The sequence below is a fragment of the Schistocerca nitens genome, chromosome 11 (assembly GCF_023898315.1).
Source record: "Schistocerca nitens isolate TAMUIC-IGC-003100 chromosome 11, iqSchNite1.1, whole genome shotgun sequence".
In the NCBI taxonomy this organism is placed as follows: Eukaryota; Metazoa; Arthropoda; class Insecta; order Orthoptera; family Acrididae; genus Schistocerca; species Schistocerca nitens.
This window is the reverse complement of record NC_064624.1, coordinates 60432470-60576648: the sequence shown is the minus strand read 5'-3', so window position 1 is coordinate 60576648 and position 144179 is coordinate 60432470. Positions and strand designations below refer to the sequence as shown.

General features: G+C 39.6%; 1 protein-coding gene across 5 annotated transcripts; it reads right to left on the bottom strand.

The window, feature by feature from the left end:
• Window positions 1–47636: 47636 nt before the first annotated feature.
• Window positions 47637–116247, bottom strand: LOC126213010 (zinc finger protein ZFP2-like). 5 transcript variants are annotated; one of them, XM_049940564.1, is made up of 9 exons: window positions 116127–116247; window positions 113859–113945; window positions 110886–110948; window positions 107498–107590; window positions 98583–98630; window positions 85839–85901; window positions 68375–68446; window positions 58572–58609; window positions 47637–50699 (listed from the first exon to the last, which is right to left on the bottom strand). In XM_049940564.1, the coding sequence occupies exons 2-9, from the start codon at window positions 113925–113927 to the stop codon at window positions 48875–48877; spliced, it is 2271 nt and encodes a 756-aa protein (XP_049796521.1). In that variant the 5' UTR covers window positions 113928–113945; window positions 116127–116247; the 3' UTR covers window positions 47637–48874. The 5 variants fall into 5 exon arrangements, with proteins under 5 accessions (XP_049796521.1, XP_049796524.1, XP_049796522.1 ...); XM_049940567.1 differs by lacking the exon at window positions 116127–116247 and adding an exon at window positions 110436–110495 and having other exon boundaries at window positions 113859–113931; XM_049940565.1 differs by lacking the exon at window positions 107498–107590.
• Between the last annotated feature and the right edge of the window lie 27932 nt (window positions 116248–144179).

The following is a 144179-nucleotide window of genomic DNA, read 5'->3' as shown; positions in this document are numbered from 1 at the left end:
AGAAATGCCAAGAAAGGAAGGAAAATATATTTGCTTAACAAGAGTGATAGGGCACAAATCGCAGAATATCTGAGTGACCACCATCAAACGTTCATTTCTGAGGAAGAGGATGTGGAACAAAAATGGAAAAAATTCAGAAACATCGTCCAGTACGCCTTAGATAAGTTCGTACCGACTAAGGTCCAAAGCGAGGGGAAAGATCCACCGTGGTATAACAATCATGTACGAAAGGTACTACGGAAACAAAGAAAGCTTCATCATAGGTTTAAGAGTAGTCGAATCATAGCTGATAAGGAGAAGCTGAACGAAGCGAAAAAGAGCGTAAAGAGAGCAATGAGAGAAGCATTCAACGAATTCGAACATAAAACATTAGCAAACAATCTAAACAAGAACCCTAAAAAGTTTTGGTCATATGTAAAATCGGTAAGCGGATCTAAATCCCCTATTCAGTCACTCGTTGACCACGATGGCACCGAAACAGAGGACGACCGAAGAAAGGCAGAAATACTGAATTCAGTGTTCCGAAACTGTTTCACTGCGGAAAATCGTAACACGGTCCCTGACTTCAGCCGTCGCACGGACGCCAAAATGGAAAATATTGAAATAAACGATATCGGAATTGAAAAACAACTGCTATCACTTAGTAGCGGAAAAGCATCCGGACCAGACGAGATACCCGTAAGATTCTACAGTGATTATGCTAAAGAACTTGCCCCCTTTCTATCAGCAATTTATTGTAGATCTCTGGAAGAACGTAAAGTACCTAGCGACTGGAAGAAAGCGCAGGTCGTTCCCATTTTCAAGAAGGGTCATAAATCAGATGCGAATAATTATAGGCCTATTTCGCTTACGTCAATCTGTTGTAGAATAATGGAACATGTTTTATGTTCTCGTATTATGACGTTCTTAGATAATACAAATCTCCTTCATCATAACCAACATGGATTCCGCAAACAGAGATCATGTGAAACTCAGCTCGCCCTATTTGTCCAAGAAATTCACAGTGCCGTAGACACTGGCGAGCAGATTGATGCCGTATTCCTGGACTTCAGGAAGGCATTTGATACGGTTCCGCACTTACGTTTAGTGAAAAAAATACGAGCTTACGGAATATCGGACCAGGTTTGTGATTGGATTCAGGATTTCCTAGAAGAAAGAACACAACATGTCATTCTTAACGGTTCAAAATCTGCAGATGTAGAGGTAATTTCGGGAGTACCGCAAGGAAGCGTGATAGGACCTTTATTGTTTACAATATACATAAATGACTTAGTTGACAACATCGGTAGCTCCGTGAGGCTATTTGCAGATGACACGGTTGTCTACAAGAAAGTAGCAACATCAGAAGACTCGTACGTACTCCAGGAAGACCTGCAGAGGATTAATGAATGGTGCGACAGCTGGCAGCTTTCCCTAAACGTAGATAAATGTAATATAATGCGCATACATAGGGGCAGAAATCCATTCCAGTACGATTATGCCATAGGTGGTAAATCATTGGAAGCGGTAACGACCGTAAAATACTTTGGAGTTACTATCCGGAGCGATCTGAAGTGGAATGATCACATAAAACAAATAGTGGGAAAAGCAGGCGCCAGGTTGAGATTCATAGGAAGAATTCTAAGAAAATGTGACTCATCGACGAAAGAAGTAGCTTACAAAACGCTTGTTCGTCCGATTCTTGAGTATTGCTCATCAGTATGGGACCCTTACCAGGTTGGATTAATAGAAGAGATAGACATGATCCAGCGAAAAGCAGCGCGATTCGTCATGGGGACATTTAGTCAGCGCGAGAGCGTTACGGAGATGCTGAACAAGCTCCAGTGGCGGACACTTCAAGAAAGGCGTTACGCAATACGGAGAGGTTTATTATCGAAATTACGAGAGAGCACATTCCGGGAAGAGATGGGCAACATATTACTACCGCCCACATATATCTCGCGTAATGATCACAACGAAAAGATCCGAGAAATTAGAGCAAATACGGAGACTTACAAGCAGTCGTTTTTCCCACGCACAATTCGTGAATGGAACAGGGAAGGGGGGATCAGATAGTGGTACAATAAGTACCCTCCGCCACACACCGTAAGGTGGCTCGCGGAGTATAGATGTAGATGTAGATGTAGATGACTGGCACCCTGGTCTCCGGTAGCCCTCGCTGTCATCATTATAGCTGTCGTCGAGACATTATGGGACTGATGAATGATGATGTGTTTCAAACTGCTCTGTCGTGAAGAAGGAGAGAAAGGAACTGTTTACGCGATATGATTGCTGCCAAGGTTAAGGTACCTACGAAGAATTATTTACTCTGTGGATCGCTAAGTAGGCATAAAGTAAAGAAGGACTGAGACAGGCGCCATTGTGAATGGTTCGACAAAGGAAGAAATGATCTCTCAGGCAATACGATTGTGATGACCAAGTGAAAAAGTAGAGCATGATGCTCGCCTAGTTTATCGGTGATCCATAGCTCAGGTCATAGTAATATTGAAAGTTTACTGACAAAGGTTAACTGAGGAGTTTTGTTCAGAGATAATCTGGTTGGTGATAGGCACAGGTGGCGGAGCTGATGAACAGATGTAAGAGGAGTGGGCCATGCTGTTACGTCGTGCTTCGCGAGGCACATGATCACATAAACAGATGGCATACGGAGTCACCGGCACTTGGAGTTAGGTTGTCCTCCAAGTATCTTTGGAATAATGCCCTACCCATCGCCCCTAGGTTCATCGTCGATTGGCGTGTGACGATATGAAAGTAGGTAAAGTGCATTTTGTGTTTGTTTATTTTCAGGTCCATCGATTTTTGTAACAAGTTTTCTCTGTTCTAATGTTTGCCACTATTTTGTACGTTTGTTTTAGTGCTATGTGGTACAGTGTTGTGTTTGGATAATTTATCTTTATGATAGTTCACTTGAAGTTTTTTTGTTGACGTTTTTTATCATGTTCATTTGGAATCTGTCAACAGGTTAGGTTAGTGGTTCTTTAATTTTATTATGTAGCTGAAGTATGTGTCTTTTGTTGTTGTTCCTGTACCATGCACAGTGTTTTTACCATTGCAGATAACTTAAGTGTTATTTTCTTTGTGTATCTAGGTTATGGACTTAGTTGTGACGTGCACAATGTGGGCGTTGTCCCATATAGTTTAGAGGCTTTTGTCTTTGTTTGTGTAATAAGGTAACATTTAATTTTAGTATAACTTGTGTTCTTATAATTGTCATCGTTTCTTGATCTTCCTTTACGTGAATTAGAATAGTTCTATTGTAATTTGTTGATGTGTGTTTGCACACGGCAATATTGGTAAGGATTTAATGAACATAATTTTATTGAAAGGTGTTCTTCTATTTCGTGATGTTTGTGATATTACCTGGAAAAAAACTTTTGTCTCCATTATAGAAGAACAATTTTCACGAATAACTTGATATTTCACATGAATTTTTTAGTTTAGCACTTACATCATAGCTACGAGGGCAGTTCAATAAGTAATGCAACACATTTTTTTTTTCTGAAACAGGGGTTGTTTTATTCAGCATTGAAATACACCAGATTATTCCCCAATCTTTTAGCTACACAACACTATTTTTCAACTTAATCTCCATTCAATGCTACGGCCTTACGCCACCTTGAAATGAGGGCCTGTATGCCTGCACGGTACCATTCCACTGGTCGATGTCGGAGCCAACGTCGTACTGCATCAATAACTTCTTCATAATCCGCGTAGTGCCTCCCACGGATTGCGTCCTTCATTGGGCCAAACATATGGAAATCCGACGGTGCGAGATCGGGGCTGTAGGGTGCATGAGGAAGAACAGCCCACTGAAGTTTTGTGAGCACCTCTCGGGTGCGAAGACTTGTGTGAGGTCTTGCGTTGTCATGAAGAAGGAGAAGTTCGTTCTGATTTTTGTGCCTACGAACACGCTGAAGTCGCTTCTTCAATTTCTGAAGAGTAGCACAATACACTTCAGAGTTGATCGTTTGACCATGGGGAAGGACATCGAACAGAATAACCCCTTCAGCGTCCCATAAGACTGTAACCATGACTTTACCGGCTGAGGGTATGGCTTTAAACTTTTTCTTGGTAGGGGAGTGGGTGTGGCGCCACTCCATTGATTGCCGTTTTGTTTCAGGTTCGAAGTGATGAACCCATGTTTCATCGCCTGTAACAATCTTTGACAAGAAATTGTCACCCTCAGCCACATGACGAGCAAGCAATTCCGCACGGTTCTCCTTTGCTCTTTATGGTGTTCGGTTAGACAACGAGGGACCCAGCGGGAACAAACCTTTGAATATCCCAACTGGTGAACAATTGTGACAGCACTACCAACAGAGATGTCAAGTTGAGCACTGAGTTGTTTGATGGTGATCCGTCGATCATCTCGAACGAGTGTGTTCGCACGCTCCGCCATTGCAGGAGTCACAGTTGTGCACGGCCGGCCCGCACGCGGGAGATCAGACAGTCTTGCTTGACCTTGCGGCGATGATGACACACGCTTTGCCCAACGACTCACCGTGCTTTTGTCCACTGTCAGATCACCGTAGACATTCTGCAAGCGCCTATGAATATCTGAGATGCCCTGGTTTACCGCCAAAAGAAACTCGATCACTGCCCGTTGTTTGCAACGCACATCCGTTACAGACGCCATTTTAACAGCTCCGTACAGCGCTGCCACCTGTCGGAAGTCAATGAAACTATACGAGACGAAGCGGGAATGTTTGAAAATATTCCACAAGAAATTTCCGGTTTTTTCAACCAAAATTGGCCGAGAAAAAAAATGTGTTGCATTACTTATTGAACCGCCCTCGTAGATAAGTAAAATTAATTGTCTTTAAGGTGTGTTTGAGATATCCTTTGATAATTGATTGCTAAGACACGGACGTCGTGATGTGGTATAGTATTGTGTCGTTCCATAACAATATTTTGCTTTGTTTTGCCCTTAGTGTAAAACGGGCGCCCACTGAATTTTATGCCTAATGTATTTGTTAATTTTGCACTTTTCACTCAGATTTTAAGTGTATGTCAGCATCATTTTATTTTGCAAATGACATTTCTTTGGCTTATCTTAATGTAAATTCTTTCGTAAATTGTTTTAGCATTATTGGATTTCTTTGTTGATCTTGCACTTTTCACTTAGAAATTTACATGCGCTTGGCAGCACCATCTGATTTTACAAATGACATTTCTGTGGTTCATTTTAACTTAAATTTTTATCACGAAATGAATGATTCCGAATGGTCACCACTTGTTTGCCTAGGAGGTTAATTTAGACATTTCCTAAGTTATTTATTTACTATGTCGTTTAAATACCATCGCCATATTCCAAGTGGCCGCTTATTTGATCCGCTCATAGAGGGAATATTCATTCATGCCAGTGAGCAGGACGTTACTATTTTTTTATCCCTTTCTATAGCACAAACTAATGTTTGCAATTGTTTTCATTTTTCTGTTACGTAAGCATAGAACATTAGATTAGTAAAAGAAATGAACCAGAATTGTCCTCCCATGAGAAGAACATTCTGATCATTTTTCATCCACGCATGGGGTGATGAAACGGTACAGTAGTTTCCGCTCTATAAGCAGCAGGTTTCGCTGCTCGCTCGCACCCGGAAATAGAAACAGAGGCGGCTCCGCAGACAATTTTATTACACGACGCGACCTGCCGCGGATGGAACAACACCCATGTGGACGGGTGGAAGAAATGTGTCAGGCTTCATAATAAGTATTTGTATGTGTCCTGTATTATGCATTTCTTGTACGAGGATGTGAATCTGCACATGAACTTTCCTAATCCTCCTCACACCTTTCCGTAAAGCGTGGCCAAATCTTAGTTGGGAAGTAGTTCTGTAGTATAGAAGTGCCAACCTTACTCCTGGTTAGGGGATAAGAGAGACAACACAGGCTAGTAAAAGTCAAAGACTTTCCAGTGTCACAAGATTTGGGGTGGAGAGGTTGGTCACGGCCAAGTGGTTCGACCACCCCCTCCACCGGGGCCCAGGAAGACCTCCGGGTGTCCGCCATATTCTAGGAGTGTTACAGAAGATGGGTAAGTGAGCAGACGTGCCATCAATGCGTCTGTCTCAATGTTCAAGCATGGAAGAGAGGTATTTGAATATTTGTACTAATTCTTTTATTTCCAGCTTCGGATTGTGCAAGGAAATGCATGTTCTCGTTTAATTTGGTAAATTTGACCCCCTGTGTTGCATCTGGTCCCCAGTTTGCCCGTTATCCTCCTCACATAGTGGATGTCCCATGTAAAATATTGCGAGACTGGTGGTATACATTTGGCCAACGCAATTCCGTCTTGCCCGTAGAAATGTGCGTGCAGATTAGTATATAATATACCCGAGCTATAAGTTGTAAAATTGTAATATCTGTAAACTGATACAATTGCTGCTATCGGTCTAAAGTCGAGTGATAATGCTTAAAATAAATACGTAATCAATTGTCATCAATATTTAACATTCCTTAAAAATCACAACGAAGTCAAGTCAAAGGAATCCATTTAAAATAAAAGATATAGAATGCAGGCACCCACACATCAGCGTGTGAGCCCTCCAGCCCCTTGCCTAGTATCGTACGGAAAGGGCACGCCCTCTAGGTAGCGCTGTCAAACTCCCCTCCCCAGTTATCCGTTGCGCAATTTTCATTCAGGGCTTGACGACATCAACTTCCATCTGGCGTCCCTAGGCAAGGAGGCTTGACGGTAATCTTTCAGTATTATAGAATACATTTGGCAACCTCTCACTTATACCTGTCTCGTACATGTGGGAAGCATTTCGGGCTGAATGGAGGAAAGTAGACGGTTAATTTACAGTCTTTAGAAACAGTAATACACGATATCTTCTCAGTGCAAAAAGGGCTGAAAAAGTTCATTGACCTAAAGGGTTGAAAATTAACTGCATTTTTCAGAATTAAAGATAGTCCTCATTTTGGTTGAGAACGTATTATTTTCCTTCACAACTGTATGTGCAAGGCAAACCACCTCTCAGTTGTTCAAAACAGCACAGCGCTTAACGTCCATAATGTGAGTAAAAAAGTAGTCACCGTTAAGTATACAGTACGTACTCCATATCTCTAGTAAACCAGGACTGACTGGGACTCTACCCGCCAGGTCTGTTTACAGACACAATCGAGCAACGCGTTGTCATTTGCTACCAGTAGAACTAGCAACGACGCAGCTACGTCTCCCGGATTCATGATCAGCAGTTGGGAGTGACATAGAAACACGCACACCGTGCGCGCCGCACAGGGCACGGGCCCTACATAACGACATGCGTGGCGAAAGTCTTTCCGCAGGACGTCCTGACCACAGCGAGTACGGCGCCTCTCGTCCGTGCGGAGGGACCAGCTGCCCACACACATCCGTCACACAAAAATATTCGTTCCTTTTATCCGTACTACATCTACATATACGTCTGATAGTCCGCAAGCCACCGTACGGTGCGTGGCGGTGGGTACTGTGTACCACTACTTGTCATCTCCTTTCCTGTCCCACTCGCAAATAGAGTGAGAGAGAAACGGCTGTCTGTATGCCTCCACATGAGCCCTAATTTCTCGTGTCTTATCTTCGTGGTCTTTACGCGCAGTGTATGATGGCAGCAGTAGAATCGTTCGGCAGTCGTTCGGCGGTTCTCTAAATGATCTCAGTAGCGTTTCTCGAAAAAAACGTCGTCCTCGCATTCCCGAAGCATCTCCGCAATACTTAGGCGTTGTTCGAACCTACCGGTAATAAAAGTAGCAACCCGCCTCTGAATTGCTTCGATGTCTCCCTTCAGTCCGATGTGGCAAGCATCCCAAACACTCTTTCAGTGCTCATGAATTGGTCGGACCTTTACAGGTGAAAAACTCTTTCCTTAAATTATCCCAATAAAGCAATATCAACCATTCGCCTTCCCTACCATAGTTCTCACATGGTCACACTATTTCATGTAGCGTCGCAACGTTACACTCAGATATTTAAAGGACTTGTCTGCGTCGAAAACGACTTCACTGTATCCAAACATTACATGATTCATCTTCCTACTCATCTGCATTACCTTACCATTTCCACATCTAGGGCTAGCTGCCATTTATCACATCATCTGGAAAATTTTCAGAATTTTGTGGTAAATTTCTATGCGGCTAAACTGCTGAGGTCGTCGGTCCCTAGACACACACACTACTTGAACAAACAAACTAACGCTAAGGACAACACAGTTTATATCCGTTTGACCTATGGCAGCGCCATCTAGAGGGCTAACCATGGCGCCATCCGGTTTCCCCGTTCAAGCTAGACGAGTTTCGTTCTTTGCAGTTTTTTCGTTTGATGCTTATTACATTAGCTATTTGACCCACTCACTACCAATGGACCACCCTGTATATAAAGAACAACAACGGTCCTATCACACTCCCGTGGGGCACTCCTGATGAACAGTCACCACATGTTTTTAGGACGACAGCAAGTTCCACTAAGAGACTTGTAGAAGATGTCCACAAGTGATGGAAAAAAAAAAAAAAATCGCCAGACCTGACCTTCTTTAGAATTGAAGTGGGATCTGAGACAGACTGTAGGTAGCTGCGCTTATTGTAAAAGTTAATTTTGCTGATCACAATGAGTGATGGTGAACACTTTATGTAGATATTGCGAAGATGCTTCAAAAAATTCGGACGACCGCCCACCGAGATGAAGCCACCAGGGAGCGTCGCCGGCACGTGACGCACTAAGCGAAGTATGCAAACAGACTACTGACGATGGGAAAGTCATTCTTGCGACGGTTAGGACAGTAAATCAGAAAAGCTGCTGACAATGCGACGAGTCTGGCAGGTGGTTGTGATCCGGTGGCTGGGAGCGCGTCCTGCCGTAGCGAGGGGGTAGCATGGGGGCGGTGACGGGGCGGCGAGGGGACGGTGCGCTGCCCGCCCGCTGCCCGCTCCGTGGAGGTCCGGCAGCGCAGCAGGTGCGGGCGCCCGGCTGAACAGCAGCCCCCGTAACACTGCCACCGCCGGAAATGACCGCACCCGTGCAGCGAATATGGAGTAAAGCCGATACGTCCGTACTGAAATTCACACACGGACTGGTGTATGTAAGACTCTGGAGAATCTGAAACAGAGAAAATATAACTGTTGCCAGAAACAATTAAATATTACGCCGACACGGTAGGATCTGGTCATTAATCTTTACATAATAAGCGGATGAGGCCACACAGTGGCGTAGAATGCCGTCGCAGAGTGGTTACTGATTCGCAAACACATGCTATGCTACACGCCCCTGTCGGTTTCAGAGACTTCTAGTTACCTCACCAGTGAAAACACACTTAATGTTTTGTGACTGACCGGTGGACGATGCACGTGTTCCCCTAACACGCAGTCCGCCTCGGTAGCTCCCGGGCAGCGTGGCAGGGTGCCAACCGAACGGGCCCGGTTCGATTCCCGGGCGAGTTGGGGCTTTCCTCCTCTCTGGGACTGGATGTTGTGTTGTCCTCATTATCATTTCACGACCGACACGAAACTCGTCTAGATGACCTCAAAGAAGACCTGCACCCAGTGGCGAGTCCCAACACCACAGGATTAAGAAAAGGAAAATCAGCACACTGCAATAAAGACACAATACGACTTAAAAACTGGACGACACGGAAAGTGCGAGACCAATACCTACATACACTGACATTGTACATTTATATTCAGTGATAACGGAAGAAAAATAGACTGGAAAAGTGTGTGTCACTGCCAATAATAGTAGACGGAAATGTAAAAATGAGTAGAGTGTCGAGAGAAAAATTATTTGCTAAAATACAATATTGGTAATAAATGAAAAGCACCAGTTTGCTTTTGTTCTGCAGTATTACTTTTCTTGTGTTAACCGGTTTTCGGCTTACACGGCCATCTTCAGACATTTACTGAGTATTGTCACCAAAGAAGTTACAATGATTGTAAACGACATTGGAGGAAAAGTTACAAGTCTAGATTGAAGTAGAAACATACAGTAAGTGACATCTTTCACTGTGTGGTGGTGATGCAATGAAAAAGTAAAAAATTGAAAAGTAAATAAATAAAAATAAAGTTGACAGGAAAAACTTTAACACAAAATGTGAATGGCACGCCTACATAACAGCTTCTATTAATAAACGAAACGAACAAAATAAAATAAAATTAGTACCTGACAAGGCTTCTTCAGCAGGTATAAAACATGGAGAGTGATACACAAACCAATTAAAAGAAGAAACAATTATTAATGTAATTACAGAATACAATGTTGTTCGCATATATTGTACCTTCATTGGTGACAATACTCAGTAAATGTCTGAAGATGACCTTGTAAGCCGAAAAACAATAAAAGTAATACTCTAGAACGAAAGAAAACTGGTGGTTTTCATTTATTATCATGTTTTTCTACCAAGAACTAGCAGTTAACATGATATAATATTGGTTATGGAAAGTTGTTGAACAAATGAAGTTAATTCTGCCTGAAGGGTTTGAAATTTACGGGAAGCGCTAATAAACAACGTTGAGAGCTTCAGTTACGTGAAAAACTACTAACAATAGCGAACAAAAATAACTTAAGCACATTTGATGATTTTTTTTTTTTTTTTTTTTTTTTTTTTACAAAGATATTTCTGTAACGGCAGAATTGTACGGCCGTAGCGGACAGCGCCAGAGTCGCCGCGCTGTACGCTTATCACGCGGAATGCTGTCGGGAAAGGCAATCTGAGTCGCGCGCTATGGCGTGTGCACAGCCAACGACTACGAAGAGGAGTCTGAGACCGTCCAGTTGCGAACCTGTATCGATCTCGACACAGTGATGACGGGTTACCAGACGCACGTAATGCATTGTCGCACCGTCTTTATTAATAAATGGTAAAACTAAGTTTTCCGTGCTCCACATTCTGCACTACCCGGAACCACCGCCCACGCATCCCACCCTAACAGCAAATGGATGCAATAACATTTCACTCGTCCGTCCAAAAGACCCCGTTAGACACCACTACATAGCAAATCGTCAGCATCAATCCATCTGTTTTGTGCTGCAGGAAAACTATGTAACTGGTGCTCTCCTCCCTCGACATCTTATGACACACTATACGAGAAACACTTGTGGTTCTGATCTCTTCTCCATTTCCTCATTATAAAAGCATCCTGAAATTTCAGTGCCACTGCTATCCTTTCAGATGTGGGTTCTGGGATTTGTTTTCTGCACTTTGTAAACTGTGATACCTCACCTGACCAGTCTGGGATGTAAGACTTCTCCAATTTGGTCTTGTGTTTTCAGATACATACCAAATTACCTGTACTAATTTTCTGTTTACGTTGATCTAGCATTTTAATACTATAGTACACCGTATCTATGAGTTCATTATCATGAAAATGGATTAGTCTCAGAATGAAATTTTCACTCTGTAGTGGAGTGTGTGCTGACATGAAGCTTCCTGGCACATTAGAACTGTGTGTCAGACCGACACTCGAACTTGGGACCTTTGCCTTCTGTGATGCTTGGAAGGTAGCAGATGAGGTACTGGCAGAAGTAAAAGTGTGAGAACTGGTAGCGAGTCGTGCTTGGGTAGCTCAGCACTTTCCAGCAGAGCATTTTGCAGCAAAAGGCAAGCGTTCTGGGCTCGAGTCTTGCTTTGGCACATACTTTTCAATCTACCAGGAAGTTTCTTTGATTGATCTTATCTTTATTGTGAAATGTTACCTTCGATTATACTGTGCAATTTTTTCTGGAAGTATATCTGTCCATTTTTGCTAGCTGCGAAGATTAAAACGCATCCACATTTGAACTTTTATTGTTCTATTCAGCTTTCCATGATACTCGTCTTCAGATAGGTGAATGTTGGGTAGTGATGTATTCCATACCGCTGCATCATGGTCATGAAATACCTGTTGCAAAACACTGCAATATCATCGGTTTGGAGGTTACCAAGATATCGATTCATCCCCATCTCCAACAAACTCTCATATACCTCCGCAACATTCTCCCCATTTTTGTTTGAACAGGAAAATTATGGATACTTATCAATAACCATTATATATTGGAATCGATTACTCTCATGTGAATATTTCCACATATCTACAAGATCAGCCTGCTATAAGTCATCCAAACCTTTAATCATTACATGCCTATGATGATATGTTTTGCATGCTGGTTATTGCAATTCTCAAACTACCATCTCCATACTCATTCAATTACCTATCTCTCTAAGCTCTGAAATTAGTGAGACAACCTCATTTGAATGAGTGGTACTGTCCACAGCAACTGACACCATGAGCAGTCGTGATCGATCTATTATCTCATTGGGACCATCAAAGTATATATACTGAGGGGAATGATTGTTGACTCTTTCATGCCGAATGTCAACATCATCACCACTCCTATACCGACCATCTAATGATAACGGTTTTATAATGTCTCTGAATTTCGCACTGCATTGGTTTCCTGCTTTCCTGTGTACACCAATCAAACGTAGTATTTGACATTACACCACCAGATCTGGAGGTAAAAATTTTACTGTTTCTGATGGTTTTAGGAAAATGAGGTTCAGTATACTGGTGTTCTTTGAAATTCCCTATCCCATATCTGTATTGTTTTTTTTTTTTTTTTCATTTAAAGTTATAGGCTGCGCCCCCAACATGTATGGTTTTTCTCCACTGACATGGAATGTTTGGTCTATCTTAGCATTTCTGTGATGGTTAATGAAAGCTGCAGTACGATCATGATCGCTGCTGTGTAAGTTCACTGAGAGTGCATCGAGAGATTCAGTAACTAATTTAAACATTTCTCATAGTGTCAGCTTTCGCTTTAAATATCCTAACCTTAGCAACTTAAACTATTCAGTGATGACCTCATGTTTATTTGACATTTTGCTGTATGATAAGCAGGCTGCTTCACATGCTGCACCTTATATATATTTCACTCAGCCTTTACAGTTAAGTCATGTAGTTTGTTTTTCAATTCCATCAACCTTTACAGCTTAGTCATCTACTTTCTTTCTCAAAATGATGCAGGTGTACATCTCTAGTTCCTTAACCCTAGCATCTAATTCATCGATCAGTCTCAAAAGGGTCTGGACATATGTCTCTAGCTCTTTAACTTAACGTCTGAGAGACTGAAATTCTCCATCATGTTCAGACCCATTCTCTGTCTATGCACACCTATTCTCTTGCACTGAGTGCCTGACATACGCGTGAACTTGTCCATGACATGATGTATACTAACATACTCATCGCTATTTTCATAGCTGTATATATAGAAACTCCTAAAAATTGCGTCTATACCTACCATCATTTAGTTTCCTTGATTTATCAATAGTAAGAAAGCTGTACTGTGTGTGACACCAGCAGCTCCTAACCAGCATCTGAGGTGATCATATTAAGAATGATGTCTTACCTTTCGTGTTGTTCAGGGACCACCATTAATCGTGGTGACTTCAGTGTAATTAATGTCCATGAATAAAAGTGTCATTTCTGTGCGTCTCATTCGTATTGCTTTCAGTTACTTTCTGTACCAAACTGTAGCAGTTTTCCCTCTGTGTGGTTCATCTTTCCTCAAGCTACATTGCTCGACTGTGATGCATCATGCAAAAGTGAGTTTCGTCCATAAGCTTTGCACACCAGTATAAGTACAAAGTTTTGGAATAAATACAGTAAAGGTTGTTTGCTTCATCAAAAGCAGCACACTCGCCCTGTAGAATAATCCTCTCCAGATATGAGAGTTTTCTGTCATGGCTATAACTGGTTATGTGTCTAGTGAAATTTGTGTGGAGGTTATTAGTGCTCAAACAACAATAATGCAGGACATTTGGGTTTGGTATGCTGTGCTGCTTCTCTTGTGTTAGATTCTGTTTCCTTCAGTGTAACTGTTTCTTCACAGTGTAGCGATCAATGGTTGATAGTCTGTGATATAAATTAAATGTAATGATGTCAATTTCCCTATTTTTAAGACCAACGCCACTTTTATTCATATTTAAGTGATACTTGGTTTTTGCTGGGAAACTTTGTTTATTAGCGTAATTTTCAGTTGTTACCTTTTATTTATCCTGTTTATATATAATAAGAACATTAATTCCATAATATGTACATCTGAGACTATTAGTCATCCTGCTTGCATAAAAATAAGTCAAATCATTTGTGTGAGTTAGAAATAATTGAAATGTGGCAAATTAACACAGCAGTCCTATTTTTGTTGTCAATATTAAAAAACACAGTAAACATTTGCGATGTAAATACTTAATATGGTACTTGGTGTAACAATAATGTATGGCAGAAATTGTAGGACACATTCCTCACATATAGATAAAGAAATTATGTTATAGGAACATAGGTCAGGAAACGCTTTGTTTCCATGTTACAACTCATTTTCTCCAACTAATTAATCACGAGAACCACATGTGAATAGGACACACTAGCATACTGCACGCTAGTCTTTCTCGCAGGGCATGTTAAATATGTCCTCCATGGGCATTAAAACATGCATCAACCCCTCATTTTACAGTTTCTTAAATGCGCTGCTGTATCCCTGGAGTATAGCGTCTGGTTTCACAGCCTTCCATAGTACATGCATGGAGTCTTTGAACATATTGTACTGGGGTTCCATTCACAAGAGCTGAGCGCTTTCATTCAAAAGCCCCCACAAATAAAAGTCCAGTTGGTTTATCTCTGGAGAGCATGGAAGCCATGTTACTTACTACCTAACCATCTCTCACCAAGTCTGTTATGTAGAAGTAAAAGCCAGTGGACATTAACACTAAAATGAGGAAGTGCTCCATCGTGTATGCACTATACGTTTTGTCACACAGCTAAAGGCACATCTGCTAACAGATCAGATAGAACATTCCCTAAAAAATTATGATCAATTTGTCTATTGAGCCTGAGTGGAAGAAAATGATGTCCTCCCAAACAGTCACCAACAATGCTGGCCCAACATTGATAAAAAATCTTTGTTGATGACTTGCTTCTACGGTTGCATGAGGAGTGACATTTGCCCGTACATGCCGATTGAAAAAATTCAAAATCTGATGTAGTTCAAACGACGCCTCATCTGTGAACAGCACGGTTGACTAAAATTAGGGTTGATTCTTTGTTGAATAAACCATTTTTAGAAGGCTACCCTTTGCAGGAATATCAGCTGATGATAGTGTCTGCACACACTGTAAATGGTGTGGATTAAGCTGGTCCGCGTGTAACACTCGCCAGACAGTCATGTGGCCAACATTCAGTGGTGCAGCTATACGTCTTGTACTGACTTGTCGTTGTCAACTGCATGAAGAATTGACACCCACCACCTGTAGTAGTGTCCTCATCTTTCTAGGCTTCCCCCCCCCCCCCATAGCGAGTATCAGGCTTAAATGTTCCATGTTCCCTAAGGTGACGACCCATTGTTTCAAACGTTTTCTGTTGGGGCACCTTCATCCTGAAAATCCCTCCCAGTACAAATGTTGAGTGCAAGCAGCATTCCATACATCAAATGCGGCATTTGGGTACACTGCCACTGCATGAACCAAGTCTGTGATTAACTCTAACCAGCAGACAGTATGTTTGTACTGATCTCTGGAACAACTGTTACCTGTAAATAAGCAATGACGTATGTAGCATGGCAACAGGGACATGTAAAACAAAACACTGGTAATGCGAAATGTAACCAGATATCACAAAGAGCTCATGTTCCCCATGATTCTAATGATATGTTCTCGTGTATATTCCTTGATTATGGAGTTGGAGAAAAAGACCTATAATATGGAAACAAAGTTTCCCGACCCATGTTCATATAACATAATTTCTTCTTATATGTGTGGGATGTGTCCTGCACTTTGTGCCATACATTTTTGTTACATCTGTACATCTCTGATACAGAAACGTCTTTGGATCTGTGATAGTGAAATAATGACATGCTGGTAATTTGTTAGTTACCTGAATTAGTTAATCATGGTGTAACTGTTCTGTGAGTACATTACAAGATGTGTGATATCTTCTCTGTAATTGTAGAAAGTTGAAATAAATATAAAAGTGCACCACATAATTGACGTTTCAGTCTCGATCTACAACCTGGACCTGCCTATAGGAAAACTGATATGCTCTATTGGAGGCTATCGACTCTCTTGCCAGGAAGAAGATGAGTACCACAATTACATTACATTCTCTCATGGAAGATTAGTAATACAATTACTTTATGTTCTCTTACTGATACTATTAAACTTCTTTAACTCAGAACGTAAAACCATAGACTGCAATGTTTTTCAGCAGTGAAACAGTGTCCAAAATGTGTAAAGAACGGTAGATGACAAATGCAGAATAATGAGGGACTTGGATCATTCAAATTTCTAGAGAAATTGAGAATAGATCACACTGACGAAAGCAATAGCTGAATTGAACTGTAGCACGTGGAGATAAATACAGCCAACAATACTTCTTAAATAGTTCAGTGTTATCAAATACTTTATTTGTCGTTGTTTTATCTATGAGAAATAAAAGGAAACGCTAATGACGAAATCTGTGGTGGAAAGATACTCTTAGTAACAGCGAGATGGCGACAGATGTGCAAAATCGAGATAAAAACTCAAGATTTAGAAGGAATAATGAGAACGTTAATAGTTCAGTTGGAAAAGATGGAAGCAAGATTAATGCAAGATGCTGGCGAACAATTATATTAAAAACTTTAAGAAAAGAACATTCAAATAGTTCAAAATTTAGATGCAAAACTTAAAGAAAGCAATGAAGGAAGGAAGGGAGGAAGACTAGGGTTTCGTGCCCATCGACGTTGAGGTCGTTAGTAATATAGCACACGTTCTAAATTTTTCAAGGTTGAGGAGGGAAATTGGCCATGCCCTTTCAAAGAAACCATCCAAGCATCTGCCTGCAGCGCTTTAGGGAAATCAAAGAAAACTTAAATCTTGGTGAATTTATAAAGATCTGCACTGACTTTCTCTCAAACCTGTGTCCAGTGTGCTGAGAAATGCGCCACCTTGCTTACTAGAAATCAATGGAAAACTGCAGTTGCAGTTAGCAGAAAACAGTGATAAATTGTGAGTGTATAGGAAGGAAATCAATCAAAGAATCACAAAAATAGAAAGTTAAATTGAAATTTATTGTGATAAAATGTTACATTTGAATGAGTGTACCAAAAATCGGATTCAATAATGCAAGAGTTAGGAACACTAATGGCAATGGCAGTGATGACTGTTTTATTTTTGGAGGAGAAAATTCAGTTGAAGTAATCAATAGTACTTCTGTAGAACAAGACGAAATTTTGAGTTGTAGTATGATGCCTGAAACACAGTTTCATCAATTTCAACTTCTTGTCGAAAATAGCAAAATATTACGTGGAATTTGCCGAACTTTAATAAAGAAGATTTTCCCAAACAAATGTAAGAAACTTGCAGCGTTACATTTTTTAAAAAAATATCTGTAGAATAAAAGACGAAAATATTTTTGAATAGACTCACTCACATGTTAACAAAGTTTTGGCTCATTATAGCGCTTTTTGCAGTATTTACTGTGACAATAGTTTGAAAATGCTGAAAACTATGTCACAGAGAAATTTATGAGAGACTATGTTACATATATGTGCAAGTTTACAAAGGGTACAGTCAAACGAATGTTAAAGTTCATTTCTCTGCAATATGTTGCAAAGATTTTGAGTTGGAAGTGTTAAAACTAACTTACACTATTGGAGTCATAACAGAGATTTAAACAGAAGCTTTGGGGGCAAGTGATGCTATGTATTAATATTAATCATTATGTTCCCACCGAGTCATGAAACTGTGACCATGACATGAGTGTGGTAAATGTATGGCCCCAGACAAAGCAGCATTACTTCTGAAGTTTTCACCCTTCCCTGCTACACCTTTTCTCTTATTCTTCCATTGAGCTTTAAATGTAATCTTCTACTTCAGTCTGTCTTAGCTAGGAATTATCTTTACTGGAGATTAAGAATAGTTAAAATTATAATGCGATCTTAGAGGACAGGGAAAAAATCATTTACATGTCGTGTTTGCTTAAAGAGAAATAAACTCATATTTTTGGAAAGGGAATGTTCTTATTATATATGATTGAAAATGCTGCTGTATAAAGTAATAATTTTTATTTCTCTCTATATTTTGTTTTTTTCTGAAGTCAAGGATGTATAAGACGAAATGATTACCATATTTAAAAAATGGTTCATGAAATATTAGATTCACACTATTTTAAAGAAGTGCAAGTGGATTTGGAGAAATTTTGCATTTTCAGAATGAGTTTTTTTCTTGCAAATAACTTGCAGGTAGAGAGCACCTTACATGTTTTTGAAAAACTGTTTGAGTAAATAGATGAAAATGTGTACACTTATTAACCTTGGTTAGGGAACTACTGTCCATTTGTTTTGAAATTGGTTTTCTGTTGAACTATTTGCTGAAAGACTGGATTTCATACTTTTTGCTGTTTTAGCATAATATTGTGGGCGTAGTCACCCATAAACCCGGATACTGAAGTAACATCTGACACATTAATGAGGAAACCTGATTATGGATCTCTCTGAGCTACAGTTTTGCAAATTGTGTTAACTCTGTTTCTTATCCCTGTAGCAATTGGAGATAAGTGTTAATTTATGAAAAGTAATTACTTTTCACAGTTTTTCAAAGAAAAATTGTAAAATTATATGTTATATTGCAACTTATCTGAGCATCTTTTAAGAAGAGTTGATACGGTTGTTTCGTGTAAGTGCTACGTCATCATAAATGTTGTATGTAAGCTTTGACCAGAACAACTTTCTAACTTTGGTATTATTTTGAGGGTCTTAGAGTTTTGTGAAGTTATGTAGATATATTATGTGGTATATGTTTATATGGTGGTCTGATTTGAACTAATGATTTGTAATCGTCATTTTGATGGAGATGATGACAATGGTAGTGTTCATTGTGTCAACTTAGTGTACGTTTGGGCAGAGTATAAGTTGATTTTGTGCTATCACTTGAAATATTTTGTCTGTCAATGCTGAGACAATTTGGCAATATGTTATTTGTAAGTCTGGTGGTGTTGCAGCAAATGAATCTGGTCAGTTAATAGATTTGGAATAATGGTATGTGACTGGGATTAGGAAGTTACGATTGCTATATGCCTGAAGTGTAGAATAAATTAATGTTGCAGATAAGTTACATCTGATTACGGTTTTGCCAAAACTGCCTGACATATTAGAGACGAAAACAATGTAAAACTCAGTGTAAAACTAGAAAATGAATAAAATAAGATGGATGATGTTGCAATTGAAATAATATTAGGAAGGTTTACTGTTGTAATTTAAATGAACAAGGCAAACCTTTGTGAAACTTAGCTGTTGGATACAATAAGGTGCAAGCAAACTTCTGAGACTACTGTGGAACCTATTTAGGTATTCACCTATTTTCTAGTCGAGACAGTTTATTACCTAATTTTCGCTCTTTTTTCTTTCCATAGAGCAACTCCTCAAGCAGCTGTATATAGCTTACTTTTCTGTAAAATGTTTCTCTTTCTGGCAGTCTGAATTGCCTCTTCCACTTTTAATACATCTGTAGTAATCTAAAATGAACTATAATAGTAAATTATTTAATGTGTTCTTTGTTATTTGCAGTATTTTGTTGATGATCATCCTTACATCTTTTACTGAACTGTCCGTATGTGACACAATTTTATGAATTTGTATAGGGGACACAGGGGACAAAAGTTATATTTTAAATATTGCATTTTTTATTAGGTCCCTCTAAATGTATGTAACAAAAGGGACTACTGTACATGTTCTGCGGGGCTTTCCTAACACGACTGCATTTAGTTTCCCCAAATTACACACATTTTGCTTTGTGAAATTAATTTTAAAGCATCAATGTATGTGTTACTTTTGTCCCTGTTACTGGGGACATTAGTGACACTAGTAAGCTACAAAAGTAACATAATATGTAAACCTTCATTTTGTCAAATAAAATATTTATAGAGTAGCTTAAAGTAAATTGCCATTACAAAACAATAAGAAAACACCAATAAATGGCGGAAAATATAAAACTTTGCAACTTTCAAATTAACTGAAGCAAGTGTTAATAATACTGAATAGATCCAGGCATTATGATTAAATGTTCATGAGTCAGTTAAATAGAAGATTAATGCATATCTTAAGTTCTGTTCAGATTCGCAGTTCTGATACACATACATATCCTCCACTTTGGTACAAGCAACATGAGACCAACCCTTACATACCCAGTTAGTTATCTGGAATGAGTCAGTCATGTGTAATTGTTCTACTACTGAATTAAGAGATAAGCAAAATTTTATCTGTGACCCTAAAAACTTATCTATCAATGTCATGAAAGAAAATCATTGTTGTAAATTCACAAGTGCAACATATAAATGGTGTTTCAGACTTGATATGGATCTGATTACTGAAAAATTATATCAAACATTTGAACCCCTGGATATTATTGCCAAGAAGACAGTAGTAATACTATTTTACTTTCTATCAGCACTGCTATAAAATTACCTTAATTTTTGTAAAAATAATCGTTTTTGCATTTCGATTGCTATGTAAAGGCGTTTTTTCTTGAGTTCACTATTAACAATATAATAAACAGTGGTTAGAACATGCATAAACAAATGGTAGTAAACACTGTTTAATTGTCTGCAAATGGTTGTTCACTTGTTCTGCTCGGATTTGCGCCACTGTAAATACAGCTTCAGGTTAAGAGTTTGTTAATGTTCAGTTGCCACTGCACATGATGGCACTGCAGCCAGCTCCACATTGCCTTCTGATGCCACCGTGATGTAAATGGCACAGATAACAATTGCCACACAGTTTTCCATGTGCTTTCGCCACCACCAGACCTTTTGCATCAGAGACTGCTACCTGTGTCATAGCTGTTTGTATCTATGGGCACTGGAAACCTAAAAGAATAAATGTTATGCTGCTTGTGTTTAGTCCGTTAGGAACTGGGTATGCAGGAGAAATCCCCATCTAGTAGGTACCATTGTTTGTTGCAGATGATGGTGAAGAACAGCTTTGGAAGGAAAAATTGCTTGCTTGTATGTCACTTGTATTTCCTTTCAAGTGCTGTCTCCTGTGCATTCAAAAATATTGCTAGAGGGCTGCATTATTTGATGGTTGGTTGATTGATTTAGGAGATGAGACCAAACAATGAGGTCCTCAGTCCCATGTGATTAGGAAAGGATGGGGAAGAAAGCCAGCTGTGCTCTTTCGCAGGAACCATCCTGGCACTTGTCTGAGGTGATTTAGGGAAATCATGGAAAACTTAGATCAGGATGGTCAGAGGCCAGTTTTAACTATTGTCCTCCCAGATCTGCGTCCAGTGTGCTAACAACTGATCCACCTCACTCAGTGCACTATTCGTCAGATTTATATTTTATAATGAGTGTTTACTATGATATGTGAAGCTGCTGCTACTTAGCTAACAAGGGGGCCTTGCAGACTACTCTGCCCTCTACAATTTTCTCTATACTTGTAAGATTGGACAACAGTTTCTAAAAGGAGTATGACACAATTCTAAAACAAACTCGAAATAAATACTTTTGAAGAGTAGAAGTTTTCCAAGCGCAGTAAAGTATAAAATGTAGAATAAATTAACAAAATAAGTGGTAATTGAATGCATAGTGTAAACTTCTGGTAACTATAAAGTAGCTTGCTAGAACATGTAAAATATCAAGTAAATTAAAAGCTGAGAGACATGCAAAATTCCTTATTGTTTAAAATATTATATATAGCAACAATACTACTCAATCTGCAGAAACAGGGAAGTCTTTTATATCCTACTTAACGATTTGCATTTTTACACCAGATTCTTACTTATTGTGAATATTGACATTTTCATGTATTTAGTAACAAAAATGAAAAATGTTGTTTTTAAAGAAATCGTAAATCAGTATTCCTTACTTAACATTTCTACTTCTCGATAAACACAGAATTTAAATAAATAAGAAAGAAAGTGTTGCTGCTATCGACATTTGAATCAGAAACTTTGCAGTTAACAAACTTCCACACTACACTCACAGTTAGCAATGGCTACTTTAATAAAATTCAAATGTTTTGCATTTAGAAATCTTCTATTCTTCAGAAGCGATTATTTCAAGTTTGAGTCAAACTGTTTTAGGAAACTAATGTCTGATGACTGAGCTTCAGTCCTATAAATAAAAGAAAATGGAAGAGCACAGAGGAGTCAATAACGTCCCCTTGTGAGACTATACCTTGGTAGAAGCTTAATTTGTCTTTCAGGAATTGATAGCTTTGATTGATTAATGCTTCACATCACTAGAATGGAAAATAGTTGCTGGCAGTGCAGTGGTTAAATAGTAACATCTACAAACTAGATGGAACATCAACATGATATCACATTGCTTGTCACCGTACTGAATGGCGAAAGTGAAGTTACGTCCTCCATAATTCAAAATATCTGAATACAGTGTCAGAATAAAGAACCTAGCAATGGTCTCTACATCAACGTCTACGTGATTACTCTGCTACTCACAATAAAGTGCCTGGCAGACGGTTCAATGAATCACCTGCAAGTTGTCTCTTTACCATTCCACTCTTGAATGGCTCATGGGAACAATGAGCACTTAAATTTTTCTGTGTGAGCCCTGATTTCTCTTATTTTAACGTGATGATTATTTCTCCCTATGTAGGTGGGAGCCAACAGAATGATTTCGGAATCAGAGGAGAAAACTGGTTATTGAAATTTCATGAGAAGATCCCGTCGCAATGAAAAACGCCTTTGTTCTAATGATTGCCACTCCAGTTCACGTATCACGTCTGTGGCACTACCTCCCGTATTTCGCGATAATACAAAACGAGCCTCCCTTCTTTGTACTTTTTTGATGTCATCTGTCAGTCCCACCTGATGCGGATCCCACACCGCACAGTAATACTCCAGAATAGGGTGGATAAGCGTGGTGTAAGCAGTCTCTTTAGTAGAACTGTTGCCCCTCCTAAGTGTTTTGCCAATGAATCACATTCTTTGGTTTGCTCTACCCACAATATTACCTATGTGATCGTTTCAGTTAAGTTATTTATAATTGTAATCCCTAAGTATTTGGTTGAAAGTACAGCATTCAGATTTGTGTGACTTATCGCATAATCTAAATTTAGTGGATTTCTTTTAGTACCCATCTGAATAACTTCACACTTTTCTTTATTCACGGTCAATTGCCCCTTTTCGCACCATACAGATATCTTATCTAAAGCATTTTGCAATTCTCTTTGGTAATCTGATGACTTTACAAGCTGGGAAATGACAGCATCATCTCCAAACAATCTTAGACAGCTACTAAGATTTGTCATGTCCCGAGAGGTAGTTAGATCGACACGTGTTATACTTAGGGGTCTTACGTCATTCGATCTTCTCGCAGAGTGGAAGGAGGTGCGGGCAGCTTCTGCAACTCCGACCTCTAGAAGGAGTAAGCTATTGCTAAGGAGAAGGATACGTAACTCGGTGAGGAGTGGTTACTTATTCAGGGCAGAATTCATAAGATTCCTATAGCTTGACAACTGAAAAGTCCTACTGGCACTGCCTTGCAATAATTTTATCAGTTGAACCCCTTTATCTGGAATCCATCTCCCTGAATGCTACGGAGCTGAGGCTGCGAATCGTACTCAGTTCCCAAGTCTGCCGTAGAATGACACTGAGCTTGCGTCGTTATACCCAGCAGATCTCGACTGACTACAGGGTCCTCCTGACCCCCTATTTATACTGCTTTCGTGCGTCACAGAAAGCTTCTAGAACATACTACATCTCCTGCCGAGAGGCTGACCACTTTTTTGGTGTATTTCCATCATCATGTGATGTGTGAAAGCTACTTGGGTCCCTGTTTTGCGTCTGGCCACAGTGGTCATTTAGTCACGTAACGTTGTCTCCTGGCGCCACTTCATTGGCGTAGGTCAGAGCCTAGATGCTTTTCCAGCTGAATAAGTCATAATACATTTAATTTATAATCGTCACTGATTGAGATTCGCAACACCTCTCTCCTCCAGGGGAAATTTTATAAACTCTGACCTCATAAGTTATAAAATTTCTGAAACCTCTGTTTCACTGCCAGCGGAACATTTCTCTTTTGTTTATTAGCTTTATACATTCTAACAATATCGATTCATCAAAAGACATGGCGTCCATTAACACTGATTGGACACATAAAAATTCACTCACACATAATTTTACAACATTTAAAATTGAATGCTCTTTTCCAGTCATCACTTTCCTATATACAATATTCAGCTGTTACCATTTCTTTTTAAATACATATCAATTTAATTTTTATTTTTACACATTTTCCTTTTACTCTTTCAGTGGACACTTCCTTACATAATACCTGCACAATACACTTTATTTCTACAATTTACAAGTCTATCTATCTTTTACCTGTGCATGTTCTTGGCGATTCCTCCATGGGGGTGGTTGCTCTTGATACTTCGGACATGTTTGGTGATTGATTTCTCTCTCTCTCTGCATGCTCTGTTAACTGGAGTGATTGAGTAACTTAAGGTGTGTAGTTCGTCTTCTGCTTCATACTCAGGTTCAGAGGCCTGTGCGTGCTTATTCCTTACTATTTCCCTTTTTGGGCTCCTGCTTATAACATTGTTTGTTACACAAATTTTCGCACATCTTGCACTTATTTCACACATGTGTCATCCACATTTTCGACAACATTTGCAATATATACACAAACAACAGATAATTAAAACTATTGTTACAGATCACATGTATCCCCACATGGAATATGTACCCTTGAGCATCTTCGGAAGTTGGTCCGCTGTTGATATTCTATTTCGTTGTGCAGGTCGTCTATCTTATGTCCTGCTGCTTTTAATTCATCCAAATGATGTACTATATGCTCCAGTGATAACATCACTCGTATTTCTGACCCCTTTTGTTTCTCATCTTCCAGTGTACAACAATCAATATCTATACTTACAGGTGGGACTATATCTTTTACACAACTATTGGTAAGAACTATCCCCTCTGATTGTAACATTGTCTGAGCACCATATCCTCTGAATTCGCTCTTAAAACTTAAATTTCCTGTTCCTCTTTTTATGAGATCAGAGGGTGGCAAGTCATTACATAGTATAGTCAACCATTCCTCTTTTGGGACTACGAATAATCATTCGTTTCTCCATATCTGCGTCCAGATACTTTCGTTCAATATAACATATTTCAGTTTCCAATCTTTCGGTATTGTCCTAACTGACTGAAGCATTCTGACTTCACACATCTCATGGTCATATGTCGAAATGAATACAAAATTATGTTTACATTTTTGGTGCTTCATGGTTATCGTTTCACACACAAGTTGGTCTCCTGCCATTTGTGCGCATTGCCTCTTTCCATCATCAGTTATAAGAAACTCTTTCTCTGGGGTGACATATGTAAATAACCTCTTATTACTATCATAGTCTGCAAGTAAAGACCATATTTATATAAAGAGTACTCATTGCTATCCTCTAATGGTACATTTAATACATTACTTAATGTACTGCTGGCTAAAAATACATCTAAGTCTATTACATATAATAGCTGATACCCATGGTCTTCATTGAGTTCGATCGGAAACCTTTTATCTCTCAATTCATTCTTAATTAGCCCCAAATACTTTACCACTTGAATAGGATTTATTAAGTGCGGCTCTAATAATTTTTTCATTGCATTTGCAACTGCCAATATGAAGAAATCATATTCTGTTTCTAACTCATTAAACATCGTCGTTAGCTGAACTAACTGTTCCGTGATTGCTACTAAAATCAATGTTAGCGGTATTTTCCAATTCGTACTATTTTCGAACGGCTCTATATTTTTGCTCAACTTATGTATTCCATTTCCTATAATTTCCTCATTTTTAGTTACCGCATTTATTGTCTGATCGAACCTCACTAATGATGTCCTTACAATCGCTACTTGTTCCTTTGATAGCCTTAACAATTCTCGCTGCTGTTCTTCCAGAACATCTATCTTTGCTTTAAAAAATTACACGTCTCCCTCATCTAATGTACTGAATAACAGTGTACTTGCTTCCCCGAAAAAATTCAAAATGCCTCGTTTCGTAAGTCCTTCCTCATGTCGGGCTAACTGATTTATTAATTCCCTCACTTCCATTTTTTTCCCACTATACCAGCTGATGGTTTGGTTCGCATTCTCACATTCTACGGTACTTAGTTTCGCCTTCTGTATTTTCCTTATGCAATTTGCCATTGCCTTGTGGATGCCTGATTTGTGCTTTCAGACTTATCGTGCCATGCCTGCAAATTAAAATAACTTACTGTTCGCCACGTTGTGCTGTATAGGTGTACAGTTCCTTGATTATTATTATATATACGGTGTTACAAAAAGGTACGGCCAAACTTTCAGGAAACATTCCTCACACACAAAGAAAGAAAATATGTTATGTGGACATGTGTCCGGAAACGCTTACTTTCCATGTTAGAGCTCATTTTATCACTTCCCTTCAAATCTCATTAATGATGGAATGGAAACACACAGCAACAGAACGTACCAGCATGACTCCAAACACTTTGTTACAGGAAATGTTCAAAATGTCCTCCGTTAGCGAGGATACATGCATCCACCCTCCGTCTCATGGAATCCCTGATGCACTGATGCAGCCCTGGAGAATGGCGTATTGTATCACAGCCGTCCACAATACGAGCACGAAGAGTCTCTACATTTGGTACCGGGGTTGCGTAGACAAGAGCTTTCAAATGCCCCCATAAATGAAAGTCAAGAGGGCTGAGGTCAGGAGAGCGTGGAGGGCATGGAATTGGTCCGCCTGTACCAATCCATCGGTCACCGAATCTGTTGTTGAGAAGCGTACGAACACTTCGACTGAAATGTGCAGGAGTTCCATCGTGCATGAACCACATGCTGTGTCGTACTTGTAAAGGCACATGTTCTAGCAGCACAGGTAGAGTATCCTGTATGAAATCATGATAACGTGCTCCATTGAGCGTAGGTGGAAGAACGAAACTAAAATGAGCTCTAACATGCACCTCCTTGTTTTCTGTTACAATGGCCAATGTGAAGCTTCCGATTGTTATTACTCTCTAATCTTTGCTGCCATCATCTGTAACTAAAAGAACTCTTTTAGTCTATTTGCATGCACCTTTACACACTTCTGTCCTTTTATCCTTATTACTACATTTGGCACCTTTACATCTATAACAGTGAATGGTCCTCTCCACTGACTATCTAGTTTCCTCGAAAGCCCTTTTCTTACACTTTCGTCAAATAAAAGTACTCTGTCATACCTTCTAAACACTTTCGGATTCTATGTCTTATCATATTGTTCTTTAGTTTGTTCTTTACGTTTCTGCGTGTTAGCCCAGGCCTCTTGATGTAATATCTGCCTCTTTTGCCTTATTTCTGTCGCATAATCATTGTAATTTTATATTATATTCTCTGGCTTCTTCTGTAATATTCCTAGGATATTGCACTTTCTCGCAAAAAAAAATTCAAAAGGCGTATAACCTGTTGTACTGTGCGGCGTCGTGTTGAATACGAAAGTTGCAAATGGTATCTAATTACTATTTACTATGAAATTTCTTAACATTTCCGTTAGCGTACGATGTGTGGGCACCAGGGCCCCATTCATTTGTGGATGGAAGCTGGTTGTCTGTATTTTCTCAATCTTTAATAATTTGTAAACCTGCTACATAGTCTCTCTTAAGAAATTACTTCCCATACCGTCTAGCAGTGATGTTGGTATTCAGAATTTCAAAATTACACTTTCTACTAGTTTTCTTGCAACTGCATCCGCGTCGTGCCGTTCTATTGGTTCTGCTATAACAAAGTTAGTCAGAGAATCTTGGAATGTCAGGATGGATCTGTTTCCTACATTCGATAGCGTCATAGGACCTACTACGTCAACGGCACAATTCTCAAAAATAAACTCTGGCGTTGGCGTTATCTCCAATGGCTGTTTTGTCTGCGTCTGTGTTATCCTAGTCTTCTAGCAACTCTCGCAAGAACGTATAAATTTTTCGATATTTGCCATTCCAGGCCAACTGCGGTACTTTTTAATCGCTCATATGTCCTACCCATTTCTTCATGTGCTCCTATCGGTGACTCGTGCATCTGCTTTAAAATATCCATTTTCTCTTCCTGACTCAACGCAATCGCTGAGTCCATTTTCTCTTCCTGACTCAATGCAATCTCTGAGTCCATCGGTGGCGCCGCTTCTTGCTCTGCCTCTTCTATGCCTTTTTGTTCCTCTTGCGCCTCCTTGGTCGCAATTTCTGTTTCTTCCAGTGCTTCGTCTTCCGTCTTCGGCACTGCCTCTGTTTTTCCCTCTCACATACTCCTAATCCGTGATAATGTGTCCACTACTTTATTTTGTTTTCCCTCTTTGGACCGGCCGGCCGAAGTGGCCGAGCGGTTCTAGGCGCTACAGTCTGGAACCGCGCGACCGCTACGGTTGCAGGTTCGAATCCTGCCTGGGGCATGGATGTGTGTGATGCCCTTAGGTTAGTTAGGTTTAAGTATTTCTAAATTCTAGGGGATTGATGACCTCAGAAGTTAAGTCCCACAGTGCTCAGAGCCATTTGAACCATTTTTGAACTTCTTTGTACAGTATTTGGTAATTGTGTTCTTCTAGCTTCTACCGGAACTTCATTAATCTCGATGATGGATCTGATATACTTCCTAATCACACAAGTGTCTTGTGTTCGGTCACGATTTTAATCGTCCCACCAAATACATATGGCCCAAAATATTTCACAGCCCATACAACGGCGAGTAATTCTCGTTCCACTGTACTATAATTTTGTTCCACCTTATTTAATGTTCACAATATGAATGCTATGGGTAAATCCTTTCCCATTTGTCCCTGGCTTAGATAAGCTCTGACCACATGATTGCTGGTGTTCTTGGTTACTATAAATTCTTTTTCAAAATCCGGGTATTGCAATATCGGTGGACTAATCAGTTTTTCCTTCAACCGCTGGAATGCCTCTTCTTGGCTCGATCCCCACTCATATGGAATTCTTCAATAAATCATGTAGCGGTTTGGCCATTTCGCTAAAATTCCTTATAAAGCACCTGTATTATCCAATGAGCCCCAGATATGATTTCGATTGCTTTGTTGTCTTGGGCTGTAGGTACTTTTTGATGGCTTCTATCTTTGCGGGATCTGGCTGTAGTCCTGACGCAGTTAGGACGTGGCCCAGAAAAGTTACCTCTTTTCTTAGAAACTCACATTTAACTACTTGTAATTTCAAGTTTCCGTGTCTTAGATGTTCGAATACTTCTTCCAGGTGTACATTATGTTTCTCTAACGTTGCACCCACTACCACAATATCATCGAGGTAAATAAAAACCCTGCTGCCTTGTACTCCACTGAGTACCTTATTTATTAGTCTCTGGAACGTCGACGGCGCGGTTTTTAGTCCCATGGCCATTTTTGTTGTACTAATAATGTCCTGTGGGAGTGCTAAAAACCGTTTTCTCTCGGCCCTTTTCGTCTATCAACACTTGATAATATCCTTTCGCTAAATCTAGCTTGGAAAAATACTTCACTTTTCTCAGGCTGTCTAATATCTCATCTATCCTGGGAAGGGGATAAACCATATTTAATGAAATGTCGTTTAACTTCCTATAATCCGCTACTATTCGCCATTTCTGCCGACCACTGGCATCTAGTTTGTTTGGCAATACCAATATTGGGAAATTCCATGGGCTAGTACTATGGGATATTATCCCATCAGCTAATATCCCTTGTACTTCCTTTTGTAGTGATTCTTGCTGCGCCTGGGGTATTCTATACGGCCTTTGATTTATTATCATTCCTTTTGCTTCAGTGGATGTAAATACTCTGGAATCAGGGCTGACGACCTGCCCCTTAACCTTGTGACGTACATTGTTACCAAGTGGTATTGCACATGCTGTTACCACCACGTCATGCAGCTCTTCCCAGGTTGAAGGCTGCTTGTGGAAGACAAAATGTGACTAATCCGCCGCGCGCATTCCCCTAAGAACAATACAGACCAACTCTTGTTCAGGTAAATCAATTAACAATGTCAAAAAGGCTATCTGTACTCTATCGGCATACTAATGTAACAGCTCCTCACACCATGTACTTCCCAAATGTAACGACACTCTAACTGTTTACGAATTCCGGTGGTCAACCTTTGCCTAATCACCAGCTCCATTAATTGCTGCAGGGAAAACCCTTTCGCCTGGCTCGTGAGAGGAGGTTCTGCAACTCGCCTCTAGCTAACGGGTACAACGATGACAAAATTACTTGGTGCGGAATGCAAAAGGCAGCCATTTGTTATTCTAAGCGAACCAATAACGATAATAATTTTTCCGCCTCATCAAGTCGCTCCACAATCAATTCAGTAATATCTCAGAAGAAATAGGCCAGCGGATTAGGCAACTAGGCAAATACAGCAGCTAATGTAAGAGAGGATGCAACAGTACCCCACCGGGCTGGCTCTCACCCTCGCCCTGAAAGCGCAAATCCCGATCTTCAATCCTCCTCCCATCCAACTCCAAACACGCAAGGTTAACCTGTAATGTGCTCACCTAAATTCCCAACCCAACGGTTAATTTCCGGTGATGATCTTCCGAAGCTAACGTTCCTAAATCCGCTATCTGATTAGTTAAATGCATTAACTGTGCCTGCACCCCCCGTTCCAGGTAACTGTCACTAGGTTGGGTTACCTCCAAAACACCAATAGTTTGCTCAAAGCCTCTAACAGCCTCAAACAAAAATTCAGTTGCTGCTCGTGTCTCACCCAACACCGCTGACGTGACGTCAACCGGATGAAGAACGGCAGTACGCAAACGGGCTACTAACTCCGGAACACTGCCCTCAATCGGTTGGCGCCTTATAGCATACTAGTAAACAAGGTGGTCCTTTCTGAGCACGCGTATCCCCAGACACTGTCTGACTGCCATTACGATAAACACCTGAAACAAGTAACAACCTAAACAATATTGTGCCACAGAACACAAAAACATAACAAGAGTGAGACTGACAGCAACTGGAATAGCAAACACAAGCGAAATCATGCTCTGCTACCAGTGAGATCCCCTGCTATGTCCGCAGTACAGGACAGATAGTTTAATTTGTGGAGAGGGGCCAAAACGAGTCGCTGTCAGTTGCACCCGAACATACTACTTTATTCATTTTACAAACATTACAAGAGTAAAGGAAACATTAAAAACAGAGCAGGCCAACATTAATTTTAGAACTAAATTCCCGGTTAAATGCGCCATTCAATCTCACTCCTCAAGGGCAAAACAACTTTAATTTAAAACCGGCTGAAGACCAACCACTTAAGACTCAAAAACAAGAATTTGAATTTTAAAAAGCAGAAGGCCTCAGCTTAAAACATTTCTCTAAATTAAGCTGAAGGTCAAAACAATCTCATGCCTTAACAGCAAACAATCGGCTGTAGGCCAAGAACTTAAGACTCAAAACCAGAAATTTGAATTTAAAAGGCAGACGGCCTTATCTCAAAACTTTTCTCTAAATTAGGCTGAAGGCCCAAACAATATCACGCCTTAAGGGCAAAACAAGTTTAATTTAAAGTCGGCTAGAAGCCATACATAAACAAACACCAAGGATAAATAAGAAAAAATAGCACATCAAACGGCGCTCAGAAGTTTCCAGGGGTCGGCCTGGAACTCAAACACTAATGCCAACTTACGTGAGACAGTCAGTCGGCCCAACAATTCTCAATCCGACGGCAACCCAACTGACAGGCAGTCAATGGACCAAGCGAAAGGATAACTTCCGCTCCACCTGACCAGCACACAATGGGGAGTTCAATGGAACACGAAGAAGGAATCGGCGCCCGCAACGAGTTACATCTTCAACTGTCAAACTACACGCCATGCTGGACAGCCACAACACGACGAGGAAAATACACTGCCTGAGTTTACATTAACAGCCAGGGCAGGTAACAGGGGCGTTATCGGCCACAAGGTAGAAGATTCTGCTGGTGCACTTCAATTCGAAAATAGTCGATTTAAGTTAAACTACACACGAGGGCGGCTAGAATTTCGCCAACTTGAAAACACACGTTGTTGCTTGCGGTAATGTCCCAACAGCCCACTACGACATCAAAGACACAATGTGAACAGGTGAGGATGGCTGGTAGATTAAGTAAAGACTCAACTTTCGTGCCTGGGATCGGTGAACCACGGACCTTGTATCAATGGGAACTGCCCATCACATTCCGACTGCATGTGGACTGCACCAGCAGGCCCGGCCAGACACGCACCACAGAGACTTCCTCGCTGCTCCACGCAAACCAACCAACGACCCGCATGGCACAGCCTTAAACTATAAGCGTGAGGCCAAAGATACTACAAGCGTGTAAATATCGATACACGCTGCTGCTGCCACTTGCAGAGAGAGAGGATAGCAGCATGATTGTGATAACTGCAGAACACTGAGCACAGAATAGCAAACAAGGTTTAATGCAAGGCATAAGACGAACCAGCCACGGCCCAATTACACTACTGGGGATTAAAATTGCTACACCAAGAATAAATGCAGATGATAAACGGGTATTCATTGGACAAATATATTATACTAGAACTGACATGTGATTACATTTTCATGCAATTTGGGTGCATTGATCCTGAGGAATCAGTACCCAGAACAACCACCTCTGGCCGTAATAACGGCCTTGATACGCCTGGGCATTGAGTCAAACAGAGCTTGGATGGCTGCCCATTAAGCTTCAACACGATACCACAGTTCATCAAGAGTAGTGACTGGCGTACTGTGACGAGCCAGCTGCTCTGCCATCATTGAAAAGACGTTTTCAATTGGTGAGAGATCTGGAGAATGTGCTGGCCAGGGCAGCAGTCGAACATTTTCTGTATCCAGAAAGGCCCATACAGGAACTACAACACGCGGTCGTGCATTATCCTGCTGAAATGTAGGGTTTCGCAGGGATCGAATGAAGGGTATAGCCACGGGTCGTAACACATCTGAAATGTAACGTCCACTGTTCAAAGTGCCGTCAATGCGAACAAGAGGTGACCGAGACGTGTAAACAATGGCACCCCATATCATCATGCCGGGTGATACGTCAGTATGGCGATGACGAATACACACTTCCAATGTGCGTTCATCACGATGTCGCCAAACACAGATGTGACCATCATGATGCTGTAAACAGAACCTGGATTCATCCGAAAAAATTACGTTTTGCAAAACATGTACCCCAGTTCATCGTTGAGTACACCATCGCAGGCACTCCTGTCTGTGATGCAGCGTCAAGGGTAAGGGCAGCCATGGTCTCTGAGCTGATAGTCCATGCTGCTGCAAATGTCGTCGAACTGTTAGTGCAGATGGTTGTTGTCTTGCAAACGTCCCCATCTGTTGACTCAGCGATCGACACGTGGCTGCACGACCCGTTACAGTCAAGTGGATAAGATGCCTGTCATCTTGACTGCTAGTGATACGAGGCCGTTGGAATCCAGCACGGCGTTCGGTATTACCTTCCGGAACCCACCGATTCCATATTCTGCTAACAGTCATTGGATCTCGACCAACGCGAGCAGCAATGTCGCGATACGATAAACTGCAATCGCGGTAGGCTACAATCCGACCTTTATCACAGTCGGAAAAAATTTTTCCTCCTTACACGAGGCATCACAACAACGTTTCAGCAGAAAGCGCCGGTCAACTGCTGTTTGTGTATGAGAAATCGGTTGGAAACTTTCCTCATGTCAGCACGTTGCAGGTTTCGCTACCAGCGCCAACATTGTGCGAACGCTCTGAAAAGCTAATCATTTGCATATCACAGCATCTTCTTCCTGTCGGTTAAATTTCGCGTCTGTAGCACATCTTCGCGGTGTAGAAATTTTAATGGCCAGTAGGCTAAATACATTTGACAGTAAGTGGGCAAATTCTAAATTAGTATTGCACACCTGATAATCAGCAGCATGACAGAGTTGAAAATATATAATTTATGCACTGTTTCTTGTCGCTCTTACAGTGAGTATTGTGGATTGGGAGGAATGGGATGTGCACTGAAAGTTTTATGTTGATAAATACTTTGACGACACTTTTAAGCTTTAATACAAACTTATATTGCCATAAGAGATTTATGACGATGATGACACTGATGACAATAATGAAAGTTTTTAAAATCTTAACGAATCATTTACTTTTGAACACATTATGGGAGAGGCAGTGATCAATGTCTTACAAATATTTACTATTAAAAACAGTCTTGATCACGATTTATTTATCAAGGTGACCGGTTTCGACCACTACTGTGGTCATCTTCAGACCTACAAGTTGTATACAAATCTTTAATTAGACGGCTACATACATTAAAAAAATACATTAAGTTATAAAACCATGAATTACCATTGAGTAGGAAACTCTTTCTGTTGGAGAATCACTACTGGAGAAACCAGTGCACGTTTTACTATATATAATGGAGGCTCCGCCCCCTTCTGAGAGCATGATGTCATTACTAAGCAATGAGTTATAAGTCGAAATGCAATTTAAAATTTCTTAATGAAAAGAATATTGTCAAGAATTAAAAATAAATACACACTAAACTTAGCTTATTAAACAGCAATTGTCAATTAAGAAGCGTTAAAAATATTTAAATATGTAGGATAAATGAACTTCGGTTTGGCAGTACATGGGTTGCCCTCTCAAGGCCTGTTAGTGAACCATTTGGAACCACTGGTTGCCATGGTGAAGTTGGACGCCGTTCCAAAGATGAGGTAGCAGGCTTCTTTACTCTGAAGTTGTTGTAAAGTCGATAGGCGAGCTAGTGGTTGCCATGGTGAGGACAAATGCCAGTGCAAAGATGTGGCAGCAGGCTTCTTTCCAACGAAGTTGTTGCGAAAGTGGAATGGTGAAGACTGTCACGTCAAACGATCTATTATTGAGCAGCAACATGTCTTTATTGAAACGATTTTCAATGAGTAGGCTGCAATAATTTTTAGCTGACATGTATACTACATGCTGCGCAAATACGATACGAAGTTGTTGTCCATGTATATGAAATATTGTCAATGAAGTTGGTATGTAAATTACATGTGACAATTTTTAATAGGCATTGTTATTCCTTAAGTTATATGCCAGTCTTATAAACAAATAAAAATAATGAAAATGGAAGGAATTTAAAATTATAATATTATGAGCCATAGTGTCAAAAATAAAAGGATGTGAATTAGCAATATACAGTCTAAAAGCATATAAGCAAAAATTCTAAAACTGATGGTCAGTCATAAAATAATGTTTGGTGAAATAAAATTACAATGTAAAGATAAAATATTTCCTAAAAGTCTTAATAATCTTAAAAAACGAATGACAGAAGAGTAAACAGTCTAAAGCAGATCATCGAAAAGCTCAAAGAAATGTTTGACTTTGAACCGAAGTTGTTCGTTTAAAACAGATAATGGATTACTTTTGTGAAGTGAAAAGATTTCAATTTCTTCTAAAGTATTTAGCAGTGGTCCTTTTGGCACAGTATGTAATATTTTCAAATTGTTAGAAATGCAACCCTCAGAGTGATTGTATCCATCAAGGTGTTGACCAAATATTGATTTGGTATGTGCAGTACCAGTAGTATGTTCTTTGAAACATGTTAGAAAGTTACGACCAGTTTGGCCAATATACTGTTTGTCACAGTCATTACATATTATTTTGTAAACGCCTGACTTTTGGTATATATTTGAGTCCCCAATTGTGTGTTTCAGTTTCATCTGCAGGGAGTTATTAGTTTTAAATGCTATTGTCACGCTTGTGTTCTTAAATTATTTATTTATTTTATCTGAAATAGGTCCCATGTGTGTCATTTCTGTAAATCTCTTCTTGACATTTATAACAGCATCATTTGTTTCTTGTAATTTTTGATACAACCGATCAACATGATGTGAATTATAATTGTTAGCAACTGCTATCTGTTTTAATGCATCAATTTCCTCCTGGATTGCATCAGGTTGAAGAGGTAATTTCAGTATCCTATGTATCATAGTTTTAAAAAAATGCCATTTTGTATCATAATGGATGGCATGATGTGGCATTTATTATGTCGGTTGATGTGGGTTTTCTATAAATAGAAATATTATGTTTTCCATTCTTGTTTGTAATTGTGAGGTCCAGTAAATTAATACTATTGTTACTTTCGTGTTCTACTGTAAATACAAGTTTTGGGTGTAACGTACTTAAGTTGTTAGCGAAAGCATCAATTTCTTCCTTAGAACGGTTATATAATAGCAATGTATCTTCAACGCATCTTTTGTAGTATATAATTTGTTATTTCTGGATTATTTTTGAAAAATTGAATTTCAACATAATTGACGAAGATATCTGCTATAGTGCTAGCCAGTGAATTCCACTTTGCAAGTCCATCTTCCTGTATGTATATTTTATTATTATATGAAAAATAATTAAAATCTAGAGTAATTCTTAAGAGTTCAATGAATTCTACTATTTCTTTGGGGCTCACGATTTTGTGATACGTTAAGTTAATATAGTATCTTGAATAGGTATATTCGTGTAAAGATTTGTGATGTCCAACTATGCAAACCTTGGGTTTTTTGGAATATCCACTTCATAAATTAATTTTGTTAATTCAAAACTGTTTTTAATACTATAATTTTCTTCATAAATGTAAAAGGATTTTAAGATTTGATTAAGCTTTTTGTTCAGGTTATAAGAGGGACTGTTGGTATTATTAACAGCTGGACGAATTGGTAAATTTGGTTTGTGTAATTTGATTTGTGATCTCAACTTAGGTAAGGTGGGGTTCATAACTTTAAGTGTTATTTTATCTTTAGGTAAAAGTAAAGAGTCACTATCATCAATCACCTTTTTAAGATTTATTTGAAATCTTGAAGTCGGGTCTATATTAACCTCAGTTACTCCATTAGCATCAAAAAACTGTAAAGTCTTAAAAACATAATCATCTTCACTAACAATGACAAGAGTATTCCCTTTATCTGCCCTGATTGCAATAGCTTTATTACTTAATAACTTCCGGTTCATTTGTTTTACAAGTTTTAATTCATTATTATGTTTATTTTTATCTTTTTCATTAGTAATGACATTTTTAGTTTTATGTGCAATGTCACATATTTCAGACCTACTAAATTGTGCATGTTTTGCAGCAACCTTTACGTCAGCAATCACAAGTTTAATATTTGCATTGCTCAATTCTGGAGCTTAATTATATTTTAGGCCTTTGTTTAAAAGTGTTGTCTCTGCAGTAGTAAAAGTAATTTTGGTTAGATTGCTTACTCTTGGATAAAAGTTATGTACATTTGGTGAAACATCTTATGAACTCACATTTTGGTGACTAACAAGGGCTGCAATTTTCTTATTATGCTTATTAAGAATAATTTCTCATACTGCATTAATTTTGTCATCTGTAAAGTTAAGTAAGTGTGAAAATATTAATGGTGAAAACTGACTGCTAATTTTGAAATGTAAAATGTACATTTCAAGATTTAATGCATCTTTTTCTTTATATGCATCTTTAATTTCAGATCTAATCCATAGAACGCTACTCTTCTGTCATAAAAATTTTTATGTGTTTGATCTGGTATTAAAACTAATTGTTACATAATTAGGAATCACATGATTCATTAGAGATTGTTCGTTAAAAGAAATTTTGGAATTAAGTTTCATTATTTTAGTGCATAACCCTCTAAACATCTTGCAATCTCCCAATAGCTGACTTGGAAATAAATTAATTACTTTTGAATACTTTATGGCATAGGCAGTGATCAATGTCTTACAAATATTTACTATTAAAAACAGTCTTGATCACGATTTATTTATCAAGGTGACTGGTTTCGACCACTATTGTGGTCATCTTCAGACCTACTAGTTGCATACAAAGCTTTAATTAGAGGGCTACATACATTAAGGAAAATACATAAAGTTATAAAGCTATAAAATGATGCCACCATTATATATAGTAATACGTGCATTGGTTTCTGCAGTAGTGATTCTCCAACCTAAAGAGGTTCCTACTCAATGGTAATTCATCGTTTTATAGCTTTACAAGTTTCTGTATTTTCTTTAATGTATGTAGCCCTCTAATTAAAGCTTTGTATATAACTTGTAGGTCTGAAGATGACCACAGCAGTGGTCGAAACCAGTCACCTTGATAAATAAATCGTGATGAAGACTGTTTTTAATAGTAAAAAAAATTAACGAATTGTGTTACAGATGTTAAGATGAGTATAATGAATTATATGATCATAAGACAAAAGTATATCTTACACTGGTATCTCACACAGGCCAGTGAAGTCAAACTTTCTCCTCTGTGCTCGTCTTGAAACTCCTAACTCATATTGCACTTCCAGATAGCTAGCTAGCTGGAATAAGCAGAAGATGTGCTTTGTTGGTGCTGCACATTTTTCTGTATTTCGACTGATTAGCACATGCTGCAGTGTTCTTCTGTAGCACGCTAGGGTAGAAGTTGGCACAGAAACAGATAACTTAAAAACCTGTGCAGTTAGCATGTTTGTTTGTATGTAAAAGTAGACTTCGGAATTTTCCTTTGTGTGAGACTGAAGTGCCGAGTTGAAATTCTAGATTCACATATTTTACTGATCACGTCAGTTAAGCATAATCTATTATTGATTGTATTAATATCCGTTTGTATTTTGGTCTATTGTGAAATTCGAACATTCACGAGTGTCACAATGAACACCTACCGTTACTGTTAATTCTAGGCTTAAACTCAATTTTGCTCTAATAAGAATGTTGAGAAGAGTAGGCCTATCCTTTTGAAAACAATCTTTCTCTAATAGCACTGTATAATTACTTGAGAAATACTTTACTTGTGAGAAATTTCCGTCGCTTACAAAACTATATTTTCGCAAGTTACCAGTAAGAGTGTTTTTGGATAACTTATTTCGTAGAAAATCAATGTTTGTTATTCACACTTACTGCCAAAGAGTAGATCACCCCAAATTTCACCGTATATCGACGCAAATAAAAGCGCATTTTTGAGAATTTTCAGAAGCTGCTTGTCCTGTACATAATCTAACTTGTTGTAAATCAAAGTTTGTGATTTAGGTACTGTAGCAGACACAAAATTTTCCATTAAAGAACGTACATATTACCTACATTTTTCATAAATTAACTTCATTTTCAAATTTCCAAGTAGCTATAACTAACCTTAAAAAGTTTACTCTCGTCTTAATAGAATTATCGCTTTCTATATTTGCTTCAGTTCTTACGGGAATTAGTACCTTTTTAGCTCAATGGACATAAAAGACAACCAGCAAGCTTAATTTGAAGTTATTTGTTCACTTTCCTGCAACACATTGCGCCAGCCAAAATTAAGCCCCGGATTGAATGCAATTCTCAAAAATGGGTTGAGCTGGTTGACTTTTGTAGGCAGCTGGAAATCGCCTTCACTACTGTCAAAGGACTGTCAGCTGCTGCGAATCAATATGGTGATGAGTTCCCGAGAGTCATGTACCTGTGGTACCAGTATCAATGGTGACTCAAGTACTGTCCTCTCCTGTGGACCCTGTCTCCTCTGAAGAGAGTACGGAATCTCTCATTACTCGTGCACTAGACTGTAACTGGCGTTTCAGTGGTAGATCCAGGCGTCCTCCTCAGTGTCAACAGGGACCATGGAGGCTTAGGGTGCTGTACTGATACCCTAAATATCAATTTCTAGGTGCTGTCATTCACTGAAATTGAAACTGAAACTAAGCCAGTGGGACTCACTTCACCTGTTTTTGGGAAATCTGTTTCGTCACGTGTCAGTAGGAGGTAAACGCAAAAAGGCAGACGTGTATTAACTGTTGGCGGTTCAGTTGTACAGGGAATGATTGTTCCCCTTACGGAAATGGCAGCAAGGGACAGGAAAGGGCATGAGATGCACCCTGTGTGTATATCTGGAGGCCTCATTCAACATCTTGAAGAGGCTATTCCAACAGCCTTTGAGGTAATGAGGTGCAAGCAACTGCAGATAGTTGCACATTTTGGAATAAATGAAGCCTGTTATCTGGGCTCTGAGGTCATACTGTGATCATTCCAGCAACTGATAAGGCTGAGAAGACCAGCCTTATGTACAGTTTCAGCTGACCTCACAATTTGCAGCATTGTCTCCAGAACTGATTGTGGATCATTGGTTCTGCACTGAGTGGAAGCACTGAACCAGAGACTTCGAAAGTTCTGTGACAAGCTAGACTGCTACTTCCTGGACTTGCGCCATTTTGTTGAGAACTGTGGGGTGCCTCTAGATTGGTCAGGTGTGCACTACACATCAGAGGCTGCTGTCCAGGTAGCTGATTGTATGTGGGAGCAAACAAAAGTTTTTTTAGACTAGGCGACGTACTATGCAATCCTGGGAACAAGAGTTGCAGTACATCCAGAAGTAGTATCAGTGTAAGATCGAAACAAATGCCTCCCACAGGTGAGAGCATTAAAATCCTAGTTGTTAACTGCTGAAGCATTCGCAACAGAGTGCCAGAATTCAAAGCACTCGTGAAAAGCAATTAAGCCTCCCCAATACTGAAAGCCATTTGAAACCTGAAATTGATAGCGATGAGGTTTTTGGGGAAAATTTAAGTGTACATCTGAAGGATAGGCTAATGGGAAATGTAAGTAATGTATTTGTCACAGTACACAAAAACTGAAATCCACTGAGATAGAAACTAAAGCTGGATGAGAGACTGATTGGGCAAGACTCTGTATCAGTGGTGGACATGAAATGGTAATTGGATTCTCTACTGCCTTCCAAACTCATCTCCTGATGTAACCAGAAACTTCAGAGACATTCTGTGGACTTGAAGTACTCAAAGTAGGTGTCTATGATGCAGTTTGATGTTACAGCAACGGAAATAATGGCAGAACTGAAGCGATGAATAGAGCTGGTATAGATCCTGGTGTGTTTAAAACAAAAGCTTTTTACACCATCGACGACAGCTTGGTCAAGAAAGCTAATGGATCAATGTCTGACCTGCAAATATGGGCCAGGGAAATGTAGAGAGAGAAAAGGAATCTGGAGGATGTATGAGTATGGACGATTTTAAAACTGAGGTAAGCTTATTACATGTAGAAGTACGAGCAGAAAATTTTTGAACCTCATTTTCTCTGTTTTAGGCTTCTCACGTTATTATAACCATTCAAATTTCTGGCAAAATAATATTTATGCATATTTTATGTTATTTTTCCGTTAAAACACAGCTCCTTTTTTTACACATGCAAGATTTTAGATTTGTACATTAATAAATATGGCTCTAATGATTTTTTAAATAAATGTTTACATTTTCCATTATATCTCCCCTTAAGGTACAGTAATTATTTTAGAGCCCATGTCTCCTATGCAGTTTTTCTTGTTATGAGATATATACTACTGCCTCTCAAAATATGGAATACTAGTTTCTAAAACACTGTACACATTTGTTTCTCAATTCGTCCCCTTTACTGTATTTTCTTCTTTCATTTCATTCTCTTGTGGACTAACAACTGTCTAATAAATTTTCTAATTTCTACCATTTTTAAACATATTGTAATTTTTGCACAGTATCAGTATACTCATGGTAAATGTATTGGCACTTTGTACTTCTAATTAATTTTGATTTGCACAGTTAAAATAATTATTGCTTACCACATTTTTCCTCAGTATCAACACAGCCTTTTTATTTGTGTTATTATTACTACAGTATTTCTGAAGACTCCTTCCATTACGATTGTCCAAGTGTTTCCAGTATTTTCTTTTTCTGAGCATGTCACTTCAACAGTTCTGCCAGATATGGAATATGACAACAACTACCCTGGGTCACCTAATGGTCAGCAAACTTTTCTTATAGATGGAGTTTTTTTTAATTCCGTTACTGTAATACAAAGCAACCTCAGATCTAAACAAATTCTGCTGCCCTGTAATTTTATGTCCCAAACAATATCCCTTCACCTACACTCTGGCCTATTCAAAAGGGTGAAAGGTTAAGAATGTACAACTCAGTGTGCTAGTCCAAACAAGGATCCATAGATATTAATAATTTTTGTATTTTCTTTTTTAGTTACAGTTCTACCTTCTGTGCTCAATCATAGCTCGGTGCATATGCTAGTACAGTGGAGTTGATTTAGTCTGATATGCTTGTGATTCTTTTTTCATTTACTTGTGCTAAAGCAGACATGGTTTGTGCCATCTACAACAGCCTCACTTGTGTTTTATCTCTGTCACAGAGCAGGCAACCCATCCCTGTTGCTATCGAGACTGGCAACTTCATCTTTCCTGGAGGGCCCAATATAAACTAGCACTGCAATAACTGCAGACTTCTCTGACTATATTCATGACTCTTAATTAGCCCTCAAACAATCACGCAACTATCAACTCTATCTTGTCCACAATCCACCTGGTGTTCTGCACTGAAGCAGCTCCTATATTCCCAAAAATGATGCTGATACAGTTTCATGCTAGGATTTCATTCGTTTCTCTTTCTGTTTAAGCACAACTCTTAGCTGCTACTATCAATCATCCTTATAGTGTTAGCTAAATTTTCATACACTGAGAACTAATATTTTCCACCAAATCCTTACTTTCCTTGTTCTTGTCAGAAGGAATATCGGACTGTGTTTCGATTAAGTAGGTTGTGCATCTTCGTACCTGCAAAATGATGAGAGTTAATGCTATGATTGTGGCATTCCATCTAGTTAACCATAAAAAGGATGCAGCGCTGGGTTTATTTCGTTGCTAATATCACTGTACCAAAAGCCATCATGTCATGTTTCCTCCACTAACATATGAATAATCTCCTTTTCTCTGGACATTAAAAACAAATGATACAGTTTTTCTTACTGTTACTTTTATTACATTACTTATTTATTTATTTGTCATTTCAAAAGTACCGAAATGTCAAAAATATATATGAGTGTTGACATAATTTTACACAAAAGAGGGCAAAAACTTTGACACTTCAAGTGCATTTGGTGTATCTCTCATAAGGTCTTGTATGGTGCAGGTGGTTGGTGATGAGGAACACAGCAGATTGGTCTTGCATCTCATTGTGTTTGACCATAATCTATTGAGAGACCTCCATATTGACCACTTCTCCGAATATCCAGGAGGAAGTTCTTCCTTTGGAGTGATCCATTCTCCAAAATACCAACGTTTCTCCCGCCATCGCGAGATCGTTGCCACATATGGATTCTCGATGAGAGCCTCAGTAGTTGCCAATAAGCTCTTCCTTGATATCTGCCTCATATAGTGGATGGGCGTTCTTCGTTGTGGCCTTACTTTTCTCATATCTCGCAGCTACCTAACGTCTCATTTCAGGAGGATCTTTGCCGGCGAGGCAATGGAGTTTGTCCACAGGAATAGGTCTTAAGCAACCCGTGATAATCTGGTAAGACTCATTTAGAGCCTCATCTACGTTCCTGGCATGAGTGGACTTGTACAACGCTGAACATGCATATTCAGCAGTGGAACAACGTAGAGCAGGCGCGCCTGAGCTCACAGTGCATGAATTAGCACACATAATGTATGTGTCAATTGTCGCACTGTTTTATTTCTGGCTGCCACTTTCTCTTTGGTGTTTAGGCAATGCTTTTTATGTTAGCGCGCGATCCAGTGTTTCTACAAGATATTTGGGAGTAGGATTATGTTCGAGTGCGATCCCTCCCCAGGATATATTTAAGGATCTATTTGCCTGTTTATTCTTGAGGTGGAAAGCGCAGATATGAGTCTTGGCAGGATTAGGTATCAAGTAATTCCCATAATAGTAAACAGTGAATTCTTCCAAAGATTTTGATGGCGTATCTTCTACAGTCTCAAAACAGTCAGCCTGAGTAGTGATAGTGCGGTCATCAGCATAAATAAAGCTTCGAGCTCCTTCAGGGATAGGTTGATCGTTGGTATAGATGTTGAATAATAGCAGTGCAAGCACATTGCCTTGTGGCAGCCCATTTTCTCAGTTCTCCACCTACTTTTCTTACCCTAAAATTCCACAAAAAAAATCTGGAATTCTGGGGAAGGTTTCTAATATTGTACATGCATGTGAAGTCTTTAGTTTTGTCATAAACTTTATTCAGAAGGAGCCGATGGATGCTCGCATCACAAGCTGTGGATAGATGGATAAATACAGCACCTGTAATGTGCCATTTCTCATATCCATCTTCGATATGTTGTGTTAAGTTTAATATCAGATGTGCACCTCTCCCCTTGTCTGAAAGTTGCTTGCTGTGGTATTAGAAGAGGCTCCGCCTTTCTAATCATTCTCTGAAGACTGAGCCTCTCCAGTATTTTGTAGAGGTCACAGAGTAAAGAGACTGGTCTATAATTTTTGGGTTCTTTCCTATACTTTCCTTGTTTCAGTGTGGCAATTACTCTTGATTTTCGTCATAATTTAGGGCTCTTGCACTCTCGAATACAGTTGCCCATAAATTGCAGTACCCAAAGCATTTTAGCGGAACCAAAATTCTTGATTTGTTCAGCTCTAATGTCATCCAGTCCTGCTGCTTTTCCCTATTTACATTTATTCAGGGCTGAATTCAATTCTTCAACAGAGAAATAAGGAGATAAGATGCTATTCTCTTGGTCTGTTTGCCTAAATAATTGTTTCCTCTCTATATTTCTGGATTTAGTTGATCTGCCATTAATGGGGAGTTGTTGAGCAATTTGGTCTGGTTTAATATTAAAATATATGTTGACCTGAGTGTTATCATTGCTCAGGCGATATAATAGCCTCCAGGCCTTTTGACTACTTTTACTCATGTCACAGTCTGCCATTAATTGAATCCATTCTTCTCAGTTTGCCTCAGATATTGAAGAGAGGACATTCTGTACATGAATTGATGTGGCTTCACTAAAAGGATCTTCAAACTTTCTGTAGTACTCCTAAAGAAGAGTGGTCGTTTCAGGTGTTATACCCTCGATATAGTTCATTCTGCATCCCCTTAGAATTGATGCTCAGGAGGAGGCATTAATGATGTTAACAAAATTTTTATATTGATCTATCAGAGGAGCTATAGTTACAATTTTCTCATGTAATAACTTTGACAATTTCTGCCAATCAGCCGTTTTGAAGTTGTACCTTCAGGTTAAAGTGATTTCTTGAGGGCTTACTTGTGGGAGAACTTGACACATAATAGGTCGATGTGTATTCGGTATGGGCTTACAGACGGATTTAGTGCAGGTATAAAAAATACTTTCACTAACAAAAAGCAGATATGGATTACAGCCTGTGTACACTGAAGAAAGAGGTAGTTTGCTGTCATGAAGGAGTGAGAGATAAAAAGTTTCATCCCACAGGAGGACAGCCTCACCATTTTGATCCTCTTGAGTGTACCCCCCAAACATGGCTGTGAATGTTGAAATCACATACCACAATAGAAGCTTTCCCTGTAATAACATGTTCAGGTGGGGTGAAGGAAAAATCTGTTGCTGGAGCTTTATACGCTGATGTGACTCTACTGTTACTCAACAATAATAATTTCAATATTGTTATCATCTGACTGATGAACACTACAGACAAAGGTCAGGTCTTATAAGGATAGCACTGCCATACTGTGCATGTTGTGTTTCAGCAACCAGTTTTATTCCAGGAACTGAAGGAAGTCTCTGCTGGGTGTATGTGTGTATTTCTTGAACACACAAAATATCACAGTGCTTAGTGTGGCACGTCTTGCAAGAGTTGTTGCTTGCAGGGAGGTATTCCGTCAATATTCATGGATATTATAGTCAACACCGGCCCAAAAACGACCACTGATTTAATGTCTCTAATACTTCTGATGTGAAAGGATCAGTCTACTCATAATTATTCGTAGTCATGCAAATACTTAAGAAATGTCCCATAACATGCTTTATGGCAGTATTTGTTGAAAATCAACTAACCTGAGTATAACTGAATAGAGTTAACTAATGCAACCACCACAGGTGGATACTGGTGTATCTCAATCTGTTCATTATGGGACAATGTATGAATTACATATATCTATCTCATGTGCCCTGCACTGTAACCTAAGATATGAAACTATGTCGATGTGCAACTGCATAGCTACAACTTGTACAAATTTATGGGTATAAATGTTTGAGAGAGTTACACCTGCAGTCGCATGTGGCACACTAGTTAACTTCCCCTTAGTAAACGTAGCCACATTAAACTTCAACAATAAAAAATTTTAATGGCACAAATAACTACACACACAAATCCAAATAAGTAGCATGAATCTGCAAACTATTTCCACAATTATATATTTTAGTGAAAAGTAGCTTTTTTTTAAGGTTATATGAAAGCTGTGTCATCTTCCAACAACATCCATTCACTCACGTAATTTCAAACAAAAAGTACTCCAACTCTTCTTATAACAATATTTAGAATCATACTTTCTTGATTTATGATTCATTTTGGCCTCAAGTGAACACTAATGTTAGTCTTTTGACAGATGTCTAACGGTATAGGTTTTGAAAAGAACCATTTTGGACAGGAGTGGAAGGTAACAATTATCGTATCAAATGATTTTCCGTAGAACTTTTTGGTTGGCCAATGCCACCCATATTAGCTTTAAGTGAATGGTAATACAATGGCGTGTGACTAGGGCCTCCCATTGGGTAGACCGCTCACCTGGTGCAAGTCTTTCGATTTGATGTCACTTCAGCGACTTGCGCGTCGATGGGGATGAAATGATGATGATTAGGACAACACAACACCCAGTCCCTGAGTGGAGAAAATCTCTGACCCAGCCGGGAATCGAACACGGGGCCTTAGGATTGACAGTCTGTTGCACTGACCACTCAGCTACCGGGGGCAGAGCAATGGTGATAATGTGAAGATAGTCCTTAGAGTCTCTATGGCATTTACCAGATATATTTCAGCACAAAACGTCTAAAAGTGGTCAGGAGCATCATATGATGATGGCAATAATAACCAGTTACTAATAATGACATTTGTTTTGGTGTTATCATATAAATACCACATTATAACAATTAATGGCACTTTGTCAAAATTAAGTACTATTGTCAATATCTCTCATTCCCTTTGTCATTTGAAATCTGATTGTAACATATCACTGTGGGTTACTTTACTTAATTTCTGTACAGAATCTTCAGAATCAACACAAGCTTATTTTCAGTGATGAGACATTAAAATAGGGCAGTTTCGAGTCAGGATTTAAGCTTCATGAGAGTAGCAGTATTGTAAGTTTGTGAATTCAGAGCTCTGTTCTTACTTGAATAATAATAGTAACGATTTTTGTCTCAGCAAGCGTTACTGAGAGAACAAAATATTATCTGTTATGATTAAAGTAAACCATCCACAAAGAGCGCAGTACCAACAGGAACTGTAGTAGAAATATGTAACTAAGTAGCTGGACAGAATAGTGTAACAACATTACTATAAGGAGAATGACAATTTAAAATCCATGCAATTTCATTCCAAGTCACAACCAAAATATCTCATGAAGTGTGTGAAGACTGGGAGCCCTCAATATTTAAAATCCACTGCAATATTACAGCCCAGATAGCAGCACACTATTATGTTGCAGGAACGATCATGACAGATACATTCTCATTTCGGTAAAAAGCCACACAGCTTAAAGTGTTGCAAAACTCAAAAATGCCTATCACTTAAAATCAACTGTCTCAAGTTATTAAAAGTATGACAAAACTTAATAAACGAACTACCTTACACCAATAAGAAATCGGTGAGAAATCGGAAACAATGACCAAAAACAAACATTATGAAATATAAGACAAAGCATTAGTAAAGATTTCTGAAAACCTCACATTTACTCAGAGAAATTATGGAAAATATACACTATGAAATCATGTTTAAAACAGATAAAAAGACAACTAAAAATCAAATTGAAACAAAGCAATTAGAAAGAAAGTACATGTGATAAATTAACTTATTACAATAAAAATCATGCATTTGGATTAAATTCATAACCTAGAAATCACACTGAGCTCTTTCAACTGTCCTTGTGTTTCTACAAACAATCGGAATTATAATCTGACACTACATGATGACAGTTTTGCCACTGATGTTTGTACAGTAGTTACATGGTATTTAAAAACAGACAAATAATTAAAAGATTTGATGCATAAAATTAATGTACAGAGCTTTGTAATACAAAAATTTTTCACAATAAATACGGCACTTGAACTGACAATAGTGTATTGACATAAAATTTAACAAAGCAGAAAAATTGAATTACTACACAATTTACCAAAAGGCCTTTTTTGTGAAGATACACTGTTAATCCAAATCACTGAATCCACTTCCGTAGGAGGAGTGTTTGCTACCCAGCATCATTGTGGCTATGTCACGTAGTAATGAAACTGTACAACCAGAAATGAGTGGTTATCATTCTAGTGACAGTTTGAAAAAAAATGGCATAAATAACTTTGCCAAAGAGCAGATGGTTTTGCCTGGTGCCTGGGTAAGCGAATGTGGTTGGCTGTGCAGATGCTTCTACCATCAGCCTCTATGGAACATTGTTGAAAGATGGTGAAACCACAAGTTGACAAAGGTTGTCGGATGCCCATCCATTATCTAGAACAAGCAAATCAGAACCTAGCTGCTCTGTAAAATGGGATAGATGGCAATCTGTGGAGACAGATTTTGGGTAGCCTGAACAATTAAAGCATGGAGCATTTGCAACAAAAAATCAGAATTGTGTGCTTCATATGTTGTATTTTGTATGTAACTTCTTCGAATGTGAAGCTGCGGAAATGGATTTGTCATATTTTTTGTGACCTCTCTGTAGCACATGCGAACAATTTTCATAAAACACGTGTGGTCTTCTATCAACATGTGTAGGTCTACAGACCTCAACAATACTTTGAGTGGTCTCTATGTAGTGTGTATTAATTTGTGTTTCCTGTGACTGCCCCAATGAGTAAAAGATTTTCCACAAATACTACATTTGTAGGGTCTCTTTCCACTGTGTATTAACTTGTGGGTCTTGAGATTACTCAATACATTAAATAATTTACCACAAGTATCACATTTGTGGTGTCATCTCATGTGTGTATTAAAACGTGGCTGTTGAGATAGCCCGACCGCGTAGACGATTTTCCACACACATCGCATTTGTGTGGTCTCTTTGCTGTGTGTATTAACAGGTGAGTCTTGAGATTGACCAACTGAGTAAATGATTTTCCACAGGCATTGCAACTGTGTGGTCTCCGTCCAGTGTGAATTAATACATGGGTCTTGAGATTTCCCGACTGAGTAAATGATTTTCCACAGACATCGCATTTGTGTGGTCTCTGTCCAGTGTGTATTAATTCATGTTTCTTGAGACTGCCCCAATGAATAAAAGATTTTCCACAAATACTACATTTGTAGGGTCTCTTTCCACTGTGTATTATCTTCTGGGCCTTGCGATTACTCAATGCATTAAATAATTTACCACAAGTATCACATTTGTGGGGTCTCTGTCCAGTGTGTATTAATTCATGTGTCTTTAGACTGCTCGACTGAGTAAATGATTTCCCACAGACATTGCAACTGTGTGGTCTCCGTCCAGTGTGAATTAATTCATGGGTCTTGAGATGTACCGACTGAGTAAATGATTTTCCACAGACATCGCATTTGTGTGGTCTCTGTCCAGTGTGTATTAATTCATGTTTCTTGAGATCGCCCCTTTCAGTAAACGATTTTGCACACACATCGCATTTGTGTAGTCTCTTTCCTGTGTGTCTTATAATATGGGACTTGAGACTGCTCGAGTGAGTAAATGATTTTCCACAGACACCGCATTTGTGTGGTCTCTGTCCAGTGTGTATTATTTCATGTTTCTTGAGATCGCCCCTTTCAGTAAACGATTTTGCACACACATCGCATTTGTGTAGTCTCTTTCCTGTGTGTCTTAAACTATGGGACTTGAGACTGCTCGAGTGTGTAAATGATTTTCCACAGACACCGCATTTGTGTGGTCTCTGTCCAGTGTGTATTATTTCATGTTTCTTGAGATAGCTCATTACAGCAAACGATTTTCCACAAACATTGCATTTGTGTGGTCTCTGTCCAGTGTGTATTATTTCATGTTTCTTGAGATAGCTCATTACAGCAAACGATTTTCCACAAACATTGCATTCGTGGGGTCTCTCTCCAGTGTGTACTAGGCGATGTTTCTTAAGATTGCCTAACAGAGTAAACATTTTACCACAAACATCACATTTGTGATGTCCGTTTGCACTTAGCACAGTATGGACATGAGCATGGTCGCTTGTACATGAAATTCCACAGTCATTACATCTTTTGAGTTTCTCTTCAGCTTGTTTCACAGTATGTGTGTTACATATGTCATTAAAGGATTTTTTGAAGGTTTTCCTGGGTACCTTGTATGAAGGGGGCTCTGCAGTCTGTTCCACAATTCCTTCTTGTACACAGTCGAAGGAGATATTGTTTTCATGATCATCACTGCATTCAAGTTTCTCACTGTTGGTAGCAGATAATGCTTGGTCACCCTCCATCATTCTCAAATGTTCTTTCAAGCAGTCATCAGAGGGCAATACCTCACCACATGACTTACACACAAATGCAGGTGCCTGCACACCGTCAATGTGGATGAAGATATGCATTATGAGTCTGTATTTTGAAGGGAAGCTCTGTAGGCAGAAACTACAGTTAAACTTATGGAATTCCTTTCCCCTGATGCTACAACTTAATCTTGTGCCACATAAGCCGTCTTCTTGTGAAGTCTGTATTTTGGTATAGTTGTGAGACACACTGAAATCTGTTGACTTCTCTGCATATATCTCCAGCTTGTCATTGACTACTCCTTGATGTAATGTTTCTTGATATGAAATGTCACAGCTGTCACCAGCACTTTGAATGAACCTGAGGAAGGAGGAAAGAGGTGTGAAATGTTGATTTACACAATACAAAACAATATTTCACCATCCACAAAATCGGGGCCTATAAACCAAAAGATAAAAATGTATGGCCACCACAGATAACTTATTCAGTAAATGTAAGTGATTTAAAATTGTCATGACATTCTACCAGAATGATAGAATTTTCCTAATATGAAACATTTTTATACAGCAAATGATCACAGGAAATTCAATAACAACCAGTCTCATTCAGTGCTGACTAAATTCCCTTATTTTCTAATAGATTCTATTATTAAAAGTCTTGCAGTATTTTTAAAATACTGTTTTACAATCTTTTACACCAAATTATTACATTTATTAGAAATAATATCCTCTAGCTTTTGACATAAAAATATCCACCAAAAGATAAAGGGAAACAAAAAATAAGAGTAATCTATGATTTTAAAATAAAAACCAATCACTCTTTCCATGTGGATTTTTCTTTGATTTGGAGGACTCTTTAGGCTTTCGGTAGAAATTCTTAAAACCACCAATGATCAATTTATTTCTGAAACCAATAAAGCATGGCATTTTATTTTACTCCAAATTGATCACCAACTACCACCAACATCACATTTCTTATTGGCTAGGTGCGTGCTATGGCCATCAACCATGTGGCCAACACCTGTACATGTACTGTATAAGAAATAATGTCAGGTCAATAAATGAAGGAACACATACATAAATTTCCAGACTGATGAACAAATGTGAATGACACACACAAATTATTCCAACATTACATGTGTATTGTTAGCAGCACAGATTACGTGTAGCCCTTTCTAATTGACATACTGTCTGGCAGGGAGGATGCCAATGCAGTTACAGCCTCCAATTCAAAATTATCTTTACAACAACTCAATATCTGGTCCCCTGGAGTTCCAAAACATCCTTGACTGAATCAAACGAATTTATCAATGGTGACATCAGCACGAATCATGTACAACAAATCCTACCACAATCTTCTGAGAGCAAGTAATTGCAGTAGGTGCATGGCCCATCCGTGTGATATCTGGGTCCAATCATTCCACCTGCAGCTACCCCATTCCATCACAATGAAAATGGACATCTTTGAGCTTCCCAATGAGGTCATTTGAGTGTGGATATGGCTGTGGGTGAGTAGGAGCATGCACATACTTCTGTGCTATTATTCTATCCTGATTGCTGCTTTTGAATGTTTTGCTTTTTGATGGATATATGGTTTCAAGTAACCAATGACAGTGAGAAATTACAGTTTGCTTTCATCAAAAACTGAAACTTTGCTGCAGAAGATGGCTGTGCAAAGAAACATACTAAGAAATTTTTCTGTCTTGAGTTTGCTCAGAGAGGTTAGCCTTAAAAGCTCTGAACAAAATGATCATGATCTCAATTGTGCTGCAGATTGTTGATCGCTGTGTTCTCAGATATACTGCAGATCACATAGTTTGTGATAAGGTTAGGACAAGAGTTTTTTTCAATGCTACAAAACCTGTCATCTGCCACATTTTAGTCATAGGTCACTTAAAATCAGCTGTGTTTGTGTGTGGCCTATAATCAAGCAATGTACCTGGTAGTGGATGTAGTAATATTGTAGTGGCAAGTGACACACATCAGCTATCAAGTAGTTTTAATCAGACTACAGTAAAAGTTATTTTCTATGTGATTAGTAAAAACCTTTGCAGTTAATCACTACATTGCGTAGAACAGTTATACACTGTGCCAAAAATGCCATACACCAGAAAACTTTCTTTAAGAGAAACTCTCAGTAAAATGGGCTTCTGTCTAAAATCTCCAGGCACTAAGTTAATGTAGAATATTATATCCCACTGACTACAGTACTGTATGCTGAATTTTTTTTAAAAAAACACCTTTTCAGTATGCCCTATGTAGGTATATTACTTACAGAGTTGCTTCCACATAGGCCATATTATAAGAGTAGATGCCTGGTGTGCCCATTATCAAAGTGGCTGGAAACACCTGATACTTTCAAAGCTTACAGATGACATAGATGGCAGGCACTGCCTTTGCCCAAACACTCCTATCAACACATATACAAGGAGGACACAGCCACAATTACACACTCTTCCAACATATTATCTGATTAGGGAAAGGCAGCGTATTCCAGCCATTCACATTCTCAGGATGGAGCAATATCCTTCAAATGTACACTGGATGTGAGTGCTCAGTTTCTTGGATTCTACAGACCAGGTATGGCACATGCTGATAGAATTTTTCTTGTCATTTGGCTTACTGTTGGTGAGGGCCACCTTACAGTAATTATTGTGCAATGTATCATTTTCCCCTGGGTTCAGTAGAAGAGGCACAATTGCTTTCTCACATAAAGCTGAAATTTTCCTACTAGTTCAGCTGTTATGTAGCACTACTTGAAAATAATAAGTCATATCTAGGTTTCTTGTGGCATTACATCAACACTGTCTGAGCTACCTCCTTTTCTCCCCTCTGGTGTTTAGGTTTGTTCCTGCCTGATACAGGAGTTTCATGGGCTATCACAACAATAATACATCCTCCTCATTGCTACTCATATTTTTGTTGACCCAGATCACAAAAGAAACGATGTAGACAGCTGTTTTGTGCTAAATATTCACTGTAGACGAACAACATTGGAACTATCACCAAGCTTTGCAGATGGTAAATACTGTGGGTTGACACTTACTTCCACAACAGGGAAAGTGCACCAACAGTGTGGTGAATCTACCTCACAATAATCATAGCCTGGCAAGATGTAAGCATTTTTTAATATCAGCAGATGGTAAAACAATCCTGTTTGCTCTATGTGGTACCCACCTCAGTGACCTCCTTTTGACATGCGTATGTGTGTAGGTTACAATTATAATTAAGCAGGATTAGAGATTAGTTGTGAGAAAACAAATAACTGTGCTGAAGTAAATTCTAGCACTTGTATTTAGAAGACATAGCTCATCTCACAACCCACCAGGAGATGCCGGCATTACACCTGCATATTGCTTACATTAATATCTCCTACAAATGAAATGGCTGGCAAAATTTTAGGATAATATTAGCAATGCTTCTTGCAAAGAGGATCTTGGCAAATCAAAACAAAATCTATTGTTATCATTGATTAACTCCCCTAAGAATTCATACAGCTAGTGTCTGATCTCAGTCCTCACTTAGCCTCACACACACCAAAAACACAGGTTGTCCATTCAGCAATCCTTACCCACAGTGGCAACCAGTCGGATACTGTGCCCTGACAGCATGGGAGTATTGAAACATTTACAGAGTGATTCACGTGAAATACTTTGACTGTCTACAAATAAAAAGTTTCATTTACTTCAGATGTGCTATCTAACTATGAATGTTCCATTGCAATATAGTAGTAATTAAACCAATGATAAGCTTCTGTGTCATTACTACAATTGATTAGGGAGATGACAATTTTAGGGTTTCCACTGTGGAACTTGGTGGTTCCAACGCAAAACCATCAATGTTTGCATCTAGGGACTGAGTCCACTTGTGATTCATGGGATACTTTGACAGTTGTTATTTCATTTATGTTTTTTTTTCCAATGAGAATGGTGGTGGCTTTAGGTTTGAAGTATTTTCTATCTTGTTCTGTTGGGATAGAGTAGAACATCAAATAACACCCCCGTCAGCTGCCACAACCCCCAAGTCACCATCAAATGTGTTCTTGAAGACTTTGCTAGTGAAAGTTCCAACACTGAATATACCAAGATGTCTCATTGGAACAACCTTCCCATAACAAAAGTGAGTGACACGCAGGTATCCTAGTCTATTGCTGTACAGTCATGGTTCAAGTTGGTACAACTGTTGCAGCACTTATGTTCCTGATTCATATGCAGCTTTCTGGTATTTCTCATGGAGTTCTTGTCCCTTAAATGACACAGTACAACAAAGCTTGTGATATTTGGGACTTACGGCATCATCTCAAAGCTGATTACATGAGCAGTTGCACATACTGTTAACCCTTATGAACTTGGGTTTAATATTATATCTCTTAACTGCAGCTTACCATTTTAGTTATTCATAATTATCCTCAAGTATGTGTTCCCTCATTTCTACCAGCCAATCCTAATTCCTGTGTAACTTCCAAAAAATTACTTATGATAATCAATAATTTACTGAAGTATGTAGTGAGAATATATGATATTAAGTGTACAATTAAAAATTCTATCAGCATCTCCACGGCACAGTGTCATGATTTCCTAATTTTGTGACTTTTTGGTAATAGCTAAATTATTTCACATGTTTCAGTTGTGTGGCACCCACTTACAATATGAAACATTTATCTTGGCAAAGTGAAGTGACATGCATGCCTTAACAAAACAAACAGACACATAAAGTACATAAAACTGCAATGGAAGGATATCTAGGGAGGGTCCACACACTAACATGTGGTTAATGAAGATGGATGGCAGGTCTTTCTAGTAGTAAAGGTACCAACCACCACCATACCTACCATATGCTAGCTTGCAGAGTATCTATGTAGATGTAAATGCAGAATGGTTTGGATGATTATACAATTTGGTCTTGTACCATTAGCCAACAAGACCTTGCTATGTTAGTACTGTGAACAGCTAAAACAAGGGGAACTACACCTGTTATAACCACATGCTGCTCGGCTGTATAGTTTAATGATCATGACATCCAATTGGGTAAAATATTCCAGTAGCAATATAGCCTCCCAACAAGATCTCTGGGAGGGGACTACACTCGTCGATATCATCAGGTGAAAGAAACAATATCGCTACAAGTGAGAATGTGGAATGTGAAGTCCCTTGATTGATTAGGTGAATCAGAGAACATGAAATGAGAAATTGATAAGTTGAAGTTTGATATGGTGGGAATTAGTGTGATGCATGGGAGGAAGAAGAACATTTCTGGTCAGGTGAATACGGAGAAAAGAAGAGTAATGCACCAGTAGAAGTTATTATAAATAAGAATATAGAAATGTAGGTAAACTATAATGAACAGTATTGTTGACTCAGTTTCATAGCCAAGACAGATAAAAGGCAAAACTATCCACAACTGTACAGGCACATGTAATTACTAGCTCTGTCAATTATAAAGAACTTAAAAGAATGTATCAGCTTGTACCTAGATAAAATTTTGAAGTCGTGCAAGGATTGCCAGCTAGCTTCAAACATTATGACTAAAAATAGTGTATTTCACAAAAAGGAGAATCATAGTATCCTATCACTACTCTCATGTATTCTTGAGTGTAGCAATATGTGGAGATGCCAAATGGAATCATCACATTGGTTCAATTGTAGGTACAGCAGTCAGTCCAGAATTGATTATTTTCCTAAAAATGATTTTGCAACCTCATCAGTCCAGCCTTACTACACAACAGGTCCAGTGGCTACTACAGTTCAAACACCAAAAAGGCATAGCTACAATTTGGGATGAGAACATCTTGTGACAGGAAAAAAGAGCTTTACTTAACACAAAGGAATATCTGATTGTGCACTACAGACAGTATAGCAGAATATTTCACTATCACAGTTTGTTGTCTTCTGAAGTAGGTAGAGATCTCTCTACCTTGCACAAGATAATTAAGTCCAAGGAGTTACTCATTCCTTGCTCTTACTTCCAGTCAGTATTGAGGTGGTTTACAGAATAAGAATACTAGGAAAAATTATTAACACAAAGTTTAACTGTCCATCCACACTGTGCCTCTTATGTACCTACTGATATTTGTCCTGTAATTTCCCTCTAATTCTGTGATGGCAATAGTTTCCTCAAATGATCTGAGCACAACTGATCAATATTCATTTTACTGTCATGGCCACATAAATCACTATCAGTTTTGCTCCAAAATCAGCCAAATTTGCAATCTGTGCACTTTTGGGGAATTGTACTGTATTAGATTTCCCATATTCAGACATAGGGGATTCTAGGTGCCCTTGGTAAGTGGCTTCTCACAAATCACAAAAGATGACTCACCAGTTAAGTCTTCATGGCCTTACTAAAGCTGACTACAGCTGCTTTATGAAATTTAAGAACATGATGGTGGCCTGTAAACTGTGAATACAACAAGCTTGTTTCCGAATCCACATTGCTGACACAGTAGTCAAAGAGTTGTTCACCCCCAACATTCATTAATCTGAAGGGGCTGAAACTTGACTCCAGGTTTTGGATATATAACCACTCACCCTTTCCTCTTACTTATTCTACATGGTAGGACATTAGCCTGTACCCAGCACATTGAATTTGTATGACTTCCATGTCATATTCAATTAGAATAGTTAGCACTATACAGCTGCTGACACCTCACCTGCACTTTTGTATAAAAGTACACTCTTTTATTAAAGAACAGACACACAAACCAGCTGTTTTATAGAATGTGTTACTAACATAACTGCTTTGTAATATTTTTACTTATGAATAATAATGAACCATCATGTTTATTTCAAACATCATGCTTAACATGAATTCACTTAAGTTGATCACTTCGTTAACACCAGCAGAATATCAGTACTGGCAGTGATGCGCATGATATTATACAATGTTTTACTGGTTAACAAATTTCATTCAGCATGAATTACAAACTGTGTTTTAGTCTGTAGCATCATTACATTTTTCATTAAACCTGAACTGTCAATGTTTTTCTTTTTTCCTAATGTTTCTCTAGCTGACCTTTGTGCATAATATTGTTGAGCAATCATCATCAACAAGGAAAACAAATGTGACACAAACAGCATGAAAAACTAGATTCTATCAACAAGTGCAATTCCATGTTGAGATGTGCTTTTATATTCTTTAAATAGAGCCAGTAGTAGTAACACTGAGTTCCAAGAAGTGAAAGGGTTGTCATGCAGTAGGAAGCACAAAGCACAGATAAGCAAGTGAAACTAAAAATTCTGCAGGAAGCAGAATATGGTGTATTGAAAAACAGCACAATTGGAAGAAGGTTTAGACTTAGCAAATCTACATTATCCACACTACTTAAATGAAATGTTCTTAATTCTGCTGCTCTGTGTTCCAGGTGCATACTGAAGTGACTTCACAGTGTTATATATGAAGATGCTGAACTTTTACTTTTACAGTGCTTCAGCTATATGTGCACCTCCAATGTGCCTATAAGTGGAAATATAATTGAGTGAACAACAAATGAGACTGCAGAAAATTTAGACATTCAAAACAGACTTCAATTGTTTTGTTTGTTGGCTGTATAAGTTCCAAAATAGAGGCCTAATTTCATGCTCAGTGATAGGCAATGAAATGAATGAAGTTTATGAAGAAGGGCAAGCATGAATTTGACCAAGTGAGAGAAAACTTTGCTGTATCTTACGCCAGCAATGTGGACAAAACTAGTATTTCTTTACAACTTCTGCCAAGTCAAACCCATAAAACAAAAGGTGACATGTGGCATCGTGGGGCCAGCAGTAGACAACATTCTTGGGTGATGAGTGAATCTGAGAAACTGATATGTTTTAAGAACATAAAATTAATGCTTCACCTTGCATTTACTCTCATTATTGGAAAGCTTGGATTGACAGTTAATCATAAATGGCTTTTTTGTTCTGTTTGTGCAGTTATTGCAAACCACTGTTATAAATGGGACTGATGTACCTTGTAATATTTTAAAGCATCTTTTTAATCTTCTGCAATAACAGAATAGTATATATAGTAGTGTTTTCTCTGATAACATGCATAATGTTGCTGTAGTCAGTATCTACTGTATGTATATACTGAAAATGGTTAATATATAGAAAAAATATAACTCCAAAAACCTAACTTTTTGAAAATAACTTATGGTATTTTGGTCCCTAGGGATTATTGTTTGTTTTCCTTTCACATGGAGTAACTAAAAATTTAAACTGCTCAAAAAATTCTGCAGTGAAGAATAAAAACGTACCTTAAACTATCAGATGCATTTCTTATTGAGGCTGCCACCTGAAATAGTACAAAGAATTACTGGTTATTTAAAACTGATGAAACAGTAAATAAATAAAATTGTATTAACACCCACTAACATCTGAATGTTCCAAACAATACTTGGAAATAGTATTACCAAAGAGACACGACATAAATGTAGCAGTTATTGAAGAAAATTATAGGTAAAAATTAACGCTTCATTTCAGCACTTTGTTTTTAGCTGTGTAAGTAACTATAGAAACATTGATTTATTGGAAAACAAATTTCCTACTTGATACTTCAAACTTAAATGCCTGAAATACCTTTCACTTCTCAGGCACATACAGCTAGGCAAAGTACCGGAGAAAAATGTAAAAACTCGTCCGATTTTTATTGATGAAACTGGCAAAGGAAAGAACTGAAAAAATATCTATCTGAACTGCTTTTAAATGTATTTTTTTCACAACTGCAGCATTCAATACTATGCCATTCTCTTGAGATAGCTCACTGCATGGAACATCAAAGTCGTTAAATGTCACATCAGTTTCATCCACGGAAGAAATTCGGGAGTACAGCTTGACATGAAAGCGATAGGAATTATTACATGAAGTGGTTTTATTTTATACTCATATAAATGACAAAGATTTGTGTAGTATCATAAATATGAAATAAACAACATGGTCAACATGAGGACACAGTGTTCTCTCCAAATGAATGAATGTGCTTTCATACATTTCACAGCAGGGGAGGGATTAATACAACTGCAGATAAATTCAGGTGGCCAATTATAAAGAGCCAGTATACAATGAATAAATATGAAGAAGCCATCAGAATGTAGACAGCAAGCACTAAAACAAGTTTGTTACTGGAGCCTAGCAGAAAACCATTAACATCAAGGATAATCCAGAAATTCAGTCAGCAAACCCGAAGATGATAGCCGAATGAGAAACGTGTCAGATTAAACAAACTATTTCACAGTAACATGAAAGACTGAGTCATCTCAGACAGTAAGTTGAATTAAGGTAACTATATGAAATAATTGATTTTTAAAAAATAACTGCATTGAAAATGAGTAATAACAAAGACAAGGATAAAGTATTGTGAATTGGAAAAAGAAACCATTTCTTGGTGGTGGTCATGATTTGTTATTCAAATTATGTAATTTAATGAAGCAACACTTTCATGTTATTAATGAGGAATATAATCAGTACAGCAAGGAACTTCACAACACATGAAATTTTGACATAAATAGAAATAACAAAAGGTTTCAAGATAGATGCAAAGGAAACTATCCAGAGAAAAAAAAATCATTTTTCACCAGGATGGAGCATCACCACACTGGCACCTGAATGAAAGAGCACTTCTAAAAAATAAGCTGCCTTATTTATGTATCAACCATAAGGGGCATACACATCTCACATTCACCTGCCCACCTTGAATTTTGTCTGATCTCACAGTATGTCATTTTTTGTCGGGGTTTGTGGAAGGCTCACTGCATGGAACATCAAAGCCTTGCCATGCAGTAACTTAAGGTTCACTAAATAAAAAAAAAACAACTTTGAGCACAAGAACTCCAAATGTGTTTCAATAAGTATGGAACAAGTCTATTGCCTCAGTGATTGTTGTGTGTCCAGTTGAAGGAATAGTGAACTTTTGTCGAAAGTGAATGAAAACACTGAACTTAAACCAAATTGTGAAAAGTACCCTATTACACATGCATGCATATTGAAGATGTACTCATGATAAATTGAATGGTTCCCTGCAAATAAAAGCTTTATAGCTATACATCTGAACATTAAGTTATCCTACATTTGTATCTTTATTCGTGTCCAGGATATAACCTTTTTGGAACCTACACACGATATGGTTCCACAGCTATCACTTCCCTTTCAGTAAAATAGGGTAATCTTACTCTGTTTTCTTGTGCTGAATTTATTTCTTAATTTTTTTATTTCATTTATAAATTTAATTTCTCTTTCAGTGTGAAATCACACTGTAGCCTATATCCTGGTCAGAGAGAGGGTGGGAAGGTTAGTTAGTTAGTTAGTTAGTTAGTTAGTTATTCATTCATTCACTCATTCTTGGATCTACACATTGTATTTCACAAATCATATTGTCTAGAGGGTTGCAGATTGTAACACATAGCATATTAAAAAGCAGAAGCTGCTACTGCAGATTACTTCTGTGAAGTCTACTGACAATCAGATACCTATGACTATTGCTAATCTCCTCACACTGATAATTATGGGAGATGTTTCCACATGACATTATTATCATTATTACTATTTCATACATTAACTTTTAGGAGATAGTGTCTAAATTTAAAATTTTCTTCCTATTCCTACATCCTTCCCAATTTCTATACATACACAATGTGGATACTTTTGATCAGACACCCCGAAAAATATCAGTTTTTCATATGAGGTGCATTGTGCTGTTACCTACTGCCAGGTACTCCATATCAGTGAACTCGGTAGTCATCAGACATCATGAGAGAGCAGAATGGGGCACTCTGCGGAACCCACAGACTTCGAACTTGGTCAGGTGATTTGGTATCACTTTAGCCAGATTACCACACTACAAAACGTACTTAGGTCCACTGTTTCTGATGTGATAGTGAAGTGGAAACGTGGAGGGACACATACAGCACACAAAAGTACAGGCTGATCTCGTTTGTTGACTTACAGAAACTGCTGGCAGTTGAAGGGGGCTGTAATGTGTAACAGGCAGACATCTATACAGACCATCATACAGGAATTCCAGACTTCATCTTTATTCACTGCAGGTATTATGATTGTTAGGTGGGAGGTGAGAAAACCTATATTTCACCGTCGAGCACCTGCTCATAAGCCACACATGACGCAGGTAAATTCCAAACGATGCCTCGCCTGGTATAAAGAGCGAAAACATTGCACAATTGAACAGTGGAAAATTGTTTTGTGGAATGAAGAATCACAGTACACGATGTGGTGACCTAATGGCAGGATGTGGGTATGGCAAATACCTGGTGAAGATCATCTGCCAGTGTATGTAGTGCCAACAGTAAAATTCGGAGGTGGTCCTGGTGTTATGGTGTCAATGTTTTTCATGGAGGGGGTTTGCACCCCTTGTTGTTTTGTGTGGCGCTATCACAGCACAGGCCTACATTGATGTTTTAAGCACCTTCTTGCTTCCCTCTGTTGAAGACCAATTTGGGGATGGCAACTGCAGCTGTCAACACAATCGAGCACCTGCTCATAATGCACGGCCAATGGCGGAATGAAGAATCACAGTACACGATGTGGTGAGCTAATGGCAGGATGTGGGTATGGCAAATACCTGGTGAACATCATCTGCCAGTGTATGTAGTGCCAACAGTAAAATTCGGAGGTGGTCCTGGTGTTATGGTGTCAATGTTTTTCATGGAGGGGGTTTGCACCCCTTGTTGTTTTGTGTGGCGCTATCACAACACAGGCCTACATTGATGTTTTAAAACCCTTCTTGCTTCCCACTGTTGAAGACCAATTTGGGGATGGCAACTGCAGCTGTCAACACAATCGAGCACCTGCTCATAATGCACGGCCAATGGCGGAGTGGTTACACGACAATAACATCCCTGTAATGGACTGGCCTGCACAGAGACCTGACCTGAATCCTTTAGAATACCTCTGGGATGTTTTCGAATGCTGACTTCATGCCAGGCATCACCAACTGACATCGATACCTCACCTCAGTGCAACACCTGTTAAGAATTGGCTGCCATTCCCCAAGAAACATTCCAGCACCTTGTTGAACATATGCATGCGAGAATGAAACCTGTCATCATGGATAAGGATGGGCCAACACCATATTCAATTCCAGCATTACTGATGGAGGGCGCCACGAATTTTTAAGCCATTTTTCAGGCAGCTGTCTGGATACTTTTGATCACGTAGTGTGGTCTCTCTTGTGGTCTTCCAAATATTTATATCCATTTCTGTTTTCCATGTGTTGCTGTTTAAGTATGTTTCATGGTCTTTCTTGACTCTTTTTCGATTTATTATGTTATCTTGTGAGAGTCCACCTTCTTCTGTACCTATGACCAATTTTGAATTGCTTTTGCTAGTGCTTGCTACCTCAAAGATCTGCCTTGTGAGCCTGTCGACGGTCATCCTGTGATGCATCCACAAAATTTTGCCACTTTATCTAAAGCTGTCGGTTATTGTTTCTGTCTGTCTATAAATCTCTCTAAAGGGACTCCATATCCAAATTCGTTCACAGAAAACTGGTCCAAATATTTTCCTGAGAATTTTTCTTTCCTTCTTATCATTTAGTCATTTATGTTTGACCATGAATCGCAGTACTTTCTAAAGCAAAGAGATATTCCAGTAGTAGTTCTAAAATAGATTTTTTGTTTATAATGACTCCATATCAGCTGACAAGCTTTTGAGCCAGAAACTCCTGAAGTTAGGTTTGACAATAAGCGAGGATCTCACTTTTGAAAGACTGAAGTTTTGGACAGTGTGATCCCAAGACTTCAGCTGTAAAACTTGTGGACAAACGATGGCAGGATAATGGTGAAGAACTAAAATAGGAATGATCAGTCCGCAATGCAGATGAGCTGGAGTGTCTGGACGTCAGAAGCTAAAAAATTTGTCAACTCTTATTGCCACTAATTTTTTGTGTTTACTTTCAGGTCTTTATTTTGCAAAGAAACAATTTGTTTTATAATTTATCAACATATAAACAATTTGTTTTACTAATATTATATTTACAACAGTTTCCCCTCTTATTATTATCTGTTTGTCTAGGATTAGTTTTAGTACTAATTTTCTGCTCAATTCTCATAACTCCAATACCAATACTATTCATTAATTCACTATTACTTCAATATGCTCACAAGGCTCTGATTCAGATGATAATTTACAGTCTTATTTCTACTTTAATAATTTATCATCATATTACTGTGGTTACTCATCATTAGGACCAATAATAAGACAGCACTCTGTCATTCCATTTATCTTACTTTCGGAGTTGTTGTGCATAGATTATTCTAGCTCTGTTCAGGAACTTTCTCTTCCTGTCTTCAGTTGACCATTCACTGACCAGTGCAAAGCATGGTGGCCTTGGCCACAAAACCTCCCTCCTCCTGGAGATATCTCTCACTTTCACTTCAAGGAACCTTGCTCCCCTACCATAATGCACTCTGGTATGCTTTGTTCTCATAACCTCACTGGCCTAAAGTCACTACTATCTAGTATCTTCACGAGCCTTGTAGCCAAATGCACTAAACTTCATACTGCACACGAAAATGTTTGATCTCTGCCACCTCATCATAACAAAGTCTGTCACATATTTCAAGACACGGACCTACATCTGATACTTCCGTCAGAGACGTGGCTCCAACCAACTATGTCCACAAGTTCTGTAAATCGAGAAGACCACATCTTTTTAAGACAACAGATGTAACTGACAACTGGGTGGATTAGGGGCATACACATGCTCTGATTTATCACATAATGTACTTACACACATCCAACAATCATGAAGATAGACAAGCGGAATATGTTCATAGAGATCACATCCCTTAACAGAAAGTCGCCACTGTGTGTCCTCTACAAACGTCCTGAAATACCCAGGTTTGGCTGTTTTTAACTTGCTCTTTGAACTGACATGGAAGCATATAATTACGCTCCACCCAGATCTTCCTGTTTTCTCAAAATTCTTAGATGGTGAAGGCTTCTTAAATTTGCTTTCCATGGAACTCACTATAGCTTGTACATTTATAAATCCTTTTTATTCCTGCCACTATTATTGTTGTCATTACTACTGTTACCACCACCACATTAGTGGCAACAGCTGTAATACTACTAGTACTGTCATTATTAACTTTATTAGTTCATAGTCAGTGTTACTTACATTGCCACTTCAGACACTCATATCATTTCAATACTATTTGTCATATTAAAATTGTTGTTTCTTAGGTAATTATGATGTATGTGGGAAACCCTGGTCCAATGCAAAAGAGACCTGATGGCCCTTGTCAGAATAGGATAAATAAATAAATGTCTTGGTGATTGGATGATCTCTCCTGGATATTTAATGTATGTATCTTGTGATACTTCCTCATACCAAGTTATAATGGAGAGATTATCTGTAGGCTTCCTGTCCATTACTGAGTTTTCTCACAGATGATTTGTAGACTAGTTTTCTTTGACATTTTATGAAGCTTCTCCAGGACAAGTTTGGCTTCTATACAGTATCTTAGAATAGAGAGTGTCTACAGAAGCCATACACCTCATGTTAATGCTCTGCTCTTTTTTAATTTCGATTTGGATTCCCTTATCTCCTTCCCATATGTCTTCATAACTTTTTCAGAATTATATTAAGTTGGAGTGGATCGTGGATCTCTGGCTGCACACTGTTGTGCATTTCAAATGATTCTGAAATTTCTCCTATCAGTTTAATGTCTAGTGTTGTACCCATTTATGTCTATTGGGTAACTGCCACTGTTTTCCTGTCAATTTTGAATTCCTCTGACATACTGAATCAAGTCTTTTTCTGTCAAATCATAAGCCTTTCTGACACTTGGCATAACTTGCCACAGTATTTACACATCGTCATCTTTGCAAAATTGACTTTGGTTCCCATATCTGTTCTCTACACGATTGCGTTTGCAAAATCGTGCCTTATACTCTCCTATTAATAGGCCTACTTGTTCGTCCAGTTGCCTTCACAGGGCTTTTTAAGGAATCTTGGACATAACTGGATGCAGTGAAATTCTCTGTAATTATTCAGACTGGTTTTATCTCATTTTTATAAAGAGGATCAATTAATGCACATTTCCACTCTTCAGTAATTTTTTCACTTTTACAAATGTTTAACATAATTCTGCCAGTTGCTTGTGTGAGATTACTGTTGCTCAGTATCCATATCTCCATACTTCTAATATGAGTTTCTGTCTTCTGCACATGACTCGTTATTTTGAAAAGTACTGATTTCCTTCAGTTCCTCAACAGATGATTTTCAATCAGAATTGTTTTGCTTCCAAAACTAATTGTTCTTTCAGAGGTACACAGTCGAGAACTGAGTGAAAGTAATAGACAAAACCTCTTATTTTTATGTTAGTTTCAAGTGACCCAGTTTACACTTTTTTATAGCCTTGAACATTCTTTTGTATACTTTTAAGAATTCCTGCCATTTTCTGGTGTTTGTTACCATTTAAAGTTTCCAATGCTTGTTCCCCTGCATCTACTAAACCTTGATCATAGGCAATGTTCCACTACCTGTGTTCTCTCTTCCTTTGTGGTTAGCACAATCTCATAATGGTTTTCAGTATGTCTGCAAGTTTGTTACAATTCATGGTGTATGAATGAATAATTTGTTGAAAAATGGATTAATGATGAGTGATTTATTCATGTGTGTTTCTTTCCTGACAGGTTGAAATCTAATCTTTATAAGCAAGAGACGTTGAAAGGACTAAAAAAATTCCTCTCTTGTCTTACACTGAGAATTTTTGTATCCTTACTTGTTATAACAACATGGTCTATCTGAAACTCACGTAAAGCAGAGTTCAGAAAATTCGATTTTGGTAGCTTCTTCGCAGGTTTAAAGTGTGTGGGTGTGATTTTGATCTCATTTTCCCACCTTTATCTCACCATTTTCGTATATTCTCTTTTGAACTCCTGTTTTCCAAAATTTTTTTGTTGGAACATACGCATGCTTGACAATGGCACATCCCACCAGTCAGACATTGAAGCAATTCAGTGGCATGCTTCTAGATTTACAATTATTAGCTTTCATTAGCACACATATGTTATGGATATGGTTCAGATACTCAAACAGGAATCCTTGGAGGGAAGATGACATTCTTTTTGAGTCAATGTTGAGAAAATTTAGGGAACTGGCATTTGAAGCATACTGCAGATGTAAATGTTGATCAGTGTGTATTGTAAAGGAAACATAATGAAAGTTTGTGTGTCTGATTTGTACACTAATATTTGCCTATAATGCATCAAACTTTGTGTATCCTCCGTAACTGTCAGAGATAGACAGAGCTTTATTTTTCTGTTTACTGTTTTTTCATCTAGTATCTTTTGTTAATTCTGAAATCATCTGTTTGTGTATACTGAAACAGAAAACTATTAATAGGATTTAGTGATTGTAATATTCTAGAAGAGAGTTTAGATGTGTAATAATAAATTGTGAGTTTTGACATAACAATGGGAGGAGATCAATTATGTAAGGTTGCTGTTGGGTATAATACAGTCATGGATGGTGAACTTGTAAACATGGACAACTACTTTTTCCTGGTGCATTGGGGATTGTAAAGATAGTGGACGAAATGGAATTAAAATTTATGCATTCCAGATTAATTTTCCCCACAATAGCACGAAGGCAGCAACATTGAAATGATGCAGAGGCACGTTTACTAATGGAAGATTTTATGAAGCACAATGCCAACAACTAAGTTAATAGTCCAAGGTGTCGATCTACCTCTTATTGTGAACTGACGTAATGTGGGAAAATATCAGAGCAGTGACAGTAAAGGAACACTTTTGCTAAATGAATTGATTTCAATATTGAACACATTCTCTAAAGTGAATACCATATGCAAAAACTACTATGCCTGTGCCCCATAGAAAATTATTATTACACCACGCATATACAACAGAATGAAGCCTAACAAACAAATGCTTAATTTGGGAAGAGAAAATGTGATGCAGGAACCAGTTATGCCAGATTCACTCTTTTTTTATATACCATATGCACTGTCCCTAGCATGATAATTTTTTTCCTTGACTGGTATGCTTGCACAACCACCAGATATCAATGTGCCTGAGGGTCTTTACAGACACCACAAAGACAAGAGAAATTATGGCTTCTATGGAGGCAAGAGATAGTTGCCTTTCCCTCGCTCTGCTTGTAAGCGGGAAAGGGAAGGAAATGACAAACAGTGGTGGAACATACCCACCGCCATGCACTGTACAGTGTCTTGCATAGTAAGTCTTCTGATTAGGTTTTTCAGTACTCTACCTTATATTCCCCAATATTAGTTATGTCTTCTTCCTGTGAGAAGTTTATGAATCTAACCATCCGCTTTCTCTTACACAAAGTGGACAAAATTATTACCACAACATTTTATTTTACTGGATTAAATTTTATGCTTCATACAAGCAGACCTTATCGAAGCTGTAGTTTGGACCTGCTATGACTTCTACGGTGAGGTAATACATGGATTTATCTGCATAGGTCCTAGAGTTTTTCTGTGACTGACAAATCTATAAGTAAATCAGCATGTACCACTGAGGTAGCCATACTGTAACTATTCTAAGAACAATGTAGCAAGGGTGATCTATCACATACAAATTGTATCACACTTCATACCTTTGGCACCTTTGAAAATTTTTGGTTCAAACTGACAAATATCAATGATTCACTGAAAAGATGAATCATGTGCAATGCACTCTTCTGCAATGCATGAATCATAAGTTACTGAAAGGAAGAATATTTTTCAAATGATCTGCACTCTCGTGGTTTAAACGTATACAAAATATTTAACATTCAGAAGGGTCACTGAAAATATGGTTAAACACATTGTTACAAATTCTGTTCAGATTCTATTCAGAACAATTATCAAATAACAGTTGCTAATCCACAATAAGTGGAATAGCACAACAGTACTGTAAAATTATTAATTGCACTTAGCTCAAGAAAACTCATAATCTATGCCTGTCTCACAGGAATGCATTCCTTACATTAAGCAATTACACAAATACATTTTTATCACCCTACATGCAATAAATCGGAGATGCAAATGCTTACAGTATTCTAAGTTTTACATACCTCCAAATTTAGTTCAGGATCCTCCTTGATAAAATCATTTGGATGAGAGATTCCCAAGTTATCTTCAAGACACTAAAAGAAAGAAAAAAACTCTCAGTTAAAAATGCTTACAGCCTTCTGTACTTATGACATGGCTCTCAATATTTCTTTTTTTTTATAAATATGATACAAGTTTTCAGAGATTTGTATCACGCATACACAAAAAATTTTTAAAAATATATTTTAATGAGCAGCTATTCTGCCAACATGCATCTCCATAATTTCACACTTTGCCATACTGCACTAATTTTACACATAATCAGTCATTACATAGCGTATTTCACGGTGCTTACTGAGCCCTATCCTTCCTTTGGTAACCTGACAGTTTGCCCGTAGCAAGAAGAAGGAGGGTGTGCTTACTCCCTGTGCATTAACATAGGATTGGAAAGGCGGCGAGCCCAAGAACTACAATGAAATGAATACCCCTAGCTCCATACAGGCATTGATATGTCAATGGGGACAGCTGAAAATATGTTCCCCGATCAGGACTTGAACCTAGGATCTCCTGCATACATGGCAGATGCTCTATCCATCCGTGCCACCAAGGACACAGATGATAGTGTAACTGCAGGGACTTATCTCTGGCATGCCTACCACGAGACCCACATTCCCAACCTATTGTCCCACGCTATATTCATAGTGCCCCTACCCACTAACTCATTACTCGCGGCTTTTTGCCAATTCCTGTTTGTGCAGCCACATAGAAGAAGATGGTCAAATGGCCAGTTAGCCCTTTCGGACATGTCTGAAAGAACAGGTACCATCTTCATATACCCAAGAACTACGAGTAGCACTGTCACTTGAGACTCAAGCTGACATGTAATCGGATGGCATTTGTTGCTTCTGCCTCAACTTATTTTGAGAGTTTGTTTACGGACTTGTGAGTGAATGGTTAAGAGTTGAAGGCTGTGATTATAAAAATGGCTCTGAGCACTATGGGACTTAACATCTGTGGTCATCAGTCCCCTAGGAACTACTTAAACCTAACTAACCTAAGGACATCACACACATCCATGCCCGAGGCAGGATTCGAACCTGCGACCATAGCAGTCGCGCGGTTCCTGAAGAACCGCTAGACCACCGCGGCCGGGGCTGTGATTATAAAGAGGTGTTGAGAGTTATAGTAACTGGTATTTATAGAAGAAAACGAACAAAACATGTCCACGTTTTTCGATCCAGTGAACCGATGTGGCTGAAGAGAAACTAAAGGTAAATATTTTGTAGTTCTCCAAAAATTTTCAAAATGGTTGACAGCAATTCCTGGAAAAGACAATCTGACTCCGAGTTGTTTTGTGTGAGATTCACATTTCAGTGAGGAACAACAAATGTTTATCGTCAGTAAATAAGTTGAAATTGTAAGACAAGGGCGGTCTTTTAAAACCAGAGCGGCTCAGTGGTTCCTCGTGTATTTCCCAGTTTACTGAAATATCTGTCGAAAATATTACACAAAAGAAAATCGTCCGTCAAGCACTCCCTAAAGGGAAGCTGTGGAAGGAAGACAGTAAACAAGCTGCAGTTTCAATGTCTGCCAGTGCTTCTTCTGCTAAAGGAAAATGTAGGGTGCAGATCAGTGCTGAACGGAGTAGTAATCACATGAAAACAATGTTGATGTGCCAGAAACTGGAAATTGTCCGATTAAGTGATAAATTAAGGACAGCAAATGCCAAAATCAATCTCTTCCAGAAGCAAGTCTCAGATGAAAACCATAAGATGGCTCAGTCGAATGTCCTACATCACTGTACACTCCGTAAAAACAGAAAATCATATTTGCCACCATGTTAAAGAAATGCCAATTTAGAAACAGCACGAGAATGCACTATGTGATGTGATAATGAATTTACTCTGGATAGCATGCCCTTGTAAATTAGAAGCTCAAAGGATATAGAAATGGTTTGAGGCACGCATTGTTGCAACAACGTTCTGAAACATCTCCAAAAGTAAATAATCTCAATTGCTCATGTAAAATTAACCAAGAGGCTGTAGAACAATTAAGAATTATTTTCGGAAACGGCAAAATGAAAACAAAGACATGCTGATTTTTGATGAAGTAAAGCACAAGGAAAGCTACATTTCAATAACACTTTGCTGAAAGTTTGTTTCGTCAATTTATGGGTATATACTTCAGACAATTGTAGTAATAACTTTGTCTATCATTGCTCTGGTGTTGCTATCTGTTGCTCTGATGCATAATCGTATTCACCCTATTTTAGTATACTCGAGTCACAATGCCACCCCCAGTGATGTCTAGCATATATTGATTCAAGTAATTATCCAGCTAGAGCAAGCCAGAATGACACTTATTGCATTCACTTCTTATGGCGCAGTACACAACTGAATAAAGAGGTCCAGCAGTGTCTAGGAATTACTGGCATAAAAACTAAAGTTCCTTGCTCAACATCAAACACAGTTGACAAGACCGGAAGAATATGGGCATTTTCGTACGCTATTCGTGTCATAAATTGAATAAAAAGTGATTGATGTGATAAAAGTGATGTACTTTTTAACGATGGCATAATCAACTACAATTATCGACCAGATAGTTCTCCAGAATCAACAGGATTATTCATTAGATAAATAAATAACTTAGTGGACACACTTATATTCTCTTGGTGATGCTTTGCACAAAACACACAGGCTCACAAAAAGTTAATGAAATGGGGAGGCATTCTATCTATACAGTAAAAGCTTTTGTTCTGAAAGAACACACTGGCGCTAAGAGTAACCACTAATAGTACCTTCGAAATACCTAAATACTTATGGAAAAGAGGTTGCATTTCTCTCCCAGCAGCAGCATCATTTCGGTATCTCTACGTCACCGAGTTGAAAATCGTCACCCATCAGCAAGACTACTTCTGCTCGGACAAGTTACAATTTGCTTGCCAGTACATTCCTGTAGAACTTTCATTGTCTCTTGCAGAAGCTGAACATAAATGTGAATTTTCGTTGACGTTTTACGTGAGACAAACACATATGTTAGCTGGATATTTGCAACAAAAGCACTAATACAGGGTTTTGGAGCAGAAAACTTATTTGAAAAAAAAACCCTCTGTATTCCATATAGTATCTAAGATACACAATGTAAGTCAGTCTGCTGATTTTTCCATTGTAACACATACTTCTGTGGGTCACAAGCAGACCAACTGACATCTCACGGCAGAACTACTGAACTAGGACAGTCAGCACGTTTCCTCTTCTACTCACTATCGTTTGCCTGCAGTTACAGTGTTGTTTCCTGCATCCACTGAACGACTTTTCCTTAATATTTAATTAAATCCCCTGTCTATTTCATCCTGTTTGCATTTGTAATGCTAACACATTCTCATGCTCACAGCTCTGGTTTGAATATTTTCTGGCATATGACACTGTTCCAACAATGTCATTTCCAACACTTTTTGTTTTTTCTTTCTGTCCAGACATCAGAGTCTCAGAATGGACCAAAGATGATAGAGATGAGATTTTCTCTCAGTTGTGTTTACAATACTTAAGAACTCTGTTTATAAACCAACCCTGGGGCTGTAACTAATATAAGCCTAAATTTTAGTATTGCTGGACACACTACATTAAGTAACAATCATTTTCATAGTTTCAGATTTTTGAATGTACTAATGCTGCCTCATTTAATATCCAGCTGTAAGTTTGTGCCCACACATCAAAACTTCTCTAGGGTTGTAAATCAAATTCCCAGTATGCACTGGGTCACTTTGCACCACTCCTGAGGGAAGAGTCAACACATCTGGCTTCTTAGCGTTTTGGACTACAAACCTCACTTATTTCATGTGCCCTATCAAGTTGGGATCCTTGCTATTTCCATTAATCTGTCAAATATTATGTTGAGCATTCATGGTGACAAGTAGAATCTTGACCCAAATCAGTCCGCATTTTAAATGTACAGGTCATCATCTCTCTCATATCTGTACCTTTGCTCTTGTCCCTGTCTGTCTCCTCAGTACACCCACTAACTTTTCTGGATTTCTACACTCCCTCACATTGTTGTGTAACCTCTGTCTGTGACCATTGTCCTGTGATGGAAAAATCTATAAACACTGAAGAAATGTGTTAGTTAAATTCCTAGCACTTCTCCCATTGTCTCGTAATATGGAGGCTCATTGATAAGTAATGCTGCCGAATATTTTTATTCTGTTCTCAATATCAATTGAGGAATTACTTATCATGTACATTACATGGTCGAATTCCCATTTCACTGACAACTTGCAACACTACTATTATGCAACTTTGAATTGTAGTGTGTAACATTGCAGTGTGTAATGGAACTATGTCATTGCATGAGAAATAGTGTGTTCTAGTCAAGTTTGTAAATGTCAAAATGGGCCTTCAATTGAATCCACAGAAGAACGAATGCAGTGCATTGTTTTCACTATATCAACGTCAGTAATGTCCAAACATTCAGTTGTCCACACTCATAATGAAACAGACGGAGCCGCTAACCTCAGCTCAAAGTGGACGGCTGCATAGGCCAACACTTAAAGACATCTTTGAAGAATTAAGTCTTATAATGATAAAGTTGGCAAGTAGAGGTGAGGCTGTGGCTCCATCAACAAAGTGAACAGCCTGCAGCGACAGTATCAATGAACCGATCACTCACTGGGAGAAATGTTTTCATTGCCAATGTGGCTTTGTTGCGACATAAATATGTAGAGATGAAGAATAAACATGTAGAATGTTTATGAAATTTTATCCAAAAATCTGTATACGTTTTCACATAAATTTGTAGGCATTACTTTTCAACATGCCATCATAAATGTGATTAAAAGGTCACATTGCTACCCACTAACATCCAATTGCTTCTACAGTTAAACTGTGCATGCCACTTTATAGCATGTGTCTGAGTATTTGTGATACCAATAGAACTATTTTTCAACGGTTACCCACAACACAGAGGCAATATTGTAGAAACATCTGACGATTGCAAAAACAGTTTTGTAGTTCAGGTGCTTGTGAATGCAGTACTTGTTTAAACAGGTGTCAGGAAGCATATGTTTGAGCTCAAAAATCTCATTTAGACATTACGGTCATGTTGTTTGATACTGGAATAAACATTATGTCACAGTGTTCTTACAAAGTCCTGTGCAGATTGATGTATAGCATACACCAGATGATCAAAAAGTCAGTATAAATTTGAAAACTGCATAAATCACGGAATAAAGTAGATAGAGAGGTACAAAATGACACACATGCTTGGAATGACATGGGGTTTTATTAGAACCAAAAAAATACAAACCCTCAAAAATGTCTGACAGATGGTGCTTCATCTGATCAGAATAGCAATAATTAGCATAACAAAGTAAGACAAAGCAAAGATGATCTTTATAGGAAATGCTCAATATGTTCACCATCATTCCTCAACAACAGCTGTAGTCGAGGAATAATGTTGTGAACAGCATTGTAAAGCATGTCCAGAGTTATGGTGAGGCATTGGCGTCAGATGATGTCTTTCAGCATCCCTAGAGATGTCAGTCGATCACGATACACTTGTGACTTCAGGTAACCCCAAAGCCAATAATCGCATGGACTGAGGTCTGGGGACCTGGCAGGCCAAGCATGATGAAAGTGGCGGCTGAGCACACGATCATCACCAAACGACGCGCGCAGGAGATCTTTCACGTGTCTAGCAATACTTTGTTTCTTTTTGTTCTAATAAAACCCCATGTCATTCCAAGCATGTGTGTCATTTTTTACCTCTATCTACATTATTCCGTAGTTTATTAAGTTTTCAAATTTATACTGACTTTTTGATCACCCGGTAGTTCTCAAAAAACACATAATCTACCAGTTCTGAGCCACCTCCTTTGTGCTACTTCATTTGGCTCCACTATGCACCACACAAAATGCACACAATTACACGCCATTTACAGTGCCTGTTTGACATATATAACATTAAAATTGGTATTCTTTGGCCATGGGAGGGGAAGATACTTCTGACTGGTTTGATGTGGCCTGTCATGACTTGTGGTCCTGTGCCAATCTCTTCATCTCATAGTAACAATGATATCCACCTTCTTTAACTACTTCTTGGATATATTCCAATGTGTATTCCTTACAGTTTTTGCCCTCTACAGCTCCGACTAGTACCACAAAAGATATTCTCTGTTGTCTTCATATACACATCCTATTACAATGTCCCTTCCCATCAGTGTTTTCCGCAAGTGCCTTTTTTTGGTAATTTTATGGAGAACCTCATTCCAATTTCACCCAGTCATATCAGTTCAATTAATTTTGATCAGTCTTTTGTAATACACGTCTCAGATGATTCACTTATCTTTATTTCTGTTTCCCACCTCCAGCTAGCCAGTAATGATTCTAGCTGTTCTTGTTTTACAAAGCTAGATACTATTACTAAAAACAGAAAGATATACAACACAAAGATATATAACTAAAAGACAGTATGTCCACTTTCGGCATGTATAACAGCAGCAAGGCATCATGGCGTGGAAGCGATGAGCCTTGGTAGGTCTTTGAAGGGAGGTTTTTTGGGGAGGGGGGGCCCAATGAGGTCTGAAGCTATGTTCAATCACATCCCAGATGTATTCAATTGGGTTCAGATCTTGCGAGTTGGGGGAGAGGGAGCCAGCACATCAACTGGAACTCACCACTGTGTTCCTCTAACCACTCCATACCACTCCATCACACTCCTGGCCTTGTAACATGTTGCATTATCTTGTTGAAAAATGCCAGTGCTGTCACGAAACATGACTTACGAAGTGGCGTATGTGGTCTGCTATTAGGGTATGATACCCCTTGGCCATCACTGTGCCCTGTCGAAGTTCCATTGGATCCATGGATGGCCACATTAATGATCTCCAGATCATAATGGAGCCGCCACCAGTTTGTGTCTGTCCCATTGTACAGATTTCAAGACAAGGAACTGCTCCCATGGAAGACAACAGATCTGCACCCTCCCACTGGCATGATGAAGGTATCGGGGTTCAGCAGACCATGCGACACACTGCCACTGTGCCAACGTTCAGTGCCAATGGTCACATGCCCATTTCAGTCGTAGTTGCTGATGATGTGATGTTAACACTGGCATGTTCAAGGGTAATAGCCTGCAGAGGCCATTCAGCAGTGTTCTGTGCACTGTGTGTTCAGACACCCTTTTCTCTGCCCAGCATTAAAGTCTAATGTTAGTTCTGCCACAGTTTGCTGCCCATCCTCTTACCAGTCTGCCCAGCTTATGACATCTGACATCTGTAATGAGGGCAGGCCACCCAGCTCCATGATGTCTGGATGTTGTTTCACCTTGGTTTTATTGCAGCACTCATCAAACATCTGACAAGTCATAAAGTTTCCGAAATGCTCGTGCTGAGCCTCTGGGCTATCACAATCTGCCCTTAGTCAAACTCAGATCACACACCCTCCCCCTTCTACACAGAGAGGATGCTCACTGATACTACATGTACAATGCATGTGTGACAAGCAGCCATTCCTTGCCAGGTGACGCTGTTATCGCCTGGATGGATTTATATTGATACTATGGCAGAGGATGGGAAAAGCAAGTATTAAAAAATAGTTTTAACGGTATATATTTACTGTTTTTTTAAATGGAATGGGTTAAAATCAAATATTAAATGCTTGTACCACATGTAAGTGCAATACACTAGTATTATCAGATAAATTATATACCAGGGGTGTGTGGATATGCAACAGGGTGAAGAGTGGATGTGTTGAGTGGAAGCACAATGGAAAGTAAGTTGCAGGAAATTACCCACTTTCGTAACGGCACTGTTACAAAAATTAAAAGCAGGACACTCTGTGAAGTTATGCCCATGGCATGGGCATAGGGGAGGTGGAGGGGGAGAGAGGGAGGGAGATGGAGGGGGAGGAGAAGCGTGAAGGTGTTTCATCTCTTTTCCACATGTGTTAACACTTCATTAATAATGGTAATAAAAGTAACATATGGACGAAATCTGTGTGAATGTCTATACTGTTCTACACTGGCAGAGGGCGAAATTGTCTGTGTCATCCAGTACAGCAACTAAAATGTTCTTCCAGGGAAAACAACTTCCCCCACTACAACTGTCACTCGATTTTCAGTTTACATACAGTCTATACCTCCCCAGCGTTTCCTGTGCAGTCCTCTTCTGTAAGTAGACAAAATAACCTCACTCAGCTGGCATTTATACATGGTGATTTATTCCACTGTGTGCAAACACTAAGGATTGATTGATAAGACGATACAGAACATAGAAGGTCTAATGAACTTATGTCCAGAATGCATGGTTTCCATGCTAGAGACCATTTATTTAATCATACATTGTTACAGAGACTGCGGCCTAGTATGTGCTGTACCAAGCTGCCACAGTTGCAATAAGTACTGAAATAGTTTCCATGTGGCTCACTGCATGTGAGTATGTGCTGCAGCATGTTCTGTCTCACATTTCGGCAAGCTGCACCTAAACAGTGTCAAAGGCAGCATGAATACGTTGCTGCAATGTCTCCACATCTGGAATGGACTCTGTGTATACAATACTTTTGAGATAACTAGAAATTGTATGGGTTGAGATCTGGTGAATGAGCAGGTCATGCAACTGCCCCCCCCCCCCCAGTCACATACATCGACCAGTGGAGACAACTGTGATGGGTCCAGGCATCAACAGTGAAGTGGGCTGGAACACCATCATATACAGCCACATAATCCTTTGTTCCATTGATCATGATGATTCATTGTCACCATACCACGGGGGCTCTGCATACTGTCCCATAGATGACCGTTACGAAAGCTGAAGATACCACTGAGCATAAAGGTGACCATCTGTGAATAGGATGGATGAAAAATCTTAGAATTTTGGTTGTCTGGTGAAGGGACTAGAGACGGAACTGCTCCTGATGTGGAAAATCTGTCACTAGCAAGCAAGCCCTGTTGTCTTAAGAGTTAATGGTAGCAACAATTGTCATAGAGAATGTTCCACATGGTCATCTGGGTTACACTGTACTGGCAGGCCGACTGTCTGGAACTAACACAGCAATGGCCTTCCACAGTGTTAACTACATTTTCCTTTAAGTCTGGTGTCTGCATATTTTGGGTATGTCCTTCATGATTTCCTGCTTCCTGAAGCAACCCTGTCTTAGATAGTGAAACACTGTTGGAAACATTGAATGCTGTGATTGTTATTGGTGGGGATAGGTCTCCTGATACAACCCTGCTAGCCGTCGCCATTCGCCTTTCTGTAAGGAAACATGTTTGCAAGCTCTCAATACGAATATCGAATGATTGTGTACAATGCTGTATCACATCCACTACAAGGTGAGTGGATAAGAGAAGTGAATCGGAGACATTACCAATTACTATGGCAGGAGAGGATCCTATGGCATGATGTAGGAAACCATGCATACAGTAACTGTGGCTGGATGGTACAGTACATATTAGACCACAATCTATGAAACAATGTATGATTTAATAAATGGTCTCTGGCATGGAAATCATGCATTTCTGGACATAAGATCTTTTCTCTTTTATATCCTCTCATCAATCAATTCCTGGAGTTTGTAAATGGTGGAAAAAGACACCCTATATAGTGTTGTTATTTTCAGATTATTAATTCAATACTCACTGCTTGTATTATGTGAGCTATTGTGTAAAATACAAGCCTGAAAGCAGGGCTGAGAAGTACTTAGTTTATAAATGTGATTGTGTTGGTGGGAAAGGGGCTGAATTGGTAAATGTGTCACTTTGTTGCTGTCTACTGTTGAAAGCATGTTGTACAGCTGTGTAATTAAGTTGCTGTCACTTGGTGAATTAATGATTTATCAGACAGGTACTGCAGGTCTCTCACTATTAACTGTGTGTTGGTGACTCCTAGCAAACAGCTCCATGTGGTGTTGGCTTTGGTCAAACAGCTTGAGGCTGTTGCCAATGGGCATCACTATGGAAGACTAGACATCTACTATGTCCCACACGTCCACCCAATTGGTCCACTACTGTGGCCCTCCTCTGAACTGCCTGCACTGGAGGTGACCCATCACCTACAGTCAAGTGGTAGGTAACTCCAGCAAAAGAATTTCTGAGGGGCTGATCAGAGTTCCACCACAGATAGCACGACAAACAAGTTCTGGGTGCTGTTTGTGGCTGACAAAATCCCTGAGCCAGATGAAGGCACTCTTTTCCAGAGCAAGCCACTCAGCCCACAAGGTCTGGGCATTCACAGAGAGGGGGTTTACTGGTAGTTGGGAGTTCCAACATTAGGGGATATGGCTGCGGAGGAGGGGAAGGAATCCATTGTGCACTGTGCACATATAAGGAGGAATTTTGGAAGGCATTATCCTAGATGGGGAATGGGTGTGTCCAAATATCATGAAAAACAAAGGTTGCTGCCAAGTGCAGGTAGTGGCTCATGTTTTAACTAAAAAGATGTGTTGCATTGGATTGGAAGAGATTCTCTATGGTTTTGAGTGGCTAGCTGAAGTAGTAAAGACCAAGATGAAGGCACAGATTGCCATCTGTAGCATTGTATACATAACTGACTGTGGTCCTTGGGTACAGAGACCAGTGGATGGCTTGAATCAGGGGTCCAGATGGTTCTGCATCCATGTAGGCTGAAGATTCCTTGACTTGCACCATAGGGTGGTGGGTTTCTGGGTTCTGCTTAATAGGTCAGAGCTCCACTATACACAGGAAGTGGCTACACAGGTAGTGGGACCTGTGTGATGGGAACTGGGCAGTATTTTTAGGTTCCTGTGGAAGGAACATGTTCTTGCAAACTGCTAGTGAGTAAGTTCAGATAACCAGCATATGGAACAGACTGTAGAACGATATATTGCCACCAACATATATCTCAGAAGGTTTATATGGAGCCATATAGACAGTCAATTCTCCATCATTCCAGTTGCAAGTGGGACACAATGTTAATGATCATTGGTGGCATAAGGTATCCTCCATCATGCACTATATGTTGGCTGAAGAAATATATATCTAGTTGTAAATAAATGTGAAGACTTGAGGGCTCTACCAAATAGTGACTAAAAGCATCATCTATTGGCTAGCAGGATTGAAGCTAGATTGGCTTGTAACCCTCTCAAAACTAACTCAAGGGGTCTGCTCCTCGGATTACTCAAAAGGAAATCCCTTTTGACATGAGTTGGCATCGGCTTGCTCAGGAGTCACCACACATGGTGAAACCAGTTAGGTTTCTGTTAATAACTTGCCTAACAACATGATTTTACGTAGTTGGCAAGAGGGGATATCTTCATTGCTTGAAGAGCAGCAAATTTATACTTCCAAAAGAAAAGAATATTAATGAACAAAATTAATTTTCCTACAACACTTATTTTGTTGAGTGGTACTTAAGTAAATAAATAAGTGAAATCAAAGTGAAGTAGAAATTAGAAAATAAACGAAAAACTTGGTATAGTTTAGAGATTTACATACTGGCAAACAGCGGGCAGATCAGAAGAGACAATGACCGTGAAGTCAGCAAGTTCAGAAGCCATCGCCCTCCCCACATAAGCAGACGCTGTCGATTCAGCTGTCAGGGCATCGCCCGACCGGCTCAGGTGTCACATGTGAGCAAAGGCCCCCGCCTATATTCCAAGAGTCGATGACCGACATTAAGAAGATTCTTCGAGAAGCTTTTCAACATGACCGAAGAGGCAATGACCGTGAAGTCGTTCACCTCCAGTGAAGTGAAGTGAATTAATACGTGAGACGCAGTGGACCCGACAAAGAGTAGCAGTAGTTTTTAGTCAGTTTCGGTGCTGAAGACTGTCATGCAAGAAGAGACTACATCGTACACAGACGCACCAAGTCCGCCGCTGCAATAGAATAGCAAGCAGCAGCCTCGGCGCCAGAAAACGGGGGTTAAAAGGTATTTGAAATCTGATTTTTACGTACCCAGGTGACTCGTGAGGACGCGAAGGAGATGGTCTCACATCAGCAGGCACCTGTGAGCTGGGATGAAGATCTGACAGCCGAAGACTGGCAAGCGGGAGTCCGTTTTTCGAGTCCGGGACACTGGCGTTCCCCCGCCGCGCCGCTCCGCTGGCCGACGCACAACATACGCGGCCGCTTAGAGAAAAACACTGGGACGCCACATCCAAGGTATTACCCTCTGATGCACGACTTCGCTCTCAATAATCAAACGGGCCACCTCGCGTTGCGCATCTCCAGTCAACTAGGCGGGACGGTGACACGAGATACACACTGCCACGCCTAATCAGACGCCGCTGCTGCCGCTCTCCGAGCCAGAACATCCAGTAAGCAAAGAGTTGTATAAAACTTTCACTAAAAGTTATGTAAAAATGCTGTTTCATTCTACCTCATACCCGAGCCAAGGAAGAACCCAACCTGCCCACATGTTGTTAAGAGAGAAAAATTAATTTCTTTATTATTTTCGCCCTGACATAATGCTTTAGAATCGAAGGACCTCTGCAGTAATGCTCATCCTGACAACTGACTAGCATCAAAAGAAAAAACCCAGTTACATTTAGTGTCAGAACTATTACATTTGGTATCAGAGAAAAAGAAACCTTGGCTCAATACGAGGTGTGAATGACAGTCACTAAATGTTAATATTGCTTAATGTGTGAAAGCATAGAGGTTTGCGTAGCAGTCTTAATATTTCTTTATTCAGAAGTGTATTTTCTCTCATAATTTTAAGAGTTTGTTGAAAATATTTCAGCATCTTTTTCATTCAGTGTAGTAAGATTGTGTAACTAATAGTTTGTAAAATGATGACACGAAATCGTACAAAGTCAGAGTCAGCACCACAAGCGGTTTCCACTGAGGAAGCTTTTCAGAGCTAGTTAATCAAATAGTACAGCTTAAAAATGATAGTAATACAACTTTTAAACAGTTGAGTGAGGTTAGGCAAACCAGTTCAATCCCTCCCACCCTAGATTCCTCAGCAGCAGCCTTAGTAACTCCTGGACCCTGGATCGGCTGTTATGGATACCTCGGACGTCCCTTCCTCCCCGCCGCTAGCAGTTGATACGCCCAGTTCCTCTTCCCACTGCCGCCCACCTTGGCACCGTCCGGGGCGTTTCCACCCCTACGCGCAAGTTTCACGGAGGAGGGATATGGTACCGCACGCCACGGAATTTGAATCCGCAGCAGACATCATGGACGTTGAAGACCCATAGCGGTCTCTGCACCATCGCGCCTTGAGCTGTGGTGGCGCGCGCCTCCTGGCCCGCTTTTAGTGTGTGGGCGCCACAGTGCAACACGTGGTCCCAGTGGCCAATAGCGGTGCCCCCGATAGCGTACTTAAACGCCGGCCACTCGCTCAGCCAGTCAGTCTAATCTCGCTTATGTCGGTTTACACCTCGCTTTGCGCTAGACTGCTTACTTCCTGTTTCCTTGTGACTCTGTTGTTCGGTCTTCTTGTATTTGTTCCGTCCTACGTTGGTCATGTCCGTCCTCTTCAGTTGTGTTGTTGTTCTCGCACCACTCCACGGGTCCCACCGCGCCTTCCATTCTTGTTACCCCGCGATCATCCTGGTCGCAGTTAAAACAGGATCCAGATTGCTTGGGTTGTTAAGCAACCACTAAAATCAGACATTTTATGTTCTATTGCATGTCGTGCCCCAGGGTGATTACTTTGCTCTTTGGTCACTGTTTGGTGGTAGCCATTCATTCTGCTGGGCAGCTGGCTGGTAGTCATATCAATCAATATAAAAAGCTGTGCAATGACTGCAACAGCGGCAGTAAATGACATGACTGCTATCACAGGTAGCCAGCCTCTGATGGGATTGGACAAGCCTGACAGGACGGCAATAGGAAGTGCTGTGTGGGTGGATTGGGCAGGTCTTGCACCTAGGTCTTCCACAGGGATCATATCCCTGTGGTAAGGGGCTGAAATTGGCAGTAGCATGGACTAAGATGCTGTAGAGTTTGAGAGGGTGACAGAACACCACTTTAGGGGGAGTGAGAAACATCTTGGTTAGAATGTCCCTCATTTCAGGGTGGAATGAGAGTTAATCAAACCCTGGCGAAGAATGTGGTTCTGTTGTTCAAGTCCATGGTGATATTGGGTGACGAAGGTGGCACACCTTTGTTGAGCACTGGGGTTGTGGAAGGGTTGACTTGTGTGGGATATGGCATGGGAAATCTGTTTGCAGACAGAGTCTGGGAGATAGTGCCTGTCTGTGAAGGTCTCTGCATGACCTTAGTATACTAGCAAGGGAGTAGCTGTCACTTCAGATATGGTGTAATGTTGGGATTTTTTGGTGTGGAAGGATTGGCAGCTGTTGAAATGCAGGTACTGATGCTGGTTGATGGGTTTAATGTTGACAGATGTGTGGATGGAGCCACCAGGGAGTAGGGGGTCAGCATCTAGGAAGGTAGCATGCTGGGTCGAGGAGTACCAGGTGAAGCAGATTGGACAGAAGGTGTTGAGGTTGTTAAAGAATAAGGATAGGATGTCTTGGTCCTGAGTCCAGATCATGAAGACGATGTCTGTGAACCTGAACCAAACCAAGTGTTTACAGTTTTCAGAGGGTAGAAAGTTTCCTCTTGATGGCCCATAAACAGGGAGGGTGCCATGCAGGTGCTCATGGCTGTGCCGCAGATTTGTTGGTATACCTTCTCCTCAGAGGAGTAGTAGTAGTAGTAGTAGTAGTAGTAGTAGTGTTGTATTTTAGGATAAATTAATAAGGTCTATGAGAAATGAGGTGGGTTGGAAGACTGAAGGACAGTGGGAGAGGTAGTGTTCAATAGTGGCATCAAGAGTGATGAGTACAGATCTAGGAGGCAAAAGAACGTGGATGACGCAGAGTTGCTGAGGAAAGTGGGTGGTATCTTTTACATGGGAGGCTAAATTTCAGACAAGGTTGGAGGTGTTGGTGAAATGAGGGCTGAAATTCTTTCAGGGGGAACACAAAACCAGCTACTATGGAGCAGCCAACAGTCGTGGACACTCCATTGTAGCATTTTATTGCACTCCAACTGAAAAGGGTTTTGTAGCCTGTATTCTAGCCTCTCATGGCAATGACAGCAGCCACTTCCTTCACCAACTCATCCACTACCTCATTACTCATAATTTTTAATAATTTTATCCTAACACACAACCACGACTACTCTGTTTGGAAGGTACACAAATGTATCTGTACCAAAGCTGTGGGCACCCAGCATGGCACCCTCTTATTCCAACCTGTTTATGGACTATCTAGAGGAAAATTTCCTAACCTATTATATCCCCCAAACCCCTAGTCAGGTTCAAGTTTATTGACAACATCTTTATGATCTGGGCTCAGAGGCAAGACACCCTCTCCTCTCATTCCTTCATAACTTCAGCACCTACTCTCCCAACAACTTCACCTGGTCCTCTGTATCCAGCATGCCGCCTTCCTAGACACTGACCCCCTTCTCTCTGATAACTCCATCCACACATATGTTCACATTAAACCCACCACCCACAACCAGTACCCGCTTTTCAATAACTGCAGAACTTTCCACACAAAAAAATCCATCCCTTGATGTGTGGCTACCAACGGACAGCATATCTGTAGTGACAATAACTTCCTCACCCAGTATGCCAAGGTTTGCAAAGATCTTCACAGGTAAACACTATCCCACAGAACAAATCTGCAGTCTCAGAGAGCTGAAAGGAGTACCTAAAGATTTAGTATCTAATAAGCTGAGAAAGGGCGAACTGTCTTTTCCGTGTAAAGATAATGTACTAGCAATGAAATGGAAGGGTAAGATGGATGTGCATATATTGTCTACAAGGCATCAGGCCACATTTGGTATGCATACTAAGAAAAATGGGTCTGGTAATGAAACCACTTCAGGTACTGGATTACAATCTGAATAAAATTGGAGTGGATATCAGATACCAGTGCCTGCAGTACAATCCATTCCATTCCATTCCAGAACAGAACAGAACAGTGAAATGGTGGCGAAAATTATGTTTCCATCTGCTGCTGAGGGGAGTATCAAATGATTTTTGGCTATACAATGCAGTGCACAACAAGAAACTAACAATAACAGAATTCATAACAATGATTGCAGCTCAGCTTGTTGAAGATGATACGCTTTAAGTCATACAAAGGAATGAAGGAACTGTAGGTCAACTGACAAAGAGACATTTTTTGCAGCACATACCTCCAACTACAAAGAAATATGCTGCTCGTGTGTGTCACGTGTGCAGTGCCAGGAGTAAGAAAGAGAATGGCAAAGCTTCTCACAAAGAGACATGGTACAAATATGAACAGTGTGGTGTTTCACTCTGCCTGGAACCTTGCTTCAAAATTTTCCACACTAAAACACAATATGATTCTGTGTGAAATTTGTATGCAATTATTGTAGACTGACAGAAATATGTTATGTAGTGCCATAATATTAGTTAAAAATAAATGACAATTGCATTCTCTTATCCATATGACTTTTCTAAACTGTTTAAAACACATATGTGATTTCTATAACTGTACCTTAGAGCTGTGCATTCCAAAGTAGTTTCTTTTGCACAGCATTAAAGATGAAAAGTGCAGCTTCAAAATGGTGCCAAATTTGCCACAATCCAAAAAAAATATCTGATGCAGTGATTATCTAAATATTGAAAAAATTGCCTGGTTTCTAGGGATAGGTACATAAAGTAGGCCTGGTACTGAGGGTGTTAATGTCTAAAACGACTTGTCGGCATTCAGGTGACATTATAAAACTTAGCTATTTCAACAGACATTTTTAAGAAAAAAACATCAAGATTGCATTTGTCTGTGCAACAGTCATTTTACACAGCACAACTCAGCTAAGAAGTATGCCATATATTAACGGAGCTCTTTAGAGGTGTTTGGATATATTGCACTGTTTTGTAAATTAGTGTAACACAGTTCACCTTTAGGGAAAACAGAACTAACATGTAGCTATTCCTGTGTATGAAGCAATCAGCATTACACCATCTGTATGATAGCAGCTCTCCATTATATTCCAGCAACCTAAACTAAAAGAGACATAGTTTATCTACAACCTGTTACTGTCACTGGAATTGACATGGTGGTCACTTGACCAAAACTGGTTTATTATAAATAAATAAATACATATCATGACAGCTCATAGTTGTTTTGTAACACTGTTCTTCAATTCTGGAGCCCATTAGCAAACTTAAAAAAATCCAGTTCTGAATCGTATTACATCACTATACAATTTCTCTATCAAAATTTTCTATTGCTTTGAAATATTCATTGGAAAAGTTAACTTAGTTATTTACTTACACAGTGACTAGCAACTGGGCATTTCACCGCCTTTAAAAAAACATCCTTTTTTTTTAAAGAAAGGAAAATCAGATGTATCAGTGCACACAACAGCATTATACTTGACGTTTTCATGGTGACACATTCAGTTATTGTCAGTTCGTGTATCACTTCCCTAAATTTTAATGAAATGTTACTAAGTAAATAACTCTGGGGTAACACAAAGTTATTATTAAATTATGATGATATCCTAAGTTAAAGTAAATAAACGTGATCTATGACTTACCGCATCATCTGTTATGCTCAATGGATCGTAATCATCAAGACAATCATTCTCAAATGCTGAGCCCTGCACAATTTGAAGACCATTAATAGAAAAATTGAAAAAAAAAAGAATAAATTAAGTATACAGAATTGAATACTGTGGCTCTAAACAAAACACTAGCCTAACATTCTCATTATTATACATTGGAAATTAAGTACGTTGCATAAACAATAGCATAAGATGGATCTCCACTAAATGTAGGTGGGGAAGTTAAATTTGGATTGCACTGCCAAAAGCACATGCTGAGATAATCTAACAATGTATTCTGTACTAAATAATGTTAGTCCCATAAATTAGCTACATAATTTAAATAATGTAACATCACCCACTTGATAATCCACACCTAACTATTTTTTGTACATTATAGAGAATTTGTGGTCAGTGCTATATTTGCAGCATAAAAAGAATTTAATGTACTTATGATACTGGTAATTACCCACTATTTTTTGTCAAGACCACACTGTGCAATGTTACATATATATGACTGTAACATTTGAACAGAACATCAGACTGCATCACATAAAGAGAAACTGTACAGATAGGTTGGCAGGATATAAAAATGTTTTCCCTCAAAGATTAGATTAGATTAAATTTTCAGTCCACAGACCCAAAAAATGAGATGATTCTCACGGGCATGGAACATGTTGAAGTATAACATGAAACACTTGAATGTAATATGTACAAACCAGATCATTTGTCAGGAGATTGTTGAAATACGTAAATACACTCCTGGAAATTGAAATAAGAACACCGTGAATTCATTGTCCCAGGAAGGGGAAACTTTATTGACACATTCCTGGGGTCAGATACATCACATGATCACACTGACAGAACCACAGGCACATAGACACAGGCAACAGAGCATGCACAATGTCGGCACTAGTACAGTGTATATCCACCTTTCGCAGCAATGCAGGCTGCTATTCTCCCATGGAGACGATCGTAGAGATGCTGGATGTAGTCCTGTGGAACGGCTTGCCATGCCATTTCCACCTGGCGCCTCAGTTGGACCAGCGTTCGTGCTGGACGTGCAGACCGCATGAGACGACGCTTCATCCAGTCCCAAACATGCTCAATGGGGGACAGATCCGGAGATCTTGCTGGCCAGGGTAGTTGACTTACACCTTCTAGAGCACGTTGGGTGGCACGGGATACATGCGGACGTGCCTTGTCCTGTTGGAACAGCAAGTTCCCTTGCCGGTCTAGGAATGGTAGAACGATGGGTTCGATGACGGTTTGGATGTACCGTGCACTATTCAGTGTCCCCTCGACGATCACCAGTGGTGTACGGCCAGTGTAGGAGATCGCTCCCCACACCATGATGTCGGGTGTTGGCCCTGTGTGCCTCGGTCGTATGCAGTCCTGATTGTGGCGCTCACCTGCACGGCGCCAAACACGCATACGACCATCATTGGCACCAAGGCAGAAGCGACTCTCATCGCTGAAGACGACACGTCTCCATTCGTCCCTCCATTCACGCCTGTCGCGACACCACTGGAGGCGGGCTGCACGATGTTGGGGCGTGAGCGGAAGACGGCCTAACGGTGTGCGGGACCGTAGCCCAGCTTCATGGAGACAGTTGCGAATGGTCCTCGCCGATACCCCAGGAGCAACAGTGTCCCTAATTTGCTGGGAAGTGGCGGTGCGGTCCCCTACGGCACTGCGTACGATCCTACGATCTTGGCGTGCATCCGTGCGTCGCTGCGGTCCGGTCCCAGGTCGACGGGCACGTGCACCTTCCGCCGACCACTGGCGACAACATCGATGTACTGTGGAGACCTCACGCCCCACGTGTTGAGCAATTCGGCGGTACGTCCACCCGGCCTCCCGCATGCCCACTATACGCCCTCGCTCAAAGTCCGTCAACTGCACATACGGTTCACGTCCACGCTGTCGCGGCATGCTACCGGTGTTAAAGACTGCGATGGAGCTCCGTATGCCACGGCAAACTGGCTGACACTGACGGCGGCGGTGCACAAATGCTGCGCAGCTAGCGCCATTCGACGGCCAACACCGCGGTTCCTGGTGTGTCCGCTGTGCCGTGCGTGTGATCATTGCTTGTGCAGCCCTCTCGCAGTGTCCGGGGCAAGTATGGTGGGTCTGACACACCGGTGTCAATGTGTTCTTTTTTCCATTTCCAGGAGTGTACAATGTGGTAAAGTGGAACAGCTGATATTTACAGAATTAACATGCTGTCACAATGAAACACTGTTATGCAGTATCAATACATTTACCTAATCTTGACTGTGGTTACAAAGTGCTGTCAAAACTGAAATCTAACAGACATTTTTACTAAAGCTGGCTGAACAGTCTCTGTTAAGATATTCATTGATAGAGTAAAAGGAGTTGCCTATCAAAAATTCTTTCAACCTCTGTTTAAACTGTGCTTTATCTGAAAGCAAGTTTTTAATGGTTGCTGGCAATTTGTTGAAAATGTGTGTTCCTGAATATTGGATCCCTTTTTGGCCCAAGGCAAGTGATTTTAGGTCTCTATGTGGATTGTTCTTATTCATAGTAACAACAAAAAGACTGTCACAAATATGGCTTTCGGTCAGTAAGGCCTTTGTCAAAACTAGATGTCAAACACACATACACACTCATGCAAATGCAACTAACACACACTTGACTGCAGTCTGAGGCAACTGAGGCCATAGTGCAAGCAGCAGCACCTGTGCAAGATGGAAGTGGCGACTGGATGGGAATAATGAGGTGGGTGCAGGGAGGGGGAGGGATAGTAGGGTAGCGAGGACGGACAGTGAAGTGCTGTTGGGGAGCATGCAGGGACAAGGTGCAAAGAGGGTAGGGCAGCTACACTATGTGATCAAAAGTATCCGAACACCCCAAAAACACACTTTTTCATATTAGATGCATTTTGCTGCCACCTACTGCCAGGTGCTCCATATCAGCAACCTCACAAGTCATTAGACATCGTGAGAGAGCAGAATGGGGTACTCCACAGAACTCACAGACTTCGAATGTCGTCAGGTGATTGGTTGTCACTTGTGTCATACATCTGTATGAGAGATTTCCACACTCCTAAACATCCCTAGGTCCACGGTTTCTGATGTGATAGTGAAGTGGAAACATGAAGGGACACGTATGGCACAAATGCCGACAGGTCAACCTCGTCTGTTGACTGACAGAGACCGCCAACAGTTGAAGAGTGTCATAATGTGTAATAGGCAGACATCTATCCAAACCATCACACAGGAATTCTAATCTGCATCAGGAACCACTGCAAGTACTATGACAGTTAGGCGGGAAGTGAGAAAACTTTGATTTCATGGTTGAACGGCTGCTCATAAGCCACACATAATGCCAGTAAATCCCAAACGATGTCTCACTTGGTAAAGAGCATAAATATTGGATGATTGAAAAGCAGAAAAATTTTGAGTGGGGTCGCAAATCATGGTACACGATGTGGCAATCCAATGGCATGGTGTGGGTATGGCGACTACCTGGTGAACGTCATCTGCCAGTGGGTGTATAGCCAACAGTAAAATTCAGAGGCAGTGGTGTTATGGTGTGGTCATGTTTTTCACGGGGGGGGTGGGGGCCCTTGCACCCCTGTTGTTTTGCATGCCACCATTACAGCACAACCTACATTGATGTTTTAAACACCTTCTTGCTTCCAACTGTTGAAGAGCCATTTGAGGATGGCAACTGATGTTTCAACACGATTGAGCACCTGTGCATAATACACAACCTGTGGCGGAGTGGTTACATAACAATAACATTCCTGCAGAGTCCTGGCCTGCATCCTATAAAACACCTTTAGGATGTTTTGGAACACCGACTTCGTGCCAGGCTTCACCGACCAATGTCGATAGCTCTCATCAGTGCAGCACTCCATGAATAATGAGCTGCCATTCTCCAAGAAACCTTCCAGCACCTGATTGAACATATGCCTGCGAGAGTGGAAGCTGTCATCAAGGTTAAGGTTGGGCCAACACCATATTAAATTCCAGCATTACTGATTTAGGGCACCAGTCCAGACACTTTTGATCACATAGTGTATGTGCAGTTGGGAGGTTAGATGAAGTGCAGTGGAGAAGTGGGAAGGGGGAGAACATCAGAATAGGAGAGAAGAAAAAAATCTGGATGCGATGGAAGAATGAGGTCTGTGTAGTGCTGGATGGGAACAGAGAATGGGCTGGATGGGACAGAACAATGACTAATGAAGGCTGAGGCCTGGAGGTCATGGGAACATAGGATATATTGCAGGGAATATTCCCAACTGCACAATTTAGAAAAGTTAGTGTTGGTGGGAAAGATTCATATGGCACACGCTGTGAAGCAGTCACTGAAATGATGGATGTCATGTGTGGCAGTGTGCTCATCAACAGGGTGGTCCACTTGTTTCTTGGCCACAGTTGTGACTATTCATGCAGACACACAGCTTGTTTGTTGTCATGCCCACACAGAATGCAGCACAGTAGTTGCAGCTTAGCTTGTTGATTGCATGACTGGTTTCACAGGTAGCCCTGCCTTTGATGGAATAAGTGGTGTTTGTGACCGGACTGGAGTAGGTGGTGGTGGGAGGATGTACATGACATATCTTGCATCTACTACTGTGGTACGAGCCATGAGATAAGGGGTTGCCACCACCACCATCACCACCACCACCACCACCACCACCACCACCACCACCACCACCACCAACCAGTCGCCATTCCCATCACGCACTGTAGCTGCTGCTTGCAGTGTTGCCTCAGTTGCCTGACACTGCAGTCATGTGTGTGTGAGTTGCATTTACACCAGTGTGTATGTGTGTGATTGTCATTTAATTCCGATGAAGGCCTTAGAGGATGAAAGCTATATTTTGACAGTCTTTTTTGTTCCTAACTGTGACTCCACATCTCTGCTATATAGTGAGCAGCAACTTTCACAATATTGTTGAATGATTACAAGAATCATCCTCATAGCGACTTGTCCCAACATTATTTGAATTATATAAATGTGGGGTGTCTGCTATTTTGGACATGTCTTAAATAACAGACACCATACAGAATCCACAGCTGTTATAAATTACACGTAAATTGAAGGTGGAGAGGGGAATAAAGGAAAGGAAAGGAAAGGAAAGGAAACAGATCACAGCTATCAGCTGCATTTGGACATTACACACAATCGGCAGTGACAAGTGAAAATGTATACCTGACAGGGATTCAGACTCAGAATCTCCTACTTCCTAGGTAGGTGCGGTAACCACTGCGCCATCCTGGACACAGTATTATCGCAACTGCATGGACAATATTGCCTTGCCTCACAGTCGATCCACACTCCCAGCAAGCGCCACATATCCACAGCTCCTGTCCATGTCCGAAAGAGCAGGCACCACACATTCATATAATTTCATAGGCCTAGCTAGGCAATGAATCCACCTCCTTCAGAGCGGATCCACAAATACGTCTGACCTCCTGTGCAAATCTCAGAAAAGTGAATATTGAGAAAATAGACAAGGGCTGTGGATAGATGGCGCCAAATTTGAGTGTGGATCAGCTATGAGGCAAGCCGAGATAATCCATGCAGTTGCAATAACACTGTGACCCGGATGACGCAGTGATTACCACATCTACATAGCAAACAGGAGATCCTAAGTTCAAAGCACAGTCTGGTATATACACACATAAAAAAATGTTTTTCATCACCTCTGTTCAGAGTGTTCCAGAACCTGTAGAGAAATTGGAATACTGATCAACATAAACATCATTTCCACCGTTTTATTACTCACGAAAACCACGCATTACATGTTGTACCACCATACAGCAAGACATTCAGAGGTGGTAGTCCAGATTGCTGTACACACCGGTACCTCTAATTCCTTATAGAGCATCCTCTTGAATTGACGCATGCCTGTATTCGTCGTAACATACTATCCTCAAGTTCAACAAGACACTGTTGGTGCAGATTGTCCCACTCCTCTATGGCAATTCAGAGTGGATCCCTCAGAGTGGTTGGTGGGTCACATTGTCCATAAACAGCCCTTTTCAATCTATCCCAGGCATGTTCGATAGGGTTAAGGTCTGGAGAACATGCTGGACACACTAATCACGTGATGTCGTTACCTGAAGGAAGTCAATCACAAGATGTGCATGACGAGGCACAGATGCCTCTCCAATATGCTGTTGATATGGTTGCCCTCTCGGTCGGAGGATGGCATTCACGTATCGTACAGCCATTACGGCAGCTTCCATGACCACCAGCGGCGTATGTCAGCCCCACATAAGACACCCCAGAACAGAGGGGAACCTCCACCTTGCTGCACTTGATTGACAGTGTGTCTACGGCGTTCAGCCTGACCGGGTTGCCTCCTAACACATCTCAGACGACTGTCTGGTTGAAGGCATACTGTTATAACATCAAGTTGAACACATATATTTCAAAGCGACACAACACATATAAGTCACTGAGTAAGTTGACTTAGCAAGACATGTGAACAAGGTAACATTCGAATGAACACTGAGTCCAAGTCTAGCGGCCGCTGCCTGGCTGGCCGCTTAGGTTGCACGGCTGCTGCATGGCTGGCAGACAGCGCCGCATGTAGAGGACACGCATAATTGTGCGGCGGCACTTTGAATGATCGGCGAGTCACAACACTTTTCCCCCCCTTTGAAATTTTTTCACTGGTCTTGATGGAGGTGGCCTGGAGATTGCTAACGTGCATAGGCATTGTTTGACTCGCCGTAAAGTCTCGAGGAGGAGGCTTCCCGTACAGACGGAAGTGTCCCCGATGATAGCAGGTCGAGATGACGGGAGACGTAGGGGTCGAATCTGCTATGGCCCCGTGCACCAATCTGCCCATTGTGGCAAGTCCAGTTGATATAACAGGAGACATGGGCGATGTGTCGGCATCCGTAGGAGAAGGAGGCGAGTAGATCGGCTCCGACAGTAGATGGTCATCCGGTTCCTGCATGGGAACATCTCCTGGTGGCGTCCGTTCTTGTACTGGCACCGAGATGATGGTGAGAGGGCTGTGTTGTGAGTAATGAGAGATGCCAAGATCCTGAGCGTCAGGTAGAGCCGAAGGTGGTGTAGCGGCATTCAGAACAGGCGTTGCCGGCACACGAGGCCGAAGCTGGTCCGAATGATGCACTGCAACACCCGTGTCCCATATGGATTTCATATGGGCGTCGGCCATCGTGTCGTAAGATGCGACCCGGACTCCATTTTGGTCGCCTGCCATATCGCCGTACCCAGACTAGATCGGCGGCGGTGAACTGGCCAAGCAAAGGCACCCGCGGCCGTGAGGTGGAAGGCTGCAGAAGATGAAGTAGCGTGCGGGGCTGTCGGGCCATGTAAGAGCTCAGCTGGGCTGTGGTCGCCCATGGGGGTGAAACGGTAAGAAGCCAGAAACTGGAGAAGCGCATCATCATCAGCAGAAGAAGTCAGGAGTTTCCGCATCTGAGCCTTAAATGTGCGGACCAGTCGTTCAGCCTCACCGTTTAATTGTGGATGGAACGGAGGGGCCGTGACATGCATAACGCCGTGACAAGCACAAAAATCCGCAAATTTGGAAGAGGCAAATTGTGGACCATTATCAGTAACAAGAGTAGAGGGAAGGCCTTCCAAAGAAAAAATGCAGGCGAGAGCACTTGTGATTGCCAAGGTGGTAGGCGACATGCAACGGACAACGAAAGGAAAGTTAGAGTAGGCGTCAATTACGAGGAGCCAATAAGTACCTAAAAAAAGGTCCCGCGAAGTCAGCATGAATGCGCTCCCAGGGCGTCTCAGGCGAAGGCGACGGTGACAAAGATGACTTCGGGGAATGCGGCCTGTGACGCACAAGGGCAGCAGGCAGCGACCATGTGTGCTATTTCAGAGTCGATGCCAGGCCAATACACATGGCGGCGCGCCACAGATTTTGTGCGAGAGACACCCAAGTGCTCTTGGTGAAGGAGGCGCAAGACCGAAGCATGCAAAGATGCAGGTACCACAACACGTGGCGAAGCATTGTCAGTGGAAAGGATGATAACACCATCCTTAGTCATGAGGTGGTAGCGCAAAGCGTAGTAGTTCCGCAACGGGTCAGAAGTCTTAGCGGATGGACAATCTGGCCAACCCTTCTGAATACAGCGTAAAACCCGGGAGAGGGTAGGATCAGAACCCGTAGCAGCCGCCAGCAGGTCCCCGGTGATGGGGAATCCGTCCACAACCCACTGCTCGGCAACATCCAGGTGGAAACACAAAAGTTCGTCCCTATCGAATGCCAGATAAGGACCCATGGGAAGGCGAGACAGTGCATCAGCATTCACATGTTGAGCCATCGGCCGGAAATGAATCTCATAATTGAAACGAGACAAGTAAAGAGCCCAACACTGGAGGCGGTGTGCAGCCTTGTTGGGAAGTGACGATGATGAATGAAACAAGGAAACAAGTTGTTTGTGATCCGTAACAAGATGAAACTTGGATCCATAGAGAAAAACACCAAACTTATGAAGAGCATAAATAATGGCGAAAGCTTCTTTTTCAATTTTAGAATACATTTGTTGGGCATCCGTGAGTGTTTTGGAGGCATAAGCAATGGGTTGTTCAGAGCCGTCAGAAAAATGGTGCGCAAGGACTGCACTGACCCCGTATTGAGAGGCGTCTGTGGCAAGAACAAGATGTTGGCCAGGTCGATAAGTAGCCAGACACAGGGCCTGTTTCAGCATAGTCGTCAATTTCTGGAAAGCCGCATCGCATCACGCGGACCAGAGAAAAGGCACATTTTTTATGCAACAGGTGATGCAACAGCTGAGCCACCGAAGCAGCAGATGGTAAAAACTTGTGATAGTATGCTATTTTCCCCAAGAAAGCCTGCAGTTCCTTAACAGATGTAGGGCGAGGAAGGGCGTCGCCGTGACAGTTTGCTGAAGTGGACGAATACCATCCCAAGAGAGTTGGAACCCCAAGTACGTAATAGATGCCTGAAAAAACTGCGATTTCTGAAGATTACACTTAAGACTGGCGGTCTGTAAGACATGAAAAAGTGTGAGGAGATTCTGAAGATGTTCGTCAGTGGTGGAGCCAGTGACAACAATGTCGTCATGTAATTGATACACCCAGGGACAGGGAGCAATAATTGTTCCAAAAATCGCTGAAAGAGAGCAGGGGCGCTGGCAACCCCGAATGGCAAACGTTGGTATTGATAGAGGCTGAAAGGCGTGTTAAGGACCAGAAACTGCCGGGAAGCAGCATCGAGAGGAAGTTGATGATAAGCTTCTGAAAGGTCAATTTTAGAAAAATACTGGCCTCCAGCAAGTTTAGTAAACAATTCTTCAGGTCGGGGCATACGGTAAGTGTCAATGAGGCATTGCGCATTTACAGTGGCTTTAAAATCGCCACAGAGACGAATATCACCACTGGGCTTAGCAACGGCGACAGGAGAGGACCACTCACTGGAAGTGACAGGAAGCAACACCCCTGAAGTAGTGAGATGATCCAGCTCCCGTTTTACCCGATCGCGAAGGGCCACAGGAATGGGTCGTGCCCGAAAAAACTTAGGCCGAGCAGTGGGTCTGAGCGTGATATGAGCTTCAAAGTCATTTGCGCCACCTAACCCAGGAGGAAAAAGGGACGAAAATGTCGTCGACAACGAATCCAATTGAGCATAAGGAATAGCATCAGAGACGATATTGACAGAGTCATCTATGGAGAACCCAAAAACGCGAAAGGCATCGAAACCAAAAAGATTCTCTGCATTACTCTGGTCGACACAAATATGGGAACAGTGTGAACAACGGATTTGTATGATACCTCAGCATTAAATTGTCCCAAGAGAGAAATCTTCTGTTTATTATACGTCCATAATTGCCGAGTGACGGGTGATAGGACTGGAGAACCCAACTGAAGATACGTCTGAGAATTGATGATAGTGGCAGCAGAACCAGTATCCACCTGCATGCGGACATCCCTACCAAGGATTTGGACAGTGAGGAATAACTTCCCTGAAAGGGTAGAAGTGCAATTGACAGACAACACAGAAGCAGAATCAGAGTCATGTTCATGAACATCATGGATGCAATCTGATTTGCAAACGGAAGACACATGACCCTTCTTTTTGCAATTGTGACACACAGCCCAACGTTGGGGACAATCCTCCCGTGAACGTTTCGTAAAACACCGCGGACATGAAGGAAGTTGCCAGGGGTTTTGCTGCAGTTTCTTAGAGGGTTGTCCACGGTTAGGCCGAGGCTGCGCGTGGGAGCCTACTGCAGCCACGTCAGCCGGCGGGGACATGCCGCACGCGTTGTCAACAGCGCACGGAGGTTGTATTTCCGCAACGTCACCCTAAGCCTCTATTTGCGCCCCAGCGGTGCGAGAAATTTCAAAAGACTGCGTGATGGAGAGGACTTCATCTAGAGTTGGATTTGCCAATTGAAGGGCACGTTGCCTAACTTCTTTGTCGGGCGCCGACCGGATAATAGCATCGCGTACCATGGAATCGGCATAGGATCCTTTATGAACGTCAGTAACAAATTGACACTTTTGACTGAGGCCGTGAAGTTCAGCCGCCCACGCGTGATAGGATTGATGCGGTTGTTTTTGACAACGATAAAAGGCAACACAAGAGGCTACCACATGCGTTTGCTTTTGAAAATATGCAGACAGAAGTGAGCATATTTCAGCAAAGGACAAAGACACAGGATCTTTCAAAGGAGCCAATTGCGACAACAACCGATACATTTGCGGTGAAATCCACGAAAGGAACAGAGACTTACATGTTTGTTCGTGCGTGACATGAAATGCCAGGAAGTGCTGTCGAAGACGTTTTTGGTAATCAGACCAATCTTCCGCCGTCTCGTCGTAAGGAGGAAAAGGAGGTATAGACAACGACGATAAACGGCCCGCATTAGATGCCGCGACGAAATCGCGAATCGCCGATGTTAGAAGCGTTTGCTGTTCAATGAGACCTTGCAATAGTTGCTCGACAGTAGCCATGGAAACCGGTGGGTCAACGATGAAAAGGAAAAATCCCATCCTCGTCGCCAATTGTTATAACGTCAAGTTGAACACATATATTTCAAAACAACACAACACATATAAGTCACTAAGTAAGTTGACTAAGCAAGACATGTGAACAAGGTAACATTCGAATGAACACTGAGTCCAAGTCTAGCGGCCGCTGCATGGCTGGCCGCTTAGGTGGCGTGGCTGCTGCATGGTTGGCAGACAGCGCCGGATGTAGAGGATGCGCATAATTGCGCGGCGGCACTTTGAATGATCGGCGAGTCACAACACATACGTTACACTCACCGGTGAAGAGAACGTGATGCCAATCCTGAGCAGTCGATTCGGCATGTTCTTGGGCCCATCTGTACTGCGCTGCATGGTGTCATGGTTGCAAAGATGGACCTTGCCATGGAAGTCAGGAATGAACTTGTGTTTCATGCAGCCTATTGTGCTCAGTTTGAGTCATAGTAAGACATCCTGTAGTTGCACGAAAGGCATTATTCAACAGAGTGGCATTGTTGTCAGGGTTTCATTGCATTAGTAGTCTTTAGGCGGCCTGAGCGAAGCATGTGATTGACAGTTCATATCTCTCTGTATCTCCTCTAAGTCCGAACAACATTGCTTTGGTTCATTCCAAGATGCCTGGACACTTCCCTTGTTGAGAGCCCTTCCTGGCACAAAGTAACCATGCAGACACAATCAAAATGTGGTATTGACTGTCTAAGCATGGCTGAACTACAGAAAACATGAGCCCTGTACCTCCTTCCTGGTGGAATAACTGGAACTGATCGGCTGTCGGACCACTTCCACCTAACAGGTACCGCTCATGCCTGGTTGTTTACATCTTTGGGCAGGTTTAGTGACATTTCTGAACAGTCAAAGGGTTTTTTGTCTGTGATACAGTACCCACAGTCAATGTCTATCTTCAGAAGTTCTGGGAACTGGGGTGATGCGAAACGTATTTTGACGTATGTGTTTTCACTTGTCGCTGCTGATTCCGCACAATGTCCCAATGCAGCTGACAGCAGTGATCCTTCCCCCTTCCTTTCCATTCCACCCCTCTCAACCTTCAATTTACATATAACCTTCAGATAACTGTTTGGTATTCTTTCCACTGTGCCAACCACTATCTATAAACTACAGTAATATAAATGGCTCATGCCTTACCCGATCTGCACCAAAATGCTATTCTTTCTAAATGCTTGGACATCTGGAGTACCCACTTTTATTTCTGGCCAAGCCTTGCACGTATCATAAATATGGGTGAAATGAGTGATGACAAAGTACATGTCCTTCTCATTTCCTTCTCAGTTGTGCTATCCCATAATCTGAAAAGTGAGTGAGCTGGAATTTCCTTCCTTTTGAAAGAAGTTTTAACATTTTCCAATACAAACTACAATGCTACGAGTACAGTGAAGGCTTATGTAACTGCAGAACTTGGGTTAATCATTCCAAAAAGCAAGGTGTCTTATTTCTCCTGCAGATATCATATACAATAAAACTACATGTTCATCTGTAATCAGTTAGACATCCCAATACCTCGAAAGTTACTATGGATTAACAGTATGAATTTTGTGTTTCCCCTAGTATCCACCTGTTGTAAAAAAAGTGTAGCACATAAAGCTGAATGTGTTTCTCTTTATGAATACTACACCCTCCTGCTCTGAAATTTTAGGTTCCACTAAGTGCACACAGCTAGAAACTAGACAAGAGATAGTTATGTTCCAGAGAAAAGAAAGACTTAACAGACCTTAAAACATAGCAGTAGCTTACCTCCTCTGTCTTTACTCCCAGAGGATCATATTTGGGATCGCTGAATATCTGTAACAAAGAAATAATGTTAGATATTCATTACTATCATTGAACATGCACTAAATGCACACACTAAATTCACAACATTACGAAACTCTCAAATGATTTATTGCATAAAGTACTTTTCTCTAAGAGGACGAGGAGAATACACTAATGGCATGTACCAAATTAAAACATGACTCAATATCAAACACTTCTCTCTAAGTGTAAGTCCAGTGTTTTTATTTATTCAGTCATTCACGAGGAAAAAACTATTTAGCATGTAAGATATATGAAATAAACAAAATCTTCTCAGAATTTAATAAGAATGTGATAATTCCAGTTCCAAAGAAAGCAGGTGCTGACAGGTGTGAATATTACTGAACCATCAGTTAAGAAGTCATGATTGCAAAATAATGTCATGAATGATTTACACACGAATGTAGTGGATTACAAAAGCCAGCTTTGTGGATGTTCATTTTGGTTTCTGGAGAAATGTAGAAACACATGAAGAAATACTGACACAACAACTTATCTCAGCAGGTAAGAAAGGCTTGCCTCTGTTTATAGGACTTTTAGATGTAATGTGAGCTTTTGATAATGCTGACTGGAAGAAATTCTTTGAACGTTTGAAGGTAGCACAGCTAAAACACGAGGAGCGAAACTTATCTGCAAGTTGTTACGAAATGAGTTTGGTACTGTAAAAGTTAAAGGACATGAAAGGAAGACAGTAGTGGAGAAGTGAGTGTGGTCGAGTTGTAGCTCATCCCCATGTTTTTTGAACTGGACATTGAGCAAGTAGTAAAAGAAACAAAGGAAAGATTTGGTAATGGAATTAACGTTGGGGGAGAAGAAATAAAAACTAAGGTTTGTTGATAAAACTGTAATCATATCAAAGACAGATAAAGACTTGAAGAAAAATTGAACGGAACTGACAGGGTCTTGAAAGGAGCTTGTAAGATAAGTATCTAGAAAAATGAAACAAGGGTGATGGAATGACGTGAAATTAAAGAATGTGATGCTGAAAGAGAGAGAGAGAGAGACTACCTGTAGAAAACGAGTTTTGCTACTTGAATAGAAAACTGACTGATGATGGGCAAAATAGAAAGGTTATAAAATGCAGACTTGCAACTGCGTGGAAATACACTTCCGAAAAAGGAACATTTTGTTAAGACTGAATAAACATTTAGCTGTTAGGCAGTCTTTTCTGAAGGCATTAGTTTGGAGTGTAGCCTTCTACAGATGTGAAACATGGATGATACATAATAAAATGGATGATAATAATGATGGATAGTGACAGAGAATAGAAGCATTTAAAATATACTACTACAGAAGAAGGCTGTAGATTTGATTACTAGTGATTACTGAATCAAATTTGGCACTATCTGACAACAAGAAGAAAACAGTTGACAGGCTCATCAAAAGGCAATAAGAAATAATGCAGCAAGTGTGTGGCTGAGGGTTAAAACTTGTCAAGGGAGAAGACAACTTCAGTAGAGTAATCAGATGAAAATGAATGTAAGTAGCAGCACAGATTTTTTTCATTAAGTATTATTTATAAGCCACAGGCAAATCAAAGTTTACATCATGCCCCACTGGTCAGCTAAAAACTATGCTGGCCAAAAGTGAATAAACAACCTTTATCTGTCAATGTGTGGTACAGCCTTTTGAGGAATTGTATGTTGTGCACGTTTCATCGATAGTGTTCTAAATAGCTGCAAGTCTCTGCAGTTCATAAGAGATATGTCCCTGCAGTTACCGGAAAGAGAGCCAAATGGCCACAATGCAATCCATTTAGTACCACCAAAATGAATGTACTATCCATTCTACAGAAGTAATTACAGATATTCTTAACAGAATACTTTTAGATTGTTAGAGTGATCATTTGTGAAATATAAAATGGCCTGTGTCTTGCCAACCTTAATGCATCTGGTCTTTATCTGTGGTGAAAATTAAAATAGGAAGCCTACAAGGAAAACCAAGAATCCAGAAGGCATGAAGGGCCATGCAATGCAGGCCATTGCTGCCGTAAGGTCCCATGAAATTCAGCATACAGTGCAGTCAGTCCATCAGTCCGAGCACTTGGTAAAACAGCCACATTAATAAAAACATGAACTGTGCCACAGTTACATGTTTGCTTACATTTGGTACAGTAGATGAGACATTCTTCTCCTGATGGTTGGGAAGTGGTTTGGTAGTTGCAGCTAGATGTGTGGGACATTCCATTTTTAAAATCATTAGGGAATTCAATATTCCAAGATATATGGTGTGAAAGGTGTGCTGAAAATACCAAATTTCAGGCATTATCTCTCATTACGGACAATGCAATGGCCAATGGCCTTCACTTAATCACTGAGAGCAGCAGTGTGTGTGTACTGTCAGTGCTAGGAGACAAGCAACATTGTGTGGAATAGCCACAGAAATCAATGTGAGCACTACAAACGTATCTGTTACAACAAAGCAGCAAAATTTGGTATTAATGGGCTATGGCAGCAGACGATCAATGTGAGTGCCTTTGCCAAAAGCACAACATTGCCTGCAGTGGCTCCCTGGGCTCCTGAGGAAATTGGTTGGACCCTAGGTGACTAGAAAACCATAGCCTGGTCAGGTGAGTTCCAATTTTAGTTGGTAAGAACTGATGGCAGGGTTTGAGTGAGGTGCAGACCCTGCAAAACCATGGACCCAAGTTATCAACAAGGTACTGTGTGAGCTGGTGGTGGCTTCATAATGGTGTGGGCAGCATTTACATGGAATGGACTGGGTCCTCTGGTCCAACTGAAATGATCACTGATAGGAAATGATATATCTGGCTACAATGATGTCAGGTCACCAGACCACAATTGTTCATAGCTGGTTTGAAGAACATTATGGACAATCTGAGAAAATAATTTGGCCACCCATATTATCCAACACGAATGCAATTGAACATTTAGGGACATAATCAAGAGGTCAGTTCATGCATGACATCCTGCATCAGCAACTTTTTGCAATTATGTGACAGCATGTTTCAATATTTCTGTAGGGGACTTCCAATGACTTGTTGAGCCCATACCATTTCAAATAAATGGTGACTTTTGATGTTTGGCTCACAGCAGGATGTGAAGCAGTTGCCCAGATATCACCAGTGGCAAGCCAGCTTTACCTACCACACCATCAATGGTAAGGTTGGCAAAGTGCCCATTTCCACACCTTCAATAAACAGTATCATGTTCTGTCCCACATTAGATGCACTTATGTTCATCAGCTTTTGTGGTAAAGTGCTATTCTTTGGCACTGAAGTGTTCTGCAGTGATCAGGCTTTGTGAACAAGTGTTTTGTGTTGCATGTAACAGTGCAGCATGTCTGAAAACGAAATTCACAATTTAAGAGGTTATCTAAGAACACGCTCATTGGCTGTGAAGGTATTGAGCATTAGAAAGGCAATTTCAACCTATGGACAAGATCATGAACATGTGTGCAAAAGTGCCTATCTGGTTTTAGATGTTACAAAAGAGGTGTACAGAACAACTGCTGCACTTTACATTGACCTGTGTATGGTGCTAAGAATTGGGAAGGAGAAGGAAAAAAAGGAAGATGCAAATGACGAAGCAACACCAATTTATTCTCTACTAGAAACTCTGGGCAAGAAAAGCAGTTTTGATAAGTGGATAACCAAGATCGACACATTCCACAAGTATGCAATGTGCTGACATGTTTATGGTTATTATTAACACAAGGAATAACCGGTTTCAGTAGCACAGAAGTTTAATGGTAGGTCATCTATCGGAAATTGTCTTCACAAGCATGGTTTTGGTCTCTTTCATTTAAAGACACTGAGAGACTCTGTGGGATCAATGTTTGATACCACACTTGTTAGGGGTTGCAGTTATCGACCACAGCCTGTAATAGTAACACTGGACCCGCGAGTCGTGACTAGCGTTGCTCTGCGGCTTGTAACAAGCCTATAGTGAGCACATGTCCACTCTTGCTCAGTACGTCAAGTATGAGAGTAGTATAGCCTGCAACCGATAGGAAGCAACCTCTAACAAGGAGCTTATTTCAAGTACAGCATAAGTGATGCCTCTATAGATCTCTGTTTGTAATTATATTCCTACAGAATATGAAGAATCCTGTACCACCAGTTAAGTACAATATATATTATTTTTTTATCAATGACTACAAATTATTTTAGTCAATGCAGACCCAGACCATGCAGCCAGCTCCTTATCGATGTCACTGATAAACCTGCTGTGATTTATATGTTTCTATTTAGCATTGGCCACCGATCAACACTGGTGACAATCTGTTCGTCGTCGTCATAACAGACTGGACAAGACATGGCTTAATGTGCGTTACACATTGACAACAGGATGGCTGGACCACACAGCACAAGGAACATCCAAAGCACAGTTAGACAAGAGTGGCAGAATTGTCATCCTTCTTGCTAGCTCTGCTCATGGCTTCATTCCAACCTGTTTATTGCTGTTCCAGGAATCAAGGCAACTATCATCAGGAAATGAATCCCACAGTTTTTATGGAGTGGTTTTCAGATGCTCTGCTGTGAAATGTTCATCTGAATTCGATAGTAATAATGGACAATGTACCATACCACTCTGCTGTAATGGATAAGACTAACAATGAAGTGGAGGAAATTGAGTTTATGCACTGTGCACAAAGAAACATTCCATGAGATAAAATTGAATTTGGCATGAATAGTTAATGGAACTTATGCTGTAGAAGCCAAAACCTCCACAATGCAAGGTCAACAAATCAGTTAACACTAAAGAGCATAGTGTAATCAAGGCTTCCTCTGCATCATGCTCATTTGAATCCAGCTCATCATATATGGGCCCAGGTGAGAGGTAATGTGGCAAGTTACACCAAGAAGTTTACGCTCATTAAGGTTGAAATGCTGAAAAAAGAGGCCATTGCACACTTCACCCCACAGGATTGATCCTGAATTGTCAGCTATTCCAAGGAGGAAATTCAGGAGACATCGATTTATGAAGGACTGCTGGAAGAACAGATGGAACAGAGTCATTCCAGTCAGCTCCAGTGCCAGTTCTAGTTCTGAGGAAGACAGCAATGATTCTTCCCTTGGGGTCACTCAACTTAATCTATAACTGTGAGTAGGTATTAAACATTCATTGATATAACTGCTCTGTTTAGTATTGTCATTTCTTTACTGTCAAAGAATGTTTGCCTGGCAGCTGACTATTGGTCATAACCTAAGATAGGCATTGTGTTATCACTACCAATTGTAAACTATGATTCCCTACACTCGCTCTTCACTAAATTGTCAAATGTCGCAACTTCTTTTAAACACACTATAGTAGTTTACTACCTCTGTGTTTCTTTATTTTTTGCACAGTTCATCTGATAACAGCTTGGTCATAAATTAAAACCGTTAATGATACAATGTGTGTGACATGAGGCTAAAGTATATAATAAAAAATTTATAGGACAGTCACTATTTCCCCAGTTCACTGTGCCGAGTCTGTGTACATCTTAGCTTATTTAATAATCCCCCCCCCCCCTTGGAAATTTCTTTGCCACAAACTCACAAATACAGAGACTCACTGACAAGGTAACAGTCCAATGTATTTGCCTCCAACACATTAATCAAAGTTACTGAAGTGCATAGAAGACTGCTACTAATGTAAAGATAACATGCCTTGTTGCCAATGAGGCAAAATTAAAATACATTTACACTTAAGCTTTCGGCCACAGCCTGTGTCAGGAAAAGAACTACTTTTCTATAAAAATAAAATTGAATTAAAAATCAAATAGTATATTGCTTTATTACAACAGTTTAAGGCTCAAAGTTTTTGAGAAGTTCGATATACAGCACATAAATCATGTTTTGTACGCTAGTTACAAAATACAATAAGAACAATTGGTTTGAGGATATCAAGATGAAGCTAATTAATAAAGATTATTGTCAAGAATTTAGTGCAGTTTAATTGGAATCACTGTCTTAGAAATAGTACAGATATTTGATGCCCTCACGGGTGTGGAATATGCCAGACTGGTGTCTACCGCTGACAGTTTAACTGAAATTATCTCCTGAGCACCCTGAACATTACAGAAATTCCAACTTGTTTTTGATTGAGCCCTTTTCTGACAACAATTACTTTGCGTGATGTTCAGATTCACAACTTCAGAAGCACTGTATTATTGTCTTCTATTAGCGAATTTCACTTAAGTGTCTAAGGCTTCTACAGCCTCAACCTAAGAGGTGTTAGTTGCAGGCCTTTTTCCTTTATCACTGTCAGCTTCAGGCACCTGCTGTGACTTCAGAACACTTTTATAATGTCATATCATTCAGCTCTCCTTCAGTAACCGAATTTCTGCCTATGTTGACCCATTTTAATTTCACTTGAAAAAGCCCTCAGTTCATTGGTAGATGCAGAATTTATCATTTGTACAATTTCAGAACCATCAGCTGTAATCGCATCATCATTTGCATTGCTTTCCATCTCAGTTTCTTCAATCATTTTAGACCATAGTTCACTCATAATACTGTTTTGGTTCTCACTCTTTTCCAAACTGCTTATGTTGTCCAGTTTTTTGTGGCTTGTCAAAATCACATGTTTGTGTTTTGCTGCTTTAGGTTCACTTTTGCTCTATTTGGAAAACATGTTCACTGTACATACAAACATTTTACTGTGGTGTAGTCTGACAGTCATAGAAGTATCTGAATACTAACACAGCATTACGACTTCATTAAATAATTAAAATACCAAAGCACTGATGCAAAAATAAGTACTGTAAACTTAGGTTTAGTGAATGAAGAATCACTGACAGTAGCACAAAGCCAATATTATAACTAGCATATCTTGATGAGAATATAATCAATCTGTTAGGCAAACAATTGTTGCTGAAAAGATGTCACACCAAAAGGTTTCAATGTTTCTCGAAGGCATGCAAATGATCAAAGAATACGGGAAAATATCTGGCACATGTTGGACTACTGGATCTGCTGGATTATCATGATCTTAGTGTAACTGATATCAACCTGTGACAGTGAAATTATGACTACATATATTGTTACAGCTCTGTTGAAATTCTACTCAGAGCACTCAGCAAAATACTGACAATAATTCAAGTGGAATAACACAATACTACAAAACTACTAAGAGTTACAAACTATGCTAAATTCACTGTAATGCATCCTTTGTACTCCACAGTTACCAAATGACATATTTTCACTTCACATGCAATCCATCTGTAAGATGTAAATACTTATGAAATTCTCAGTTTCTTCTGCTCCTAAAGTTAGTACTGGATCCTCCTTGATAGAATCAGTGGACCCCGAGGCTAAAAATGAGTCTTCCAGATACTGAGAAAAAAAAACCTCTCATTATGTGCATACAACATAGCTCTCAATATTTCAGTATGAAGATCATCATACTTTTCATTGATTATCGTATCTTATTCAAAGAGTAATTTAATAAAGTTAATTTTCTGACCAGATATTATAGTATCACATGCTGTTGAGCAAATACATCAACTCATCTGGCTGAAAGTGTGTTGATCCATATCTGCAATACAGTACAGCAGTGTTTCTGCATAGCATAGATTTGACCATTTCTTGGTAGGTTTCTCGAGGTATATGGCACTAGATCTGCCTAGAATTTAACTCCTGCAAATCCCATGAATTATGGGCTGTTGGTTTCTGAGTTCAGGGTTGGAATGTGTTCCATGGATGCACATCAGTTGAATTTGGTTGCCACACCATGGATGTTCATTCATTGCAATACTATTCAAACCACTGCAGTATCATTCTGGCCTTTTGAAATGGATAGTAACCTACCTGGAAATCTGCATTACCACTATGAAAGACAAAGCATCAATGGAACCATATTGACACAATCCACAGTAATCACAGTGTATTTGGTTACTACTAGAGGTTCAATGGAAGCCCAGGTATATGTTTCCTTTAGCATAATAATACCCCCACAGCCCTGTGTACACAGCACAGTGCATTCACTCTCATGGTGGGCAGTAGCTATAGTGTTGCCTTACCAGTGTATATCCAAATAATGCTGTGCTGCACTGGTCAAAGGTTAGAGGGAGTTAAATTAGGAAACAGTATACTTACAGTAGTAGATGAATTTCGCTACTTTGGTAGCAAAATAACTGATAGGTGTAGAAGTAGAGAGATATAAAATATAGACTGACAAAAACAACAAAAGTGTTTCTGAAGAAGAGAAATTTGTTAACATTGAATACAGACTCAAGTGCCAGAAACTCTTTTCTGAAGGTATTTGTCTGGAGTGTAGCCACATATGGAAGTGAAAGAGGGAGGATAAACAGTTTAGACAAGAAGAGAATAGAAGCATTTGAAATGTGGTACTATGGAAGAATGCTGAGGATTAGATTGGTAGATCACATAACTAATGAACTGGTACTGACTGGTATTGGGGAGAAAAGAAATTTGCAGGACAACTTGACTAAAATAGGGATTGGTTGACAGGGTGCATTCTGAGACATCAAGGGATCACCATCTTAGAACAGGAGGGAAATGTGCACACAGGGGGTGGAGGCATGGGGGGGCGGGGGTGGTGGTGCTAAAAATCAACGGGAGACTAAGAAATAAATACAGTAAGCAAATTCAGAAGGGTGTAAGTTGCATCAGTTCTTCAAAGATGAACAGGGTTACACAGGGCAGAGTAGCCTGGAGAGCTGCATTCAAACCAATGTTTGGACATGCAACCACAACAATTACAACAACAGCTAACACGTACAACACAAGGATAACCAGAGTCATGGAAATTTTACACAAATACTACAGATTACTGTATCATAGGTTAGAATGGCTCTCCATCTATGATCTTTTAACTATATGCAGCCATTACATTCATGATTGTCTTGCTGTAACTCAAGCATAAAACAACACTGATTTGAAAACTTACATTATGCTCAGAGAGTCTCTCATTCAGTTTTAGTCCTGGCTCTTCCTTTATGCCATAACATGGATCTTCAATTCTTAATGGATCTTGAAGTAACTGAAAAAGGAAACTAATTACCCACTTAAAGCTTGCGCATAAACTTCTGTAACTACTGTATGACTATTAAGAGGGATTTGTCTTCAACTGCACCTCTCATAAAAAATTACATTGCTGAAAAAGCAACAATCATACAAATACAATAAATTTTCCTTTTGAAGCAGAATGTGCATCAATTTGAAACTCCCTGGCAGATTAACACTGTGTGCAGGACTCGTACTCAGAAGTAAGACCTTTCCCTTTCACAGGCAAGTGCATTTTTGGTAGCACACTTGCCTGCAAAAGGCAGGCAGAGGTCCTAAGTTTCTGATCTTACCTCCATTACACTTCATGATTTGGACTGCTGCATCGACTGTTTATGTATGCTCATGGCAATTTTTTCTATCATCTACACTTCAGTTACTGTTAGTTGTTTACTTTGTCAAAATCCTACCATCAGTGACAACCAGAACCTCCTGTTCCACCAATTCTGCATTACCACCAGTGCAAGTGATATCCGTACATTAGGACAGAAAAGTAGTGATGAGAACTTTCTCATCATGCAACTATCTAATGAAGGACTCTGCATGTAGTGATTAATAACGAGACAGGGCAGCTACAACACCCTGACATTAACGATACATGATTGCAATACAATACTTTTTTTACAAGAAAATCCTGTGCCAGGAACGAGAATTATCATTCTCCTGAGCTCAAATCCTCACTCTGGAGCTATGCTGACACAGTTTTTCAAATGGATAAATTGGAGGAAATGAAGACATGCAAAGGAGACAGTTGCACATTTCTGAACAGACTGAAAGCAGTGCAACGGACATAACGGTACGTTCATGGTTGAGTAATCACAACAGAGTGTCCATAGCATGGGCACAGATAAACTCTGTCTTATAACAGGGTGTATATGCAGAGAAGGAAAAAAAATCCTGGTTAAAAATACACTCTTCCCAGGGCGAACATACACTTTCACCATGATAAATCCCACGGGACTGTGAAACACACCAATCCTTTCAATGGTTAAGGTTTTAGACACCAGCACCACTTCTTCACAGCACCTTAGACAGCAAAACCCAGAGAAAATTTTAAAAGAAAGAAAAAAAAACGCGCTCTCAGAAATATCTTTGATGTGCAGCAACATGTACACTGCATTTTCACATTTTGTAATTACAAAAGTATAAATTCGAATTCAACCCAAAACAGCATGTTAGTTTCTGAAGCACTAAAATTGTGACGCAATTTTGTAAGCCAGTCAGTTATCTCACCACCCGATGACACCAGATATTCAGAGCACAGGATACACGATGTAGTCAGCCAATAGCAACATCACTATTAAGTAGCGCAAATGCACAACCAATAGGTTGACGAAGCCTGGAAGGGCCAAGGAAGAGCAAAGGCCTAATATGCAATGCACGAAAGGAAAGATTGTTTATAACGTATTTAAAACTAGTTGAGACTTTTGACAGTTCAGTACAAAGTGAGTGGAGGGAAGCATAGTTGCCAGCATGGAAGATTGCTGTAGGCGAAGAAAACGTCAGGAATGCTTGGCACATAACCAGTCAGCTGCGCTGGCTGGTCGATCTGAGCCAAACTTCAGAAGTTGCAACTAATTTTAAATGCACTATAATGTAAACTGTGTGTGATCCAGAGAACACTGGATGTAGGGACCAACTGAATGAGGCCCTGCAGTTGTTAACACCTCACATTCTGCAGGATGGAGTTTGCTCCATCTGTCCATCTTCCTTTAGATTTTCCACATAGAAAAAATGTAGAAATGAAAAGAGTAAAAAATATTTAATGAAGGAAAACAGAAATGAAAAAGAGTGAAGAAAATTTAATCAAGGCAAACAGAGTCGATATGCAGCTTGGGTAAATACCTTGATAACAAGGATAATGAAACAAATTGAAGTATATGACATTGTAAGGGTTTATGGAAATATAGAAGAGAGAACAAAGGACAGAAGCCTATTATGGAGCTTAATTTTAATAATAGATTATACTTAGGCGGAAAATACAAAAACTGCCAGATTGTTGCACATGTGGATATTATATAGTATCATGTTGATTCAGTTGGTGATATGAATCAGAAGTGTGTTGGGAAGTGTCAACATTCACTTTGGGTTTCCTGATATTCTGGAGTATTTTCAAGGAAAAGCATTCATATCTTGAATCATACTTCATCATCATTTTCACAGGATATAATGAATTCTCATTCATGCTCTGCCCACTAAGCACACCTCCCATGAGAATGACAACTGATTCAATCAAAGAAATATCTGTGGTTAGTTTACTCATCAAAACAACTGGTCAAATAGGTAGGAAATGACTGATCAAGTACAGGGCTTTGCAGCAACTATCATGCATCACTTTATACATACATCAACACAATCACACATACATCTTATTTTTGTTTGTATATACATGGGTGTTCTAAAAGTAATGCCTCAATTTTTTTTTTATTCTGTTCTCAGTATCAGTTGAGGTACTACATGTCATACATGTTACTCGACTGAGTAATGTGCACAATATGAAATACCTCAATTGGCTTTGTCGCTCCACTGACCCAAATTCAAACCATCTGCTGCTAGAGGGCTCTGGATTATAGCACATAACATGAACATGTGTTACTTAACTGTGTTGGTGCATGAGGAGCAGTGTACTGTGATCAGGTTTTGAATTCAAAGAGTGTTCATACATGCCGCACCCTTTCCTTCAGCATGACAATGCCCGACTACACATTAGCGCTGCAACATCTGCAACAATCTGGCAGCTTGGGTTCACTGTAATCGATGATCCTCCATACAGTCCCGACTTGACCCATCCAATTTCATTTGTTTCCTAATCTAAACAATACCTTCATGGACTTCGATTAGATAGTGACTGAAGCAGTGAGAGCAGAGGTGAGGTTGTGGTTCTGTCAACAAAGTCAAACATACAAGATGTAAAAGTTAACAAAGCTTGTTTATTTGAAAAGTGTTGACACTACTTACATAAAAATGTGGAGGCATTACTTTTCAGCATGCCCTTGTACAAGATAATAATTCTACTAATGTATATACTAAAACTACTGTTCCTGTACGAAGACAATCCTTCAATCCATATAGAGCAATGCCTAAAAAATACTATATTTAGTCTTCAATGCCATATTTGACGCAAGTGGGCAAATGATGATATTGTGTCAGTCATCATTACAAGCATTACTGAACAAACTTTGACACTAATACATAGCTATATTGCTTACCTCTTCCATTACATTCCCCACAACTGTGAAGATTCTACTCAATCAAAAAAATACTAGAATTACCTCTTGATTCCCAGTCTCCTGCCATTCTTCCTTTATTTCCACACTGGAGTGGTATACCTGGACCTGTGGTAAGAGCAAAACAAAGCAAAATGAGTACAGTTAAACAGTCATAATCTCCACACACTGTTAAGAACTTTCACATCTTTGAAGTCAAATTGAAGTAACTGTCAAGATTAATAAATGTCACAACTATCATTTTATTGCCAGTTCTCGGTATATGTTCTTTTGTGTGACAGTAATTCTGGTTGATGGAAAACTGATTTGTCATATTTCAATTAGAATGAAATTAACATTATGAGAATCACAACATTATTTTCAACATCTTCGTCACTACAGAACTATTCTACAATTAATTTCTGAGTGATGAAACAGCCAAGGTTGTTTCTTTAATACAGCACTGAGTTACTGAAAAACAGGTATTCTTACACAATGGAAGTAGTGCAAAAGATAAATGTCATGTGTATCTTGGTTTATGTGGTTATTCCAAATGGGAGTGGCATAAGATTATTATCACAGAAATTACATGTTTTATAGTATCACAAATTATTCAACTTGCTCACAATGCACTATCTATAGTAGATGCATTACCATTTAAAGAATGAAAATGGGCAAGATAATCCTCGAATTTTCAGAAAAACTAATAGAAGTTAAATACAAAGAAGAGAAGTGAAATAAAATCAAGGCGAAAAGGTTGAAAGCTGGACAACATAGTTCTCTACACTGTTATTCTTAGGCCAGACTTATAATGAATGTAAAGTCTAGCTCGACTCAATGCAGACTGTCTGCTATGTTGTCAACATATACAGCTAATCTGCCGACATTTTTTTGCAAAGCCAATTTATGGAGCATGTTCTTACATTTGTACTGTCACCAGTCTGTGGAAACATTCAAGAAGAGAGAGGCAAAGGAAGCAACAAGTCTTTTACAATGCAACCAAAAGTTTGATCCAAACTTCAAGTTACGTTGTTTACAACAAAAATTCCTTAATATTTGTGTAACATCCTCACAATTCTACAAATGTCATTTGTCATGAACTGATGTATGTAGAAGAGATATTTACAAAAAGAACATCAATACTGAACGTACAACCTCTTACTTTTGCCATAAGTTTGCTACCATCAAATATATACACTCTGGAATATATCAGGGTGCATGTATACAGTATCAGAAAAATAAATTAATGTATACTACAGAATTTTCTGTTACTGATCTTATTGAGGCTTAGTTTACATATTCAGAGAGAAGTGCTACTGCAAGACATTATTATATGAAACTAACTTCTTAAATCAATGTTCACAGTAAATCTCTCTTCAAACTTCTTTCAAGGTAACAATTAGATATCTTGACTGAGCACTGGTAGACCGATTATCATTAACACAGCAGCAATACAAGCCCTAAGAAATTATCAATGGATGACTTCACCAACAATATGCAAATATTAGAAAAATAAAAACTGAAGAACTATCAGGATCTACAGAAGAAAAGTTTTGAGTGCGGTTAACACCTGTAGACATATTAAAAATCTGAAAATACTGGACTACAGTAGGAAAACAAGGGTTTTCATCAGTTGCACAAAGGTAACTATGGAAAAATATTGTTATAAAAACATTCATTGGCATTTACAAACCACAATTAGACTATCACCTTTCTATTTAACACAGGCCTTAGGCTGTGCTATAACTATATAACTGCTACAGGTGTAGTATAGAACTCAATCCACATCACTGCTTTCCTTAAGTGACCAGCATCTCCACTAGCCCTATGCTGGCATAGCAAAAAGACAGTTCAAGCCACCACTCAACTAGTGACATCAACAAAACAGACAAACACACTCTAGAATAGGAACACACAAACACAACTCCAAGGTACCACCTATGTAACATATGATACACTTGAAAAAACTACACTTATAGTTCGTATTGTTCACTAGACCTGTAATTATTTTTCAGTTCCAGAAAACATTTACTGTTAATACTGAAATTACAATTTCTATTCAATGCACTGTTTTGTTGTTGTGATCAGTCTTAAACCTTGTTTGACGCAGCTCTCCCCAGTAGTCCATTTCTGCAGCTACTGCAGTTGCCCCTGCTTACTGAAGTCAATCCTTTGTCTCTCTCTACTTTTTTATCCCAAACCTCTTTTAGTCAAATTGTGGATTAAATTTTAACCACTTACTCATAATTAGCTCTCGGATCTCCCTATAAAAATCTTCAGCATTCTCCTGTAGCACAACATATGAAAAGCATCTATTGTCTTCAAGTCTAGTTATTGCCCACTTTTCAAGTATAGAATGTAATAATGCATTACCTGACCCTGCTATATTTTGAAATTACATTGCTGATATTCATTACAATGTCATCTTCATTCTTGCATTGTAGATTAAAGATGACACTTAAAGGAAATGTATCAGTTCAGATTAAATCTGCCTTTAAGCAAACATACAACCACTGCCAGTGCATTAAGAATATGCTTAAATTTATTAAATTGATCTGTAGCAAAGCTGAAGGTCTAGGTTAGTGTGAAAGGGACAGTGTGGATCAAAGTTGCCATAGCAGTGTTGAACCATTTGTTTAATTCCGTACTAACAGTCAACACACTGGGTGATGGCAGTGTGGACACTTACTGAAATACTGTGCTTACTGGAACTGACATCCAGCCAATCACTCGTGAACTATTTTGTCATAATAGCTTAATTTTATACAAAGATGTTATCACTGGCAATAAGCAGTGGATTACAAATTTGCCTACATTTACAAAAATTAAATTTAAAACCTCCCCTGCATCATTTGTGAATTTTAACACATATTACAATTTATGCATAGTGCTGCAAAAGATGTGTGTGACCTCGAAAACTCACTGGATATTTTACTGCATACTTTCAGCAATACAACATGAATTCTGTTTATTCACAGAACATATCACACACCGAAATTAATGAAACTACAGTAATAAAATTACAAAGTAACTACTTACAATGGAGCCTGGTGAACCTGCTGTTTCATTTGTTTCATCTTTTATCCGAATAGTTTTCTGGTGGTCCATTACTGCAGTTATTAGCCCCTGAAAAGCAAGGAACCAGGTACAAAGAGTCACATTCAATTTCCATTATTAATGTGAGATACAGCTCAAAGGCAGTATTTTCAGTCCATTACTGGCTGCAGCAGATGAACCACTAAACTAGAAAAATTCTACACTACCTGAAGAAAGGAGTCCAATGACATGAACTGATTTACCATTTCCTCATTACGAAGTGTCATACATATAATCTCAAAATGAGAGAAAACCAGTGTTTTGCAAAATCCATCCAACAGAAACAAATGCTACAACTGATTGATGCTGTTTGTTTCTGTCATTTGTTTGAGATATACTAGCTACATAACACTACTGTGAGCATTACTTGATATGTGTCTTGCTTTTTCCCCACAGGAACTGTAACTACAGCATTATGAGGAATCAAAGCAACTAATAAATGGAAAATGGATTTTCTACGGAAAATCAGCTTCTAACATCAACCACAAATTTAAAGTCGAAGAAAGATAAGTTGAAATAGAGACTTCGATCTTTGGGATTCAGTTTGGGACTACCAGAATGCATATGATTATCCAAATGTTATAATCCAGTTCTCATTGATGCAGGTAAGAACAAAATGGAATTTGCAGTTCTTAATCATGTATGTGGCACTTTCAGTACTTAACCTCTAAACTTGGACATTAGTCTGCAGTTTGTCTTCAGTTATTCAGAATCATCTTGACATGTACAAAATGAAAATCTAACTACAAGAGATGTTCAGCATCATTTTATTATATGTTTAATGTGTGTTTTTGACACAGTTGCTCCTGTAAGGCTTTCCTTTTATAAGGCATAACTGAATACCCAGATTAGAGCAAATATTGCAGTGCTGAATTTTTATCCATTCACTTAAAAAAAAAAAAAAAAAAAAAAAGGAACCACACACACTGCACTTTTTCAGGAACCATCAAATTTTTTTTTATCATCATCTATGTTTAATATTCTATTACTAAACATATTTATTGCCTCTCCTCCATCTCAACTGTGAACCCATGGTGAGAATTACATTTAGGCTATATAGCAGCTGTTTCTACACTAGTTACTTCCTTTCTACATCTATTTGCAAAGATGTAGCATTATCCTTACACTAAACATTCATAAATGCATCTTAATACAAACTGTTGTTGTGCACGATTTCCAGATCAAGTAATAGGATACTAAAAGGATTCCAAATAGCCACAACATATGAATATGTCCAACATTTCTTTTCTGCTGATGCCCCATTCCTGAAATGAAGTAACTATGTGCACTAAACGACTGAACAATACTATCGAAGTTACTCCACTGTAGTACGGACAAGCATCACATTACATCATAACAAACGCTGTTCTTATCCCTCGTCTTTCCTTCACAAAAAAAATATTACATCACAACATAAATACAGATTAAGGTAACCAAATAGTGAGAGTGAGAAATTTGCTGTCGTAGGTCGTCCTTCCAACAGAAATTATAAATGACTTATCACTTTCACTGGAGATCACAACATATGGAAACTGTTGAAAAAACGTCGAAAATACAAATCGTCTCTTTTACGAAGTTACAGACTACAGAATATAGATGTAGAGATTTTATGGGATGGGACGAAAATAGCAAGTACTTCACAAGACGCTATGGGCTACAAACAGCACCTGTACTTTTCACAATTGATGTATAGTATACGTAGGGAGTACCTGCGCACAAAGTTGCTGATCTCTGTCCATTTCGAAAAATTACAAGCTTATGGAAAACAAAACGTAAAATTTATTAATACAAACAAATCTTTAGTTTGTAATTTATAAACTGACGTATTCAGAAGAATAATCTGTATGATGTCCTGAAACTGTATTATTTCTAGGGAATAGGGATTGTATTTGATTATTCGATGTTGAATAAATATTATTATTATTATTATTATTAAATTGTTTGTTTTGGAAAACATAACATAATAGAAGTATAAACCAAATTCGCACACTAGCCCAAACCATAAACCAATCCACCAACGATAATTTAAATACAGTCCTTTGGATACACAAAATAAATTTCAAATACAAGGCAAAATGCCGTTAAATTAATACAATATTGCAACTATTGTCAGAACATCGTAACAAAATACATGGAAAATGCTTCGTGTGACCCATGCAGTTACAAGAATAATAAATATGTGATTGAATGAAACAACAAGTTTACTGTTACCTTTGCTTATTTATCTCCACGGTTTACATTTGTAATGTGACACAGTGTCCCATTAAACGGCACTGCTGTTAAAAGTTGTTACTTGTTACCGTTTCACAGCTGGAGCGACACTAGCGCTCCAAGCGGCGAGAAGGGAGAACTTCAGATTCGCTTCCGCTGTTCGTACGCTTCCCGGCGGCCCATTTCTGGTTGGACTCACGTGAGAGGTAGCTGATTTTCGGCGAATACTCCGAGGGGCTACAGTTAAATAACGACATAGTTCGAATCCATCAGTTTAGTTATCAGTATAACTGCGAGTAGTGAAAAATGGCAGGAATGTCGTATGAATCTTGTCATAACCTTAGCTTATTAACTCCGGGTACATTTTAGTTGATGTTAGAACGATTATTAGTGTTTAATATTATAGGTTTGTAGGTTATCGGTCGCTATGAGAAATATTATCTTCGCAGCTGCGACAGAAAGTACGCTGAACTTCGCCACAGCACTGTTTAAGTAAAATGTTAACAATGTGCGTTTTTAAGTATGAAGTAATATGTAAACTGAGTACTGTAGGTTAAATTCGAAGCTAATTTCTTGTGCCGCTCACATAATAGAATAAAGTCTACAGCCTTGTAATACAACAAAAAATATACGTAATGTGACAGATTCGTTTACTTCTGTGCTGTAAAAGCTAGTCCTATTGGGGAAAGTGTGGGTACGCTAATCCAGGTTTTATGTCAGATTTGGTAACTGCTCGATTTCTCCAGCTACAGCATGTTTATAACATATGAAGACATGCAGATCGAAAAGGTTGACAGTGTTACGTTTCTGGGACTACAACTCGATAATAAATTCAGTTGGAAGGGCATACCACATTTTTTCACTCTATTATTTCATAAGGGAGCGTATTCTGTGGTAACTTTCAAACGTAGCAAAAGTTTTTGGCATGTAAAAGCGTGTAATAAAAATCGTTTGTGGTATAAATTCAAGAACATCATGTAGGAACCTGTTCAAGGAACTTTGTATTCTAACCACTGCTACCTAGTATATTTATTCCTTAATGAAATTTGTTACAAGTATTTCCAACCAATAGCTCAATACATAATATCAGTACTAGAAATGGGAACAGCAATCTACATAAAGACCTAAAATCACTACCTTGGTCCAAAAGGGGTCCAATATTCGGGAACATGCATTTTCAATAAACTGCCAGCAAGTCAGCAACCATTAAAAACTTTGTTCCAGATAAAGCACGGTTTACAGTGTGTTTGAAAGACTATTTGATGCAGAAGTGTCTGATTCCACCCGTCATCAATATGCCGGAAATGGCTATTTCAAGTGTGTCTATGACATCACTACATACACATGGCAACAAACACGAAGATACATATAAATAATACAATAACATCTCCCACCAAAAATACAATCAAACCAATGGGACAACTGCGGGAAGTTGGGGGTTTTAGGGTGAGGACAAGCTAGTAAAAAAAAAAAAAAAAAAAAAACACACACACACACCATGATCCCAAAACACAAAATGAAGAACAAAAAGAAAAAATACAGCATTTTGCTACACCAACAAAAATCTGTAGGAATCGGACATTTCCCTTGTACAATATAGGTCAACCATAGCTGACCATACCAAAACACCAATACCTACAACTAAAAGTACGAAAATTGGAATCGGACATTTCCCTTGACCTACATGTCAACCTCAGATGACGATACTAAAACATCAACACATACAACTATGAAAATGGGAATCGGTCATTTCCGGTGACCTATATAGGTGCACCACAGCTACTGATGCAAAAAAATCAACACCTACAACTGCGAAAAATAAAACCACAATCCCAAAAGTCCACAAATCAATCATTCGTACATAAATTAAATCACATTCAATACTCCATAAATACACAAAACATCACAGCTAGAAAAAAAAAAATTACCACCAGCAAATTCCGGCACTGCAAACTAGATCGGCAGCCCCCCCCCCCCCACACACACACACAGACACAAAAACCAACTCATAAACACCGTGCTGTAATGACATTCACACACAACAACACCTTTACGTCGAAGCAGACGGGTGGAATCAGACGCTTCCATTGACCCCTCCTTCTACTCTGTAGATGAATATCGTAACAGAGACTGATAGACCAGCTTAGATAAAAATTCTGCTATATTTCAGTTTTGACAGCACTTGGTTGCAACAGTCAAGATCGGGTATTCTGTGTATGATAAATTTATTAAAAGTGCGTAACTGTGTTTTATTCTGACAGTGTATCAATTATGTAAATATTAGCAGTTACTGTGATATATTCACATATTTTGACAATCTCCTGACAAATGATGAGGATAATAATTATTATATTCAACTGTATTATACTTTCTGACATGCTATTTGTCATTCGCAATGGCCAGCGGCTATTTCCGAAGAAGTACGTAAATATTTGTTCGCTGCAGTAAGTATCGTCTCTGTAATATCACCGGGGTCTAAGACTGGAGTCACTGTATCGGAAACACAGACACACAGTTATTCCGTTACCAACTTCCAGGTTACCTGTAATGGTAGCCCGGTAACTGCCAGAGAGCGAGAACTGTGAGCCAATAACGATAACTGCCAGAGGAAAATACCGATCTCTGACAGTTAGTTCCATAGTCACTCGAATTCCTTCTGGTACCTCTTCTTATACAACTAGAGGTGTACAAATTCCCCTTGCAGCCTGCTTGCCCCTAGCTCCTCTGCAACCATTCATGCAGGTCAGCCTGCCGCGACGTAAACACAAGAGTGCGCGTGTACTGAGGCATAGTGAGTAATGCGGCCGATACGGGCTCCCGCAAGCCCGGGCTACCTGGGTTCCCGCAAGCCTGCCAAGCTTCACGGGACCCGCTCAGCTTGCTGCGCCTGACAACAGGTTGCGCTGTCAAGCTACCGTGACTAAAGTAGCCAGGTAGTTAGCCCGCAGTTCATTTATCGCAACGGTGGAGGCAGCACAATGAGTAGGTCGAACTTTAGTGAGATTGACAAAAAATTGACAACTGGCGAATACGTGCTGGTAACGAAACAGAGCACAAGTGCCGCATGGGAAACGTTTTCGTGTGTTTATGAGGCCGCTTCAATAAATCGGTAGGTGTCTCTCAATGCAAACTATGTAAAAAGCTCTTAAGTACTTATTCGGGAACCTCGAATATGTTACGACACGTGTGCAAATTTGACAAGCAGTTCCCTCACTCCGTAAATATCTTGAAAGAGGACAAAGATTTAGTGGCCGAAAAGTGCGTCGAAATGTGTGCTAAGGACCTGAGACCATTTAGCAGTATAGAAGGAGAAGGATTTCTTAATTTAGGGCAGACACTTATCGACATAGGTAAAAAATATGGCTCAGTTGATATTAAAAATATTATGCCTTCCAGAGTGACAGTAGCTAGGAAAGTTCAAACCTTAGCTGATAAAGTGCACAGCAAAATGCTCCCAGATATAGTGCATGCGATTCGTTCTGGTATATGTGCCAGTACAATTGATCTATGGACAGACAATTACAAAAGGGTGCATTACATGTCCGTGACAATGCATTACATAAATTCAGACTGGCGTTTGAATAAATATGTACTGATGTTCTCTGCGTTTCCTGACTGCCCAGAAACTGGCTCTAATATTCGAAACGAGTTGGAAGATTGCTTAGAAACTATGGGTGTTTCTCGTGAAGACATTGCCAAAATTACGTTTGTCACAGACCAGGGCAGTAACATTGTCAAAGATCTCGAAATATATCAGCGTCTTCCATGCATGGCTCATAATATAAACACAGTCTGTTCTGAGCGAACAGTTTTTGAAAGAAAATGTTCCAAATATATTAGCCATTCTTAATACAGTGCGGGCTACGGTTTCGTACTTCAAGAGAAGAGGTCTCTGTGTGAGACTGAACTCATCTTTAAAGCAGTGTGTTTCTACTAGTTGGAACAGTTATTTTGACATGCTTGTATCAGTCCATTCTCAGATTGATTCAGTGAAGGCTGTTTTACATAATGAAGGTGACTCTGATATGATGCTGGGTTATGACCACCATATAACTGGCCAGCTTATAGAATTTCTTAAGCCGTTTAAAGAAGCCACAGTTGATCTAGAGGGTGACAAGGAGCCAACCCTACATTTAGTTCTACCGTGGTTTTATGCCTTAAAAACTCACTGTACCGTACGGGATAACGATGAAGAGGTTTGTAATTTTATTCCATCTGAATATTATAGAACCACTTGTGAAATATGTATGTTGAGAAAATGTATTTTCAGGACATGAAACCTTTGAAACAAGCCGCCGATGCCTTCCTAGAACAGAAAATTTGCGTAAGAATGTTGCATAAGATTGCAATGTTTATGGTGGCTAACTACCGCACATTAAGAAAGTTAACCGAGGATGAAAAAATTGAAGTTTACCAAGCAGCACGACAGATGTGTGCTGAAGGCAAGCTCCTAAGATAATGCGTATATTCTTCATCTATATGTACATGGTTACTCTGCAAGTCACACGCAAGTGCTTGGTTGAGGGTTCATCGAACCACTTTCAACTTATTTGTCTCCTATTCTCGAATTTCGGCCGGGATAGAACACCTACATCTCTCCGTCTGAGCGCTGCTTTTTTGTATTTTATTCTGACGATCATTTCTTCCAATGTAGATGGGACTCAACAATATATCTTCGAATTCGGAGGTGTAAGTTGGTGATCGAAATTTCATATATAGATCGCGCCACATCAGAAAACGCCATTGTTGTAATGATTCCCACCCCAACTCTTTTGTAATTTCCGCGAGACTCTTTCCCCTGTTTCACGATAATACCAAACCAGCTGCCCTTATTTAGACTCTTTCGACCTCTTTCGTCAATCGTAAGGCTCTCCAACTGCGTAGCAATGCTCCAAAAGAGTGTTTTGTCATTAAAACGCCTACAGCATTTTCTGTGTGTCCATTCCACGCCTACAGCATTTTCTGTGTGTCCATTCCTATTTAAGTAGATCGTAATTGTAATCAGAGGTATTAAGTAGAATCTGCAGCCTTTAGATTTGACTGGTTGATCTTGTAAACGAAGTTTAACGGACTTAGTTTAGTACACACAGGGATAACCTCGCTCTTGTCATTATTTATTGCCAACTGCTAATTTTCACACCAAAAATATATACCTTATTTAAATCGTCCTGCAGTTAGTTTTGATCTTCTGGTGACTTTACTGAACGATAAATGATAGCATCATCTAAAAACCATTATAATTTCAACTGTGTGTAGTACGATCATCACATTGTTCTGCAAATATTAATTGGAACCTGTACTGTTTCAGTACAAGTGCCCAATTACAGCACCCAAGAAACAAATCCAGGGCCGTACAAAATAGCGAAATTTGAGGACTGGGCAGAAGAGCCTCCTCTCCTACATGATGAAGTCAGCAGATACTTGCAAGAACACTGTGTGAACGAGGGAGATATTCTACAGTGGTGGAAAAATAACTCCCAACGACTTCCTTGACTTGCGTGTGTGGCAAGAAAAATATTAAATATCCCAGCCACTAGTGCCTCTAGTGAGAGAATTTTTAGTTGCGCTGGAAACCTAATTAGCGAAAAACGATCACGTCTTAATGCAGACAGACTTAACGATCTCGTCATAATTAATTCAAACGCTAATCAGTAGACACATTAAGAATACAGTAGAACATTAAACAGGAAACTATGAGTTTGAGCGCAAATTTACTAATTAAGAGTGCAGATTTCTTTCTTGTGCTTTCTGGGCGTCAATTTCTGAGATAGAAAATTTTTAATGCATACAATTCATTTTTATTTTAGACTAAACTTTTTGATTTCAATCCTCCCAAGTGACATTTATTATTGTTTGTAAACCATTTTCTGTTACTTGTGTTTGCAAAAGTAGCCAAATATTTTTAGGAGTATCTGGTTTGGCCTAAATAATACTTTCAGGGGAACTGAAGGAAAATTTGTAAATATTTTATGTTGAAAAGTGTTCTGCAAAATAAAATATTCATTTGTGGATTAAGGCAATACACATTATGAGTTTAAATTACAATTTATTTTGTTGAGTTCCACACACATTGCAAAATGTAATTTTATTCTTGTATTTCTATATTAAGGGGAATCCCACATGCAGAGCCAAGATGCTGAAGACCTAGACACTACAAATGCTCCTAAAATGAAGAGCGTCTTTTTCCATGAATGTATTGTAGTAGGAATATAATGGAAACTCTGAGCCACTCTCCACAGCGTCTACATCTGCGTCATGAGGATTCAGACTCGTCGTTAGGTCTGTGTTATGAGGGTCTACAGTCGTCGTTTAGGTTTGCGTCAAGCAAGTAAACACTCGTCGTCTTAGTCTGCATCATGATGGCCTGAAATATGGTCCCTCATGGCGCAGACCTAGACTACAAGTGTGGACTCTCATGACGCAAACGTAGGCGCCGCAAAAAATGGCTCAGGGTCGCCATTGTATTCCCAGTACTATAGTTTTTAGACGAACTGGATACGAAACAAGTCCTTAGATTTTGTTAAAATGCATTTTGGCAATTTAGAATGATTTTGCCAACGTTGAATGAATTCACAGAACCAGAAAAATACATCCTGGAAACGTTGTTAAATATTTATGTAATTGGTGTCATACTTGGCTGAAACATACTAAAGTTAAAGAATCTAGACTTCCAAAATCTTAATTTGGTTCTCATTGCAGTACAGTGGTTAATAGGGGCGTAGATAATTTATTCTTCTGGGGAGGTGACCAATCTTCTTTTTGGGGGGTGGAGGTTCACTTCTTTAGTACAAATATCCATCCGTTTCGGTGTTGAAAAGTGCAGCACAGACTGCATTGTGTTGCCTGGGCATTTATTTATTCCATACTCTCGTAGTCCATCTTCCCTCCCATATTTTCTCTCTATCCATTTAGTCCTCTCCCACTATCTCTCTGATCACCTCTCCCCCCCCCCCCCCATCCCTTGGCCAGCCGGAGTGGCCAAGCAGTTCTAGGCGCTACAGTCTGGAACCGCGCGACCGCTACTGTTGCCGGTTTGAATCCTGCCTCGGGCATGGATGTGTGTGATGTCCTTAGGTTAGTTAGGTTTAAGTAATTCTAAGTTCTAGGGGACTGATGACTCAGAAGTTAAGTCCCATATTGCTCAGGGCCATTTGAACCATTTTTGAACCCATCCCTTGGCCCATCTCCCCCCACCCTCTATCCTTCTCCTCGTCCTCTCTCTGTTGGATTCCGCCACCTCAGTTCATCTCCTCTTCACCTATCTATGAAAACTCATATATATCTGTCAACTTTTGTGGTGATCAGTGAATCAGTGTCAAAGTTTACTGCTAGGTAGCATTTATTGTAATACTTTTTGATACGCAGCATTGATAGTTTTGTTTTCTGGTGCATAAACAAATGAAGTGGAAGGTGTCCCGACAGGGGAATATGCGACTTACAAATGGCCATGTGAAAAACATGATTTTCAAGATTGATGCCTCAAACATATAACAACTGCCCTTGCGATTTATCTATCGACATGGCAAATGTAAGCTGCACTGGAAATTATAACCGTTTAAAGTCGAATGGCATGTCGGTCGGAATCTTAGTGATACTGGAATCAAACTGTCTTCACCTGTGTACTTTTCTTTTAAAATTGTGGCTTCGATTACGTTGTTCTTTAATTTCTTCCCCGCAAGCCGGGTGCCATTACAAAGACGTGGCTGGTTTACCTCTCGCAACATAATGATTGCCGATCCGACTTAATTACAAATTGAGAGGCGGTAAATTGTAAAAAGTGTTCTGTGTATGTTAATTATGGGTGAGAATATGGAAACTCTATTATATATTTGTTATTTTCAGACTACGATGTAATGGACGAGTTCCTGGTTTTCCATTCACCTCGTGCGGAAGAACCCTTTCTTTCACGTCCCACACCGGAAGCGTTGTGGGACAGGGAAGCTACACTGAAAGTAATTGAATTCTATAGAATTCATAATCAAAGGCTCGGTAAGAGCCGAGATCTGAAGCGGAAGCAGCAATTATGGGACGCGATGTCCACTTATATCAAGAAAGCTTTGGGAAAGACGTTCTCGCCAGCGCAGTATGAAAACAAATGGCGATGTTTGCTACGTTCTTATAAGGGCGTAATGGACAACAAGGAATTAGGGAGAGGTCGGAAAGATTTCGTGTATATGAAAGCTATGGACGAGATCTTTCAGAACAAGAGCGACAATTACCCGGAGGTTTTGCTTGATGGTGCAAGTATCGAATGTAACTTTACATTCGATACTTCATACAGTCATCACGTGAACTTCAAGAGACTTCTAGTTTATAACGATTTTTGATGAACATTAACACAGTGCCTTATTTTGTTTAGACGTTGTGGCGGAGGCAGCGACCAACCAAGCGACCAGGCTGTTCCAGGCCATCAGGATACACGACGAAGGTTAGCTGTCCTAGCTGTTAATTACTAAATGCTAAGAGTCCACGTGGGTGTGAGCATTGCAGTTTTATAGCTTTTTGTTGTATATGACCCTATTTTCTGTATCCTTCAATTTATGGTTTATGTGCGTAAGTAATTTTTCAATTCATCCTCCAAGGTAACTGGAGGTATCACAATTTTGTTTTACCAATATCTGTAAATATAAAAAAAAAAAGTTTTGATTCTTATTTGCAAGATCTCGGTCCGAAGTTATGCAGTTTGTCAGTTCTCTCAGTTGAAACTGTGGGAGTATGTTGGATGTTTGTGTGAACTTTTTCGTTTTTCAGTGCACTAATTGATAGTTCCATTCAAATTTCTTTGTATGTAGTAATCTTCCAAGCAAATATGACCCCAGTTTGATTTGTACACTATTAATGCCAATAATGTAATTGGTTAGAGGCGCTGTAGTTCCTTTATTTTTTCATTCCTTAATATCAGTTTTACCCTCTCTAAGTATTGCAGACATGTCTAGTCTTCCCTTATTCCTTCTAGAGGTATTTACATTAAACTGGTTTATTAGTGATACGAAAATTGTTTTCAGTAAAAAAATTGTGCCTAAAAGCATTGCTATTTGATTGTGTTCATTCTCTTTATCCAAGCAAATTTGATTTTACTCTGTATTTTTTAGTGCCTTCTTTCATGTACTAAATTATTTTCATTGCTGGGTAAGTGCTAACATTACTATGATGGAATACTTCTCTATGCCACACTTCTGCATGAGCATGTAAGCAATTTTTCTGCATGTTAATATTTAAGGACTCTGCAAGTACATCCATCCCCCTCACAAGAAGCTTAAAGTCAAGAGTCGCACATCAAGAGATTCCCAAGAAGAGAGGAGCAATTATTTAAAGGAGAGGCTTGAGATGGAGTGGGAAAGACAGAAAAAGAGACCAGAGGGAAAATGAGAGGCTGGAGTTGAAACGGGCAAGCCTGGAAGTGAAACGTTCTTTGCTAGAGGCAACGTTGGAGCAGAATATGCTCCTTGGGAAGTATTTCGAGGCTCGGATGAGCTATCCTCCAAAATTTCATTTTTAAATCTTTTGTTTATATTGTGCCCTTTCTATTTTTATAATTTACATATGGCAAATTTTGCAAATTATGTCTTGAAATCTGCTAGATACCTAAACTTTAAATAGGGGTTTGTTAGTGATAAGTGTTGGAATTTGATAGGTATTTACCACTTGCTCTATTGCTGATAAAATGCATGGCAGAGAGTGTGTACCAGTTATTAATTTTCCCATTATGTTCATGTACGTTTAAGTGCCTCTGTGTGATCTGTACTTGGTCTAATCTTGTCCTGATCCCTACAGGAGTTATATGTAGAGGGCTAGTACAGTCATTTAAAGCTGGTTCTTAAATCTTTCTAAGTAGGCTTTCTTGGGACACTTTGTGACTGTTAGTCTACCAGTTCATTTAAGGCATCTGTGTGACTTTCATGAATCCAACATGTGACCATTTGTTCAGACAGTCTCTGTATATTCAATATACATCTTTCTGTTTGGTATGGGTCTCTCACACCTGAGCAATAGTCTAGGGTGGGTGGCAAAAGCGACTTATAAGCAATCTTCTTTGTAGACTGATTGCATTTCCCCTGTATTCTGCAAATAAACCAAAATCTGATGTTTTAAATGTCTGTCCCCAAATAGATACTTCCGTCAATTCGGGACTGTGTGGCAAGTCATTCTTTCATTGCTCTATTTTTCCTGCAGTATTTTCTCCCAAGCATGTCTTTCCTTCAGAAAAGCTCACGCCGATGAATGCTTCTGCCTTTGGAATCCTAAATCTGAAACCTTACTGGGGGGGAGGCTACTTTTATTTATAACTGCTAAGATGTTGCTTGTTCATTTGTTCTCACATATCTGGAGATACATTTCTTAGCCTGTTGTCATTTGTCCTGTTTAAATAAAAAAAAAAAATTCCATGACTCATTTTTTATATTTTGTCATTTGCTTTACAAAAATGCTTGGCATGTTATCGGCCCTAAGAAATTTTAGTCTTGCAGTTTCTTCATAGCTTTGTTAGATTACAATGAACTGCTAGGCATTAATTTATAAGTGTGATTCATAGTGAAGCACAGTTGTTTTAACTCTTGTAAAATTACCTTTGCATTCATTCTGTCCTATTTTGTGTATAAATTTGATATTTTCTAATTAATTTATTGAAATATCTTCAGAGTTAATTGAACTTTCACCTATTTGACCAGTCATTAAAATTTTTGGGTGTCTATTTTTGATGTGAATTAGCTTTTATTTTCAGAGATTGTTCTGTGGGATTCAGTGGGATTTCTCAATATAGTACAGCAGAATTAGGTGAAAATGAGAGGTAATTTAAAGTTCATTATCTTCCCATCAGATAAGCCATGAGACTGATTTACAGCTGCGTGACTAATATGCACTTCCCAAACAAGGGCCTGACAGCTAGTTCATTGTACCACTTCCTCTCCTGTTCCACTTGAAGCATGTGGGGAAAAATTCACTTCAGTCAATTAGTGTTGGTTCAGATTTATCGTTTTCATTGCTATGTTGTTCGACATATTTTCACATTTACAGGAGAAAGCTGTCATTTCATGACATCCTCATACCACAAAGCAAAGTACCTGTGTTTTGTTGCCACCCAAACTTGTATATGACACACCTCTCTATTTTGTAATAATACAAAATGAGCTGTCTTTAAACTTTTTTGGGGTCTTCAGTCACACAAGGATCCCATATTGTGAAGCAGTTCTGTGGCAGAGGATGGAAAGGTGTACTGTAAGCAACCTCATTTGTAGTGCTGTTAAATCTTCAGTGTTCTGCCAGTCAGATACAGTCTCTCGTTTGCCTCCCCAACATTTTCAGTGTGATTTGGCTACAATGCTAGGAAGAGTGCCTGGGACTGTCACACTTGGTCATCTTTCCATATGTTTATTATTAAGGACCTTGGACATGTCACCCATAAACTAACTTGCGCGACTAATTACACTATGTTATGGATTTAAATTTACTCACACCAAAATTAGCTGATGCAGTAATTGTTTGACTTTATTCTAAATGATTTTAGGAACCACGTAGGTTGTATTGTGTTAATCATTTCTTCAAATTGCATGCTTTGTCCTGTTTCTGTACTTCAAGTCCTAACCAACTGTTAAAAATTGATCTACTTGTATGTACTTATATTCATCCAGCAAATCATAACTATTGTATAAATTGCATAATGCTTATCTGTACTGAATTTGATTTTAAATTTATCCAGTAATTTTAATTATGCCTTGTTGACCTTAATTTCAAACAACTTTTGAATATACTAACACTATATCTTGTAATCTATAATTATCATACAATTGTGTAAGTGTAGGTGTATTTATTTGGTGTTGTGTATTTTTTAAATGTTTCACAAGTATGACTTGTCCCATAATATGTAGTACTCTGTAAACAAAATGATTTGTTGATCAATAAAGAATGAATGAATGAAATTCTTAGACACTGAACATTAAACCTTCAAATTTGTAGTAACTAAAGCTGTTAGTGTGTAATTTTATCCCATAGGGTTTTACTTACATTTGTTGTAATATGTTTGTGATGGGGAATCTGGTGCTGCTTTTACATTAGCAACTGTGCTGCGATCATATTCCTCTTTGCAATGCCACTTCTGTCATCCGTGTTGTAAAAGCCGACTACTGGTTCTTCAGCCGGTGCATCATCTTCCTCACTTGGGAGGATTAGATACTTAAATACACTCAAAAGAATTAAGTTATTTATATATTAAGCTTATGTTGGTAGTTTTTACAAAATTATTGTAAATGTAGTAAAACAATGAAATGAGTTATTGCTGTATGTACCTTCGTTATCTTCTTTAATGATTCTAAGAAAATATGGATAGTCCTTTTCTGTATTGCTGCTCAAAGAATTTACTGTATAAATTTTTATATAATTATGTTCACATGCTGTAAGATTGTCATATTGTATTTGTAAAAAACTGATGTGTTCCATGTCCTTGTGAACCCAACACAGTTCGATGTGTGGAACACGAAATAAAATCAGACATGTACCTCTACATGCAAAAAGGGGGCAATGCCCCGTTTGTCGTTCCTTAGGCCTACTGTGTTTGTCATTGTCACCTGTTGCCACAAATACGACCTTCATCTTTATATTATTCTAAGTGGGGCAAGCAACTGCCAAGTAATGGGAGAAATATACTGTGAGTGTAAACCCAAAGTCCTCAAAGCCAATGACACTGTCAGAAGTTCTGTGATATGTTGAATTTGTCGTTGAAGACATTTCATCCACTGACATATGGACTAGTTTATCAGTATTGGAGAAATGTTGTACCTTCTGCATTAAAAGATGCAACATACTGTCACTTATCCCAAATTTAATTTGTATCCCTTCCACATACCTCTGTAATGTGTGCACTGATGGAAACATAAAATAGCAAACAGTTTATATTTGTCTTTCCATCTTGCAGGTGGCATGCTAATTTAGCTTAACAAGCCAAGGGCATATTTTTCTTTAATTTTGGGACCCTATAGCCTTCAAAATTTGTTTGTCCTCTGATTGATACTTCTGCTACAGTTTCTGTTGCTGTCTTTACTTAAAATGAGCCGTGCAGAGTGGCCATGGGTTTAGAAGCGCCATGTCACTGACTGCACAGCCCCTCCTACCGGAGGTTCGAGTCCTTGCACGTGTTCTAAGCATAAGTTAAAGTAATGTGGAACCCTAGGAACCAATGACCTCAAAAGTTTGGTCCCTTGGTAATTCACACACATTTGATCTTATAAATGACAGGCACTTTCCTTGTCCTGTAATAGTTTTGCTCGAAGTCTACGATCTGCACATTCAATACTCCATATGTTTTTTCTAGACACAAATAACTGCACTTAATTTTACCACTTCATCTTCAAAGCAGGTCTGCGTTGGTGATTCAGATGAATCTGGCACTGATGTATGGAGAGTTGAACTGGCTGCTTCTGTGCCATAGTAGTGTTTTACAGCTTTAGATAGTTGTACCTTTGTGGCAGGTTCCTCTTTACTGTCAGTTGAGGTGGCTTATTTCGAATGTCAGTGTGGTTAACTGCATTCCACACGAGTTTATTACTGTCTATATTAATGAACAGGTTTTGTTTGACATCTAGTAGTCTACTTCTAAAAACAAACATTAATCATCAATATACATGTAGTTTGCAAGCGAATCCTGGTGATACACTTTAGTAACATGACAGTATATACCTCTCGGGATCATTAGGAAACCTAAAAAAAAAGACAGATGTGGTATCGCCTTGTTGCTGCTGCAGTTTATTGCTTGTTATCTTCTCATTTGTAAAAACTATTGTACAAACCAAAATAAGCAACTACTATTCACTTTCGTTTCCACGATCATGCTGACCTCAACAGTTTAACTGGCCACCTGGCACACTGCTGATAGTAAGCAACAAAATCGGGGGTGAAGTATCGCGACTTGTTAGATTGTGGTATGAAATATGTACGTGCTGTGTTAAAATTTTTTGGAGGACCTTGTGGCACACTCTGGTGGAGAAGCAAAGCACTATTTTAGATGGTTTTGGTGTTTCTTGTAAATATAAAAAAATTTCTAGTGGTAAAACTAAAATACGTAAAATAAAATACCTCCAGTGGTCACAGGTTCCTTTCACTGTCATAACATGTTATATGTGTACTCAAGTCATATTTCGTAAACAAAGAACGGCGTCTGCAAATTATTAGATGGAAGGAGCATATAGCGAAAGAGAAACTTTATCAGTAAGTACAAAAATAAATACTATTTGGTCAAAAGTATCTGGACACCTGGCTGAAAATGACTTAAAAGTTCGTGGCGCCATCCATTGGTAATGCTGGAATTCAATATGGTGTTGGCCACGCTTAGCCTAGATGACAGCTTCCACTCTTGTAGGCATACGTTCAATCACGTGCTGGAAGGTTTCTTGGAGAATGGCAGCCCATTCTTCATGTACTGCTGCACTGAGGAGAGGTATTGATGTCGATTGGTGAGGCCTGGAGCAAAGTCGGCATTCCAAAGGTGTTCTATTGGATTCAGGTCAGGACTCTTTGCAGGCCAGTCCACTACAGGTATGTTATTGTCGTGTAACCACTCTGCCACATGCCGTGCATTGTGAACAGATGCTTGATCATATTGAAAGATGCAATCGCCATCCTTGAACTGCTCTTCAACAGTGGGAAGCGGGAGGTGCTTAAAACATCAATGTAGGCCTGTGCTATGATAGTGCTGCCACCCATTCCATTCCAAGAAGTCCCTTCCATACAACCTAGCCACCTGTGGTCGTTGTATCTGCAGTGATGAGCAGTCCCTCTCGAAATATACCAAGGGTCTCACTGAAGCCTTCACCGACCATAATTACCTCCCATCCTTGTACAAAAACATATCTCCCATGCCTTATCTTTCGTCTCCCACCACCTCCCAAAGTCCCACAGTCTGGCCACAGAGGAGCATTCCCCTCGTAACTCAGTACCATCCAGGACTGGAGCAACTGAATTAGATTCTCCACCAGGGTTCCGATTACCTCTCCTCGTGCCCTGAAATGAGAAATGTCCTGCCCACCATCCTTCCCACCACTTCTACCGTGGTAATCTGCCGTCCACCAAACCTGCACAATATACTCATCCAACCTTACACAACCCCTGCTCCCTATCCCTTACCACATGACTCATACACCTGTAATAGACCTAGATGCAAGACCTGTCCCATACATCCTCCTACCACCACATACTCCAGTCCGGTCACTAACATAACCTGACCTATCAAAGGCAGGGCTACCTGTGAAACCTGTCATGTGATTTACAAGCTAAGCTGCAACCTCTGTGCTGCATTCTATGTAGGCATGACAACCAACAAGCTGTCTGTCATAAATGGCGACTGACAAGCTGTGCCCAAAAAACACGTGGACCACCCTGTTGCTGAACACGCTGCCAAACATGATATCCCTCATCTTAATGACTGCTTCACAGCCTGTGCCATATGGATCCTTCCCACCAACACCAGCTTTTCTGGATTTCATAGGTGGGAACTTTCCCTGCAATACATCCCACGTTCCCGTAACCCTCCTGGCCTCAAACTTCGTTAGTCACTGCCCTCACCCATCCAGCCCCTCCCTGTTCCCATTCGAGCAATACACAATCGTCATTTCACCACCACACCCAGTCTTTTAATTTCTTTTTATTTCTCTCCTTTCTGTTACTTTCCCCCTCTACCCTCTGCACCTTCTCTCCTGTCCTCCGTCTAAACTTCAACACTTCACTGTGTGCCACTCCCACCATATTATCCCTACCCACCCAGTCGCCACTCCCATCATGCACTGGTGCTGCTGCTTGCAGTGTGATTTCAGCTCTCTGAGAGTTCAGACGTGTATGCAAGTTGTGTTTACGTGAGTGTGTGTGCAGGTGCGTGTATGTGTGTCTACTGGTGACAAAGACCTTAATGGCCGAAAGCTTTAATTGTGTGAATCTTTTTGTTGTGCCTATTGCGACTCAGCATCTCCACTATATGGTGAGTAGCAACTTTCCTTCTCTGGTATTTTTACATTCCACCCTGGATTTTCCATTGTTTGATTTGAGGACAAACAAACACATATAAACTGATGCAGATGCAAATCACACATACAACTGCTGTCTCAGGCAAATGAGGCCACACTGCGAGGAGCAGCACCAGTGAATGTTGGGAGTGGTGACTGGGTGGGGCTAAAGAGAAGGCTGGGGTGGATAGGGGGAGGGATAGTAGGGAAGGGATGGTGGACAGTGATGTGCTGTTTGGGAGCCTGCAGGGTTGAGGTAGATAGAGCGTCGGGCAGTCAGGAGGTTAGACAGATGATTGTGGAGAAAGGGGTGGGCATGGGGGGAGGGGGAATAGCAGAAAAGGAGAGAAGTAAAAGGACTTGAGTGCAATGGAGGAATGACGGCTGTGTAGTGCTGGAATTGGAACAGAGAAGGGGCTGGATGAGAGAAGACAATGAGTAATGAAGGTTGAGACCAGAAGGGCCATGGGAACGTAGGATATATTGCAGGGAAATTTCCTGTCTGCACAATTCAGAAAAGCTGGTTTTGGTGGGAAGTATCCATATGGCACAGGCCGTGAAGCAGTCATTGAAATGAAGGATGTCATATGGACAGACAGCTTGTTGGTTGTCATGCACTCATAGAATGCAACTTACCTTGTAGATCGCATGACTGGTTTCACAGGTAGCCCTGCCTTTCATTGGAGAGGTGTTATTTGTAACTGGACTAGTGTAAGTGGTGGTAGGAGGATGTGTAGGATAGGTCTTATATTTGGTTTATTACAGGGGTATCAGCCATGAGGCAAGGAGTTGTGCAGAAATGGATGAGTATGTTATGTAGGTTTGGTCGACAGCATAATACCACTGTGGGAAGGATAGTGGGCAGGACATTTCTCATTTCAGGGCATGATGAGAGGTAGTCGAAACCCTTGTGGAGAATGTAATTCAGTTGCTCCAGTCCTGGGTGGTACTGTGCTTTGAGGGGAATGCTCCTCTGTGACCAAATGGTGGGACCTTGGGAGGTGGGTGGAGACTGGAAAGATAAGGCTTGGGAGATTTGTTTTTGTACAAGGTTTAGAGGATAATTACAGTTAGTGAAGGCTTCAGTGAGACCCTCAGTAAGTTTCAGGTGGGACCACTACTCACTGCAGATACGACTACCATGGGCTGCTAGACTGTGTGCAAGGGACTTCTTGGTATGGAAGCTATATTTGGCTAAATATTTGAGGCAGTCTTTTTGTTGTGCCTATCTGCAACTTAGCATCTCTGCTATATAGTGAGTAGAAATTCTCCTTTTCACAATATTGTTATGTTTGGTGTAAGGTATAATGAGCCAATTATAATACATTCAGCTAATGATACATAGCTTCTTATTTGTCATGTATTCAGTTCTTTTTCCTTGATTCTTTCCTCATGTCACCTCTCCTCTGCTTGTGACTTCACATTGATCAGTCTGTGAGAGTATATAGTGGGCTATGAAATAGAACACTTAATTACAACAGTTTCTTCTAGATATGTTCAATTTGGTTTGACCTTTTGGAAATGACATAATCTTGACGAAATAAAACAAGCAGAAATGGCAACAGTTATGACCAGTGTCATAAAGTATTGCTATATTATACAATAAATGTGGATGAGTTCTGCAATAGTACAGCTTTGACGGTGCATCTATATCAACTGTGTGTGACATTTTCTTCTTTTAAAATACACTGCTGCTTACTTTTGAGCAGGTCTTTTGCATATGATTTTCCCAAACCATAAATCCATCCATTGTCAGTTAATATCAACTTCTGCGATGTCCTATGTTTAGTTCCTTTTCATTTCTTCTTCTCTTTGCAAGTATTTCCAAGTAGTTTGTTTTCTTTTTATGCACAAGTACATTGCTTTCACTTAAATTTTTGTTTGCCCTTCCAGTGTCTGTGATAGCTATTATTTCTAAAAGATTTAACAAACTATAATTTACAGTGAGCTTCTTTCACGGTTTCTGTCAAATAATTCACATAAAGTGGAGATATTATGGACTGAGTATTGAGTCAAGTGCTATCCTGTACCTTACTACCTTAAAACTTGGTTAAAAAGTTCTCACTGTATTGTTTACTTTGTATCTTAAGTCTACACATTACCCTCTGTTTTCCACAAATGATTTCATTAGACCGGCTTCATACCCCCTAAAATCTCATCTATACATATTATCTAAGTGAATAGTATGGCACACATAGTCTTAGGCTTTGAGATATCCAGGAATAAACAACAAACTTTCCCCTGTACTGATTCTGTTTACCATCGAGCTTGTTACTGCTGTTTTTCTGGACTTTGCTTACCTAAATCAGTGCTGTGCTTCATCCAGGATGTTTCTTTTTCTATGAGCTTTATAACTCTGATTTTAATAGCTGCTTCTAAAATTTTTGATAAGGTGGATATAACCATTATACATCTATAGTTTCCAGGATCCCAATGTAACCACCTCTATATACTGATGCTACTTTGACTGAATTCAGACATGTGGGAGACAGATGCTTCTCAGTTACCAAGCTTACTAGGATTATCAGATGTTTTGCTGGATACTGTGATCAGTGTTTAATTACTTTTGCAGATATGTCATCTATGTTCTCTGCATGTATGTTTCTCAGTGATGTGATTTTGCAAGGAGTGGGAAAAGACAATTAACCAAAAATGCAGTACAGTGAGTAATTTATCTAACTGAAATTGTTATCTAAACATTTAACACATTGTTTACACATTGGTTTACGTATTTTGTCACATAGTTCACCATAGTTACCAAAAATATGTTCAGATTCTTGTTAACCTGTTGGAACATGGTAGATTTATGTTGATAATATTGGCTGTGTCAATAGGGATCTCAACAGTGATTATTATCTTTTTATTATAAAACAGTTATTGAGTTAGTTCTGTGGTATTAATGTGGTCACAGTGTCAAGACCGATGTATGTGCATTTACTTTTTTCTAAATAAACATTCTTGACATGGTAGCAGTCTGACATTGTAAATTTAAAAAAAGAAGACTGTCATTCAGAAAGGTACAGACCAGTTGCAAACAAAAAAGAAGATTGTAATTCAAAAAGTGTGGTTGGTGAAATTGGACATGGCTGAAATTAAGGTACCGTTGTTTGTTCAAGAAGGCTATGGGAACTGGAAATGGAAAACAAAAATGTAACTGAAAATGAAGGAATGAGAAAAACCATTAATATGTGGTGGGATGAGAAATACCCTCTGCGACGTATTTAATAGTGGTCTTCAGAGAATAGATTTAGATGTAGATGTACCTCATTGTTATATGCAGATTTCCAGTCCTCTGAGTGACATTTCCAATATGTTGAGAGTTTCAGCATTTGTCTGCATTTGCACTTGAACTGTATTTCCAGTTCCAGTTTTATTATTTTGTAGTTTAATTATCTGACCATGGAGATCTGGAATAAGTGTATTAATTATGTGTCCCATTAATTTGTTTGGATGTACATTTGTAAAAATATTATCTATTAACAAGTCTGATGATTCAGTGCTCCTTGTTGGGTATTTACTTGCAGCTTCATGTTATGTGTATTAACAATATCATCAAAATACTTTCAACAACTGTTCAATTTTGCTGTATTTATATTTATGTCACCAACTGCTGTTACATAAAGGAAGTTAATTAATAGCTTTGTAAAATAGTATTTCAGATTCTGCTAGGAAGTCTTTTATCGTAGCAGTCAGAGGGTGGTATATCTCTAATTGCTTTCACCAGACACTTGACCAACTGCAAATTTGTTTGAAGTACTGATGCTTCAAAACGAATTTTTCTGCAGTTTGTAAATGGCCACGAACACACTCACTTTTACTGCTATCCACATACAGTCTAGCTCATCACTTTTATGTTGAAATGTGGAAAAAAATGACACACTATTATAAGCCTCTAAATTGTACATCTGTATTTCATTTTCAACCAGTCCATGTTCTGTTATTACAAAGATATTTGGTTCATCAGTAGCAAGTAAGGCTTCTGTTGCCTGTTTTTCCCTTCTTTTTTAAATCACCTCTACTATTTAAATCTCTTCTTGTCTGTCCATATGGTGTGGAGTCCCTACCACACAGTACGTTGCTGTCAGTCCCTTAATCCAATTAGACACTGCATTTTTCATCTTGGTATCACTTCCAAAAATTTTTCCCACTCAGAAAAGCTTTGAGATTTATTCAAAAGTGAATCTTGCACAATTTTGTTCTTCTCTTGATTCTTCAAATTGTCTGTGACAAACATTGGATGTCCGGTTCCATAATGCAAATTTGTTCATTCATTGTCAATTGCTTCACATTTTTTTTAATGTTTGTTCCTTCATTACTCTACCATCATACATTTCCTGTTACTGGCTGTAAATTTCTGCGGGTTTCAATTTCCAAGTGCTCAAAAATCATGTAACATTTATTGCTTCACAAGTGGCAGGGCTCTGAATTACACAGTTCAAATTTGAACCATCAGGGAAGGCAAAATAAAAACTTGTTTGGCTGGCAGTGACAAGCAATCCAGTCAGTGACTTGATCAGGTGCTGATATCAGTCAGTACAATGGTAGTGAGCAGTACATCACTACTTACTGGATCACTCTCATTTCCAGAAATCAAAATTAGATTCAATTTCTTTTCTGTGCTATATTTTTATTTCTTTTATATTGCAAACATCATAATTCTAGATTTTCATTTCTTCAGCTTACATAGTTCTTAGTGACTTTCCGTCTTCTTATACTGCAGCTGCTGCATTTGGCAATAAGAATGGTGCTTCACTTTCCTTTAATTTTGTATGCTAGACTTCCATTGATTTTTCCTTTGTGGAAAAAGTGGTATGGGATGCACTCAGCCTAGTGAGGCCAATTAGTAGTGGTTTCAAGGTAATTCAAGATTCATAGGAAGAATGTTAAGTAAACGTAACTCAACCATGGAGGAAGTGGATAGTAAGGCACTTCCTTGACCAGTTCTTGAGAATTGTTCATCAGCCTGAGACCTTTAGGAGATAGGACTGATAGAAGAGAGAAAGAGAGAGAGGGGGGGAGAATGAGGGAGAGAGAGAGAGAGAGAGAGAGAGAGAGAGAGAGAAGATCCAAGAAAGAGTGATGCATTTCAGCATGGGATTGTTTAGCCACCATGAGAGCATTGCTGTTATGTTTAACAAACTCCATTGGTAGATGTTACAAAAGAGGTGTTATGAATCATGGAGAGGTTTGCAGATTGAAATTCTGTAAGAGCACTTTCTGGGAAGAGTCAGACAACATGTTACCTCCTCCCAAATACATCTCATGTAATGACCCTGATGAAAAGAGTGAAGAAATTAGAGTCAATACAGAGGATTACTGACAATCATTCTTCCCATGCACCATCAGCAAGTGGAACAGCAAGGGGGGAAGAGTTAGTGGTACCAGAAGTACCCTTTGCCACATGCCATTTCTTGAATTATGGAGTAGAGTGCAGATATAATGAATAAACCTGACAATGACTGGGAGAGTGGTGTGCAAAGCACATACTCCTACATACTGCACCTGCTGATGCCATTGGCAGAGGATGAATGACAATTGACTGGGACCAGTTGGCCCATCTAGAGTCAGAACTTGGAAATTTGCTTACTTAATTACATTTGTATTTGGTTTAGGATACAATTTTTGTGAAAAAAGTCGTCCAGTTCCATTCATAACATCTTGTAACTGTATCATAGTGCCTCATGCCTAGTAAGTTAACTGAAGAACTAGAAGGAAAAAGAAATATACCTATATTTACACAAACATATCTTAATAATTGAACTTAGCTATTCCTTATACACCAAATCAATCTTTTGGTTCTTTAAGTCTGCAAGTTTTTGGTGATGGCTTTAAAGAATAAGGCTGCAAATTTCTCAGTCAAGCCGTCAAGGAATGGCTTTTTTTTACTTACTGTGCCATAAATTCTTTCTGAATAAAAGTATTTGCTAAAGAAAAAAGTCTCTCTTCTAAAATTACATTTCTCAGGTGTGTTTTTATATGCTTCAAGCAAGAAAAACTTTAATTTTAACAGCTGCTGTAATAGAAGAAATGGACAAAATAAAGGAGAATAGTATACAAGGATCTGTAAAAATGACCTTATCATCATTAAGCAATTTGAACATCTTTCTGGTGTAAATATTTGTTTACTTCTCATCAACATATGAAATAGGGAGTTCATTTCATAAGCATTGTGTCTTGGAAAACACAGGTGCAGAGAAATTTTGTAAGTTTTCAAGTGCACTAGAAGAAAAATGTGTGGTATTCTTTAAATTATTTTGTGGTATCAGCAAGGCAAACAAACTGAATCACATCTCTCATACATTTGCATCAAAAAGTGATCCAAAATTTCCTGACATAGCTCAATACAAAAAGAAAAGGTCATTTCTAATAAAAAAAACATATTACCAAATTATACCTGGGCTGGTGAAACATGTCACTTGACAGCTCATGTGTGGTTGGCTACACTGCTATTGCGAGGTTGCAGTAGCTGCCACTGCACAAGCCCACAACTCCGAAGTACGTTTAGTAAATGTAAGCCACAATCAATGTTTATACATAAGTGCAACAAAGTACGTTTTTCTAACAATGGAGAGAATGGTGAGACTAGGCGTTTGATGGTGTATGAAACCAGGAAATAAAAACACCCAAAGCAAATGACAATATCTACAACAAGTCGTTCCAAATTGTTACAGTAAAGCTGCATGTAAAACGTCATATAATAATGTAAATCTAAGCATACCAAATAACACATTATCCACACTCATAAAAATAAATAAAGTAAAACTTGCATACATTTACACTCACAAATTTACAATGTCAATGGCACAGTTCCATCTAGTTCTTTTTCACTATCATTGGAATCTGTGCCAAAACTGTTGTCTTCATCATCATCATCATCATCATTAAGAGACATCATTAATCATTTATAATACCATCTAAGTCTGTGCTTCTCTTATCAGTTTAGCAACATGGTCTAGTTTTTTTCCTTCACATAGCAGTCATTCCACTTCTGTTATAGTAAAAGTCTTATTGTTGCTTCTAATGTACACCTTCACTTCACTCCAAACCAATTCAATTGAATTAAAATGGCAGTGATAAGGCAGTAGCCTAATTACCAAGTGACCCTCTTTGCTGGCAATTTCATCTACAATGTATTTAGGTGACACAGGATTATTTTGTTTCACGAGCGAGTATAACAGCAGCTTCATCATGCTCGTGTCCACAGCAATGTCTCTCACCTGCAACAACTGCACCATAGTTTCTTTACAGTCACTAGTGGTCGGAGATTTATCTAAAATCACAGAATGGTACAATGCATTGTCCATCACAAAAACTGTCAGAACACTAAACTGTAGCAAAAATTTTTTAAACCACTGTAGAAACTGTGAGTGGTCCATAATCTCATGATAGTCACTGGTTTTATTCAATCGAAAAACTAGAAGTCCTTCAGGCTAAAAGCTGTTTGAAGATCCTGCTTGGGCCACAATTAATTGGCATCCTCTTTCTGTTGGCTGATGACCACTGTTATTCAGAGAATCATCTGTCCAGCATTTCTTAACTGATTCTCCAGTGTTGACCCGGGTTTTGTCTAACCATGTGACTGAGTGTATGTCCTTTCCTACAAGCTGTAATGACATGAGCTTTTTGTAGTAACAGTTTTCATCGATCTAACTTTTTAAAATCGAAGCCAGTACCTTTTAATATCATCTTGAGTGACGTTTTCCCCCCTGAGAAAAGTTCACTTTCTTTTAAAGAAATTAGCAACTTTGCTGTTATGGGGTATTAATTCCTTTTATAGCATCCATATATGCGTCAACAAATTGCATTGGATTCAAAAGAATCAATATCTGTAACAGGACGAGGCTGCTTTTTTTTTCTTGCCCAGAGTACTTAAAAACACACTGTTTCTTCCACAGGGGATTTCTTCCACACTGTTTACTTCACTGTCTTGTAAGTCTTGAAGTAGCACCCCTTTCCTTATAACTGTTCTTTCACTGAGTCCTAGAGTTTTCGAGGTATGCTCTAAAACTTTATCAGCAGGAATTGACGCGTGCCCATGAGCAGAAACAAATTCTTTTTCTTGCTCCTTATGTGTCCTCCATAGCAATTCCAAAGCCTGACTATTTAATGGCACTCCACGGCACAACAGATTGTCACTTGGTGAACAACATTGTTTTGGTGACATTGTTTATTAAACAAAAACTGTAATCAAGGCGGTAACACCACACAACAGTAGGTGTTCGCACACTAACATACAATGTTTACACGGAAGCTGGCAACGTGGTAGCGTCAATGCTGTAACAGGCTTTTGTTCCATGCTGTTATTGGTTCAGAAGATGCAGCGCCTCCCGTTCCTCACTTGTTTGTTAGTTATACTACCAACTCTACAACACTTGGGGAGTGACCTTGAAGTGACATGCTTCAGCAGCCCGGGTATAGCAGGATTCATATTTAAAACATACAGCACTAAACACACTACAGATGGAAGCATGCTCCAAGTACACACCAACCACAGTCTGCCATCTGGAAGCAGAAGTAGCTGGGAATAAAATTTCTATCTATCTCACTGCATGACCCCTCCACAGACAAAGTCAAGCAGCTGATGTCACAATAGCTCACAATAGCCACAGCATACCACGCATGTATGGCCTGTGGCTCCAGCCATGAGGCTGGGCCATGAGAGGGGATAGCCTCTTATTGCTACAAGATAGTTCCATGCATACAAACAAGGACATATGTTTGGAGGAAAAACCAGCATGCATAGTAGATAAATAAACTTTTTTCAAGTGTTGCAAGAAAAAAACATTGCTGACTGCCACTTCACTTATTGAATCTGCACTGCTGCCCCTGGACTGGTTTATACATGACAGTAATTGTAGGAGACACAAGTTGAAATAAACATTGTTGCAGAATTATTAATTGAATCTTTTTCGACTTTTCTGAACTAAAGATACAAATTTTAATGAAATAAGAACGACAAGTTGTTGTGTCCCAGGTACAAACTACTAAATGGAAAGTCAGAATTAATTACAAGTTAGAAAATTTATTCTGAAAACAAGGTGAAACATAACTCAGCATAATGACTTGTGTCCATGTCTGTAGCAAAAGTTTCTCCCCTCTAAACACTAACAACCCCATGACTGAGAGAAGATCTGCTCCATACTGCAGGAGGTATACCAGATGACTCCCCTTCGGAGCCATGACAACCTGATGTAATCACGTGATTGGCTCCATCGACTCCAGCAGTATGACTGCTGCATCTCCAGTGCGCCTCCCCCCCCCTTCCGCCCCCCCCTCCCACCACTCCAACCCAATGAGCACTTTGATCTATGCTGTGCTGGAGAATTGGCACACAGTGCTCGAGAAGGCAGTGACCGTGTCTTACATACAGCGATTGCACTTCTATGAATGCACAGCACAACACAAGTGATCAGTTTATAAACATACCTCAATTGTGTTTCAGAGATGCAGACACCAAATATAATTAAAAATCTAGCAAAACATAGTTAAAATAATTTAATTATTCTCTTGTGGCTACATATACCTATTACAACAGCAAGATTAAGGAGGTCTACATCTACATCTACATTTATACTCCGCAAGCCACCCAACGGTGTGTGGCGGAGGGCACTTTACATGCCACTGTCATTACCTCCCTTTCCTGTTCCAGTCGCGTATGGTTCGCGGGAAGAACGACTGTCTGAAAGCCTCCGTGCGCACTCGAATCTGTCTAATTTTACATTTGTGATCTCCTCGGGAGGTATAAGTAGGGGGAAGCAATATATTCGATACCTCATCCAGAAACGCACCCTCTCGAAACCTGTCGAGCAAGCTACACCGCGATGCAGAGCGCCTCTCTTGCAGAGTCTGCCACTTGAGTTTATTAAACATCTCTGTAACGCTATCACGGTTACCAAATAACCCTGAGACAAAATGCGCCGCTCTTCTTTGGATCTTCTCTACCTCCTCCGTCAACCCGATCTGGTATGGATCCCACACTAATGAGCAATACTCAAATATAGGTCGAACGAGTGTTTTGTAAGCCACCTCCTTTGTTGATGGACTACATTTTCTAAACACTCTCCCAATGAATCTCAACCTGGTACCCGCCTTACCAACAATTAATTTTATATGATCATTCCACTTCAAATCGTTCCGCACACATACTCCCAGATATTTTACAGAAGTAACTGCTACCAGTGTTTGTTCCGCTATCATATAATCATACAATAAAGGGTCCTTCTTTCTATGTATTCGCAATACGTTACATTTGTCTATGTTAAGGGACAGTTGCCACTCCCTGCACGAAGTGCCTATCCGCTGCAGAGCTTCTTGCATTTCACTACAATTTTCTAATGCTGCAACTTCTCTGTATACTACAGCATCATCCGCGAAAAGCCGCATGGAACTTCCGACACCATCTACTGGATCATTTATATATATTGTGAAAAGCAATGGTCCCATAACACTTCACTGTGGCACGCCAGAGGTCAATGGCTGTTCTCTAAATTCATAGGCCAATGCTTTTCCAGGTATATTTTACATATTTAGAATATCAGTGTAGAGTTTTTAGTAATGACTGAACATTATCTAGGAAATGTATTTAGTTGACTTTTATGTAGTATTAAAGTATAGATAAACAGCAACAACATTTTAAAGAAGAGTTCAATATACTTACTGACCACCAAAACAGCAGCATATACAAAAGCTGTGAAAACAAAAATATCTCAGGGCATGTTTATCAGATCCTGCTATATCAGTTAGAGACAGTGAAACTCACTTCTAATGCAGAGAAAAATGAGACTTTGTTGTTGTGGTCTTCCATCTGAAGACTGGTTTGATGCAAGTCTTTACACTAGTCTAATTCTGTGCAAGCCTCTTCAACCGTGAATATCTACTGTACTTACTACCATTTCAAGCTACTTATTGTATTTATCTGCTGCTCTCCCTCTACAATTTTAACCATTCACACCACCTTCCATTACTAAACTGATGCTTCCTTTGTAGCTCAGTATATGTGCTACCAACCAATACTTTCTTTTAATCAAGTTGTGCCATAGATTCCTTTCCTCCCCAATGTCATTCAGTATCTCTTCAACTAGATTGGTCTACCAATATAGTATTCAGCATTCTTCAGCAGCCCTACATTTTAAAAGCTTCTATCCTTTTCATGCCTGAACTGTTTATCACACTCCCAAGAAATACCTTCACAAAATACTACTGACTCTTAAACTTATATTGAGGCTAACAAATTCCAATTTTTCAAAAATCTTTATCATGCTATAGCAAGTCAGCACTTTGTTTCATCTCTACTTCAGCCATTATCAGATACTTTGCGGCGCAAACAACAAAACAGATTTACCACTTTTAGTTTCTCATTTCCTAATCTATTTTCTTCAGCATCTCCTGATATAACTCAGCTGCATTCTATTACCCTTGTTTTAGTTTTGTTGATATTCATCTTATAATCTCTGTTCAAAATGTTATCCATTCTGTTCACTATAGGCATCTGCAAAGGGGGTAAGAGGGGGCATGCACTGCCCCCCACCCCCCTCCCCCCATGGATCTGGATCCAGAGATTTTATTCATACATTGATTGGATAAACATTAACTCTTTGGGATATAACAAGTTATTTTGTGCCACCTATAAAAATTAGTTTTTATGGCATGACATGAATCGAAACTGACCAACTCATTATTATAAAGAATGACAATTTTAGAGTCTTGACCTCACTGGAAAAATCTATGTGGGTGTCCATGCATTCAACTGCTCTCCAGGTCCTTTTCTGTCTCTGATAGGATGACAGTGTCATTGGAAAACCTTAAAGTTTTTATTTCTTCTCCCCAAACTTAAATTCCCTTTTCAAATTTCTCCTTGGTTTCCTTTGAGTTTTCTCACCATATGGGTTGAATAACATAGTGGATAAGCTACAACCCTGTCTAACTCCCTTCTCAGTTATTGCTTCTCTTCCAAGTCCTTTGACTCCTATAGCTGCAGTTTGGTTTTGTATAAATTTTGAATAACCTTTTGCTCCCTGTATCTTATCTCTGGCACCTTCATAAATTCATAGAGTATATTCCAGTTCGTATT

Coding starts and splice junctions, on each gene's coding strand:
- LOC126213010 (XM_049940564.1), bottom strand. CDS start 113,927: ATGGACCACCAGAAAACTATTCGGATAAAAGATGAAACAAATGAAACA. Junction 110,949..113,858: donor CAGGTTCACCAGGCTCCATT/GTAAGTAGTTAC, acceptor CTCTTACCACAG/GTCCAGGTATACCACTCCAG. Junction 98,631..107,497: donor AGAGACTCTCTGAGCATAAT/GTAAGTTTTCAA, acceptor TCTTTGTTACAG/ATATTCAGCGATCCCAAATA.